The sequence below is a fragment of the Mustela lutreola genome, chromosome 10 (assembly GCF_030435805.1).
Source record: "Mustela lutreola isolate mMusLut2 chromosome 10, mMusLut2.pri, whole genome shotgun sequence".
NCBI lineage: Eukaryota > Metazoa > Chordata > Mammalia > Carnivora > Mustelidae > Mustela > Mustela lutreola.
This window is the reverse complement of record NC_081299.1, coordinates 11,204,687-11,325,867: the sequence shown is the minus strand read 5'-3', so window position 1 is coordinate 11,325,867 and position 121,181 is coordinate 11,204,687. Positions and strand designations below refer to the sequence as shown.

At 56.5% G+C, this 121,181-nt stretch overlaps 5 protein-coding genes across 11 annotated transcripts; 3 read left to right on the top strand and 2 right to left on the bottom strand.

The window, feature by feature from the left end:
* Positions 1-31,685: 31,685 nt before the first annotated feature.
* On the top strand, positions 31,686-48,232 carry FAM131C (family with sequence similarity 131 member C). Its single transcript, XM_059137521.1, has 7 exons — positions 31,686-31,978; positions 42,488-42,603; positions 43,610-43,645; positions 43,896-43,989; positions 46,068-46,250; positions 46,496-46,606; positions 47,365-48,232. Exons 1-7 carry the CDS (start codon positions 31,957-31,959, stop codon positions 47,643-47,645), a joined length of 843 nt encoding a protein of 280 aa, XP_058993504.1. The 5' UTR covers positions 31,686-31,956; the 3' UTR covers positions 47,646-48,232.
* A 468-nt stretch (positions 48,233-48,700) lies between these two features.
* Positions 48,701-69,812, bottom strand: LOC131809590 (chloride channel protein ClC-Ka). Of its 6 annotated transcripts, none has more exons than XM_059136805.1 (20): positions 69,699-69,812; positions 59,901-60,053; positions 59,057-59,185; positions 58,161-58,289; positions 57,423-57,562; positions 57,061-57,138; positions 56,889-56,967; positions 56,324-56,449; positions 55,915-55,999; positions 55,702-55,803; positions 54,997-55,081; positions 54,561-54,734; positions 54,102-54,171; positions 53,822-53,932; positions 53,329-53,542; positions 52,291-52,424; positions 50,528-50,616; positions 50,294-50,374; positions 49,466-49,552; positions 48,701-49,116 (listed from the first exon to the last, which is right to left on the bottom strand). In XM_059136805.1, exons 2-20 carry the CDS (start codon positions 59,998-60,000, stop codon positions 49,069-49,071), a joined length of 2,061 nt encoding a protein of 686 aa, XP_058992788.1. In that variant the 5' UTR covers positions 60,001-60,053; positions 69,699-69,812; the 3' UTR covers positions 48,701-49,068. The 6 variants fall into 6 exon arrangements, with proteins under 6 accessions (XP_058992788.1, XP_058992785.1, XP_058992784.1 ...); XM_059136802.1 differs by lacking the exon at positions 69,699-69,812 and adding an exon at positions 60,591-60,692 and having other exon boundaries at positions 53,822-53,929; XM_059136801.1 differs by lacking the exon at positions 69,699-69,812 and adding an exon at positions 60,591-60,691.
* HSPB7 (heat shock protein family B (small) member 7) lies at positions 65,138-68,535 on the top strand. Its single transcript, XM_059136807.1, has 3 exons — positions 65,138-65,414; positions 65,905-66,038; positions 67,248-68,535. The coding sequence occupies exons 1-3, from the start codon at positions 65,231-65,233 to the stop codon at positions 67,425-67,427; spliced, it is 498 nt and encodes a 165-aa protein (XP_058992790.1). The 5' UTR covers positions 65,138-65,230; the 3' UTR covers positions 67,428-68,535.
* A 6,646-nt stretch (positions 69,813-76,458) lies between the features above and the next one.
* Positions 76,459-78,763, bottom strand: SRARP (steroid receptor associated and regulated protein). The gene is made up of 2 exons (XM_059136757.1): positions 78,602-78,763; positions 76,459-77,451 (listed from the first exon to the last, which is right to left on the bottom strand). The coding sequence occupies exons 1-2, from the start codon at positions 78,633-78,635 to the stop codon at positions 77,024-77,026; spliced, it is 462 nt and encodes a 153-aa protein (XP_058992740.1). The 5' UTR covers positions 78,636-78,763; the 3' UTR covers positions 76,459-77,023.
* A 10,789-nt stretch (positions 78,764-89,552) lies between these two features.
* On the top strand, positions 89,553-120,262 carry ZBTB17 (zinc finger and BTB domain containing 17). Of its 2 annotated transcripts, XM_059137059.1 has the most exons (16): positions 89,553-89,682; positions 91,632-91,718; positions 113,873-114,079; positions 115,276-115,464; positions 116,101-116,241; positions 116,574-116,699; positions 117,066-117,298; positions 117,381-117,523; positions 117,624-117,924; positions 118,159-118,246; positions 118,397-118,513; positions 118,595-118,715; positions 118,956-119,086; positions 119,395-119,604; positions 119,696-119,785; positions 119,875-120,262. In XM_059137059.1, the coding sequence occupies exons 3-16, from the start codon at positions 113,875-113,877 to the stop codon at positions 120,156-120,158; spliced, it is 2,379 nt and encodes a 792-aa protein (XP_058993042.1). In that variant the 5' UTR covers positions 89,553-89,682; positions 91,632-91,718; positions 113,873-113,874; the 3' UTR covers positions 120,159-120,262. The 2 variants fall into 2 exon arrangements, with proteins under 2 accessions (XP_058993042.1, XP_058993043.1); XM_059137060.1 differs by lacking the exons at positions 89,553-89,682; positions 91,632-91,718; positions 113,873-114,079 and adding an exon at positions 114,104-114,340.
* The last annotated feature ends 919 nt before the right edge of the window (positions 120,263-121,181 follow it).

Sequence of the window (121,181 nt, the reverse complement as noted above, 5' to 3'; positions counted from 1 at the left end):
TGGAGGTGGCCCCTGAGCTGAGCCAAGTAGGGATTATAGGGACAAGTGGGAATTAACCAGAGAAGCAGTGGGAGAGGACAGGGCAGGCAGAGGAAACTGGAGTGTTTTGAAGCCAGATGGTTGTGTGAGGGGTAACCCCAAACACTTCACTGTTGTTAGGGTGTGATGTGGGGGGCCGAAATGCTCTCCAGGGCCTTGTCAGGCAGGTCCAGGAGTGGCGATTTTAAGTTGAGGGCAGTGGGGAGCCACTGAAGGTTTTCCAGCAGGGCCATGATGCGAGGCATGATGACTGTGCCCCAAACAGAAGGCACTGGTAGGGGCAGGCCCACAACCCCCGCTTCCCGACTCCGCCTGGAGCTGTGGGGCGGCAAATTTGTGAGAACTGTCGGTTTGCCTGGGGGTCACAAGCCTGACCCCCTGCCACTGCAGGAAAGCGGCCTCCATGGGGAGCCAGGTCTGGGTCTGACCCACTGAGCATCAGGGAGCCATGCAGCGTTGGGTGGGGCTGGGGTTGGGAAGGGAGAAAGAGCAGGGGACCAGCTTGCCAGGCCTTCCTCCGTTAGCGCTGGGCCGCCTGGGCGTGGTAGGCACTGTGGCTGAGTCAGGCTTTCCTGGGACCTGACCCTTGCTGGGCCTGCCTGGTTGGCCACCCTGGCTCTGTTACTGGGCTGTGGCTCTTGCCATCAACACCGACAGGGAGCAAGCCTGCAATCCCACAGCAATCCGGGCACTCGAGGGGCCCAAGCCCCATTCCCAAAGCAACTCAGCTACCGATGTCCCTCCCCACTGGTGAGCAGAGGTGGACACAGGGAAGTGGCTGAGCCTGGATAGGAGATGGTCTCATGGGCTCCCTCCCTCTTTGCCCTGATGGATATGAAGCCCTCCGAGGATGCTGACCTCTGAGCCGCAGACTGGGATCTGTGCTCAAAGTCTAGTGGGCAGCTGTTTGGAGCCTCCAACAGACCCCATGATGGGCTAGAGGGGACATTTTATTTCTTTTTTTCTTTCTTCTTCTTCTTTTTTTTTAAATTAAAATAAACCCAGTTTTGCCCTCTAGGGGGCCTAGAGCCAGCGACACCCCCATAGCAATAAACACATCTGGCTCCCAGATCTTGGCTCCTAAGCACCACTCTCTAATGAAAGAACCTGGGACTTTAGAGAAGTGGCTGATTCCAGGCCTGAGGCAGGGAACGTACAGGATGAGTCTGGAGCATCCTGTAGGGATAGAAGGTAAGGAAATGCTCAAAACAAATAAACAAATGGGGGGATGTCAGACCCAGGAGCCGGCCTCAAAGAGATTCCCCATGGCCAAACGTGGAGCAGAGTGAACAGGACAGATAGCACAGAAATAAATTGTAGCCCGGTAAGATACATACCCACGAGTCCAAACTGATAGAAATAGTGGTGGAAGAAATAAAGAAATAGGAGACACCAGACACATTTTCCTCGGAGAAGAGTTCTGCATAATTCATGCAGATTCACACCTCCAGATCCAGGCTTGGAATGTGAACTGGACCCGGGGACACCCTTCCAAAGAGAGGAACTGCAGAAAGGGTTAAAAAAAAAAAATGAAAGAGGGGGAAACAAATTTTACAGTGCAGAAACCCAGCAAACACTACCGTAACCCAAGCTGACATCATCAGTGAAAACAGAGTCAGGGAGGAAGGGATACGTTGCTTGAATTCCAGATCAAGTATCAGCAAACACGTGGGATTTACTGGTACCAACCGCTAATCTCAGTGCTTTGCTCGTGTCTACTTGTTTAATAGTCACAACAACCCTTTGAGGTGGGTTCCACTGTTATCCCATTTTATAGATTTGAATACCGAGGCACAGGGAAGTCAAGAAACTTGCCAGAGTCACCCGGCACATGCATGGCTGGGGCAGGAATCAAGCCCATGCCGCAGAGCCCCTAATAAAATACTTTTCTGGGGGTGCCTGGCTGGTGCAGTCAGTGAAGCCTGCCACTCTTGATTTCAGGGTTGTGAGTTCGAGCCCCACGTTGGGTATAGAGATGACTTTAAAAAAAAAAAAATGCTTTTCTGTTTGTCACTCTCAACTGCCAAGATAGGACATTGTCGCTACCTCTGCCACATTGGGCACCTCCCTAGATACAATCTGAAAGCACTGGTTCTGGGGAAACTGAGGCCACATAACCTGCCCAGGATCTCCAAATACCTCAGTGCCCCATGCCCCAGGCACTCAGACTAGGGCAGAGGGAGGAGAGGCTGGAGATGGGTTTGCTGCCTCCCCCTTTCCCTTGGTGGGCGCTGGGCACTGGAGCCACAAAGATGAATCCCGCCCCTCTCTTCCCTCAGAAAGTTCTCGGCTGCAGGCAGGAGCGGGCCTACAGCAGGAGCCAGGCTAAGAGGAAGAGGAGTTAGGGGTATGGGAACCAGAAGGGGACACCTGATCTAGCCTGAAAGGTTCAGATGGGCTTCCTGGAAGAGGAGAAGCCACCCAAGCTGAACCACAAGCGGGAGTCTGCCAGGTCAGGTGGAAAGAAGGGGCCCCCAGAAGAGCCTGTCCCTGGCCTCCATACTCCAGACCTCTGAGGGTAGGGCCTGAGTCTCCCCCACCGAACCAGGACAAGCCACACTCCGATTCCAACACCACCCTAGCTCCTGGCTGTCATGGCATGAGCAGCCCTATGATGCCAGCCCTGCTCTCATCCCCACCCCAAGCAGAGCCTTGATCTTCGACCTCAGTTGTCGCAGCTAGGAAGTGGGCTCTCAGCCCGCTGCCTTCCCCCGGCTCTGAGCTGCAGGGGCCTTGGCAGACCTTTGATACACCCAGCGAAGCCCCGAAGAGGGTAAAGGCAGCAATTAGGAGGGTGCTGGGTGGGGGGTGCCCTCCTTCTCAGCTGCTCCCAGTCCAGGTGGCAAGTTAAAACAGTATCACCGGGCACGGGGCTCAGATTTCCTAATTAATTAGCAAATCCTGGAGGACTGGGCAGGATCTCCGCCCTCCCACCCACCCCACCTCCAGCTGTGGCCCAGGGCCCAAGACAGGGCCTGCGGCAGAGCAGATGCTGCTAGAACAGAGGTTGAGGAAATGAGCGTGGGGTTCCTGGCTCTGGGGCTCCGAGCCTTCACCCACGCCGAGCTTTATGCCCGGATCTCTGGCTCCCCAGAGCGGAGTCCGGCATCCAGCAGGCCCTCAATAAATACATGCTCAATAAACAAATGAATGAGGGGAACAGGGGCCTTAGGACCCAGTGGGGAGCCATCTGGGGCCAGATTATTCAATATCCCAAAAAGAGGTTGGGTTGGTGGGGGGAGTGTTGGTGGGGGGCGTGTGTGACAGTCACGGTTCCCGTGGGCCGGCTGGAACCACACAGGCAGTAAAAGAGAAGGGATCAGGATTTCTGAACACCTACTATGTGCTGATCAGCGTGCCAAGCCTGAGACCCACGTTGTCTTACTGAAGGATCACAAGGACCCTGCCAAGCGTGGATTTACCCCCCACCATAGAGATGGGGAACACAGAGGCTCGGCACCGTGATCCCTCAGCCAGAAGGTGACAGAGCAGAATTATGAGACAAGGGCCCTCTTGTCCCACCGCCTGCTGCTGAGTGACATTTGGGGGTCTTAGGGGTTCTTGGGAAGCAGGGTGGGAAGAGGAAGTCAGGGGCTCTACTGGGCACCTATTGAATTTCCTGGGGGAACCTGGGCATGTTCCGCAGTGTCTCTGGGTCTCGGTTTGTCCATTTGTAATGTGGAGGGCTGGAAATCCGTCCCAGCTGGGAAGAGGGGCTCCTGCCCGCCCCCCGACAATCTGCCCCGGCTCTCTCCCCAGGCAGTCCCCGGCAGCAGGCCCCGCTCCAGCCCCTCGGGGTCTGGCTTCCCAATCCAACCCCTTGTCAGCCAGTTTCTGTCGACAGAACCAGACCCCGGTTTCTGGGAAGCTGTGGCCACATCCCGCCCTGACAGGGATGGGGGCCCCTCTCTCCCCCGGGCCTGGGCCCCGTTTCAGCAGCCTCATCACATTCCCCAGTGGCCTCCGCAGCCTGGATGGACGGATGCAGTTTCCACACTGGTCTGGCAGAGCGAGGCGGCTGCATGACCAGGTCTCCCGCTGGGTGGAGGGGGCCTCCCCCGCTCCAAGGACCAGACCTCAGGGTCAGTTAGATCAACCCCAGCATCTGGGCGCAGACAGATGAACGCCACCCCACCCCAGCCCCAGGACGCATCGGCTATGCCCACCTCCCCCAGACTCTGCACCGGCCAGTGCACTCTGGCACCCCAAACCTACCCGGCTTCTCCATCTGAGCTCTCCCCACCCCCACAGCCCCTCCCTATCTCTGCCTGTGAAAACTGTCCTGAGCCTCCCAGACCCAGCCGGAGTTCCCCATCCTCTGAGAGACCTCCAGAACCACTCCTTCTCCCTGAATTGGGAAAAAACCACCCCAGCTCTCTCCCCTGGCCACCTTCAGCCCATGGATGAGTGGAGATGCAATGGGCCTCAGACATGTGTCTGTCTGTCCCCAGTTCATCTTCTGAGCAGCTCAACTTCCTTTCTTCAAGAACTATGCAGTGGAACTGTTACTATCTACCCCAGGGGTGGGGGCACTGTGTACCCCATTTGTCCGGAACCCGACTTACATGGGTTGTCCTCTATAACTAGCAGTAGTGTTCCTCTTTGCTCTCTGTCCCCATTGGGATAATAATTTATTCAGTCACCCCACCACGAGACACGAGACATGGAGAAGGGAGGGGCTTTCCCAGAGCCCTAGAGCTAGCAAGTGGCAGAGTCAGGCTTCGAACCCGGCACCTCACCCCAGAAACCTGTTCCTCCCTGATGGGTTTGGGCATGAATGAGCCTAGAACATTCTCCAGGGCCTACTATACGCCATCCATTGCCTGGAGCTCTTCCCCACACCCCTGGCCTGACACACCGGCTTCCTCTGACCTTTGGGCTCATGTGTCCACCCCCATCCCCCTTCTTACAGGTGACCTGGACCCCCTACCATATTTCTTTCCTACACTCCTGATCCATTGCAACTAGGGGCTCCCATGATGTGATAACTCTCTGTCACGGATGCCCACCTCCTGCCAGTGGCCAGTTCCAGGAGGGCGAGGACAAGTCTGTTTTGTGGCTCCCTGGATCCCCACCGGGGTGCCCCCACCCATCTGAGGAAGGAACCAACCAATGGTAATTGGCACCAGAGGGAAGGTCAGGGGTGGGAGAACCCAGGTGGTGCCCTCACAGACTCCCTGGCCTGCTGGGGAGAAAGGCCCAAGGGGAACATCCAGAGTGCCTGAAAGATCAATTCTGTGGCTGCCGGGCATGGGAACGGGGGTGGGGGGGTACCCAGTCTAGGGCAGGTCAGGGAAGGCTTCCTGGAGGAGGTGGTGTCCGAGCTGACTGGAAGGGCGGGGTAGTAGGGGGAGAACGGAGTGTGTTGGGCTCAGGAGCTGAGGCAGGAGCTGAAGCTGTGAGCGCGGGGTGGGCCGCAGGGGTGGGCGGGGGTCTGAAAGTAGATGACCTTGTTGCCCTGATGAGGATTTGATTTTTATCCTAAGGGTGGGCACCAGGGAGCACGGCTCAGTGGTTTTCAAGGTGGGCAAGAAAAACCTCAACTTGCATGTTTTTTAAAATTGTGTTGTCCTTTTGTAAAAAAAAAAAAAAAAATTGTGTGTGTGTGTGTGTGAGTTGACTTACAAAAAGAAAAGCCGATTTATTGGCGCGCCCCTGTGGGACCAGAGTCCCTCCTGCCTGGCCCTCAGAGCCGGCTCTTCAGAACGGCTCCCAGGACGGAGCCATGGAGGCTGCAGGTGTCCCCATTCCCATCCCCCACCGCCCCATCCCCAGCCATCTGTCTGCGAAGGTCCATTGTGGTGGCCTCTGACATCACGGCGGGGGGCAGCGTGATGTCACAGGGCTCCTTTGTGGCTGGGGAAGGCGAGGAGGCCCCCTTCCCACTCCTGCCCAATCCTATTAAGCATGGGCTGGGGACAAAGGAAGGCGCTTTGTGTTTTAACCCGGTCTGAAGTGAGCCACAGCAGAGGGAGGAGATGGCAAGAGGTTGTCCATTCCAGGGCCTGCCACCTCCCCCAGCTGGGCCTGCAGGTCAGGCCGTTGGCCCCTGCGGTCACCACCAGTCAGAGTCCCTTGCCAGGCCTTGCACCTCTCTCAGATCTGGGGCAGAGGCTGTGATGGGAGGCTACAGGCAGGACCTCCTTTTGTGTCCCCTGAACAGTGATATGGCCGCCTTCAGCCCGTGAGATGCGGGAGGCCCTGCCGGGGACCCTGGGCTGGGATAAGGAGGCAGAGTCAGCTGGAGCCAGAGAAGGCCGCTTCAGGGCATAGAGGGGAACCAAGGCCTAGAGAGGAGCAGGCCTCGACCCCCAGCAGCATCAATGAGCACTTATTAAACTCCTACTGAGAGCCACGCTGGTCTACGCTGTGGGTCGTCGGATCCCTGGAACTCTGGAAGGTGGCAGCCAGGACCAACCCCACAGACCTGGCTACGCTGAACAGGCATTCTGGAAGGGAGGCCCAGCTTGGGGACAGCTACGTTCTTCCTCCTTCTCCCAGGTGTCTCTGAGGGAGGAGGGGGCAGGACTCCCTGAGGCTCGAGCTCAGGGGTCAGAGGGCCTGATTTCCAGTTCCTCTTCTGCAGTGAACTTGCATGCCCTCCCCTCTGTGTGCCCGTCTGTAAAATGGGACAAATCATACCCTTCTTCCACAGTGGTGGTAAGGACTGGATGAAACCCCGTGAGCACCCTGCGGGGGGTGGGGGCAGGGTGCCTCAGGGCTGGCACCACCACCTCGACCCCCATCCTGGGACATCTGCCCTCAGCCAAGCCCCCTCCCAGAGGGTGTCCCGACCCCCTGAAGGACCTGTCTGGCCCGTGTCTGGGAGGAGGGTGCAGCCGACTGGAGGCGCCTTGGTGAGGTAGGGCAGAAGCTCCAGGAGAGGCTCAGCCCCCACCCCCCACAGCAGGCTCACCATCTTTGTTTGGCACAGTCCTCCGGCATGCGAGGAGGCTGTGGTGGGGGGGGGCTCCATTTCAGGCAACAAAGCCCCCTTTCTCCCCAGCCTGAGGAATGCCTGGCACCCCTCTCCCCTCCGCCTCCATCTATGCGGGGACGCAGTCCCCAGGGTTCACTTGGTGGGGCCCAGGCTGGGCACTGGCCCTGCCCTGAGCCTGAGAGGCTGCCCAGGCCCTTTACCCCTGCCCCCCCAACACCCACTCCACACACACACACACACACACTCACATGCACACGCGCACACACACCCCCGTACCCACATGCATCCCCCAAACAGCCCAGCCCTCAGATCGGAACCGCAGCTCAGTCCAGAATCCCAGGCGGCCTGGAGCAAACGGGTCCACAGCCTGCCGGGCTGGAGGAAGGGCCCAAGACAAGGACCCTGCCTCGCCTTGGCTGTACCTCATGTCTTTGTGCTTGTTGTTGTTTTTAAAAATACCCTCACTTGGCAAAGCAAAAAGTCACAGCTCCTCCACCCACACCTGCCCCATTTTTTGAATTGTCCCAGCCTCTGAGCCCCTGACTCTGTTCCTACCCCTTATGTTTACCAAGGAGCCTGCAGAGGCTGCAGAGCCGGGTCAGGCCGGGACTGGTGCGGGGGTGTTGGGAGGGGGTGCGGGGAGGGCCGCATGTCTGCGCTGCAGACTCTCATCCTGGCCTGGGCTGGGGAAGAACAGGTCTCCGTGGTGAAGGCTGCACCCCTTGCGCAGATGAGAACAGCAAGACTCCGAGGGGAGGAGCCCAACGTTACCCAATGAGGAGCGGAGGGAGGAGCTGAGCTCCAGCCCTGAGGCCCCGCCCCCTTCCCCCCCTCCGTGGGTGGGAGGGATGGTCAGAGGCGCTGAGCCCCCAGATCCGCTCCCAGCCACCGCTGCCCACACCCAGCCCCAGGCCTCAGCTAGGGCAGGCCCAACCTGGAGGCTGGTGCTCAGGCCCAGGCTGTTGCCCTGGTCTTGACCCCTGAGCAGGATCTGCCCCTCCTGCCTCATCCCTGGCCAGACTCTGCCCAGACACCTCAGGAATGTGGGGGGAGGGGGACTCGGGAAAGAGGGGGCCTGGGGTCCAGGGGAGGACAGAACAAAGAAGCCACGTGTCTGGGACTCTCCCTGCACCCCAGGAGGCTGCACCACATCTGGGGGGGGTGAGGGGGGGCTGCTGAGGGTGGCTCAGGCCCCTATGTGCTGTGTGTCCCTGGGTACGCTGCTGTCCTTCTCTGGTTTCCCGGGCTGCAGAATGGACTGCAGGATGAGGGCATCGGAGGCAGAGGAGCCTGCTGCAGGCCTGAGGTTGGGACTCCTGGCAGAGAGCAGAGAGAAGTGGGGGGCCAGCCCTGCGGTGGGCTCCTCTCCCAGCCTCCTCACTCAGCCTCAGGAATCGCCTTAATTACAGCGTCAGCTTCCCTGCGCTTCCTGCCATAAACCCAGGAATCTAAATTAGAAGGCAGGAGGCCGGCTCCCCCTTCCCTTCGACCCCCCAAGTCTGCCGGGAAGTTCTCCTGGAGACAGGCCGCCGGTGGGGGGCTAAATACAGAGGTACCCAGGGCCCAGGCTGGGGGAGTCTGCGAGGCTAGGCGGGCCGGTGGTTGTCCACAGAATCCTCAGCCGGTCACGGCCGAGGGCCTGCTGCGTGCCAGGCACGGGGCTAAACTAGCCCTTTGATCCTCCCATCCTGGGACTGATGTCAAGACTCTCTGTTACAGAGGAGGAAACTGAGGCACGAGGCCAGGGTCACCGGGGGTCTTGGTGGCTGAGCCAGCTGGACCCAGGTCTCCGGCTCCCAGGCCCAGGTTGGCAGCCTTCACGGAAGGCAGAGGGGAGGGTGGGGAGCAGCGGAGATGGCTGGTCCATCTTGGCCATCCTAGTGCCATCCTAGGGGCCGGCGCCGCAGGGGGAGGTGGGAGGCGGTGGAGGGGAGGGGGCTGAGGGGCTGCTTGGCAGAGACCAGGCAGGGTGTAGGCCGCTGGATTCCGAGCAGAGTCCGCCTTCCACAAGCCTGGCTGGGGTCTCATTCTTTCCCAGGACCTGGCCAGGTAGATCGGGGCTGGCCTGGGGCCCTCTGATGGACAGTGAGGCCCCGCCAGAGAGCAGAGTGTGTTGGTGTGTGTGTGTGTGTGTGTGTGCATGCTTGGGTGTGTGTGTGTGCCGTTTGCATCTGTGGGTACTCGTGTGTGACATGGAGGGCATGTGTGCGTGCGTGTGGTGGGGAAGTGAGGTCATCTGGGCAGAAGGGAGCTGAGCCTGTCCAAACCACTGGAGCCACTGGGGGAGAGAGAGACAGACTTGGGGGGGAGCGGGGTGCAGCGGGGTGGGGGAGGCCTGAGGGAGTTAAAGGGACCAAGGCAGAGAGGAGACAGTGAAAGACAGAGACAGAGACACAGGGATGAGGTGGAATGGGAGGCAGACAGACAGACAGACACATAGGATGACGGAGGTTGTTGGGGCCGTGGTGGTGAGACCAGGGGAGGCCCAAGAGACACTCTGAGACAGGATGGAAGTTTGACAAAGGAGAACCCAGAAAGCAGAGCATAGGGGCGGAGCTGCCCTGGAGTAGGGGGCTCAGTCAGGGGGGGGCTTCCCACTCTGCCGCCCCTGAGTGGGGGGCGGAGGGAAGAGCCCTCATGTCTGCTTTTTGTCCTGATCTGTGCGTCTGAGATCACCCATTCCTAAGAGAATTTTTTGAGGACCTCTGACTCATGGATCCCAGGGGTGGGTCCACCTGAAGGAGCCAGAGCTCAGAGGCTGGAGAGCCCAGGGAGTGGTCCCTGGGGTGTGCCCTGAGAGCAGGCGGGCCGGGAGGGGGTGAGGGGGGAGGCCAGAAGGGTGACTTTGGGTGGAGGGGCGGCATGGAGGTGACAGTGGAGGAGGCTGGGCAGAGCAGGGTCAGGCCCGTCCAGGGGGCAGGTCCGCTTCTCCCAGCCACATCCCAGCCCCTGTGACCCTCCCATCATCCAACTGCCCTCAGTGGCTTCTAAGTGGCTTCCAAGACCCCATGGGTCCTACAACCTGGCCTGCCCCCCCCGCCCCCCCGCCAAGGACATCTGGCAATGTCTGGAGACATTTTTGTTTGTCACAGTTGGAGGAGTGTGCTGCTAATGGTATCCAGTGGGTAGAGGCCAGGCATGCTGCGGAGCGTCCTATAACACACAGACCGGCCCCTACAACAAAGAATCATCCGACATACTCCCCACTCCTCTGTTCCCTGAGCATGCCAAATCAGTCCCTGCCTCAGGGCCTTTGCACTTGCTGTTAGCCCTGACCAGACTCTCCCCACATCATCATATAGTTTGTCTTCTCATTCTTCCAGAATCTGCTCAATCATTTCCCCCTTAGAGCAGTTTTTCCCCACACTGTCACCTCCTTCCACACTAAATAAACCTCAGTTTATTTCCCTCCCAGCACTTATGCCCAAATTGTGACGCTCTTGTTTATTTATTCAAAACCTTATTATAGTTTGTCTACCCTCCAATTGGCTGTGAGCTCCATAAAGGCTGGGGATTTGGCTTTCAGCAATACCCAGACGCTGAGTACTGGGTGTGAAAATTGAGAGCTCACTTAGAACAGCCAGAGGCTATTTTAAGCACTTTGCTTAGAACGCTTTGCATATATTAATTTATTTCAGTCCTGTGAAGTAGGCACCATTGGTATGCCCATTTCACAGACGGGGAAGCGGAGGGTCAGAGATGTTAAGTAACTGGCCCAAAGTGACACAGCTAGTCAGTGCATGAGCTGAGATTTGAACCCAGGGCGGCTGGCTTTGGAGTTTCATGCTCTAACTTGATACAGCCTCTCTGCAAATATGATAGCTTCTCGGTAACCCAGACCCCTGTGTCTCCCAGCCCCTGAGAAGGACTATCCCCCCTGCTGAGCCCTGGTTCTCTCACCTCTCCCCCCTGCCCCAGATCTGGGGTGTTGCTATCGGCAGAAGTGGAGCTTCTGAAAAGGAGGAGGCCGGGGTGCTCCCCCTCTCTGCTCCAAGCCAGCAGGGAGAGATGAGGCCCTTGCTGGCAGACTCTGACAGGGGAGACTCGGGGACTCGGACGTGGAGGCTCCTCACCACCAGGATCCCCCGCCACAGCCACAGCTGCTGCCCTGAGTCACTGCTGAGTCTCCCGGGCACCCCGGGAGCTGGGGAGCAGGCACGTGGCCTTCCTCGTGCCTGCCTGGTGGGAGGGCAGTGCTGGCATCGGGGTGAATCTGAGGGCTGGGCTGAGCCCCGCAAGGGGCCCTTTCTAGCCCAGCTGGCAGGCCCTGATGAAGACTTAAAACGAGGAGGGGCGGTCTCTGCAGGGACAGTAGGAGGCTGTGGATGCCCTGGCCGGCTGGGGATGGGACAGGAACTTGGAAGGCTGCCTGGAGCCCTTTGCTGCCGGGTTCCCAGCTAGGAGGCCGTGCACTCTCATAGTCGACTCCCTGTCCCTCTGTCCACATCCCGGGGCCCTCTCTGCTGGGCTCTCTGATTAATCCAGCAGCCGGCCCAGTGGCCCCAAAATGTCTTTCCCTCACCCTGGCCCGTCTCCCAACATCCGTGGACCGGATCAGGGATAGCCTGGACCTGGGACCTGCCAGGAAGTGCTTTAATTCCCCTTCAATCGACTGGCTTTGCCTCCTCCCATGTGGTCAGAGTGCAGACACCGAGCTCCACGGCTGATTTCACGTTGTGCTTTGCCGCTCACCTGCTGTGTGATCTCGGGCAAGTGTTATGGCCTCTCTGAGCGCCCAGTTTTCCCACACAGGAAAGGTAAACAGGGCTTTGGGAGGCTCTGCTGGATAAGCCCTAGAGTGCTGAGCATAGTCCTCAGCCTGTTTGACTGCAGGAGCTGTTCTCGCTCTTTTTCCTCCGTAAAGAATTTCCCGAGGCCCCTAGAACACACAGACTGCCTGAGAGCAACCCCCAGCCCAGATATGGCTTGTTTGAGGGCTTCCCAGGCAGGTGCTCCAGATTCTCATCCTGGCGTTGCCATTGGGTTGCTGTGTGATCTGAGCAAGTCGCCATCCCTCTCTGGGCCTCCAGCTCTGGGTCTGAACAACGACCAGCTGGCTTGGATGATCACGGAGAATCGGTCCTGTGAGGACCGCCCCCCCGCAACCCTCGGGTTTGAATCCTGACTCTGACATTAACTGTGACCTTGGCAAGTGACCTCTCTCAGCCTCCGTGTTCCACTCTAAAGAGGGAACAATAATAGCATCTACCTACAGAATTAAGTGAGTTAATACATGGAAGGGGCTTACAAGAAGTCTGGTACACGGTTAGTGCTCCACAGATGCTGGCCGTTACTCTTAGCTAACATTATCTGTAAGGATCTTTTTTTCCAATTGAGATATGATTGACGTACTGTAAGATCACCTTTTGAAATCATACCCTTAAGTCGTTTTTAGTAGACTCACAAGGTTGTGCGGCTGTTAACACTGATTCCAGAATCTTTTCGTCACCCCGCGATGAAACCCTATACCTATTAGTCACTCCCATCTCCACCCCACCACCCCCTCCCCTGCAACCTCGAATCTACTTTCTGTCTCTGTGGCTTTGCCCTTCTGGACATTTCATATAAATGCAATAGGCAGCCTTGGGTCTGGCTTCTTTCACTTAGGGCAAATGTTTTCAAGATTTGTTCCTGGGGTGCCTGGGTGGCTCAGTCGGCTAAGCAACTGCCTTCGGCTTAGGTCATGATCCTAGGGTCCTGGGACCGAGCCCTGCATTGGGCTCCCTGCTTGGTGGGAAGCCTGCTTCTCTCTCTCCCTCTGCTGCTCCCCTTGTATTTGTGCTTTCTCTCAACCAAAAAATAAAATCTTTTTTTTTTTTTAAGATTTTATTTATTTATTTATTTAACACAGAATGAGAGAGAGAGATCACAGTAGGCAGAGGCAGGCAGAGAGAGAGGGGGAAGCAGGCTCCCCGCTGAGCAGAGAGCCCAATGCAAGACTCGATCCCAGGACCCTTGAGACCATGACCTGAGCCCAAGGCAGAGACCTAACCCACTGAGCCACCCTGGCGCCCTGCAAAAAATAAAATCTTAAAAAAAAAAAAAAAGGAGCTGCTCACGGCTCACTCTACTGACTAAGCCAGCCAAGAACCCTGGTGCAAGTTTTTTCTAAACATGTTTTTCACTCTCTTAAGTTATCTTCCCTGGAGTGGAATTGCTGGGTCATAGGGTAACCCCGCGGTTAGCTTTTTGAGGTGCAGCCAAACGGTTTTCCAAAGTGGCTGCATCATTTTAGTTATTTTTAAAATGTATTTTTTTCAGTAATCTCTACACCCCATAGGGGGCTCATATTTACGACACCAGTCTCAGGAGTCGCACGCTGTTCTGGCTGAGCCAGCCGGATGCCCCTTCTGCACCATTTTACATTCCCACTGGCGGTGTATGAGTTTCCAATTCCTCCACAACCTTGCCAGCCGTGGCTAATGTCTTCTTTTGTATTGTAACCATCTTAGTGGGTGTGAAGTGGTATCTCGCTGTGGTTTTGATTTACATTTTCCCAATGACTAATGATGTCAGTGTCTTTACGTGTGCTTATTGGTCATTCACATATCTTCTTTGGAGAAATGTCCGTTCAAATCCCCTGCCCAGGGGTGCCTGGGTGGCTCAGTGGGTTAAAGCCTCTGCCTTCGGCTCCGGTCACGATCCCAGGGTGCTGGGATCGAGCCCCGTGTTGGGCTCTCTGCTCAGCAGGCAGCCTGCTTCCTCCTCTCTCTCTCTCTGCCTACTTGTAATCTCTGTCTGTGAAATAAAATAAATAAAATCTTTAAAAAAAAAATCTTAAAAAAATCCCTTGCCCATTTCTAAATTGGGTTATTTCTCACTTCATTGTTGTGTTCTTTATATATTCTAGATACTGGGCCCTTATTAGACGTCTGGGTTGCAAATATTTCCTCCAATCTGTGGAGGAAATATTTGCTTCTAAGCTTTTTAGAATAAAATAAAAGCTTCTAAGTTTTTTTTTTTTTCTTTAAAGATTGTATTTATTTGACAGAGAGAGAGCACAAGCAGGGGGAGAGGCAGGCAGAGGGAGAAGCAGGCTCCCCAGTGAGGTGGGAGCCCAACAAGGAGCTCAATCCCAGGCCCAAAGATCATGACCTGAGCCAAAGGCAGACTCTGAGCCCACTGAGCCACCCAGGAGCCCCTTTTCACTTTTTAATGGTTTCCTTGGAAGCATAAAACTTCTTAATTTTGATCAAGTCAGTGTATCTATTTTTTTCTTTGTTTCTGTTTAGATGTTGTATGGAAGAAACAGTTGCCTAATCCAAGGTCACACCTGTTTTCTCCTAACAGTTTTATCATTTTAGAGCTTAGATTTTGGATTTTGATCCATTTTGAGTTAAAGATGGACATACACGGTAGACAGGGCTTGAGGCAGAGTTCCAGCCTCACTCTTCTGCACATGAAAATCCAGTCGTCCCAACATTATTTGTTGAAAAGATTCTTTTCCCATTGAGTTTTCCTGGCACCTTTGTCAAAAATCAATTGATCAGGGGCACCTGGGTCTCTGGTTTGTGAGTCTGAGCCCCACGTTGGGCATAGAGATTATTATTATTTTTAAAGATATTATTTTTTTATTTGACAGACAGAGATCACAAGTAGGCAGAGAGGAAGGCAGAGAGAGAGGGGGAAGCAGGCTCCCCGCTGAGCAGAGAGCCTGATGCGGGGCTCGATCCCAGGACCCTGAGATCATGACCTGAGCTGAAGGCAGAGGCTTAACCCACTGAGCCACTCAGGTGCCCCGGGCATAGAGATTATTAAAACAAACAAACAAACAAACTTCTTTAAAAAAAAAAAATCAGTTGACCATAATGTCCCTTACCCTTGAGGAGAGTGATAGAAGCTGGTTGTTGCTGAGTGGTATCGAGGCTGGGAGGGGGCAACAGTACATTGCAAGGAGATCCAACCAGGGGAAGCTTCTAAGAGGAAATAATATTTAAACTGAGTCTTGAAGGATGTATAGCAATTGCCCAGCACAGGGGTTGGGGAGGGCAGGGCGTTCCAGGCAGAATGAAGATCTGTCTTCACAGAGGTGAAGAGATGTCTTCACGGAGAGGTGAATCAGGAGGGAGAAGTAGGGGGCCAAGCCGTGAGAGCGGGAGGTAGGTTTGGCACCCCCGTCTGGCTTTCTGGACAGAGATGGGGCTACACTTGAGGGAAAACAAACTTCCTTGACCTTCTGTACTAAAGAGTTCCTTTCAGGAAAGGTCCCAGTCCTTGGCTCCTTCCAATCCCTCGGCTTCGGCCCCTTTCCTGTCCTCCTGCCTGGGGCAGAACGGAAGGAGGCCACATCCCCTGGCCACAGGAGAAGCAGGATGTGGAGCTGAATGAAGCCACAGAGACTGTTTCCCTCAGTGGCCCCTGCCAGACTGTCCTCTGTACAGGCCCTGGGGCCCTTCCTGTGGCACTTCTGTCTCCATCTTGTTTGACTTGGACGGGGGCCCTGACAGAGAGGAGGGACAAGGTGTGGAGGCCCTGGGCCCTGAGCCCTCAGGAGTGGTTCCAACTAATACTGTTCTCGACCCAGCCAGGATTCTAGGGACTGGGGACAGATAGGACCCCAGTCCCTCACCTGCTCCCTGGGTCACTCCAACAGCAAGCCTGGCAGGGAAAAGCTGGTTAACCCCAGGAGGCCAGGAGTCGAGGACAGACTAGGTGTCCATCCTGACCACTGGAAGGTTTATAGCACAGAGCTGGGGGAGTGATCCGAGCCGGGGAGGGGAACCCCCCCTTCACTTAGTCCTCTCGGCCTATGATCCAGATAGAGAAACTGAGGCTCAGGTCACCCGACAAATGAGAAGCAGAGGCAAGACCTGAACCCAGGTCTCCTGACTCCTGGCCCAGTGCTCACTCCCTCCTCTGGCCCTCCCACGCAGATGTCGGATGCCCAGCCCTGGTGGGGGTGTTTGGGGTGGTTTCAAGGCTCTCATCTGGGCTGTGGTGGATGGAGCCGGCAGGTGCCGTAGGAGTTAACCATCCCCCAGCCCCGAGAGCCTGACACGCGGCCTCCTGGGAACCGAGGGAGATTGCAGGCTCCTCTCCTTTCCCGTCACGCTCCTTCAGAGGCTGACACTTTCCTGGCCCAAGGCTGTGGAGGCGTCCACAAAATGGACTGAACAAACACGTCTTGCTCAGTTGTCCTAAGACTCTGTCGACGCTTTCCGGCCAGAGACCCCCAGAAACACACCTGAGCAAAGCTGGGCTGACTGCTCCCGGTGAGAAGGGGAAAAGCAGCCCTCAGGAGGGCGCAGGGCACCAGGGAAAAGGAGCTGGAAGGGGTCTGGGTGCCTGGGTGGCTCAGTGGGTTAAAGCCTCTGCCTTCGGCTCAGGTCATGATCCCAGGGCCCGGGGATTGAGCCCTGCATCGGACTCTCTGCTCAGCAGGGAGCCTACTCCCCCCACCCCCCAACACTCTGCCTGCTTGTGATCTCTCTCTGTCAAATAAATAATAAAATCTTTTTTAAAAGTGTTTAAAAAAAGAAGGGGTCTGGGTGGCTGATGGGTGCTCCCAGGAGGACTCAGGGGAGGTGGGGCCCTGCTCTCAATTGGCCGCCGTCAGGGAGCAGCAGTAATTCTGGGATTGGGTATCTCAATCATTTTAATCTAGAAAGGAAGAGGAACGAATTGAAGCCGAAGCTGTGTTTGGCAAAGAAGCAGCTGTCACTCCTGCAGCCAGAGAGACGGACGGCTGGTCATTTCTGTGATTTGGACCGTGTGCATTTTTGTCTGTGTGCAGACACGATTACGGAGTGGTCTTGTCTTTGTCTTATCCGTCAAGATCATTGGGTGGCCTCGCCGGATGCTGGCGATCTGTGAAATTGCTTGTGTTCAAGGGAGCACGCCATGGCCTAACGGGGAGGGCCAGGCTGTCCGGGGCTGGTTTTCTCTTTCTCTGTGTGAGGGGGAGCCAGCACGGAGCCCTGCAAAGTAAGCCACGTACGCAGGGTGCCCACAAAAGGTACATGTCAGCCACGCTTTGTCTGTCTGTCCTAATTCTACAGAGGAAGCTCTGAGGGAAAGCTAGGAGGCTTCGGAGTCTGGCTGGGGTTCGAATCCTGACCTCGTTCATGCTCTTGGACAAGCCACTTCCCCTCCTGCAACTTCGTCCACTCCACAGATATGTAACCAACACCTGCTGTCTGCCAGGGACTGAGGACCTTGGGCAAGTGCCTTAACTCTCTGGGATTCAGTTTACCCCTCCAGAGAATGGGAATGATCTTGGTACCTAAGATAGACTAGTGCCTGTCTCCCAGGGCTGCTGTAAGTTTCAGTGCAAAACTGCGTGGCTGGGTCTAGAGCATAGTTCAGCCTGTGTCACCTGTACTTTCCAGGGTCCCTGCCTCCCTGACCAGCCCTGCCTTGTGGCGCCTACATGAGCAGGGAAGCAGGAGGGGTCTGCTCTGCGTACAGTCTGGTTTGGAGAGTGAGTCCCCGGCCCCCTTGCCCAGGGACCCAAGGCCCCACTGGTCCCCAAGCAGGTCTGTTGGGGGTTCCCCCCCAAAGGGGGTGATCTCTAGCTCCCGGACTTTCCCCAGAGCCGTGGTGCCAACGTGGGGACTAGGGCCTGGGGAGGCAGAGAGGATGCCAAGGCTGCGGGGGTGGACGAGGGCAGGCACCGTCCTGTCTTCTCCAGGCGTGGAGGAAGGGGTGGTGACAGGAGGGTGTGAGAGGCCATGGCAGAAGGAAGTCTGTGTACCCACAGGAGGTGGCAGGTGGAGGACCTCTTAGGTGGGTCTGAGTGGCGTGGCAGGAGGGGGTTCCCAGCTGGGCGCTAGGTGGGCAGGTGTGTACATGTGCGTGGGCAAGGCCGTGTGCACACTCGTGTGTGCGTGTGTGATGCCCCCGCCATGATGGGTCTTGAAAACAGCCTGAATTTAGGATTCAAACTAGCCTGGGTCCATTCCCAGCTGAGTGAAGTTCTGGCCGTGTGAACTTGGCCCGGGCACTTATGTGCTCTGAGCCTCATTATTTATCCCACCAGTACACCTTGAGCTCTCGATGGGTGCCAGGCCCTGGGGAGAGAGGGGCACCCAAGGCAGAGCCCAGGCTCCCATGCAACCAGCCTTATTGCCCTGTCTTTAAAGCGGAGGCGACAACTCCCATCTCCCAGATCACATCTGTAGAGTATGGGGCATAGGGTCTAAGAGCTCGGTGGGACACCTGTTGTCCTCAGGCTTCTGGAGACCGTGGAGCTGCACCCCTTCTCCCAAAGGACACAGCTCTCAGCTGGTGGGAACGGCAGCCAAGGGGGCCCTCCTTCAGGGCATGATCCAGTTTCCAGGCTGCTCTGCTCTGCCGGCGTGGGCCCTGGGAAAGAGTGGCCAAGGCATCTGAGATGGGTCGGACGAGGGGGAGGCCTCGGCATTCCAAGAACCTTGGCGCCTTCCCAGCACCAGGGAAGAGACATTGGGGGGGGCGGGTCTGGAGGACAAAGATCCTCTGTGGGCCCCCTTCAGTCAACCAACCGCACACACCCACCCACTACGGGCACAGGTGTGGGATGGAAACTCCTCCAACAAGTCGGGACACCCTCGTTCCCCTGGGCGGGGCTGACGGGGAGGGGGCTGGGGAAAGGGCAGAGGGGGTGGCTGCCAACTCCCCACTGGCTGCTGTTTACACCCAAGCGATGAGCTGGTTCTTGGCTTCCCTGCCTTCTCACCTGGCCAGGTGTGCCAGGAGACGCTGGCCGCCTCTGCCCGGCTCTAGTCGGCATTCAATGCTCCGGCCTTGCTGGACTTGGGCAAAAGCAACTTCTCTGAGTCTGGGGAACAGCAGCTCCTCTTGCAGGGGATGGTGGGTGGGGCCTCAGGCACCCCTGGGCTAGAAAGGATGGTGCCCTGGAGAAGGGGTTGGTGACCTCTCTTCCACATCAGTGGGCTGTGGTGCGTCTCAGTAGGTGTGGCTGCCGTTTACCAGCACAGAAGGCAGGTGGGGCAGACGTAGACGGGTGCTAACGTGGGAAGGTTTGGGGGTTAGAGCCAAGAGAGTCATTTCAGCCCAAGGACCGATGCTGGAGTCAGAAGGGGATGCTTATGGGGCTGGTGGTCTGATCCGTCTCAGGGTCTGTCTTTGTAGGGCTGGGGAGTCAGGCCAGGAGAGATGGAGGAGAGAGCTGCGGGGGGTGGGGGGGCTGGGTCCCACCCCCTCGCCTCCATACCATGTGAAGGGTATGAAGACCCTGCGCCCAGCCTCCCCCCCCACCCCACCCCCACCTTCCCTCACACACCGCCAGCCCTCCCCCTGCAGAGAAGCCAAGCTGGGGAGTTGTACGGTTAGATTCACAGGATGATCACGAGCAGATCCCTTTAACCTCTTGGAGCCCCAGTTTCCTCTTCAGCACGATGAGCAGATCGTGTCTGTGGGGGGGCACCTTGAATACGCTACGCCTCCTTGCACGTGGTTTCATTTTTCCCTCCCGCCAGCCCTCCGAGGCAAGCACCACTATAGCCCCATTTGACAGAAGAGGAAACTGGGACTTATTAGGAGTTCGAGGGAGACTGGTGGTGAGCTAAGATGTCCTGACCCTGTGTTCCCCTGTTCTACTCCCATTCCCTCTCTCAGAGAGCAGAACTAGGCAATACCGAAGACTGGGTGTGTGGGAGCTGGTGGGAGAGACGGCGGCCAAGTTTAAGGTCCCGGTTCACCCAGTCCCAGGGGACTTCTCATGCAGGCAGACTCTTCTCTTCCATTGCCTTCCCTTAAGCAACAGGTCAGGGCTATGGGGACGGCTCCCCAATGATGCTGATTGGTGTCCAGGTTCCCCCTGCCCCCCACTGAGGCTCTGTCCCCCACCTGCCACCTCCAGCTTACAGGGTGAATGTTGGCCCCCCGAGGAACACCTGCTTCCTTGTCCGCCCTCTTGCTGTCCAGGTGATGGCTCTGCCTCCCCACGCTGTGCCTGTTCCTGCTACTTTGTGCGCTGCTGCCTGGCTCTGGGCACCCCCTGCCCGGGGCTTTTGGTGCTGGGGTATCCAGGGAGAAGCAGGGAGGCATTCTGTGCTGACCCACTTCCAAGCTGGCTTTGTTCTATGTTCAAAGAAGATATAAGAGGTTTAACACACCAGCAGCCTGTGGGTCCTTCCTCTGGCGGGGAGGGGCAACCAGAAATGACCCCAGGGAGATTGCACTTGTAATTCCTCTACTCTTCCCTGGATCCTGGCCCCTCACTCCTTGCAGGTCCCTGCCGCCACTCAAGCTGGGCGCCCCTCCAGTGTCCTCCCTCCCGTCAGGCTGAGCTGACCCCTCCCTTCTCCTATGCTGAAACCTTCAGTGGCCCCACTTGGCTTCCTGATAAATTCTGACCGCTGGGTCTGGCATTCAGGGCTCTCCCTGCGGCGACCAGCGGTGCCGTGGACCACCCGGGCCCCAGGAGCCTTCTCCCTGCTGCCTTCCTGGCCCTGAGTCCGCTCTGAGCCTCTTCTAGCAGTGAGGGGACACAATGGTTCCGTGAGTCCCCAAGGGGAACGGAGGCCCAGAAGGGAGACTCCACCTTGTTCCAAGTCTTCTGGCCGGGCATTCTGGCAGAAGCCAAACTCTTCTCCCTTGGGCCTTGCTTCCGTGGGCACTGGGCCCCTTGGGTGCCAGCTGACAGCAGGCAGGGCTGAACCTTCCTCCCACCTTGGATGGCCACCCTGATTCCTGTAGGCTAGAGCTGATGAGCAGGTGGTCAGTCCGTGCAAATTACCCTCAGGTGCTCTGTGCACCCACTGGCCCCGCGGCCCACATGCCTGCTCCCCCACAACCCCCAGCAGCCTCTTGTTCACCCCTCTACCTTCTTGCAGGTAGGTGGGGGGCATAGGGCCCTGTGACCTTGTCCCAGACCATTCCTCAGTGAGACGGAGGCTCCCCTCACGCTCCCTCTCCGGGCAGTGAGGTCTCCACCCCATGCCCACCCCACTGGCCACGCCTAGGCGGCCCCCAGCAGGTTGTTTTCCCGGTGCTGGGCCTGGCTCAGCCTCCGGGGCCTGCTAGTCACGTAGCCAAACTTGTTCCTCCTCTCCGTGGCCCAGGCTGCTGAGCACAGCGATTTCCTGCTGGGGAGAGCACAATGGAGCTGTCCCAAGGGACCCACCCTGGGGAGGTGCCCGCCCAGCTGGCTCTGAGCGCTGTGTGACCTGAGACAGAACCCACACCCTCTCGGAGTCTTGGTTTCTCTGGTGAGAAGGAAGGGGGTGAGACAAGGTCATGAGATTGTCCAGTACGTCCAATACTGATAGGAGTGAACTCTCCTTGAGCACAAGGACACGCCAGGCGCAGAACCCCACATCCTCACAGCTACCGTAAGCAAGGTCGGCTCAGAGCAGGCTTAACGCACTTGGCCGCAGGTGGAATCTCCCTTGTCTGTCCGACCTCCCAAAGCTCCATCCCATCGGCAGCTCAGGGATCTGTCCTCCCCATCCCGGCCTCCCCCTGCAGCAGGCCCCGTGTCTTCTTTCTCCCTCTGCACCCAAGGGGTCCAGGCCTGCTGCCCCAGCGGACAGTGAGGGGGAGGCTTCGGGCACTATGGGGAGGGGGCTGCTGATAGGGGCAGAAGAGGTAGCAGGAAGAGAGCCTGGAGGCCAGGAATGAACGGCAGGCTGGCCTGGGAAGGAGTCAGCCGGTTTGGGAGCAAGAACCACCCGACTCCGGGCGCCTGCGGGGCTCAGTTGTTAAGTGTCTGCCTCCAGCTCAGGAGGTCCTGGGATGGAGCCCTGCATCGGGCTCCCTGCTTGGCCGGAAGCCTGCTTCTCCCTCTCACGCTCCCCCTCCTGTGTTCCCTCTCTCACTGTGTCTCCCTCTGTCAAATAAATAAAATCTTAAAAAAAAAAAAGAAAAGAATCAACTGACAGGCCCCCCAGAAGAGGGTTTCCCCGGGAGCCTGAAGCCCTACAGAGTTCCACTCGGCCTCCGTCACCCTCTGCCTGGATTATCTCTTCCTCATCTCCAAATTTGGACCAGGCTCTCCATCCTAGACCATGAACCCGATCCTCTGGGTGTTGGGGGGGCAGTGGCCACGTGTTTCCTCACGGGACACAGAGACAAGCAGCCAGAACCTCCCTGGTTCACTCTGCCGAGCGTCAGGTCACCCGATAGGCTCCCAAGTGAGAACCAGGGAGACAGCAGGGCCTGGGCTTCCAGCAAGACACCCTGGCTCCCCTAGTGGGGTGGAGAGGTGTCTCCTGTCCCTGCGGCCAAGCCTCCTCCAAGGCCTGGCGCATGCGCTGCTGATGATCAACCCTGCCCCCTGCCCTCCAGGATCAGGCCTGACCTTGCTCCTGCTCAGCCATGACCTCCATCCTAAGCACCCGCCCCCACCCCAGGCCATGGAGCTGCTCCAGTGACTCAGTTTTGAAGCTCAGAGCCCCCAAAGGAACCAGCCCCACACACCGTCCCCACAAAGAGTCCCCACTTCCAAGGCTGGTGGTGAGGACAAAAAGGGACAATGTGCATAAGGACCGCCACCCTGGGGAAATCCTAAAAATTTGTATTGTCATTTGGATTTGCTTGCTATCCCTGTGTGTGTCTGTGTCTTTGTCCTATGTTCTCTCTTGCGCTTCCTTTTTTTTTTTAAAGATTTTATTTTTAAGTGATCTCTTCACCCAACGTGGGACTTGAACTCACAACCCCAAAATTCAGAGTCACACGCTCCTACTGAGCCAGTCGGGAGCCTCCCCCACTTTTTTCCTCCTGTGCTTCTGATCCTTTTATATCTTTCTTGCTACCTTCTGGGCCTCCAAGCCTGCTGCAAGTGTCCCCCATCCTCACACAGAGCCCAGGGGCCCACTTCCTGCCAGCCCACCCTAGCTCCTTCCCCAAACTGGCTTCCCGCCCTCCCAGCAGGTCCCAAAGCCCCACGGCTGGACCCCCTCCACCAGTCACACCCCCGCCCTAGCTCCTCAGCAGAGGAGGGAACCAAGACCTGAGGGTGTGGGGGCAGCAGCTGGGCTCTGGAATCTTCCCAAGGGATTCTGAGGCCCACTGTCCTACCTGCTGGGACAGGAACATCTGATTCCTTGGGGAATCCTGGGGGCCCTTCTGTCAGCTCTGGCCTGACCTGATTGCTGCCCCCACCCACTGGGAAAAAACTCTTTCCCAAAGTGTGATTTCACCCCAGCCCGCTTCTAGGGCCTGGAAGGCAGGAGCGGGCTGGGCAGGGCTGGGCAGGGCCCCCACAGGGGAGACCAGCTGCGCTGGGTTTGTTTTAGGGGTTTTCCTCTGCCGCTGGTTTCTAAACAGAACGCCTGGGTGATTATAGGGGCAGAGCCAGACACAGACCCTCATGGGGCCAGGGAGGGGGCGGGTACAATAGGAGATGACGAGGGGTTTGGAGAATCGTTGAAGCCCCCCTGATGCAGGAGTTATTCCCCCATTTTACAGAGGAGGAAACTGAGGCTCGGTGGGGACCCAGGGATATGCCCAAGGGCACACAGGCGAGGAGGGGGCTGGAGGGGCGACTCAACAGGGTAGGAGGTTGGGGCTGAATGGGGAGCTTGGACTCCCTTCCTTTGCTGTACTCTACCCTCCCCCAACTCCGTACCCCCTCCCCCAATCTCTCAGGCTGTCCCTCCTCTCCTCTTCTCCAGGTGGCCCCATCCCTGGACCTGTCCTCATCACCCACCCGCAAAGTGGACACAAGCCCCTCATGGCTTCAGTCGCCAACAGCCAAGCCATCAGCCTGAGGTCACCCTAGCAACATTTAAGGAAGTTTCATGGGTCGGGCCCTGCTCTAGAGGCATTCCAGAGGTGTCTTCTACCTAATTTAATCCTCACGACAGCTCTGTGGAGTGGGCGCTGTTACGATTTCCATTTTACAGGTGAGGAACACCAGGCCCAGAGAGGTGAAGTAAGTTACCTGTGGGGACAGATCCAGGGTTTGAACCCAGGCCTCTCCTATGCTTTCCTTCTCCATGGTATCCCTCTGGCTGTCTAGCCCAGACCCTCGACCTGGGCTTCAGGCTGAACGACCCCTCCCAGCTTCCCTTGAGCCTCTGCAAGAGGGTCACTATCCCTGTCTGGCCCCCAACCACCATAGCTCCCATTTCTGTGTCAAGACCCGTTGGTTCTGGAACCCTGGGTGGCTCAGTCGGTTAAGCCTCTGCCTTCAGCTCATATCGTGATCCCAAGTTCCTGGAATCCAACCCCACGTCAGGCTCCCTGGTCAGCAGGGTGGGGGGTCTGCTTCTCCCTCTCCCTCTGTCGGCCCTGCTTTGCACTCTTTCTCTCAAATAAATAAATAAATCCTTAAAAAAAAAAAGAAAGAAAAAGACCTGTTTGTTCCGTGTCCTCCCCCTCCCACCCCTAGACCGTGAGCATCTCGGGTTCCATTCATTGACGGTCATGTCCCCACACTCAGCTCTGCAGGTTTGGTACGCAGTAGGGCCTGGGTCCCTGTTCTAGAAGGAACAAAGGCATTCCAGCTCAGGATCCCGCCTTAGCTTCCCCACAGTGCCCTCTGCTGGTCAGACCAAATGCTGCCCTGGGGCCTTCCCTCCATCAGCCCTTGCCTGATCCCCATCACCCTAATAACCCCCTGGGTTTATAGAGGGCCTTTCTTCCTCTGAGCTCAAAGCACTTTCCCATCTGTGATCTCCCTGGCCTGGAACCAGCTGAAGCATTTCTCTCCTCACTTTACAGAAGCAAACCGAGGCCTGGAGAGGGTTGGGGCGAGCCCTGGCGTGCCTCCGGCAGATCCAGAAAAGAGAGTAAGTTTGTTTCTCCAACCCTCTTGGTTACAGATGAACAGACTGAGGCCCAGAGGGGCATAGACTTGTTCACACGACTCCTGGGCCAGAACCTGCTGCCCTAAATACTGTTTGGGGCTCTCCCACGATACCGAGATCTCTGCCCATGGCTCAGCCAGGGTCGGCCAAGTCATTAAACAGAAGGAGCCTCTGTTGTCCCATTTGTAGAAGGAACAGTACTTCCTGCTCTGTCTGCCTCCCCGGGGGCCCAAGAGATGGAGGACATGGAGGCCTTGAGGCCAGGCGAGGTCAGATAACGGGAGAATGAGGGCAGTGGTCCAAGCCGCAGACACCAACAGGACCCTCACCTCTGTCTGGCATAAACACAACCCTGGGGGTCGCTCCCATCCAAAATTTGACCTTCCAGTGGGCTGGCATGTCCTGCCCTGGATGACCTGGTCAGGGTATCAGGGGTGGAAGGTGAGAAGTGGTGGCCAGTCTAACCTTACATCTCAGTCCCCGCCCCGTTATGCCCCTCCTGGCTCTTCTCACAATTTGTCGATACATTCATTTCAGTGACCTGCTACTATCTCTCTCTCTGCCAAACTAAGTCAGTGTTGGCAAGCTTTTTCTGCAAAGGGCCGGAGAGCAATTATTTCTGTCTTTGAGGACTGTACCATTTCAGTTGCAACTACAAGACTCTGCTGTTGTGGGGCGCCTGGGTGGCTCAGTAGGTTAAAGCCTCTGCCTTTGGCTCAGGTCCTGGGATCGAACCCTGCATCAGCCTCTCCGCTCAGCGGGGAGCCTGCTTCCCCCTCTCTCTCTGCCTGTCCCTCTGCCTACATGTGATTTCTGTCTGTCAAATAAATAAAAAGGTGTTAAAAAAAAAAAAAAAAAGACTCTGCTGTTGTAAGGTGAAAGAAAGCCATAGGGGCGCCTGGCTGGCTCAGTCAGTAGAACCTGCAACTCTTGATCTCAGGGTTGTGAGTTTGAGTCCCACACTGGGTGTAGAAATTACTTAAAAAAAAAAAAAAATCTTTAGGGGCGCCTGGGTGGCTCAGTCACTTAAGTGTCTGCCTTCAGCTCAGGTCATGATCTCAGGCTCCCAACTCAGCAAGGAGTCTCGTACTCTCTCCACCATCTCCCCGTCACACTCTCTGTCTCTCTCAAATAACTAAATAAATAAAACCTTTTTTAAAAAGGTGAAGCTCTCAAATAACTAAATAAATAAAATCTTAAAAAAAAGGTGAAGCAGCCATAGACAACAGGTTAACCAATGAGCATGGATATGTTTCAATAAAACTTTATTTACAAAAAGAGGCCAAGGGTCGGATTTGGCCCAAGGATCATAGTTTGCTGAGAACTGCTCTAATCTCCAAGACAGCTGAGACGTGCCTGATTACTCTCAACTGTATCCCGTTGTTTGGGCAGACAATGCATTGCAGGCACAGATTTGATCAGTATTTGATGAACGATGGAGTGAAACAGGAAAGACCTACGTGGTGAGACTCGAGGGACATGTGTGGTGCGGACTATTCAAGGTGGGTGCAGAGCTTGTGCGAACATCACGAAGAAGGAATGCAGGGCATGTTGTCCATCTCCGGGAGTCACCAGGCTCGGAATCACCCCAGAGGTCAAGAAAGAGGGGGCGGTGTGGCCACGACTCGGCCCCACCCTACGGTTGCTGGGAGGACTGACGGAACAGGACCTGTACGGGTCTCAGCAAAGCTGATCGCACAGGATTATGTTTTGCTGTTATGAACTCAAACACCTGAGACTGCTTCCAAGCCCTCACCAATGGCCTTACCTGGGTCAGCGGGGCTCTTCTCCACCGAGGATGGGTCTGTGATGACCACAAGAACGCCTGTCCATGGAGGAACGGGGAGATCTCTGTGCAAGTACTAAGGACACCCCACTGCCTGTTTACTCCCAGGCTGGAAGCTTCTCCAGGGCAGGGTTCGGCCTTTCCCTAGTCTCCCCCATGCCTAGCACAGTGGCTGTGTCTCCTCCATCAGCCTGGAGGCTCACCCGACTCTCTCCTTACCCCACCTAGTCCAGCTTGCTGCCTCGGGGGACATGGAGCAGTGGGGGTGACTCTGACCTGTCACCGCACTCCAGAGTGGACATATTCTGAGGTTGGCCTGTGGTTGGCTTTCTTTCTTTCTTTAAGATTTTACTTATTTGACAGACAGAGAGAGATCACAACTAGACAGAGCAGCAGGCAGAGAGAGAGAGAGGAGGAAGCAGGCTCCCCGCTGAGTAGAGAGTCTGATGCGGGGCTCGATCCCAGGACCCTAGGATCATGACCTGAGCCGAAGGCAGAGGCTTACCCCACTAAGCCACCCAGGTGCCCCTGTGGCCTTCTTTCTGAGGCACAGTCTGGTCTGCAGAGGTAGCACCTAGCACCTGAACCCTCCAGGTGGAGCAGGAAGCCCCACTGGCTATGGCTATGGGGGTCCAGTCCCCACTCTGCTCCTAACGAGCCTGGGTTCCTTTCCTGGGTCTCAGTCGCTGCATCTGCACAGTAGGGGGGCTAGGACCAGGGGACGTCTGAGCTCAGCAGTGTTGCTGGCCTATAGGGAGACTTTGTACAGATCTGTGTGGACACTGCCTTGTAGAATTCAGCTTAGCAAGGAGATGACACCTTTGGGTTAAGAAAAAGGCACCCCACATGGGGGCAGACACAGCCCAGGGTTTGCTGAGCAGAGCACCAGCAGGATTTTAGTGCCTTTCCCCTCAGCTGGGCACCTTTGTGCAGGTCGTACGATGTGGCTCGGTCTGAGTTGAGTTGCCAACGTAGTACTTTCTGGGTCAGTCGGCCAAGGGAGGGGGGAAAGGAAGATGAAAGTCAAGACTGATGCTGTCTCAGGCTGCCCCCTCGTGGCCACCTCCTGTATGACACTCACAGCTCAGGAAAGGCACCGCTGCAGTCTTACCTGTCTGCCTTAGTCCTAGCGGGGGGGGGGGCCTCCTACCTGCCTGCCGAGAGCCAACACCCAGGAGGCAGAGTATCACCCTCTGAACCATGAGAAAGGGATCCCGTCATGAAGCAGCCTCTGTGGACCAAGCCTGGGACAGGCAGTTAAGTGAGGAATTTAGTGTACCTGTTTACTCACCAGGCTGGAAGCTTCTCCAGGGTAGAGGCTGGTCTCTTCCCGATGTCCCCAGCATCTGGCACAGTGGCTATGTCTCCTCTGTCGACTTAGAGCTTGCTGAGGACTTTGCCTCCTCCCCTATCAGACAGGGGGCTCCCGCTCCTTGCTCTCTCTCCCGACCCCACCTACTTCACCTTGTTTCCTGGGGGCGGGGGTCGTGGTGGGCGGGACTCTGGCCTATCACCTATCATGCTCAGTCCTGAGCGTGCAGCTGAGAATGGGCACAGTCTGAGGTCAGCCCACGACCTTCTTTCTCAGGCTTCCCCAGAAGGGCCTCGCCCTGGGGCTCTGGACCCCCACGCAGGGCTGGGCCTCTAGAGAAACAGGGAACTGGACTGGGAGGCTGGTGTGGGCCTCAACCGCCCCCCGAGGGCGACTGGAAGGAAGGAAGCAGAGGATGGGGCTTCCCATTGCTCTTTGGATAAAGGCCAGATCCCGTGTGAGGCCCCATGGGAAGCGGCTCCTGCCCCCTCCTCCTGCTCTGGGCTCCAGCCACTAAGGCCCTCTCTCCCTCCTGGGAGTCTGTCCCTCGTCCTGTCTCCAGACTGTTCAGACCGCTGCCCCTGCCCGTCTGGCTGCAGGACCAAGTCCCGTTCCGCCTTTTTAGCTGTGATTCAGTCACTGTCACTTCTACTGGACACTCCCTCCGGGCCCTAGGCAGGATAAAGGGTTTCTTTTTCACACTGTGCTTTCTCTCTCCTAGTTCTTTTTTGGGGGTCGTGATTCTCAACTCACTCCGGTGGTTCCTGGATCAATGCCCGCCTCCCGCCAGCTCGCTGCCCTTCCCCAGGGAGCAGGAACCTGGTGTGTCTCATCTATGGTTAACCAGCGCCGCACAGAGCTGGGCACACAGCAAGGGCTCCATGAACATTGGTTGGATGAAGGAAAGGTTGCGTCAGTCTTGGCCATAATCAGCTTCTACATACGTGACCTTGGACAGGTCTCACTTTCTGGGATGCAGTCAACAAACCCCGACTGAGCATCTGCCACGTACCCTTCTGGGCACTGGAGTCAAACCCAGGTCTGCTGGGCTTCCAGTTCTGTTCTTTCTGCTTATCCAGCTCTGCCTTTCCCGAGAAACCAGAGCTGAGATGCTGTTCGAGGCCTGGAGCTGGGCAACCCCAGCCAGAAGCCTTGTCCTCTCCTGCTGGCCCCCCAGACCTCAGATGCTCCGGTCCCCTGTACACCCTCCAGCATCCCTGCCTCCATGGCCTTGAGCACACAGAGCGCTCCTCCTTGTCTCCCTGCCAGTGTCCCATTCAGCCCTCACATTCCCAATGCAGGGTCACCAACACCTTGCAGCCATCCCCACGACCCTTGAAAGAAGGGACTCTGCTCTTACAGTGCTCAGCCGGCATGGGGACATACCCCAATCCTCACTGACCCAAACTATTTATGCGCATGGCTCCCCCATACCATGCCTGCCCCCCTCTCAGGCGCATCTGGGCTTAGACAGAGTCTGATTCATCCCCGTAAGGCTCTGCTTGATTGATCTTTCTCCCATCAGGCCCCACAGCATCTGCTCTCCATGCTCCAGCACCCAGCCCAGGACCAGGCACTCAGGCCGGCTATGAATGTTTGCCGCTGACTAGGAAGAGTGGGGGCAGGCCACAGGAGCGGGGGCTCTGGCTGGATCCCCAAAGTCAGGATGGGAGAATGGGATTCAGGGCACTTCCTGGGCACTCCCACTCCTGGTCCCCTCATCCACAAGGGGCTCCTTCTCTTCCCCCATAGAGGGCTCTGGGGGAGGGTCATGGAAGGTCGCAGGACAGATGGACTGTGGGCTGATCTGGGAAAGGACAGCCTGCCCCTCCCCCGGGAAGGACAACCACACATCTTAGAGCTATCTGGGAATCTGGGAATCGTCAGCTTCAGCAGAATTCCAAGGACTGGGAAGGTGAATGTGGGCATGCAAGGGGGAGCTGCCCACCCCTGCAAGGCCCAGTCTTTAGTTAGTGCCAAGCTGGGCCGACAGGCAGGATACCTGGATTTGACTCCTTTAGCCATTTGCTGTGTGACCTTGGGCAAGCCCTTGCCCCTCTCTGAGCACCAGTCAGTACAAGGAGAAGATTGAGTCAGTGTGGAGCTGCTCAGCACGAATGCTGGAGGCAGGGAGAGCCAGAGCCACCTCACCCCACCCTGGTCCCTTCTCTGGGATGGTGGGGGACTGGGGGGGGGCACTGCCCAGCCTCACCCACCTGTCCCTGTCTTAGGCTGAAGGGGACATAGTGGGCTCCCCAGGCGTCCTCTCCTCTGTCAACTGCCCTGTTGTCTGCTGGGGTCCCCCTCCCAGTCCCCCCTGCCCCCAGAGCTGTTAGGCTGCCAGCTGGGAACATCAGCAGCTGTGACAAGCGTCCTGCGTCATGGTGAGTCAGAGCCATCCCTCAGAGCCAAGTCCAGTCTCCCCACCACAGGAAGAGAAAGGACACTGGGGCTGCCCCTTCTCTCTTGCTCATACGGGCACATAGTAGGTGCTTCACACATAGTCATCAAATGGAGACTCTTCAGGCTTCCCGTGGGTGTAGGGAAGCTTGGTGACATAACAAGGCAACATATCTATGTTCACTGTCACTGTTATTTCTTTTCAGCCCTGAGTTAGGTACCTACTATGTGTGGGGCATTTTCACATATATTTCTCATTTAATGTGTATAGTAATCCTGTGAGGTGAGATTTCCTTTTACCCCCAGTTAACAGATGAAAACACTGAGGCTCAGAGAGGTGAGGCAACTTGCCCAAGGTCACACAGCTTTGTGTGAACAGAGCTGGCACTTACACCTGGTCTGCCTAGAGCCACTCCCCATCTGGCCCCCACTCCTGAGAGGGTCCGCAGGCGCCCCCACCCCCGGCACTGCCACCAGGCCTGACTCTGTCCTGCTGGAGGCCTCCAGCTCCACTTCACGCTCCTGCCCCAAACCTCATTCATCCCTGAAAACCCACCTGGGCGATCAGCTGGTGTTTGAGGGGAGCCAGTGAACCTAGCTTCCTGGCCTGTAAAATGCACACGGGTAGGGGAAGGTGTAAAGACTGAAAGAGATGTGTTTGTGCACCGGAAGGTTTGCTCAGGAGCTGGCTGTGTGCACGTGTGTGTGACTGTGTGTCAGTGTGAATGCAGATGGCTGCGTGTGCACGAGCGTCTGCGAGTATGTGTGAGTGTGTGGGGACACGTGTGAGTGGGCTTGCAGGTGAGTCCCTGATGGAGCCGCTGTTACCGTGGGAGACAGGAGGCCCCGGCTGAGAAAAGGCAGGCGCTGGGCCTCAGTTCTCTCCACCCTGGGTAAGCCCAGACAAGTGGCGGGGGGGGGGGGGGGGGGGACACACTGCTAAGGGGTGCTTGACTCTTGTCTGGCAGGGAACCCACTGGTACACTCGGCCCCTCTGGACCTCCACTCTAAGCCAGCGGGCCCCAAAGCAGGAGCTGGCGGTGAGAAATCACTGTCCCTCACAGCCAAGGGACATCAAGGCAAGGCATCTGGCTTCTGTGAGTCTCAGTTTCTTCCCCTGCAAAATGGGCGTAATGGAATTAGTGTTATTGAGCTCTGGTTGTTAAATTAAGGTTGTGTACTCTGTGCCCCAAATGCTGGCCTCTCCGCGCCTCTCCCCTCCGCCCCCTTCCTCGACCTTCAGCCAGGGTCACCGGGTGGCGAGAAGGAGAAGTGAGGGCCAGAGAATCCCTCCCCTCTCCCCGGTTCCCTGCTCCCTACCCTACCCCTTCGGTCCCTCCTCCCAGCCCTCCTCAACCTGCCCCAGGGCCCCGCCCCCCGCCCCTCACCCCTTCCGACCCCCCGCCCCTCACCCCGCCCCCCAGCCCGGGCTGCGGCCACAGGTGCGCAGGGCGGGCGGCGCCAGGGGCCCGGGAAGGGGCGGGGCGGCCTGCGCGCGGCTCGGGCTCCGGGGCTCCGGGCGAGCGCTCCCCCGGGTCCCCCCGCCCGCCGTGCTGCCCGCGGCTGGTAGGAGCGGGCGCGGCGCGGGAGGCGGCGGGGACGACCCGGCGGGAGCGGCGGGGAGCCGAGCGGAGGGAGCCGCAGCCCAAGCCCCAGCCCCTGTCCCGGCCCGACCGCCCGCCTGCCGCGCCGGCGCCGCGCGTGAGCCCCGGGCCCGCGGAGACATGAGCGCCCGGCGGCCCGAAGCACCCGAGGCGCAGCGGCCCGGCCTCGCGGCCCCGTGATGGGCTCCTGCGTGTCGCGAGGTGAGGGGGCCGCCGGCCGGGTGGGGGTGGGGCCCCGGAGGAGCCTGGGGGTTGCGGCTGGGGGGCGACCCGGCCTTCCCCAACCGGCAGCACGCCCCCCTCCCGCCCCCACCGAGACCTAGGGGACACGGTGCCCCCGGGAGGACAGGGGACGGGGGTGGCAGCGCGGAGAGAGAGCGGAGGGAGGTCGCCGCATCTCCCGCCGGGCTTGGAGCCACACCCAGGCCGGGGGCAGGAAGCGGGGTCGCTTCCAGCCCTGCAGCCACACGCCCCCTGTCGCGTGCTCTGGAGGGGAGGAAAGCTTCTGGCCGTTCCTGGCTTCTCTGGAGGGCAGGTGGCGGCCCCGGGAGAAGCAGCCGACTGTCCTTCCCACACTCCCCCGAGACACAGGCCTGACTTGCTCAGCGCCCCCACTTCTGTCCCCTTACCCCCTGCGCTGTCTTCAGAGTCCCCGAACCCCATCGACAGCAGTGGGTTAATGGAGAGGAACAGGTTCTATGGAAGGTAACCCTTCCCCCACTCTCATTCCTAACTCCCACCCCACCCCCATCCTCGGTCAGGGGACAGGAAGGGACAGAGAGAGCCGTGTGTCTGCCAACTCCTGGGCCTTTCTTTCTGCCTGGGAGCTTTCAACGGTGCCTTGCCCTGGCTCCCTCTGCTCTCCCCTTGTACTGCCCAAGGTGGCACCCCAGGAGTTGGAGTTGGCTGTCCCTTGGGAATGGCAGTGGAGTCCTACACAGAGCAGGGGGACTGGGGGTAGAGGTGACTGAGGCCTTGACCCCAGCTCGGCAAACCCACTGACCCCCAACCTTGGGGGCTGCCACCCCACCCATCACCCCCAAAACTTACTCAGTTGTAGAGGGATGAACAGGCCTGGGGGGGGGTGCTGCTCAGGCTTTGGGGGGGCGGGGGGCTTGTGCTGAGGGACACTGGGCGCTTCCCCGCCCTCCTCTGGCCTCTCAGGGGCCCACCAGTCCCTGTGGGACATTTGGGTAAGTGGCTTAGGATGTCTCAGGAGGGTGTCGGGCTGGCATCATGGGTGGGAGTTAGGTTGTGTGAGGTTTGTTCACTTACTCATTCATCAGGCTGATATTAGCATGATACTTACTGTGTGCCAGGTGCTGTGTACATGCTGGGCATCTAGAGGGGACAAGTCTAGCACAGCCCCTGCCCTTGTGAGACCCACAGCTTGCCAAAGGGGAAGACAGTTTTAAGAGGGAAGAGTATTTAGGGTTCTTTAGGACTGACAGGCTCTTAGCGTGTCTCCAGAAACCCAAAGGCTCTGGACAGGCTCTGGGTGTTGGGCATCTGGGATAGGGTATTTCCTTGGTGACAGTGTCCCTTCCCTGTCACTTGGTCATCCCGTACCGGGGACCCAACCTGTGAGCCACAGACCCACTGAACACAGTACGAGGCCAGGGAGGAAGAGATGCCTGCCAAGGTCAGGCTGGTGCTTGGGTCCTTGGGCCGCCCCCCACCCCCCACCAGGGCCAGCACCCTCTGCTGTGCCTGCTTGAGGTCACACAGACTGAGAAGGGGGACTTCCTTCGTCCTTCCCTCTGTGGCTTGGGCTCCCCAAGTGCCACCTCCAGATCTAGTTGTGTATTCGAACCTTGTCTCCTTCCTGAGGGGGCGGCACTTACCGTCCCTGCGGCAGGCAGAGCTGAATAAAGGTTAAAGAAGGGACAGGACACTGGAGCAGAGGACAACCATGATCTCAGTGACTGGACCACTACGTGGAGGGCACATGCCCCTCTGATTGTCACTAACACTGTCAGAGCAATTGTCACCAGTACTGCTTCCGGCTTGCCAGGGACTGGTTGGAACGTTTTAGGCACAATCAGCTCAGTTGGGGTAGGAGCTGTCCTAGTCCTCGTTTTACAAACGGGGAAACGGAGCAGGGGCAGGGGGGGAGCTGAGTGACCTGTAAAAAGCCAGGCCTGTGCCCCAAGCCTCTGCACTGCACCCCCGGCCCACAGCCGGGGGCGCCTGACCTGCTCCTCTCCAGCTGCAGGCTTCCAGGGGGGCCGGTGGTAATAACCACTCCTTTCTCCAAGCGCCTCCCTGTGCCTGGTGCGCAGCCCTAAAGCCAGGCCAGGGACTGGGAGCCTCCTGCTGGTGCTGATCTCTGAGTCTGCAGCCAACTGGGGCCGCCCTAGCCAGACGCTGGGCCCCAGGTACAGGCCACACCTTGGAGAGCCTCCCCACGCCAGCCTGGGGTGGCAATTCGCTTCCCTGTGCAGGGCCTGAGAGGTTAGGGGTGCAGACTCGGGAGCCGGCCAGCCTAGGTTCCCATCTGCCATTCCCTAGCTCTGTGACCTCAGCAAGTTACTTCATTTTGAATGGGTATCTCAGTGTTCTCATCTCTAAAATGGGACCAATATCAGTATCGATGTCGTAGGATTGCTGGGCAGGGATTACAGGACTTAATTCATGTAGAGCATTCAGACCGGTACTTGGCATGTTTAGCTATTTCTTTCATTTTAAATTTGTTGCTATTACCCTTCTGTGCGGCAGCTAAGCCAGCCCCTTTCAGCTGGGAAAGGGGAGGACACGGAGGCTTCCAGCCCCATCCTGTCTCACGGATGCCTCATGGCAGGCAGTTGAGGTGCTGAGGACTTGGGGAAAGTGACGGGGACCAGAGTAAGATGACACATGCTGTTTCCAGGAGCTATTTTGTGTTGTTGTCTACTTTTTTTTTTTTTTTTTAAGATTCTATTTATTTGAGAGAGAGATCGGGGGAGGGGCAGAGGGGGGAGGGAGAGGGCTAAGCAGACTCTGTGCTGAGCGCGGAGCCTGATGCAGGGCTTGATTTCACGACCCTGAGATCATGACCTGAGCTAACCTCGAGTCGGACGCTTAACCGACCAGGCACCCCATTCATTATCTACTATTAAGTTACCACCTGTCGGAGGCTTATCCTAGGCCAGGCTGAGCCTTTTTACTCTTCCGATGTAGTTCATCCTCATTCAACCCTGGGAGGGGAGACGTGGGGCTCAGAGACAGGAAGGGTCTTACTTGAGGTCACACAGCCAGGACACGGAGAGGCAGGATTTGAATTCAGGTCTGTGTTAGCCTAGCCCCTGAGCAGGGAGCCCCTGCCCTTTGCTTTCAGATGCGACCCCCAAGAGAGAGGCAGGAGTGCACGGCCAGTGCTCCGAATTGCTGCCCTCTGCAGTAACTCTCAGGGTTGGTATTTGATTGGGGCTTTGCTGCCACCGCAGGTAACAATGTGCACAGAGCAGGGGAATTAATATCTAGCCCCCTCTCTCCAGCTCCAGAGTCTCTCAGGGCCTGCCCCATGCCCCTGGCCCTGAGAACCTCTCCACCCGCCCAGGGTTGTCCTCCAACCAACCTATCAGCCTCCTGGCCTCACTGTGGGGGTCTCAGTGCCCTGGGCCCTGGGGAAGTCTTTTTTTCGGAAGGTCAGACATCTCTTATGTCTGGAAGAAGGCTCCAGCTCTGAGGGAACTGGGCAGAGCACCCCACAGAACGCAGGGCCCACCGACTATGATGTCTTCCCAGCCGCCTTGCACTGTCTCCCCTTCACCCCTGCAGAACCAGTGAGCAGTCTGACACCGGGCACTGGGGGAGACTGAGGAAGGAGTAGATGGGATCTTGACCTTGGGGAATGCACTGTCTGAGAAGACAGACACAACCTTGTCCCAGGGGGTGGTCTAGTGGGGGAGGCAGGACACGGACATGGACACACACACACACACAGAGAAAAACAGCCTGAAGAAGAGATCAGTACTGGCTAGTGGTTTGAGCGCAAGTTTTGGAATTTCAGACTGGATCAGGTTTGAACCTCATCTCTGCTGCTTATTAGCTGGTGACTTTGGAGAAGTGATTTAACTTCTCTGAGCCTCAGTTTCCCCATCTTTAAAAATGGGCATAATGGGGTTTAGTGAGGGTTAAACAAGAGATAATGGATGAAAAGGCCTAGGACAGTACCCGACACACAGTAGGTGTTCAATAAATGGTGGCAACAAATCACTGCAGGCCGGAGCTTGCTCATTAAGGCTGCTGGTGGCCTAATACAGCGGAGGCCAGTCTAGGTAGGCTTCCTGGAGGAGGTGAGGCTAGAGCAGGATGGGCTCTAGGATAGCTCGTCAAAGAGACTGAGCCCCAAGACAGCAAAGGAAGGAGAAAGGAGCTGAGGTATGTGGAAGGTCCAGGAGAAGAGCCTGTTGTCTCCCTCTATCCTTGGTTGGGGATAGAAACTGACCCCCATCAGCCCTCTGATGAAGTTACCACTGTGGGCCTGGTGACCTATAAACACGTGCCCCAGGGAGCAGGAGGGCCCTTTGTCCACTCGAGGCCAAGCCTCTGCCAAGCTCAGCGGGACGGCCTGCTGTCACGTCAGTGACTCACCAGGCAGAGAGGCCAAGGGCTCACTCTTGGTGTCCTCCCTCTGCAGGGCTCCCAGGGGGACTGAGATCTGTCCCTGTGGTCTAGAAAGGGGACCAGATCTGGGAGCGGAGAGGGATGGAGCGGCTGTAGTTTCCAGAGCACCTGCTGGGTCAGGGGCTTTATCCTCCAACAGCTCCTTCCTGGGGTGGCAGGTTCATTGCACAGGTGAGAGCCCTCGGCGGCTCACAGGGGCTGGGCCACACGCCCACAGCCTGGGCTAGAAGCGGAAAGCTGGGATAGACCCAGGGCAGGGACTGTGAAAGGAACACTGGGCCCGCTGTGTTCTCCTCAGAGGCAGGGACAGGGCCTGGACCTCGGTGGGCCACCAGCACACCCAGGGCTGAGCGAGGGGCTTCAGACCCAGGCTGCTGCTCTGTTACTATGTGCTTTCAAGGAGAAGTTTACCCTGTCTGGGCTGCTGGGAAAAAACAGGGTTAACCTGGGGCCCTCCCTGCCCCCCCTGGGGTGCAGAGCCCTGGGAGACACCCTGGGGACAGATGGCAACCGCAGTGTGTCAGTCGGGCTGGGACTCCCAACACCAAAGAACAGCAAAAGGGACTAGGTGGCCTGGAGGCAGGGGAGAGAGGACCGAGCTGTGGACTGACCAGAGGAACAGGGTGGGTGCTTTGCAGCCAGACGGCTTTAGGGGAGACATCAGGAGGAGCTGTCTGGGTGGTTGGGCTCTACAGCAGATAGGGAGCTGCTGATAGGGAGAAGGCGGCAAGCATCCTTGGTCGGCAGAAGAGCGCCCTGCTTGGAGGCAGAGGGATGCAGGAGATGTCTGGGTGACAGTCCTCTCCTTGAAGGACCGAGAAGGCCTCCAAGTTGCCAGGGCAACCAGAGGCTTGTCACTGCCTTGGCTGGGGGAGATGGGGGAGGGGACAGGTCTGAGAAGGGGCCTCAGACCTTGAGGTCAGAGGAGTAGGGTGTGGACAGAGGAAGAAGGAGGTACCCGCAGGAGCAGTGGCCAGGGGTCCCCTCAGGGGACCCACAGCCCACAGCCCACACGAAACACTGTGTTTTTCCAGTTGCTGCTGGTGACGTGGCTGCCCGTCCCAGCTGGGCGAAGAGCAGCCTGTGATTTCACCCTGGGCTGCTCCATTACCTGACGTCTCCATGGCAACCAGCCCGTGACATCACAGGGCCCAAGTCCTCGGGGGAGAAGGCAGCTTTGGCGGAGGCTCCTGCACCCCAACTGAGGTGGTGGGGGGGGCAGGAAAGCTGGAGAGGGGCTCAGAGCCAGCAGTCCTCCAAGTCCCCCTTGACCAATGACCTTGTTCAAGTCCTGTGTGCTCCAGGCCCTTGACACTGCCTATCAGGCCTCAGCTCCCCTCACTCCCTGGCCCGCAGTCCACGGAGCTTTAGGGATGGCCAGGGGCCCTAGAAATATCCCAGCACCCGTCTGCCTGCACCCCGGCGGGCCCCGGCTTCTGCGCTGGAATCTTAGGAGTGGTGACTTTCAAACGTTTTTGACTAGAACCCGTAGGAATATATTTTGCGTCATGACCCAGCACACGCTTAGAACATTTTCGCCGCATGTGTGTGGGCACATGTGGGCCTGTGCGGTTTAAACTGAAGTTTCGTGAAACAATACTTAACCTGACTCCTCAATAGATTCTGGTATTTTCTGTTCAATTCTATTCTATTTATTTATTTTTTAAGATTTTATTTATTTGACAGACAGATCTCAAGTAGGCAGAGAAGCAGGCAGAGAGAGAGAAGGAAGCAGGCTCCCTGCCGAGCAGAGAGCTCGATGCGGGGCTTGATCCCAGGACCCTGGGACCATGACCTGAGATGAAGGCAGAGGCTTTAACCTACAGAGCCACCCAGGAGCCCTCTATTTTATTTTTTAAACACATGACCTAGTAAGTGGCTTAAATGACCCACAGAAGGACATCCCCCTCCCCTGCTGGAACCTGGTATTTGTACACCTGGAGACCCTGAAGCTCGGGGAGGGGCAGGACTCACGCAGGGCGCACAGCCTGGACTCGGGGTGAGGAGCCAGATGAGCTGAAAGCCCCGGTGTGTAAGACCCGGCTCAGCCCACACTGCTGTCGGTTCCTGGGTAACAGAGCTCCGAGTTCAGGGCATGGGGGCATCAGTCCTGGCTCTGCCTGCCTTTTCCCGCCCTGTTTCAGACAGGCTCATTCAGACTCCTTCACTTGCCTGCTGGTAAGAGTCTCCAGGCCCCTCTCAGAACTCTCTGGTGTCCCTTAGGGATCCTAAGCCCAGTCCAGTGTGAACAGAGACTTCCACCCCATACCTTGTTCAGTGTTCGCTTCAGCCCTCCAGCCAGGACTGCTGGCTTCCCTCCTCTCCAGGTCCCGTTCTCCTCTGACATCTTGGGGTCTGGCCTGAGGAACTTGAGAAAAAGTGGCCAAGATACATTTATTTATCTGGAGCTCTGATGGTCTCTGTTAGCCACCACTGGCTCACTGTTGAAGCAAAGTTTCAACAAAAATGAGCAATGTGCCAGGCCCTGTGGCAGGAGTGCTAGGGCTATGGTGGCAACTAAAGCTGATGAGGACCAGCCCTCAGTGAGCTCATGGTTTGGTGAGAGATGGTGAACAAGGAAACAGACACATAATAACGTAAAGAAGGAATGTCGCTTTAGAGAAGGAATGATGGAAAATTAGGAGATAGGAAAGGACGGGTGCCATTAAACAAGGTGGCTGGAGGCCTCCCTGAGGTTCTAAAGTTTGAGTAGAGACCTGAATACGGTGAGGGAGTGAGCCTGCAGCTCTATGGGAGGATGGAGTTCCTGCTGGAGGAAAGGCACAGCCAGTGCAAAGGCCCTGAGGCAGGAGTGTGCTGGGCATATCTGAGTGGCCAGTGTGGCTGGAGTGCAAGAGGGAGAGTAGTGGAAAATGAGAGGGCAGGGGGGCCACGGGCCCCAGGTTAGCATGTGTGAGTTCTCTCAGAGGCTGTTTGGGGGGCCTGCCTGCAGCAGGACCCCTGTCATGGGACCTCTGACCTGGTTTGACCTCTTCCCTTCCCTGCCCAACTCCCTTGCCCTCTAAAGTTGCCCACCCTCCAGCCTCTGGGATCTGGGGTCCCGTTGCCCTGCAGGCAACCCTCCTAGGGGGCACCCGCAAAACTCAAACATGGCCCCTTCCTTAGTGTCCCTTGAGAACGTCACCGTCCTTGCTGTGCAGGGGGAGGGAAGACAGGCCGCTCCACTGCCCCTTTGCGTCCCAGCCATCTCTCCCCAGCTGTGCAGAATCCGACCCAAGGCGGGGTGAGGGTGTGGGATGCTGGCCTCTCCTTCCCAGGATCCCCTGCCTGCTTCCATGCTCAGCTCCTGCAGCTCTGCCCGCGGGTTGTCGAAGCCGGGGAAGGGTGCTGGGAGCCCGCATCCAGGGCAGGACAGGCTGCTGGCTGGGACCAGTGCCCTGCAGCGGCCTCGCCTCCCTGCCATGGTGCAGACCCCCTGCTCCTCGTGTCTCCTGGACCTCACAATTTCGTACAAGCTGCACACCCCACCCTCCTCTGCCCTCACCCCCCTTCTCCTGGCACCCCCCCCCCCGCCCGCCCAGCTAGCTCCTCTATCAGTGCTTCTGTGTGGCCCCTGACCCCCACAGAACTCATCAAAACTCCTTTTGTGCTTTGGAAGAGAGTAAGCCTGGGCATCAGGGTAACAGGGCGCAGACCCTGACTGTCTGCCACGGGCTGGGTGCCTCTGGGTAGTTCATGCCCGCCTGGGCCTCAGCTTCCTCCTCTAGAAAGCTGAGCCATGGATCCTTCCTCTTTAGGTCCATCAGTCAGTATGAGGAGTCGGTGCCGTCACACCAGGAGAAGGGGTGCTGCTGTCCCCTGGGGTCAGCCTCGTGTTTGCATAAGGGGCTTTGAGGCTGGTTTCTATCAGACTGGGAGCTCCTGGAGGGCCGGGATGGAGACTTAATCCCACCTCTGTCCCCACATGCTTGCACGGTAAAGACAGGAGACCGGTGCTCCTCAGGTGAAGGAATGAAAGGTGGTTTCCGTGAATGAATGACCTAGAATGTCACTCTCACTAGAATGTCAGCTGCGTGAGGGCAGCTGACACTCGAGAGTCTCTTTCTCATTTGCCAGTGTTCCTCGTGTGCAGAACAGCGCCTGGCACATAGTAGGTGCTCAGCAAATACTTCTGAATGCCTCAGAAATAGATGCTTACTCCCTGTGCTATGGTCTCCATTCCCTCGGCCTCACACTCACCATGAGGGAAGGGACCGGACACTTCACAAAAGCTTGACCGTGTTGGGGAGTGCCTGGTGCCCAGTGTGGGGACAGGAAGGGGACCATCTGAGGAGCAGCACGGAGGCTGGCCTGCGCGCCCCTGAAGGCCTTGGTGGGGGCCTGGCTGTCCTCCTCCAGGGCAGTGGAAGGAAGCCAGTGGCCGGTTTTCAGCAAAGATGCAGTCTGACCTGTATCCTCCCTGTGCAGAGGAGGAGTGTGGGGAGTGGGGGAAGCCTGTGGCCTCCAGGTGAGAGGGCGGTGCCCCCAGGTGGGGAGCAGCGGTGGGGACAGGGAGGGCGGGGTCTGGAATGGAGGTTGGAGAGAGCCAGTAGGACTTGCTGGTTGGGGGGGGGGGGGTTGGGGGAAGGCAGCGTTCTGAGAAAACTGGATTTTTTGGTTGGTGCAGCTGGGTGGGCTGTTGCATCATTTGCTAAAATCAGGGAAGAGGAGGAAGATGGACCTGGGTCTCCTTGAGACGGCGGCCGCCTGTTGGGCATCCGTGAGGGGAGCTGGCTCTTCATTCGGGGGCTCAAGCAGAGTCAGGGGCACAGGGGTAAATGCGGGGTCAGCCGCACACGGAGGAGGTGTCCTGGGAGAGACCTGGGGCGGGGCGAGAAGGGGCGGGGCTGCAGCAGAGAAGGGGCGGGGCTGCAGCAGAGAAGGGGCGGGGCTGCAGCAGAGAAGGGGCACGAAGGAGGGTGGTGGGAGGGAAGCTGGAGATGGGCGTGGCTTGAGGGGGAGGGAGGCCCCGAGGGGAGGAGACAGGAGATGTCCCTGCTGTCTTGGGGCGGTCTCAGGAAAGGCTGCCTGAAGAGGATAGAGGAGAAAATGTGTGTGTGTGGGGGGGGGGGGGCGTAGAGGTTGGGCACAACTCTGAGTGTGGTGTGGGAGGGGGCAGAGGAGCGGGCAGGGAGCTGAGGGGAAGCAGGGTTGAGGTCTTTAAAGGATGGGAGATGCTGGGGCTGCTGGGAGGTGAGGGTCTGATGGGGGGGCGGGGGGCACGGGATGGGTGGGGAGAGCAGGGATGCAGGGGAGAGTCCTGAGGGGAGAGACACCGCAGCACCTGCCGTTGGTGGCCAAGAGGGAGACAAGGGCAGACGACCCGAAGAGAGAAGACAGGGGGCAGGACCCCCGGTGGGGGCGAGTCAGGCTGGGGGGTGGTCTCTAGGGTGTGGGGGCTGGTCTTGGATGGAGCAGGACAGCTCTTCCTTTGTCACAGGAAGGAAAGCAGATGGTGTGAGCAAAATGGGGGCAGGGCAGTGATTTCAGGTAGAAGAATGGGGTGATGGGGTGAGGCCTGCTCTGGACCTCCATGAGGGATGGGGGAGCGGCCAGCAGCAGGCTGTGGTGCCCGGGTGGCAGGTGTGAGAAGTAAAGCTGCGTGAGGTAGTTAGCCGGGTTGGAAGCAAACTTTGCAGGAACTGGAGACCTGTAGACGGTACCCTGGTCCGTGTCCTGTGGGAGGCTGGGGACCTTCTCCAGTAACGCGCAGCCCCGCGGGTCCCGGTGTGGAGCAGGTGGAGGGTGAGACTGGGCAGGGCTGGGAGTTGAGGGCCTCTGTGAAGGCGAGCTCGTAGGCTGTGCCAGGGATGGGTGCTAGCTAACCAACCAAATGGAGGGACAGACAGATGGACGAGAATTCCCACTGAGGGCACCAGGCAGGCGGTCTGGCAGGAATCCCTGCCTGCCGAGGGCTTGCTTTTCTACAAAACGGTCTTTGTTTTCTACAAAATGACATTGGTGGCCATAAAGTAGCGCCCAGCGCTACTGGGCTGGGCAGTACTGGGCTGGGCAGGGCTGGCTTGAACAAGCCTGGTAAGTAGGGAGTGCGGGGCTGTGGGGGGGGGGGTTCCTAAGTTCCTCCTGTCGTCATATTTCCAGATCTGTTCACAAGTGCCCACAAGGACTGCCCCATGCCCCAGGGCACGGACCCCCGGAACCCGGACTTGCCCTCCAGCCACCCCCACACTGTTACTGCAGACCATGTCACTGGCAAGGTAACTGGTCCCACTTGATCCTTTCCTTCACCTGCCGTGCTGGTTCCTGGGACGCCCCCTACAGCGCTCCCCAGGGAGCCGCAACTGTTCCCATCTTCCCTCCTTGGATCAGAGCCCCTAAGGTTTGGTATGCATTTGGGTGAAAGTCTGAATCGGGCTGGGCATCCAGGGACTTGGACCAGGACCAGAAAAGAGAGTCCTGTTCTGGAGGTCTTTCCACACAAAGTACCTCAGCCTTGCAGATAACAAGTTCCCTGACCAGCCCACCACCTTCCTACTTAGCAGCCTGCCCTGCCTTCTGGAAGGTAAAGAAGTGGTACTTTTTTTTTTTTTTTTAAGTTTATTTATTTAAGTGATCTCTACACCCAACATGGGGCTCGAACTCACAACCTGGAGACCAAGAGCCATGTGCTCTGCGGACTGAGCCAGCCAGGCACCCCAAGAGTGGGATTCTTTGTCCAGATGCCTTAGGAAGAGCTTGCCAGGGGCCTCAGATCCTGGGGCATCATTTCCACCCCACCCCCAGACGTTGTGACTTGGACCTACTGGTTGACATAACTTTTTTTTTTTAAACACACACCACATGCTAAGCTTTATGCTGGATACTTTGTCTCTATCATGTCACTTGCATCACCACAATCCCTGAGATAAATGGCATTTATCACCATCTTACAGAGGAAGAAACTGACGTCCTGAGCCGTTAAGGTGCTAGTCTAAGGGTACCCAGGTAGAAAGGGCAGAGTCGAAGCTCGAACCCAGGTCCGATCTACCCCCTGCACCTGCTGCCTTCCTGGCGGAGCCCCCACTGCTCCCCGCCGCACCACAACATCTTTCTCTGCACAGTGACGGAAGGCCGGGGGACCGGACCAGGAGTAGGCAGAGCCCGGACCTCAGACAACAGCAGAAGGCTGACACCCCCCCCCACCACCCGGGGCTCAAGGACTCGTGCCATCTGCTGGCACCGTCTGCCAGGCCCTGCCTGACCCTCTTCCTCCTCTCATTATAGGACAAACAGATGGATTTCTGTTGGGATCCTTGGCAGGTCAGTGCGCTTTGCCCATCCCGCAGTCCAGACAGCCGCCGCGGACACTGTGGCCCCTTGCTCTGCGACCCCAGCTCGGGCACACAGTCCTGCCACCCTGGGGAGGGGGCCTGATGACAGCAGCGGGTGGGACGGTCCTGTGGGAGTGGCAGGGTCGCCTGGGGAGGGGGCTTCGTGGGACGGTAGTGGCCGGGAGATGTCCTCTGGCAGGTCTGCCCTGCCCTACTCCCCCCTCCCCTCCTTTTTGCAGAGGTGCTTCCAGACCACCAACGGCTACCTGGCCGACTCCAGGTCCTGCTCCAGCAACTACAACGTGGCAGCTCTGGCCACCTCGTCCCTTGTGGGTAGGTTCCAGGGTCCCTCCCCTGCCCCAGGGTTAGCACAGCCTGTCCCTTGCCCTTGCTGTGGCTGGAAGGGATGCAGCCTGTGGGAACCAACATTTCCCGGACCCACGCTCCATGCCAGGTTCTGCAGGGATGAGGGATTTAGGGTTCCTGGCCCCCACCCCTGCTGTAGAATTGCTCGAAGCCGTGAGGGAATGGACCCAGTCTTTCGGAAGTCTGCCTGGCGTGGCCTCCCGGCCTCCACGGCAGGTGCAGTCTGCCCGTCATCCTGCCATGGGTGGGCTTCCCTGGAAGCAGAGCCCGGATGCGAATTGTGCGGGTGATTTATGGAGGGATCGTTCTCAAGGGCAGCTTGTAGGAGTGAGGGCAGCAGGACCGGGCAGGGGAAGGAGCTCAGCAGAGATGGGGCTACAGGAGGACTCTGTCTCCGCCCCATCCCTGGGAGCTCAGGAGCACGAATCAAACCTCAGAACTTCCGGTGAGCAGCGTTGAGGCTGGTGGCGGGTTGGGTATCACTACCGAGTTGGTCAGCGGTGGCTCCTGGAAGGCTCTCCCGCCTCCCAGGCATCTCCGGGTGAGGCCACTCCCGTGAGCTAAGGGCAAGGCTCCGGAGAGGGCTGCTGGTGGGAGGCGGCAGCAGCTGGGAGATGGACACGCAGGCCAGCAGAGGGGCGTCCAGGGGCTGCCACCGCATCTGGCCCCGGTCCCCCACGGCACACGCAGGCCTTCCCGCGCTGCCCTCCCCCGTGTTTGCCCTGACTCTCTCCCACCCAACACCCTTTCCCTCTGCCTCCCCTGCCCTGCCAGGGCCACTCGAACCGCCTCCTCCAGAGCTTCCTCTGGTTGCCTGTGCTCCTAGCTCGGGGCTATGTGTGGCGGGTTCTCCCCCCGCTTCTTCCTCATTCCCATCTTTCCCATTTTCTCAGTATTATGTCTCTAGCTTCCTTTCTTAAACATTGCCAGTCCTCACTTCACGGCTCCGAGACCCCAGTGATGGCATGCTCAGCCTCGGTTCAGAGAGACGCTGAATCATTTCTGACGGTCTTCTCTGTCAGCTTCCACACCGAGGTAGTCTACTCCTAAGAGCCCTTCAGGCCCCCCGCCCCGCTTCCCAGCCCCTGTCCTGTCTCTCGCCGCATCCCTTCAGTCATCCCTCCTGATGGTGCCCCATCTCCACCCTTGGCCCCATCCCCTAACTGGGGTGCTCTAAACAACGGCTCTAACCTGCCACTCTTTTGCTTATTACCCTGCTGTGGCTCCCCATTGCTAGAAGGAAAACTCTGGAGTCCTAGGCTTGCCTCTCTCAGTCCTAAGTCTCACCCCTGATGGGCTCCCCAGCCTTTTCTGCCATCCCAGCCTTAGTATGGCCCCCATATCCCATCCCCGGCAGTCCCAGAATCATGCCAGATTCTGCCATGCCTTCCTCCTCGTCTCATCTCTGCCTCCATCTGCCCATCTGTCCCATACACCTGCAAACCACCAACCTACCTATAAAGCTCAACCCCAGTCCACCTCTTCCAGGAAGCCTTCCTGGCCTGCTGCATCCCACATAGGTCTCCCGCACAGCAGAGCTGGCACTGGCCTTGGCACAAGGGGGTGCTCTCTCGGAACTGGTTAATTAATAGATAAAGGGAGAGGGCTGGGTGGACCTTGAGTGGATCTTCTGGGACAGAAGGGTCTAAACCTGGTCAAGGGGAATGAGGGACGGGGCAGGTCTGGGAAGAAGCACCAGGTGGAGGGGGACATTGCTGGGAGTAGGATATTGGGAGGGCTTGGGGCCTCTGCATGGGTGGGGACCTAAGTGAGGTGGGGCCTTGGGGCTTGGGGAGGGTGTGGGGTGCTGACTGGGCGTGGGCTCTGGTTGGGCAGGAGGACCTGCTGGGATAGATTCAGGCATTGTGAGTATGGGGCTGGGAGGACACGGGGCATGGGGTGAGTACAGAGCCTGAATGCTTGTAGGGTACAAACCATTAGATGGGCCTGAGTTGTGGGGGGGCGGGGAGACTGGGGGGGGGGGGCAGGCCCCTGGGCAGAGTTTTATGTCAGAGCAGTCACCCAGCTGCCCTCAATGCTCCCAGGAGTGGTGCAGAGCATCAAGGATCACATCACAAAGCCCACGGCCATGGCACGTGGCCGCGTGGCCCACCTGATCGAGTGGAAGGGCTGGCGCGCCCAGCGGTCAGGCTGGGAGCTGTCCCCCGCTGAGGACGAGCACTACTGCCGCCTGCCCGATGAGCTGCGGGAGGCCCGTTTTGCTGCAGGTCAGTGGTTGGGGAGCCTGGGGACGGGGACTGGTCGGGGCTCTGGTCCTTAGGGGACCGAGGGTCGCCACATGGGCATTGTCGAGACATGGCCATGGGTGGACAGGCATTCGGGGGAGCCGTCTGGTCACCAGGGCCCAGATGGACAGTTGGGTGTTGGGTGCCAGCCCATCCTGGTGCTGAACGCCCCCGCCCCCCGACGCGTCCCTGCTGAGCTGGTCTGGCTGTTCCCCCATCCCCGGCAGGGGTTGCCGAGCAGTTTGCGATCACAGAGGCCACGCTGAGCGCCTGGTCCTCGCTGGACGACGAGGAGCTTCACCTCGAGAACAGCCCTCAGGACATGGTCCAGCTCCAGGGTATGACCCGGGTGGGCGCCGGGGCGCGGTGGGTGGAACAGAGCTGGGGCTGGGTGCCAGCCTCCAAACTACGGTGGCCTCGGACAAGCCCCTCCCGGTCTCAGCTTGGGTTTTTGCATCTGTGGGCGGGAGCAAGGGGTCCTCGCCCCACCCACTGCCGACCAAGTGCATGCGCGTAAGCGGGGAGGCGAGAAGGAGCGCTGTAACCGGTTAGGGGATGACGTGCTTACCCACTTCGGTGTTGCCCTGTGCCATTTCACGTCCTCCTCACCACACCTCTAAGAAGGGGGCCCTGTTATTATTTCCTTTTACAGATAAGGGAAACTGAGGCACCAGGAACCTTGCCCTAGGTTACAGCTAGAGGCTTCAGAGCCTGGATCTGATCCTTAATACCAAGCACAGCCAGTCCAGGTTACTGCTGGGGCTTCACTGGCCCCGGGGCCTCGGTGACACCCACAGGCCCATCATTTTACAGGAAGAACAGCGGTTGTCCCAGCTTTCCCAGCGCCGGATTCGAGGCCGGCAGCGTAGCCTGCTGTTAACGACTCCAGCTTTCTCCACCACCCCTGTAATCCCCAGGGAGAAACTGGGGCTCAGAGAGGTTCGGTGACTGGCCCAAGGTCACACAGCTCGGCAGCGACAAAGGATTTGGAGACCAGTCTTCTGTCCCCGACCTTCCCTCACGCACCAGGAGAGGGTGAGGAGCAGGGCTGGGACTCCGTTCCTCACGCTCCTTACCCCTCCTGTTGGTTTTCCAGACCTGGAGAGCGTCTACCTGCAGGACAGTCTTCTGAGTGGCCCCTCACAGGATGACAGTCTTCTGGCCTTCTCCTCCTCTGGCCTCTCCCCCGAGGGCTGGCCCTCACCCGACGAGCCCCCCATCACTGCTGTCGGCCCCCAGCCCCCCAGCCTGGAAGAGGAGCATCAGCGGCGGCTGCCTCGGGGTCTGGGGCCTGAGGGTGGGGCCCATCTGCAGGGTTCCCTCCCCTCGGTGGACAGCATCTCCCTCTCAGAGGAGGACGAGGTGTTCTATAACTGAGGGGGGGCGGCTGTGTGCCTCGGAGCCTTCTCATACTGTGACCTTGCCCGGTGGGCAGCCCAGGCGTATCAGGATGTTGGGGTCTGGGCCGGGCATTTCTGGACTCCTCAGGGCAGGCAGGGGTGGGTACAGCAGGGACGGGGGCCCAGCCCTTCCCGTGGACCAATCGGTGCCTCCGTGGACCTGCCCCAGGAGTGGGAGCCATAATCCCCCTTCTCCTTTCTTTACTTGGCTCAGCAGGGAACCTTCCCCTGTGGGGTTTCCACTCGAGGACTCTCAGCAGGCATCAGGGCAAGCTGCCACGAGAAGCCAGCCTCTGGGCCCCTGGGCAGACGCTCTCAGAAGGACTCGGGAGACCCACTTGGAGTGGGGTCTGGGGACCCTGCCTTGACCCCGGGGCTCAGTCCTCCCCCCTCCCTCTGTGTTTGTGTCCCCATCAGAGGTGGGACAGCCTCTCTGGTAGCTAAGCTCCTCGGCTCCCTCCACGAGGATCGCCTGTCCCTGGTGCCCCTGCTCCCTTCCTTGCACCCTCCTCCCACCTTCCAGAAGGTTCTCTACAGACATTAAAGTGGTGGATTCACCCTGGATGAACTTGGCCTGGTCTCTGGGGGAAGGTGTGTCCTTGAGCCCCTGGGGTAAGGGGGTTATAGAGGGATTTAGGGGAGGGCCCCTAACCACCCAACACACACACAGGTAGTCAGCCTCTGCCACCCAGCCAGGAAAGACCCCATGGAAGATGCCTGAGGTTCTGTGGATCTCCCAGGAGCCATACCTAGGGACCTGTTTTATCAGCCCTGGCTCAGCCAACAAGGAAGCTGGGGGTGGGGTGAGGGTAACTGGGCCACAGGGTCCTCCTTATACCTGAGAACAAGCATCCTAAGACCTGATGGGGGACCTGCTTACCTACCAGGGACCTATCTCCCTGCCAGGAGGAGCAGTGGGAGGCGGGAGACCCAGGCTTGCAATGCCCACATGGCCACCAGGGGGCGCCAAGACCCCACTCAGGGCCAGCACTAAGCTGTCCACATCCTTGGAGCTGAGAGAGAGTCTATAGCTCTGGGAACCAGCTTTATTTTTCTCGGAAGCCTCTGGTTGGGAGTCCTAAACTCCCAGAGGGCATCTGTGCCTGCCCTTGCCGATAGCCCTACACCAATGTCTTGACTGTGAATTTGGTGAATTTTCAATGAGCACCCACTGTCTGCTGGTTTTCTGTGCTCTTGAATTCTGCTGGGTCCAGGGTGGGATTTGTCCTTTACAGTATGCAGCGCTTGTGTCGCCCAGGATGGAGCACGGTGAGCGTGGGGCCCTGCTCAGTGCTAGGTTAGAGCCGCCTGCTTCACCGAGGAGATGAGCTGGGCTGGAGGGCTGTGTTGTGATGGGGGAAGAGAGGCAGGGTCTCGGCCCAGGGTCTTGCGAGGCTGGCTCACTTTGGAGCTGGTGGGTTTGTCAGGCTGGAAATTGCTTTCTTCAACTGGAACAGAGAAAGAGGGGTTTGGGGGAGGGAGGGTTTAGAGGAGGCTGAGTGGGGATTCCGGGACTGACTGGCTGCCCTAAGGGTTGATTCGGGGGAAGGGGGTAAATGTTAAAGCCAGTTCCTCCCCATTATACAGATGGCATCATTTAGGCCCAGAGAATGGCAGGGCTGGCTCCTGGCCACAAAACAGTGGCCAGGCTCTCTGGGCCAAAAAGTGGGGCTCATCAGAACCCAGTGAGGCCCCTCTAAGTTCGGATAGGAAGATACTGGTGCCCCCCCCCTAACCCCGCGCCAGTCTGCTCGAGCATGGCTCCTCTGCCTTGCTTTGCCCCTGGGACCCTCATACCTCCACCCAAGACACAGAGCCCACAGCTCTGCCCAGAGATGTCACAGGCAGGGACTGAAGTTTCAACAGCTCAAAGAGGTTGTGTGCCTAGAGGAGAGGGGTTGTTAGTAAACAGTGGAAGATAGATGGTGCTCAGCCCTTCGCTCTGGTTTCAGTCTCTCCCTAGCCTGGGGCCTGTGAGCTGAGGTGGAGGCTCTGGCCAGAGCTCTGTCCCAGGGGTGCCCACCCGTCTATATCAGAGCCTGGGAAAGGGGTGGGGTGCAATAACAGTGGATGGGACATTAGGGCCTGCAATGTCCACTATGACCACCAGGGGTCTCCAGAGTCCACACAAGGGACCAACGGGAAGGCCAAGTTTATAAGCATGATCCAGCATGATCCCGCCACACAGAGGGGCTGAGGCCATCTCCGTGTCCCAGCCTGCTTCTGCCCCTCTCTGACCCCATGTACCAAAGCCCCTGTTTTGCAGGATGGGAAGGGATCAGGATTCAGAGGGATTAATTTGCCCAGGATCACACAGGGAGAATGTGGCGGACCTGCAATTGAGACCCCTGTGTGCCTTGATGCAAAGACATATTTTAACTACAGTCTCTCTCCACCCAGAGCCTTCTGCTCCCTCAAGCTCTCCCTCTTCTCTGGTCCATGCATCATCCCAAGAACCCTAGAAATGAGGGACAGAGAGAACAAGGACTACTGTGCTCATTTTACAGACGAGGAAGCCGACCCAGGAGGAGCAGAGAGCCTTGGCCACAAGGTGCCAAGAAAGCTGGAGCTTCCCCTCTATCCCACGGTCCTTGTCTGCCTGCATGCCCAAGCCCTCCTCATTACCTGATGCAGAGAGGTCTCCGGAGACAGCTGCAGGGTCACAGGCTCTATGGGACAGCCCCCAGCCAGGAGGTCCCGAAGACACTGCCAGTGATGCGGGAAGGCTCATGGGGGGCTAGGCCAGCCTCCGCCATCTCCAGGCTGTCCCTCTCAGACCCCCTTTCCCCGAGGCGCCCCCCTTACTTCCCTGCTGACCACTCCCCAGCCTGACACCGCCCCCCCACCAGGAGTACTTACCGGGTGCCCTGGAGTCCAGGAAGAAGGCTCAGCCCGGAGTGCCTGCACCAATTCCTCCCTTCCCACAGTGCCCACCAGTATCTGAGACTCTGCATGAGTGGAGAGGGAGTGAGCCACATGGCATTTACTGGGTGTTCTCACGTCTCTCAGGAAACTACAGCAGCCAGTGGGTCGGGAGCTATGACCACCAATTTTATATAAGAGGAAACTGAGGCTAGGAGGCACAGAGAGCTTATTTATCTTGCCCAAGGTCATTGACTGCTGATGTGGAGGTTGGTAATGGAAGGTAGCTGTGGAAGGCTGCCCACCCTGATTCCCCCTGTGGCGGGGTCTCTCGAGGCAGGAGCAGCTCTAGGACATGGGCATGAAGATGTCTATGGGTCAGAGCGGGCTTTGCCCCTCATTTCCCTCAGCAAGTTCCACATCTGGCTCAGCCCAGTGCAAGTGTGAACCCAGAAGACCACCACGTTGGGAGGTTGTACCGTGGGCTGAGGGCTTGGCACGCCTCCCTCCAAGCTGCCACTGGAGTTGGCAGGTGTTGGGTTTTGAGAGGGGAGCCTGGCATTTTTCCTTCTTGTCAAGTAAAATCAAAACTTTACAACTAGATACATAAATTCTCTCCCTTTAGACAACAACAATTAAAGCTATTTCTTAGGTGAGCAGCAGGGTCCAGCAGCCTGGGCCTGGGCTGGTTGGGAGCTCTTTGCTTCCCGTGGCTCTGAGGGTAGAAGTGGTCTTTTTCTTGGGGGCCAATTTTGTCTTTGTTCCAGGAGGTGGAGCCTTTTGGAGGAGTCATCCATATGCAAACATTTCCAAATGACATATTTGGTGTATTCTGTGGGATCATGTTAGAGATATCCCAATCTGAGTAGGGAGAGGGCGTGGCATTGGGGTTGAGAACCTCTGATAACTCCATGTCGGTCCCTAGTTTCCAGGTGGGGAAACTGCAGTTCACAGCGGGTTTGCCCATGGTTCTGCTGTTCACAAATGGCTTTATGGCCTCTTGGGGGTGGGTATGGTGGTAACCATATGGTTGTGCAGGTTGATAACTGAACAAAATACCTGCCCAAAGGTTCAGTAGGAGTCAAAATCCAGCTGTGCTATGCTTGCCAAGCGTGTACCTTGTCTCGTTTGCATATGTGTGCTGATGGGTGCCCCTGAGTGGACAGGGTTGCCTCCCACTCCCCCCTACCCCCGCAATCTTTCCTACTTTTATTGTACTTGTGTCCCAGTGGAAAATGATGCTGTAGCTAGATCCTTCCCCAAGACTCAGCTTGTGTGTCTTTTCACAAGGCCACCCATTCATTTTTCTTTAAAAAGATACTTTTCTCGTGGCAACAGGGTTTCAGGAGAGGTGAGTTAGCTGGGAATGCTTGAAGGGGAGACTGAGATAAGGAGTCCTCGGACACCTTGTAGCGTTGCCGTTCACTACCCCCACTCCCAAGCACACCAGGCCTGGCTTCTGGAATTTCTAAAACTACCCATGGAGCGCCTTACAAGCCTCCTCTCATCTCATTTAAACATGTCAACCACCCCAAGTTAGGGAGGTCATTGTTTCCACTTTACCAGTGAGGAAACTGAGGCTCAGAGAAATGAAGTGACCTGCCCAAGGTCACACGGCTGCAGAGACAAGATTCAGAGTCAGGTGACGGACAGGTCCAATGCCCTGCTTCCCCTTTCCTGGGCCTACCCCTCCAAGGCCAAAGGTAAAGGTAGAGCGAATGTCCCCTCCACACCCATGCTCCCTCCTTCCTGCTGGGCACCTGTGCTCTCCACCAGGAAATACTTGGCCAGGTCTGTGGAGGTCACCACCCTGGCCACTTCCTCCAGCGGTGCGTCCTTGGCCAGCGTGGTGATGGCACAGTTCATGAAGTGTTCCACGATCACACGGTGAGAGCTGGAAGCAGAAGGGTGCTCCCCTCAGGTCCTGGAGCGAGGGGGTCTCCAGACCCCAGGACGAGGTAGGGGTACCTGGGGGGAGCTGGTTCTGGGGTGTGGGCAGACACTGAGAGATGTCTAGGATGAACAGCTCCTAGAACCCCAAGGTGGGGAGGAACTTGGAGACAGTTCACCTATGGCCTGATTCTGGATTCCCAGCCCCTGAACCCCTATCCCCCACCCCCCAGACTGACTCCATTTCAGTGTCTTTTACTCAGAAGTCTTCCCTGGAGGATTTCATCTGAAGAAAAGTTTTATGGCAGAAAGAAAAAAAAAAGGTTTAAAGTTTGAAAATCACCGGAGTGGCTTCCCCCATTTTACAGATGGAGAAACAGAGGTCTGGACCAAAGTGCCAGTTTGCACATGTTTGGATCTGGGTCTTGGACCCAAGACTCTTAGAGCCTCTTAGTCCTGCTTCTCTGGGAACAGAAGCTGCTCTGGTCCTGTCTGGCCAGGGGAGATTCCAAAGCCTGATTCCAGTCCCAGCGTCACAGCGAGGACAGCAGGGCAGGGGTGGGAGAGAGGAGGGAACATCCCAGATCTGGTGCTGACTCTCTGTGTGATGGGGAGCAAGGCACAGCGCCTCTCTGAGCCCCAGCTTCCAGCAAATGGGCAGCATCAGTCCTGTCATGCAGACAGAATGATGACTAAGAAGACACGGAGGCCCTGGAGGCCAAGCACTTGCCCAAGGTCATGCAGGGAGTGGAAGAGAGTGGAGATGAGGTGGCTGTGTATCAGCCCCTTCCACACCACCCACATCCAAGGTCAGCCACAGGGAGGGTTTTATATGGGGGCGGGGGCTTTACCCCAGCCCACCCAGGCTGATCACCCCCATCAGCCAGCCCAGTGTGGGTACCTCTCACCTGATTTTTCGGCCTCGGATCCACGGAAGGTATGGCAGCTTCTTGACAATGATGGTGCCGTCATAGAAGGAGGGTTGGCAGCTCTGGGCGATGGCGTTGGCCGCCAGCACGGCCATCAACACGGGCAGCGCGTGCACTATCTGGCCAGTCAGCTCGAAGGCCAGCAGCGCCGTGGAGATGGTGTGGGTCACGGCCCCCGAGAAGGCCGCAGCCCCTGCAGGGGGTAGAGCCAGGGTGGGGTGGTTCAAGCCACAGGGGCCATCGTCACACAGAGGCCACACGCTGGCCACTGCTGGAAGCGCCCTGGTGCCTGGGCTCGGGGAGCGGAAGCATGTAAGGGACAGGTTGGGGTGTCAGGGACAGACGGGAGCTAGAGAGAATAACAGCGGCTCTGGGGACGGGGCTCAGGGAGGGGCTCTCGATGCCCTGACCCTCCGGGTCCAGCCCAGCGCCTCCAAGGTCTGCCCACCCCGTGGGGACCCAGCCCACTCACCTGCCAGGGCGTACCCCCCAGGCATGATGGGGTTGGTGACCCCTCCGGCCACGATGCCCTCGGGGAAGGCAAGAGCGAGGGCCTCTCCTATGAGACGCCCGATGCCAGCTCCTGGCCAGAGAGAGAGGGGGGCGGGGGAGGCAGACTGACGCGGCCCCCACAGGCTTCCGTTCCTGGGGACCAGCCTCAGTGCCATCTGAGGACGAAGGGAGAGAGCCGGGAGCCGCGGCCCTGCCCCAGTAACCAGGAACCTCTCGGAGCCTGGGAACCCCAGACTCACCAAAGATGAATATGGGCATGAAGTACCCAGCAGGGATGGGGATGGTGGTGGCCAGAATCAGCATCCAGAACTGTGGGGGGGGGGACCCGGAGGGGCGGAGGTTAGAGGCAAGGGGACGAGAATGGGCAGGGGACCTGGGCACTTCCCAGACAGCAGGAGGCAGCCCATGCACACGGCCATCACCAGCGTCTGGTGTTAGGAGGGCACTGACCAACGGAAGGACACCCACCCTGACGAAGAGCCTACTACGTGCCTGGCATCGTGCCAAGGGCTTTCCTTTCTTCCTCCTCAACCTTCCCTTGGAGATAGACACACAACGACTCCCCCCATTTTAAAGATGAGGAAACTGAGGCTCAGAACTGAAACCACGTGGACTGGGGTCACACAGGGGGCGAGAGAGAGATCAGACAGTCTCCACTCTACGCATGACCCCGGCGGGGGGGGGGCCGCGGCACCCACCTTCATAACCAGAAAGAAGGCGAGGGTCCCAAAGATGGTGAACCGCGGGTGGTACCATTCAAACCACAGGTTCTGGGGGTCGAGCTCCTTGGGCCAGGGTGGGGATGAGTTCCGGGTCATCAGCGCCCACGAGTGGTTGTCGAACAGTGAGTCCAGATGCTGCTTCATGGACAGCTGGCGCAGGGGACAGGTTGGAACTCTGCAGTGGGGGACTGGGCAGCCGCTCCTGCCTCCGCCTCCCCTTGACCCTGCCTTAGATCCTCCCACCTTGGGATGGGCTCTGACCTCCCAGAGGGCAGTGTCCTCAGCTAGAACTCGAGGATGACCCACAGGCTTCCCCTTACAGGTGTCATGGGGATGAAGTGAAATGACAGGCACATTGTGGGTGAGGGATGGGGGTGCCCCACTCCCACCCTCCCGGCTCAGCGCCTCTTACCCGAGAAGCCAGAAAGCGGCCCACGCCAGGAGGGTAAGTGATGGAGGCGAGAATCAAGGCCGCCAGAGCGGCATACAGAGGCTTGCTGTGGGGCGTGGGGTGGCGGCGTGAGCTCGGGTGCTGGTCCTCCTCTCCCCCCACCCCACGGAGGGGGAGCCGGGCAAGAGCAGGGCCCACCCCCCTGAGGCAGAAACCGGAGGAATGGGGGACACAGGCCAGACCCCCTCCAGGGGAGGAAACCAGGGCTGCTACAGGAGTTGGGGACAGAGCTCCGCCAGGCCAGGGCGGGCCATGCATGGCCAGCCTGGGGCAGAGGCCAATGCCACAGGGCAAACAAGGTCTGGGGAGCAGAGGGGCTCAGGGCTTCTGGCTCTGTGGGGAAGGAGGGCTTGTGGGGGGCCAAGCCCATTGATAGGGTGAGGACGCAGGGGGAGAGGGGAGCACGTGGAAGGTTGAAAGCCCAGCAAGCTGGGGGTGCGGGTGTGGAGCGGTGACTGTGGGGACCTGGAGAGGGGGGCTAGGAGGCAATAGAGGCTCTGTAAGCAGAGTGTGGGCTAGGCAGGTTTTGGGGGACTCAGTAGGAGGATAACAATGCCGTCAGAGAGTGGGGTTCTCTACAAAAGGGAGCTGTGGGCTCAAGAGGCTGAGGAAGGGAGCAGGGCTGTCCTCCCTGAAAGTCCTCCCCAGTTCCTGTCCAGAGCCTACCTGGTGGCCAGCAGTTTGGAGATAAGCCGGTTGGTCTTGACAAAACCAAGGAATGTTCGCTGACAGAAGAGGTACGCGCAGCTCACGATGCCACAGATGGCCCTGGGGTGGGAAGGGGAGGCCAGAGCTCCGCCCCAGAAACAAGGGCAGCGGCTCAGGTCTGGGTGAGACCCCCCCCGCGGGGCTCTCGAGGGACCCGAGGCACTCACTCACCCCAGGGCCACAAAAAAGAAGATCTCCGGCAGGTCAAACGGGACATCCACCCTGAAATTGGTCTTGTAGAGGGAGGTGATGGTCTCTGGGGCAGGAGGGAAAGATCAGGGAGCACACCCTGGCCCCAGCCAAACCCAAATCCCAGACTTGACAAAGAGCAGCGGAGGTGATGCTCAGTACTGCCCCTGAATACCCTTTCCTGGCATTCAAGGCCCTGAAAACCAGCCCTTGCCTCCTTGCTCAGCCTTGCCCCCCTGTACTCTCGGGGGCAGGGTGGGGGCTCCCATCCCTCACGCCCAATACAGGTCAGCAAGGAAAGGAGGGAGGGAGAGAAGATGGGAGGGGGGGGCGGGGGCGGCAGGGCGGGGCGGGAGCCAGGGCTGGGTCCAGCCGTCTCACGGGGACTCACCCTGCTCGCTGTTGAAGACGGACAGGAGGCGAAACATGAAGGCTCCGCAGGTGGCCGCAAAGAAGCCCCTCCAGTAATCCCAGACAGAGAAGTGGGAAGACATGACCTCGATGCTGAACAGGATCCCTGAAGGTGGTGCTGAGCTAAGGGCAGAGCCCCGCCTCCGTCCACCCCAGCGCCCTGACCCCTCCCATCCTGCTCTCCCCGCAGCCGAAGTGAGAGAGGCCAGGCAGGAGCCCACGGAGAGCTTCTCCATCCCTACAACGGCCCTGTGGCAAGGCGCGAGCATCCCTGAGGCTCAGAGAGCTGAACCCACTAGCCCAGGTCACACAGGGGAGCCGGATCTCCAGCCCAAGTCTGTCTGATGTGACCCTGAGGCATCTCGACAGCCCCCTCCACTCCCACCCCCACTGGGGCGGCTGTGCCCTCCAAGGACTGCAGTGAGAACCGAGACCTGTGTCAGCCCACACCTCCTCCAAGGCCCTCAGCGGGACAGGAGTGAGGGGGTGGTCCGCAGGAGGGGTGTGGGGGGGCCCCAGGGCGCGAGGGAGGGGCACAGTCTCACCACTGAAGGGCGCTGCAAACACCGTGGCCACGCCCACTGCTGCTGCCACCACCAGCATCTCGTTCTGCTTGCTCTTGTTCTGGGGGGATCCCGAGTCCGGGGCTCAGAGTCAGCCCCCACCCTCCCCTCCCTCTCATTCCTCCAAAGGGGGGGCCGTCCCTGACCCCCTTACCTCAGACTCTCCAATGGCCTTGGTGTGCACCCGGCCCAGGTAGGCAGCGATCATCACAGACAGGTGCACGAAGGGGCCCTGCAGGGGAGGTGTGGGCACCCGGCACAGGGCTCGCCTCACTCCTCCCCACTGGGGCCTGGGGCTGGGGGGCCGAGAGCCTCATCCAGAACCGCACAGCTGCCCCGCCACACCCTTGTCCTCTGTCTCCCCAGCTCTTTGGTCACACTTTGGGGACCTGGCCTGCCTCCTCCCCAGGCCAGAACCCTTAAAAGCAGGCATTGGCCTCAGTCCCCACTGACCCTGCTTCTGTGGGGCAAAGGGGGGGGGATGGTGTGGGGGGGTGCTCTCACGCCTGCCCGTACCACTTTGCCCAGGAAGATGGTGCTGCCGGCAGCCAGGGTGCAGGTGAGGCCGGCCACCTTGGCCCCGAAGTTCTTGATGTCCAGGTAATCCTCCAGCACCACGCCGGTCAGCATAGTCTTCAGCTCCGGGATTCCAGAACCTTGGCAGGGGATGGACACGGGGCAAGACAGGGGCGGTCTCTAGATTACACTCTGAACTCCTCACCCGCCCAAAACTTTTCACATCATGATCTGGTCAGGTTCTCCAAAACCCTGAGTTAAGATCTGTGAACTCATTTGCAGAGGAGGAAGTTGAGGGTCAGGGAGGGGCTGGGAGCTGTCTGTGTCGTTCCAGCAAAGCCTGGCAGACAGCTATGGCAAAACGGGGGCACCCAGGATAGAATCTCAGGCCACCCCTGGATGCACCCCCGGAGGTCCCCAGTGCTGGCCTGGAGCTGGAGGCAGAGCTGAGAGGCCTGGGAAGGTTGTGCGCCTCCCTCAGCCCCTCCCTGGGGAGCCTGCCACCAGGGGTCCCCATCACCAGCCAGAAGCAACCTCAGAATGGAAGCAGAGCCAGCAGTGACCCCAGAGTCAAGATCTGACCTTCTCGCAGTGTTTGCTTCGGTGCAAGCCACATGAAGCTTCTGAGCCTGGCTTCGCTGGCTGTGACATGGGGTCACTGCTTCCCGCCTCCCCCCATCAGATGCCCAGAGGGGTATGAACAGGCTCTGGCCCCCGGCACACAGACACACGGCTCACCTCCAGAGAAGGGCGTGATGCTCTGGGAGAAGCCGGAGGAGAAGGAGACCAGGGCCACAGGGTACACGGTCCAGGAGAGGTACCGGAGCAGGTGGCTGTCCCCAATTTCCCGGTATAACCACTTGTGTGCTGGGGACACCCGGGAGTCAGGAAGCCAGCGCAGGCTTTGCAGCCCTCAGGTGTCCACTAACCCAGAAAGGGAGGCTCGAAGAGGGGAGGCCCCCCAGAGAGCGGCAGATGCCCAAATGGAGGCAGGACTAAGACCCTGGATCCATATCCCAGTGTTGCCACACCCACTGAATGACCTTGGGCAAGTGACTTAACCTCAGTGAGCCTCCGTTTCCCCATCGGTCAAATGGGCTACCGATGGGAGCTCCCTCATGGGGTCATTGCGAGAAAGCACTCAGATGATGTCCAATGTTTGAGGCGTAGCAGGTTCTCAGGATGGCACCTGACCAAGTCTACCAGGGGGTGTTAGAACCTTCCTGCCTATGCTCCCCCGTTCCTGGGAGAACTCAGGGTGCAGAGAGCCCACTGGAGCACAGGGAAAGAAACTTCTATTTCTGGTGATCCAAGCAAGTGCCGTCCCTGGGCGTTACTGAGGCGAGAGCAAGGAGGAAGGAGGAGGAGAAGAGGTGGGCACAGAGCTCAGGGGAAGAAGGGCTCTTGGGAACATTCAGGTCTTTCTTGCTCATTGTGCAAGGAGACCCAGAGAGGGGCAGGAACCTACCCAGCGTCACACAGCAAGTCAAGAGCAAAGCTTGGACCAGCCCCAGGCCCCCTCCCTACCCCAAGCCCTCCTCCACCCACGATGCACCTGACAGCCCATCTGGCATCCTGAGAGCGTGTGAGGAAGCCTGTGTCCAGAGCAGGTGTGTGTGCCCGGGAGGGGTTACCTCGCACCACGCGCCCGATAGCGAAGTTCATGGTGTAGCTGATCAGGGCCATGAGCACCCCGAGGGTCATCAGGAAATACCAGTCCTCCCCCACGCGGAACACCTTCTGCTTCAGCCACTCCAGGCCACCTGGGGCAGGGGCACGTGGTCATAGCCCAGGGCCCGAGATGGCGCATGGACAGCCCCTTCCCTGGAGACCTGCTGGGGCTCAGGGCAGGGAGTGCGGGGGCAGCATGGGACTGGGTCATGGGGTCAAGTCCAGGGTGGCTGAGAAGGGGCTCTGCGCATGAGGGGCAAAGCAAGAATTAAGGCAAGGGAAGGCAGCAGCACGGTGGGTGCCAGGCCTATGGGCCCCACTAGGGGACCGTTGACCTGTGCACCCTCCCCCACCCCACCCCATGCTGGATGCTCGGGAAGATTGCCAGAGCCGGCTGGGGCGGGGGAGGGTGTGCTGAGAGCTACAGCTTTCTCCAGGGTCTCCACAGGGCACAGCTCAGAGAACGCAAGAATCAAGCAGAAGTCCTCCTTGTCTCCAGACCTGTGGGCCTGTGCTACAGGCCACGCTAGGGTCAGGCCAGGCAGCACCCACTGGGCGCAGAGCGAGGCCCCTAGCATGGCCATCAGGCTTTGGGGTTGCTTTCCCCAAAGGCAGAGAACAGACCTCAAGACCTACAGGCAGAGGGACAGGCGGACAGGTCCCTTCCCTCCCTGCCACCCGGAGACTGTGGGCAGGTGAAGGCAGGGCAGCTCTTGGGTTTCAAGGTGGAGAGGGGAGGGGGAATCCAGGAAGGGGTGACGCCATGAGGGGTCTTCGACAGGCAGAGGAAGGGGACCTCGCTCTCACCTCGAATGGCTCGGCGGACACGGGGACACGGGCCCCACAGCTCCCGAAGGCTCACAGGGCTCCCTGAGGAGCCCTCACGCAGCCCCACCAGCTCTTCCATTGGGTCCCGGAGCAGACGGACAGACAGACTGTTGGTACCCAGCCACCTGGCACCTCCCAGATAAAAAGGAACCGAAGTGTTTTCCTGTGCACACGTTCGCTTGCACGTGTGTGAAGTTATCAGGAGGGGACATGGGTCTGATGTGTCCTCATCACTGAGGGAGGGTGCCGAGGGTGCACATATCTGTGTGAGGGTACAGGGGTGGGGGCCGGGGTACCAGTGTCCTCTGTGTCCAGGAGCAGATTGGTCACGGCAGGGCCCCAAGCCTAGAACTCCCTTCCTCTGCTGTTGACATTACTCCTATCCTGCCTCCAAGCACCGCTGCCTCCCCTGTGCAGAGAGATCTCCTTGCCCAGCAGAGTCGCTCGCATCGTGGGGTCCCCATGGATGGCTCTGACTCCCCATGCCCGTTCCTGAGCCCCCTCTCTCCTGCTCAGGCCACAGAGGGCAGGGAAACAGCAGATCCATGGTGGTTGTAAAGAGGTGCTGGCTCCCTCTCGCCAAGCCTCCTGCTCCTGTCTGGCCTGCCCTGGCCCGGGGAAGGTTCTACCCCAGTCCAGACCCCCACTCGACACCCGGCAGCCCCTCACCTCTGTCCGTCGGTCCTGCTGTGGCCCCAGCCGGCCCTCCTCTAACAGAGACTCCTTTGCCTGCAGCCCAGGTGCGCCTGGACAGGTCTGTGCTCCACCAATCCACACCCTGGGTGCCCCCCCTCCCTCCCCGCCCTGCCACAGGGTTGACCCTGGCCATTAAGAATGTCCTTGACAAACCACCCAGAACTGCCCAGGCCGGTTGAGCCATGCAGGCCAGAGGAGCCATGGGGGACCAGGAGCTGGAGCTCCCTAGAACCCAGGAGAGCCACGCGGAGGGTGGCACTCGACCACGCTGGGGGCTCCCTGCTGCTGGCTGGCTCGGGGACATGGAGGGGCTGGAGAAGCTCCTATACCCAGCAGCAGAGTCGGGGCGGGTCCTCTGAGGGGGCTGGATTCTCAGAGCTGGACACAGAAAGGGTTTGAGGAAGCAGAGAAAGGAGAGGGATGAAAGCCGACGGAGCTGGAGGAAGGCCTTGGGCAAAGGCGAGGGGCCCCTTACTACCGCACCCTCGCTGTGTGCCAGCCTCTGTGCTCAGCCCTCCCCCCGAATCGGTGCTTGCTCACCGAAACCCAGCGAGGTGGGAGGAACTAGATCCCGTGTTAAAGACATGGGGGTCTCTGAGGGGTGATGCTGCTCGTCCAAGGTCACAGAGACCAAGGGGCAGAGCCGGAATTCTCAGCCAGGTGTGTAGGTCTCCAAAGCCTGCACACGGCTCCGCCACCCACCTTGCTCGGGGTGGGGGTGGGGTGGGGGGAGACCGACACACGGGAGCAGTGTGGTGATGTGGGGTGCTGCATGCCTCTGAGGCTTGGGGAGGAACTTGAACTTGATCCCCAGGTCCAGCCCCTCTAGCCTCAGGGAAGGACCTCTCAAACCACAGTGCTTCTCAGTAGATGCCGCAGACGGTCCTGCCCCAGCAGAGGGTAAGGGTGAGGGCATGAGGGGGAGGGAGCAAGCACAGGTTATGTGCCAGCCGCACGCCAGGCCCTCTAGGTCTGCCACACAGTTCATCCTCCTGCATCCTTGTGAGTCAAGGGCAGCATCACTATTTGGCAGATGACAGAGGACCAGGGAGGTGTAGTGACTTCTCTGAAGTCACACAGCAGAGGCTGAACCCAGACCTAGACTGTCTGGCTTTCCCCCTCCCTTGGGCTCCTCCAGCCCCTTTGGCTTTCATCAGTCAGGATAGGGGTTTGGGCGCAAAGCAGAGGATTTGAGTCTGATGTCACTTTTGGAAAGATTTGGGATAACTGCCCTCTCTCGCTCCCCCAGACAAAGCTCTTTTCTGAAAATCCTGATGACCCTTCGGTAACTTGCCAAAACCCTGGGACCCTGAGCCACCCTCTGCCCCCAAATGCCTGGCCAAGTCCATCCCAAAAGGGAGCCCAAGTGCCTGTGGTGGGGAGGTGGGCGGGGCTTGCTGCTCCGCAGGGGCTGGGCCCACTGTCACCTTGCTGCGCCAACCTGGTGACTGCTACAGTAACAGGGTAACTGCCTGCCCTGTTGACACCCCAAACCCCAGCCTCTGGCTCCGGGAAGCCTTATACTATGATCCCAAGCCGGCCTCGGCCGCCGGGCAGGTGCTGCCTGTCCACACCCTCACCTTCCCGCCCTGGGAACACCAGGAAGCTGGGGAGAGAATAGCAGAGTCCCTCTCAAAGCCATTTCCCTGCATCCAGCCCCAGCGCCATGGAGGGTAAGAGCAACCTTGGTGCTAGAACGGCTCTGTCACCCTGTCACTGTCACCACAGGGCTCTCCACCGCTCAGAGCCTTGGTGTCCTCTTCTGTCCCATGAGGAGAGCCAGAGAGTCATGGACGCATTCATCATTCATCATGACTCCCCCAGAGCCTAGAACAGCCCCTGTCCCCCACATAGCAGGTGTTCAGCAAACATCTGCTGAGCGATGAGCAGTTTCCAAACACTGGCCTATGGGCCAGCTGTGCAGCTGTGTGCGGAGCTGATGGGAACAGATACCCAGACCCTTCCCAAGAGCCCAAGTCAGAATCTTGGTGTGCAGAGGGAAGAGTCTGTGTGCATTTAAGTTTCCTCCAGGTGACCGGGATGCCCTGGCAGGTTTAGGATTCAAGGCATTGGATCATCTCGGAAGTTCCTTCTATCCCTGGGATCTGGAGGGTTAGCATGCCCAGAGACAGGGGCATGGCCTCAATGACCTTCTGAGGTCCCTCCTGGCCACAGAAGTCAGGCAATCCAGGACATTTATGGGCCATGTCTCAGGGACAGGGGGAAGGGGAGGAGGAACGGTGGGCGGGGGTGGGTAACGGGATCTGACGTCCAGGAGCAGTGACTCAGGCCCTCAGCACCATGACAGCGTGTCTGCATTTAGCCACTGGCTCCTGTTTCCCTGGCGAGCGGGAGGCCTCTGGGCCCCCCACCCCCGCCCCTACCCTCTTTCCGTCTTGCCTCGTGCTGGTCACTTCCTGGCAGCCCCATTGGAACCCCTCGGCCAGGATGGGCGACCCGGGCCCAGCAGGAACATTCACTAGGATGCAGACCCCCTCTTGCTCTAGCCACTCCCCCCAGCTCCCAGCCCCACACTGCCCCCACCCACAGACCACCAGCACCAGTGATTATCCGTAGAAGGAGCCCCCCCCAAGGATGGTGCTCTGTGGGAACCCAAGAAAAGAACAGCCCCCACCTTCAGGAGCCCCTAATCTAATGGGGAAAGTGGGGACCCCTGCACCAGTTGAACCGCCACTCTGACCTCTGGGTGGCTGCAGCAATCACAGAGGCCTTCCTGGAGGAGGAGGAATGACAGCAGGTCTGGGCAGGAAGGGCAGGATTTGGAGAGAAGAGCAGAAACCCCACACTGTAGCCTGGGCAGCGCCCACAGCCCAGAATAGCCTCCCCTGCTTCACCCCTTGCCCCTCAACCCCATGATGTCAGTCCTGGCTCTGCTGAGCTGTGGGTGGCCAGAGAGGGGCTTCTGGGCCAGTCTGTCTCCATACGTGTATGGTCAGGTCACCCCAGCCTCCTGGAGGGTTGTTGTGTTTTTGTTTTTGTTTTTTTTAATTTTTATTTATTTATTTGTCAAAGAGAGAGCGAGCACAGCAGGCAGAGTGGCAGGCAGAGGCAGAGGGAGAAGCAGGCTCCCCGCTCAGCAGGACTGAGCAGGGACTCAATCCCAGGACCCTGGGATCATGACCCAAGCTGATGGCAGCGCTTAATCAACTGAGTCACCCAGGCATCCTGGATTGTTTTTTTGTTTGTTTGTTCAATTTTATTTGTTAATTAGAGAGAGAAGGAATAAGCAAGGAGCAGGGGAGGGGCAGAGGGAGAAGCAGACTACCTTCCCCAAGTCTGAATAGAGAGCCCGATGTGGGGCTGCTTCCCAGGACCCTGGGATGTTGACCTGAACTGAGCCACCTAGGAGCCCTTCCTGGAGGGCTCGGAATCAGAGGCGCCTGGGTCTGAATCCCAGCTCTGCCACTTACCCTCATGCAAGCCCATCCCTCTTTGTGAGGCTCCACTTTCCCACCTGTAAAATGGGAACAACAGCTCTTTCCCCAAGCCCAGCTGCGTGGGGATCAAGTGGGGCCTCGCTGGAAAGTTCACAGGCAGGAGGCACTCCAGAAATCAGAGCTAGAATAGCATCTTGCGGGATTCTTACCTCTCCCTGAAATCCTGCCCCCCCACGGCCCCGAGCATCTACACGGAGCTGGAGCTCAAACAGACAGTTCCCAGTGACATAACCTTCTAGACTTTTAAGGACACTTATCAAAGTATCTGCCCCTGCCCCCAGTCCTGGCCCAACCCCCACCCCGGCCAAGGGCCACCAGCTTCCTCCTCTTGGGGCCCCAAAATGTTCTGAGAGTGGGGAGAGGGCAAGCACAGAATCTGGGTCCCCGTGGGAGCGGGCGGGGGACAGCTGCACATTCTAGCCGCCCCCCCCCTGGCCCTCCCCAAGGGCTATCTCAGGCCTCCCTAAGACACGGCTATAAACATTATCTGTCCTGAGGGAGGAGTCTCTCACACGGGGCCCAACAGGTGGAGGGTTTCCACCTGCCCCACCTTCTGAACTCGCATCTCCTGCTCTCCCCAGAGCCAGGACCTTGGGACCCTGCTGACCTGACCGCCCACCACCCAGATCCCCTCTTCCCAAGGATTGGAAGTTTGAGGGAGAGGGCACAGGAAGCAGAAAACCCTATCCTCAAGAAGCTTGCAGTCTGATGGGGGAGGCAGAGTCCCTAGAGAGCACCCCCACCCCAGGCTGATGGGGGAGGCAGGTTCACAGAGACACCACACACACCCCCAAGGTCCTGCGGCAGGCACGGGGGTCCGAGTGGTGAGGGGAACAGGTTGCCCCCGGCCCGTCAAGCTGCGGAGGCCCCAGGCTGGACTTATCGGCCTGGAATGCCGGGCCATGAGCTCAGCCTGGGTCTGCGTGTGTCGGACTGTCAGCAGGGCCGCCTCACCGGAGAAGATTTCCAGCCCCCTCCGGGCCGAGGCGAGGCCTAAATTTAGCTCGGAGACAAGGGGCTGGCCCCAAGCCCAGGGCCGGTCGGGCCTTATAAAGCGCCGGCAGCCAGGGCCCGGCACGCTCCCCCAGAGCCCGCCGCCCGCACCCTCTCCTGTCCCTCTGCCCGCCTGGCCAGCGCCCGGCTGCCGGCCCGTGGATGAGCCACAGGACCTCCTCCACCTTCAGAGCGGAGAGAAGCTTCCACTCCTCCTCGTCCTCGTCCTCCTCAGCCTCCCGTGCCCTCCCGGCCCAGGACCCGCCCATGGAGAAAGCCCTGAGCATGTTTTCGGAGGATTTTGGCAGCTTCATGCGGCCCCGCTCAGAGCCCCTGGCCTTCCCAGGCAAGTCGTCAGGGCTCGGAGGGGAGCTGCTCAGGGAGGGGACCCCCTGCTCCAGGGCACCTGTGAATGCTGCTGCCGAGCTGCCCAGAACAGGTGCTGCCCAACCGCAGCCACGTGTAGCCACCATGACAGATGTGGCCACAGAGACAGATGTGGCCTTCAAGGAACAGCTGTAGGCCCAGGGGTCCGCTCTGACACCAGTGGCCACACAGGGCCCGGGGCCAGGTCCTCCCTGGAGCCCTGGAGGACTGGACAGGGTTGAGGGGTGGGCGGCACCGTTCAGCCTCCAGGCCCGGGCGGGCTGCCGCCCACAGGGTCACTCAGCTGCCCACGGGAAAGGTGGGCTGCAGGAGGCTAGGAGAGGTGGGCGGGGGGAGGGGGAGTTTAGCAACAACAGCCAAGGGGGAGGCCAGGCTTGCGGGGAGGAGCCGGAAACCCGGGTTCTAGAGGCAGGCCTGCCCGGGTCAGCTCACAGCAGACTTCCCCACAGCCCGGCCCGGGGGACAGGGCAACATCAAGACCCTCAGGGACGCCTATGAGTTTGCGGTGGACGTGAGTGACTTCTCACCTGAAGACATCATCGTCACCACCTCCAACAACCAAATCGAGGTGCGGGCTGAGAAGGTGAGCCTGCCCGCCCAGCCCAGACCCTCATTCCGACGGACCCTACGCGCAGTGTCCCCACCCCCTTGCCCCTGCTGGGACCCCAGACCCGGACTGCAGACCTTGCTGCTGTCACTTGGAGGCCGAGGGCCACCCCTCCCCACCCACCGCTGCTGCCCCTCCCTGCCCCAAGGCGTGGAGACCCCTCCTTCAAGAGCCAAGGGCAGCTGAGGGAGCCATGGGGAGGGACGGGAGAGGCGTGCAGGGATGCAGGCAGGGGGCACCAGAGGAGGTGAGGAGAGGAGGCAGTCGAGAGCATGGAGATGGTAGCTGAGTGCGGACAGCTTTTCTGGCAGGCATGTGGGTAGGTGGGGAGAAGAGCCCCTCCACGTGACACCCCTCGAGTGCCTCTTTCCTCGCCCACCCGGAGGCTCAGCCCCTACACTGGGAACCTCCAGCGGGACCCAAGGCCGGTCTGAGACCTTGCCGTTCAGGGTCAGAGGCACTCCAGACCTCACATTTCCTGCACCCAAGGGTCTCAGGGTCACTGGGTCACTAGGGTCTCCCAGTCCCAGGTCCCAGGAGGCCTCTACTGGGAAGGAGGGTGTGGCCCGGCTCGCCCCCAGAGGGCCACAGCCACCGCGGCCCAGCACACAGGGTCTGTCCAAGGCTTCCTGCAGATCCTCTGTGACCTGACTTCCTGTGCTGAGCACAGAGGGCAGGCCGCCCCAGCGCCCCGGCCAGAGAAGCCGAGGACTGTGGGCACCAGGACCAGCAGGCTGCACGTGCCAGCCGGCAACCCCCGCCAGTGACTCAGCCACCCCAGGCTCCTCTGGACACTGTGTGCCGGCCAAGCCACGGGGGGAGGGGCGGCCCGTCCAGCCAGGGCGGCGGACACCCGATGTGTCTGGGCATCCCAGGGGGCATGGCCCTGCTCTGTGCTGTCTTCTCTTTGCTGCTCAGGAGCTCCAGATTCTGCCACTCAGCTGCTTCCTCCCTGAGCTAGCCCCCCTCCCCCAGCCCCTTACCTCTCCCCCCGCCCCCCCCGGGGGAGCGCTGGGGCTCCTCTGAGCACCCTGTTGCACGCAGTCCCGGGCCAGCCTGAGACGAGAGCCCTCAATGTGGACGCGCCGGGGCCTGGCAGGCGCGAGAGGAGGGGAAAGGGCTGTGGCTTGACCCGCACAGGACCGGGTCGGGGCACCCAGCCCTGACCCATCACCCCTTCCCCAGCTGGCAGCTGATGGCACAGTCATGAACACCTTCGCTCACAAGTGCCAGCTGCCTGAGGACGTGGACCCCACTTCAGTGACCTCGGCGCTGCGGGAGGACGGCAGCCTCACCATCCGGGCCCGGCGCCACCCGCACACGGAGCATGTCCAGCAGACCTTCCGGACGGAGATCAAAATCTGAGGGTCTCCCCCTCCCCGTCCCCTCCCATTTCCCCTCTTCTGCCCCCACTGGCCTGCCAGAGACGTGTTCCTCACCCCTCATGACAGCTTGCAGGACATCTCAGCTCAAGTTCCAGGCCCTGAGGTGGGTCACCCCCTATCCCCCCGCCCCGCTAAACAGAGGCCTTCTGCTCTCCAGGGCAGGCCAGGGAACCTTTTGCCTCACCGATGGCCCCCAGATTCCAGATGTGGCCTCTTTCACTGAATCCGGAATAAAGGGATTTAGATGGAAAAGGAAGCTCCCAGAGAACCCACTTTGGGGAAGGGGGACAGGGACAGGCACGATCCCCAGGCAAAAAATCTGCAGGACAGACAGACAAATCCTTTGATCTCTGGAGTTGCAGGGCAGGAGCAGAGGGGACAGGGACCTGGGGCCCCCTTGGCCAAGGGGAGCAGGGGAAGCAAAGGCAGATATTAGGCAAAGCTGCTGATCCGAGCCAAACCGCACAGGGAAGCCGGAGGGGACAGCCACGGCGGGGACCCTCCCCTCTGCCATGCCCTATGCCCCAAGCCCCAAGTCTGCTGCCGGGCTGCCTGCCTGTTTCTCCCACCGGCCAGCTATGCCCGGGGGGGGGGGCGGGGGCACACAATGTCTGTATATCGCTGGGGTTTTTCCAATACACCTGGTCGGTGATAAACTGCACAACAGCCCCGCCCCCCTTACCTGTTTGTGCCCTCCAGCAAGGCCTCCCTGCGGGGTGGGGCTGCCTTCCTCCCGCTCAGAGACTCCCCCTGCAGACGGGTCACCCAGCTGAGGCGGGAGACAGCATGGACAGGACCTTGGGTCTTCAAGGTTGGGCCCCAGCTTCTTGTCACCCTTCCCCTGTGGCCAGTCACCTCCCCCACCCTTCTCCCTCTTTAATGGATGAATCTATAGGCTTGGTGTGTGTATATACCCCACACGGGCCCATGGCCCTGTCCTTCAAATACTGAGCGATACTGTTATCTAAGTCTGAATTCAGCAAATTCAGAAATCAGATTTTGCCATCTCTACTTTTATCAAAAGGGAAACTGAGTCTCTGAACAGTTGAAAGCCCAGCTCACTCATTAAAGGCTGGATTTGAACCCAGGCTGTGAAAGCTACTCTCAAACTGCACCGCGACCCCCCACACCCCGCCCCTCTGAGTGCTAGGGGGGGCTTCCCCTCATTCTGCCTCTCATGGCCTCTGCACCCTGCCCCACAGCTTCCCGCTGGAGAGAGCCCCGTCATAGGAAGAGCCCCCAACCCAGTTCCCCTCTAGTCTTCAGTCCAGGGCAGGGCAGCTTTCATCCTGGGGAGTCCCACCTATGCCCAGTGGCACTGGCTTGTTCTCCAACATACAAAAGCAGGGGTGTGGGGGGGGAGGAAAGGGTGGTTTGCCATAGGTGAGGCCTCCTGGGGCAGGAGGTGGGGCCAGCTTCTCACTTCTGCAGCTCTTAGGTCAGTGTCCTATGGGGTGGCCTCTCACCCCTGCCATTCTGGGGCCCTTAGGGGACGGCTGGGGGATGGTGGGAGGGGGCATGGGAGGGCCCTAGCATTGTACCCTGCACACACAATAAACAAGAGAAACACAGACTTCTGGAGATCACCTGCCTGAAGTTCTCAAACTTGAGATGGGGCTGGAAGCAGCCAGGGGGAGAAACCCCAGAACAAGCCGACATGCCTTCCCGAGACCTGGGGCCAGTCCTGGCAGCTCAAGGACACGTGAGTTTGCTCTGGCCTCCTCCCTGGGCTCCCAGACCCACCTGAGCAGGAATCCCAGAATTATTTCCCTGAAAAACTTTGCAGAGACTTCTCTTTCAACTGCCAGGCACCGTCCCAGGCATAGGGACTTCGAAGGCGGGCCAGCTGTCCTGTGCCGCCTACCCGCTGGAAGCCCGTCGTGTGCGAGGACCAGACTGGCAGAGTGAGCCGCTCAGGGTCGCACAGACCCAGCGGCAGGCCAGGCTGGTTCAGGGAGTCTGGGGGCGCTCCGGAGGGACCCCCCCCCCCCAACACCAGGAGACGCCACTGAAACCCGAGTGCCAGGCGCTCCCCAGAGCAGCTCCCGCGGCAGGCGGGAGGAGGGGAGGAGGGGGAGAGACCGGAGGAGACGGGAGGAGAAGGGAGAGGGGGCGCGGTATTTCCAGCCTCCGTGACTCACTGATTCCACTGGGCTATTTGCAGCCCCGAAACTCATCGGCTCGGGGGTTGGGGGTGGAGCCGGGCCAGCTTCCCCGTCTCCTTCGACCCCCCACCCACGGACAGGCTCACCTTGGCTTCGAGACCCCAGCGATGTCCCTCCCTGGGTCGCGAAGGGGGCGGGGGCTGGGAGGCGGGCAGCTCGGGCTGGGAAAAGGGGCAGCTCCCCCTACGTGGGCGGTGGGGCCCGAATACGCCCTACCCCACCCCCTAAGCCCCAGCAGCCCTCTCCCCAGACGGAGGTTTGGGGAGATGACGACTTAGCAGGGCGCAGAGCAGAAGCTGTGTCCGAGAGAGCCCTCCCACCAAGGTGACCCTGCGGAGGAGGAGGGCCGGGAGGTGGGGAAGGCAGGCCCTCTTTCATCGGCCCCGCCCAACCTGGGCTCCAGGGCTGGCCCTGGCGCTTTGTCTCCCCGGGGGGCCCCCCACCCTTTCCTGGCTAAATATAGGTCTGGCTACAGGCCCTGCGTCCCACCCCACCCCCTCCCCGTGAAGAATAATTTTAGCAGCCCCATTCATCGAGCGCTTAGTGTGCGCCAAGCATACTGCTCATCCCCACAATAATTCTGCAAGGTAGGTACCAGAGAGGTTCAGAGAGGTCAAGCAACTGTCCCAAGGTCACCCAGCTTGGAAATGGCACGGCTGGAATTTGAATCCTTGTCCTATGGCTCTAGGAAGTTCTCTGCTGAGTCTAGAAAGTCCAAATCAGCCCCTCCTCCCCGCCCCCCCCCCCCACAACACTACCTGAGGATTAAGTCAGCTCCCCTGCCCCAACCTGGTGGCATCCTGTATAGGGAATGCAAACTTGTACATCTTATATAGTTTTTGAGGCAGACCTGGGCAGGAGGGCAGGGGAAGTCGAAACGATGCAGCCTTCCAAGGCTGGAGACCTGAGAGGAGGTCCAGGTCCCGCGGTGCCAGAGACCCGGAAGGGTGCCAAGGACCTAGAAAGTTCCATCTCGTTCAGGTCCAAAGCTGCTTCCTCCAGAAAGCCTTCTACAGCTACCGACTCAGGGGCACAGACAAGCCCAAAGAACCCTAGGCCCAGACTTTGTGTTCAAAAGAAAGTGAAATTCAGATGACAGGGGGTGCTTGACTCAGGGTAAGGGCAGACCCTGAAACCACCCACTTGGTTGGCCGGCCTTGTTCCCTTAGGGAGTCACTCCAAACTCCTCCTGGTGTGGTGGGGAAACTGAGGCCCAGGGCGAGAGCCTTCCCCAGGGTCACACAGATGTCAGTGGCAGAGGTGAGATGAAGACTTGAGCCTCTGGAACCTCAGGCGGGGGCATGTCTTCCAGACCAACCCCCTTCATGCCCATGGCCACCTTTCCGTGTCCTAGAGGTAACCCCCACCTCCACAGTGTGCCCCCCCCAAGCCCATCTTCCTTCTCCTCAGTCTCCTCGGATCCCAGTTCTGCAGTAGCAGAAGATGCCTTTTTCTGTCTTCTTGCTCCAAGCCTGGTCTGGGAAGGGAGCGAAGTGCGTGTCTGTAGGATGTTTTGAAAAGCTAGCGAGCCTCAGTAAACAGTGGAGGGTCCGCGCAGACTCTGGAGCTGCGGCCCCTGGGTTCCAATCTTAGCTCTGCTGCTTCTGAGCTGTGTGATCCTGAGTACGTAACACAATCCGCCTGTGCCTCAGTTGTCCCATCTGTACGTGGTGCTAATGAACTCCAAGGCCAGGCTTGATTTTTGATGCATGGAAAGGGCTTGGCACCGGGTAGCCGACTGGAGCTCACGTATGCCATGCTCTGGAAATGCCCAGTAGGGCTCAGCTACCGTGACGAAATCTAATTCAAATGTACCTGGAATCCCCAGTATCAGCCACACTGTCTGGGGCTCTCTCGAGGCCAAGACTCAGGCCAGAGAGGCAGAGGAGCTGCCTGGGTAGCCGTCTCCTGTCTATGAAAAGCCGGTAAGGGCAGAGCGAAAAGATCCCCTGGCCATCTCAGAAGATCTTGTCTGGGCCCTGAAGGTGGAGGTGGGGGGGAAAGAAGCCTCTGGAAGCTTTGGTTTCCTCATCCCACAAACGAAGATCAGGCACCACCCTCCCAGGGCTGCTAGAAGGAACTGGAAAGAGATGGTATTTTACTATAAGCTCAATAAATGCTAAAGCCTTATTAGAATTGTGCTTGTTTTCTGAGCAAGGGAAGCCAAGTTTCCACCCACCGCGCACTGCCCTCAGGCCGCAGAGGGCCCTGAGGGGCACGGTGACCGGAGTCTGCAGGTATCCCCGGTAGGAGCCTCTGGGCAGGGGAGGGAGTGATATTTACAGTCAGCACAGCTGGGCAACCCACCCCTGGGCCTGGGGCTCACCATGACAAGCCAGCTGGACCAGTCCCCAGCTCTGAAGCCCTCCAAGGCCTCAAGACTCAGGGACAACTTCTCATGGGAGTCTGGGGGCTACTAGATTGGGTGTGGGCCCTCTGGGCACAAAGCAGGGCTGCGGGCCCTCGGAGCCCCAGAGGAGAAGACAAGACAGCAAATCTGTTCCTACCTTCCATCCTTCTGAGACCTTCCCTCCCTCCCCTCCTTTAAAAAATATATATATAATTTTTAAAAAAGATTTATTTAGAAGCACCTAGGTGGTTCAGTCGGGGAGGCATCTGCCTTCAGCCTGGGTCCTGATCTCGGGGTCCTTGGATCAAGTCCCTCATCGAGCTCCCAGTTCAGCAAGGTGTCTGCTTCTCTCTCTCTCTCTGCCCCTCTACCCACTTATGCGCACTCTCTCAAATTAAAATATCTTAAAAAAAAATAGACTTCTCGGGGCGCCTGGGTGGCTCAGTGGGTTAAGGCCTCTGCCTTCGGCTCAGGTCATGATCCCGGGGTCCTGGGTTCGAGCGCCGCATTGGGCTCTTTGCTCAGCAGGGAGCCTGCTTCCCCCTCTCTCTCTGCCTGCCTCCCTGCCTACTTGTGATCTCTGTCTGTCAAATAAATAAATAAATAAAACCTTTAAAAAAAAATAGACTTCTTTATTTATTTTGCAGGGGAGAGAGAGAACGAGTCAGGGAAAGGCAGACAAAGAGGCAGAGAGAGAATCCCAGGCAGACTCCGTGCTGAATGCAGAGCCTGATCCGGGGCTCGGTCTCGTGACCCTGAGATCATGACCCGAGCCAAAACCAAGAGCCAGATGCTCAACCGACTGAACCGCCCTGGCACCCATCTCCCCTCCTTCTCACACCATTCTCGACCACCGCATATCATGCATAAACACTTTAAGGCACTGGAGACAGCCCTGGTGAACCACGGCTGCCAGGCTGGAAATACAGTCACTCATTCACACTTTAACTCACTGGTTCACTTTCTTCTATTTATTGATTCATTCCCACAACAGAATTGTTCTGAGTTCTTGCGATATGGGTGGTAGGCAAAGTTCTGAAGCCCAACAACCTTAATTTCCTTTTTTTCTTATAAGATTTTATTTATTTATTTGACAGAGAGAGATAACAAGAGAGGGACCACAAGCATGGGGAAAGGGAGCGGGAGAATCAGACTCCCCACTGAGCAGGGAGCCCATTGCAGGGCTCGATCCCAGGACCCTGGGATCATGACCTGAGCTGAAAGCAGAGGCTTAACGTCTGAGCCACCCAGGTGCCCCCCCCCAATGCCCTTAATTTCAATCCTGATTCTGCCACTTGCTAGCTGTGTGACCTTGGGCCAGTGGCTTTCCCTACCTGAGCCTCAGTTTCCACATCTGTAAAATGGGACAGTGCCTCACAGAATTGTGGGTGGAGAGACTAACTGAGCTCTCTCCTCCCCTCCCTGAGTTCCATCTCAGTGAGAGCCATGCTCACCCATTCAGCCCCACACACTCTCTGCACACAGTCCTGGCCTAGGCTGGGGCCTCTGCCCATTGAACAAATGTGAACACAGTGCCGGCCGCCTGGCTCGGGGTCATGGTGGCTTACAGCTGCGGAGTCACACTGCCTGCGGTTTGGATTTGGGCTCTGCCCCTTTTCTTATTTGCAAAATGCCCATAAAAGTCATACCCACTGCTCTGGTCTGATACGAGAGGAACAGAGGCAGTGTGTGGTGCATATGAAAAAATACATAGTCATGGGGCACCTGGCTGACTCTGTCAGAGAGCAGGCGACTCTTGATCTCAGGGTGGTGAGTTCGAGCCCCAGGCTGGGTATAGAGCACTAAAAAATAAATACACTTAAAATATATATAATAGGGCGCCTGGGTGGCTCAGTGGGTTAAGCCGCTGCCTTCGGCTCAGGTCATGATCTCAGGGTCCTGGGATTGAGTCCCGCATCAGGCTCTCTGCTCAGCAGGGAACCTGCTTCCTCCTCTCAATCTCTCTGCCTGCCTCTCTGCCTACTTGTGATCTCTCTCTGTCAAATAAACAAATAAAAAATCTTTTAAAAAAATTAAAAAAATAAAATCTTTAAAAGTATATGTATATAATATATTTATATGTAATATAATATATTGTATATGTATATATGTATACGTATAGTCACTATCGGGATGAAGGGGGTGTTGGTTAGAAGCAAGTTTGGCCTCTGGAAGCATGGACCCCATTGGGCGGCCTGCCCAGGACTCTGGCCCCTTGCCCAGCAGTTCCCTCCCCTACCCGCCGGCCAGGACAGGCACGGTGCCCTCCAGTCTGATGCTAGGGCGGCACCTGCTGTTACAAAGCTGGACCTGCAGCCACTGGCCCACCCTCTTCCTTGAGGGCCTCGCACTTCCTTCGCAGCGGCGCCTTCCCGCTCTTCCAGTCTGTGCTTCTCCACCGGGGGGAGGAGGGAGGTGGGGCAGACGTCGTCCAGATGACTCTTGTCACTACCCGTCTAGACCAAGCCGCCACCCCCGTTCGTCTGGATTAGAGGCAGGCTCTGAAGCTTCCCAACCCCCTCCTGCGCCCTCACCCTTGCCTTCTGGTCCCAGCACAAGTGCGAGGGAAAGTTTTGTTTTGTTTTTCAGTAAACTCTACGCCCGACCTGGGGCTTGAACTCACAATCCCAAGATCAAGAGTCATAAGCTCAGGGTACCCGGCTGGCCCAGTAGGAAGAACATGCAACTCTTGATCTAGAGGTCTTGAGTTCAAGCCCCACAATGGGTGTAGCGGTTATGTAAATAAATAAATAAATAAACTAACTTTAAAAAAAGAGTCACATGCTCTACCCATGGATCCAGCCAGGCGCCCCTACAGGAACTATTTTTTTAAAGGTAGGTCTGGGCATGTCACTCTCCGCTCACAATTTCCAACAGCACCTATCTTACAATAAAATCTGAAGACCTCATCACCGCCTGCTAGGCCTCACATGATGAGGTCCCTGCTGTGTCTCCGGCCACTGTTTCATGTGCACATGCACACGTTGTCTTCCCCCAACCAGAGAACGAGCTCCTTCAGGGTGGGCCCTTGTCTGTCTTATCACGGCTCCAACTGAGGGTCTTGCCCAGAGCACACAGTAGGTGCCCAGTAAACACCTGGTGAGCGAATGAACACTCCAGCCAGACTGAAGAACTCTGTTCCTTCTTCTGGAACACTCCCTAGCCCTGTTCCCTTGCCTTTGTGTGGCTCACTCTCTGGTCACATCTTAGATACCACTTCCTGCAGGAAGCCCTCCCGGATCTCTTCTCCCCAGAGTGGGCTGGACGCCCTCCTTCAGCCCCAGCATTATTCTGTATGCTTTACTGTTGCACTTATCAGAAGGCATAGGAACAGTCGTCTTTCTTTCTTGCCTCCCCCACCAGGCAGGGAGCTCCTGGAGGACGGAGTTATGGCTACTCCCTCTGGATCCCCTCTGCCTCAGAGGGATTCCGCGGAGTGGAATCTCTGTGTAATCTCTTAGCTCTGTGCACCTCAGCTCCCTAACCTGAGCTTCCTCACACAGGCACGCCCAAGGATGTCGCTTCCCTGGTACAGAGCAAACTGCCAGTACAAGTTGGCTACTAGGGTTTGTAGGAAACTAGCAAAATAGTTGTTAAATAAGTACATGAACATTTAGCGGTTTTGTTTTTCAGAGAGGGAGGGGATAGGGGCAGAGGGAGAGGGAGAGAGGGAAACTTAAGCAGGTTCCATGTCCAGCACAGAGCTGATGTGGGGCTTGATCTCACGACCCTGAGATCATGACCTGAGCTGAAATCAAGAGTCAGACGCTTCACTAATGGAGCCCCCCAGGGACGTTCAGCAATTTTAACAAGAAATCCTGGAGACGTGCTTCCTCAGCTGAGATGATAAAGCATTCCGCACACCGCCATCCATCTTGGAACATACACACAACCTCACACACACGCCAGTGACCCCACTTCCCGCTGGGTAACGTGACTGCCTCTGTGAGGCAGGGACCCCCCCCCCACTCACCCCTTGTATCCCTATGGGCCTGGTATGCAGTAGCTGCTCAGGAAATAAGGCTCTTATGTATCTGATCAAACATAAAACCCCATTACCTTGCCGAGCCCCTCCCGTGCCCTCTCGACCGACAACTCCCCTTAGTTCCCATTTTGGGTCACCGGGCCCTGCCTGGGGGCCCGAATTTCCCCACCTGGTGTCCGGGTCTCCCAGGGACCCACACCCTGGCCCAAGAGCCAGGATGGCGACAAACAACTCATTGGGCCTGCCGGTCACCCTGGGGCAGCCTGATGCCATGCAGGTCGCCTCGGGACAGGACGCCAGCCAGGTGGCGGAGGGGAGGGTGGATTTTCACGGTGCCGGCTCCTTCTCATCTTCTACATCATACTTTGTGACCCGCTCAGAGGTCTTTCCCTCCCACCGTATCAGAAAATCTCCGTGCCTCCCATCACCTCCCAGCCCCGCACCCCACGTCAGGTCCTACACAGCACTTGTTCCATCACTGTTCAAAATCACCTTTATTGATTCATTTATTTTTTTAAAAAGATTTTATTTATTTATTTGACAGAGAGAGGTCACAAGTAGGCAGAGAGAGAGAGAGGAGGAAGCAGGCTCCCTGCTGAGCAGAGAGCCCGATGCGGGACTCGATCCCAGGACCCTGAGATCATGACCTGAGCCGAAGGCAGCGGCTTAACCCACTGAGCCACCCAGGCGCCCTATTGATTCATTTATTTATTTAACCCTTCACCCACCCCCACCGCCCCGAGGATAAGCTCCGAGAATGCTGTGCTGTCTTTCCTAGTACTCTGCTGAGCCTGGCATGCAGAAGATGCGACATTAGGATTTGCTGTAGGATGAACTAGTCTCTTTCCCTACGCAGGGGCCTTAAGGCGAACAAAGATAAGTGGGAGGAAGGAGGAGGCCTTCGAGCGTGTACGTGACGGCTGCTTCGGATGTCCTTGATCGTTCTAATGTTGTTCCTTGGCTCGGGTACAAAGACTTCTGCTTGGCTGGGGAAGGGGGGCTGGGTTTTGGGAACCTCAGTTCGGAGCTCTCCAGCCCGCTGTGCCAACCCCTCCTCCAGGGCCAGGCTCTTCTAGTTACTCTGCCTGCCTGCAGACACAGGAGGAGAGGGCTTTGAGCGAGCCGATGACCGTGCCCCAAGCTGAAGACCTTGAGGCCACAGCCTTCAAGGGATTCCCCTTGGCTTCAGGAGCCTCCTGGGGGACCTGTGGACTGACTGGGGAGGAAGCTGGGGCCACCGGCCCTCTGCGGGCTGGCTGGGCCCCCCCGGGGTGGGCCAGGAGTCCCCCACCCACAGGGGCCTCCTGAGTCAGGTGGGGCGGGTTTTCGCCACAGAACAAGATATAGGTCTTCATTGGAGGAGTGACAGGTCCTGGATGAGGACCGGAGGCTCGGGGGGGCACCAGGGGTTCCACCAGGGAGAGCTGTTTGCCACGAGCACAGTCAATAACAAAAGTGAGGTGAGCGGCAGGGATGGCCTTCGGGCGGCAGGCAGGCTTCCCACCTGGAAGGAAGGAGACCGAAGGCTTGTGTCAGCACAGTCCGTCCGCTGTGGTTTCCTTCATTCACCTGTTCCTTCCGCCGGGGTTTCACTGCCCAACTGGCTGACACACAAAGATGGTTAGAGAGTGGGGTCTAAGAGCATGGATTTCAGCACGAGGGAGACCTGAGTTGAAATCCCGGCTTTCCCCTACTCAGCCGTCTGCCTTCTGGAACAGAGCCCCGGGGATCAGAGCTTCTGTATGTAGGAATTTCCCAAGTGGACTCTGGTATGCTGGCGGGGCCGGGAGGGGGGGTGCGTGGCGCGTCGTGCTAAGGCTCTGCATTTTTTTTTTTAAAGATTTTTTTTTTAAATCTATTTGACAGAGAGAGAGACATCAGAGAGAGGGAACATAAGCAAGGGGAGTGGGAGAGGGAGAAGCAGGCTCCCCGCTGAGCAGGGAACCTAATGTGGGGCTCGATCCCACACCCCTGGCATCATGATCTGAGCCGAAGGCAGAGGCTTAATGACTGAGCCACCCAGGCACCCCGAGGCTCTGCATTTTTAGCGATTCCCCAGGGAATGCCCATGCTGCTGGTCCACAGACCACACTGTTGAAGTGATGAGGTCCTTGAACAAGAGGAAGGTCCTGCCATCTTTTACAGATGAGGAAACTGAGGCTCGGCTTGTGCAAATGGTGGTCCTCAGGGAGCACCAGGCTGCTCTCCCCTCCCTTCCCTGAAACAACCTCATCTCTAGCCCTGGAGGCCACTGGTAGTGCCTGGAGCCGTCTGAGGATCCAGACGTGCTGGCATTCCTGCAGTCTTACTTTTGTACCCTCCGGACTCAGCTCAGGGAGAAGCCATGAGCCAGTCCCTCCCCCTTATCAATGAAGCAAGGACCAGAGCAGCTCCATGCAAATCCAGAGCCTGGACTCTCCAACAGTGCACTTCTTGAGTTACCTAAATAAATTCTCTTCGCTATGTGCTTTTCCTCACGACACAGTCTTGGAAGGAAGCTCATGTTCTGGTAGGTTCGTTAACACAGGGAATCCACCAAGCCCACCAGCCTGGCTTGAGAATCCTGGCAGTTCCAGAGAGGGTGTCTGCCCTGCCAAGCCCCACCTCAGCTGGTCCTTCTGCGGTGCCAAGGACCCCTGCCCACCACCTATTACCTGAGCAGGTCTCCAGATCTGTCTCAAGGCCCATGACTCTGGCGCTGGCTTGTTGGTCGCTGGGGGGTTTCGAGAGCGAGCGGTCACTGCTGCAGCCACAGTGGGAGAACTTCTAGCTCTGGAAGGAGGAGAACGCCTCAGGAGCTTTTCCCAGGATGTAGTTCCCCACCCAAGAATCAGACCTTTTATATTTACCGGACCGGATCCGGATCTGCCAGGAGCCGCAGGAACTGGCCCGGGGCAGCTAGCGGATTGCTTTGATGCTCAGGGTTATGTCAACAGAATTGTTGTCAGGTCACCACTGGGAGGCTGTTTTACCGAACAGACACCATTTCTCTCCACTCCAGCCACTTCCCACCCATTCTGTACATCAGTCTGCCCAGACTTCAACAAGAAAATGGATTTCTCAGGGCACCTGTGTGACTCAGTGGTTTAAGCCTCTGCCTTCGGCTCAGGTCATGATCTCAGGGTCCTGGGATCGAGCCCCGCCTGCATAGGGCTCTCTGCTCGGCAGGGAGCCTGCTTCCCCCCTCTCTCTGTCTGCCTCTATCCCTATTTGTGATCTATCTCTCTCTCTCTGTCAGATAAATAAATAAGTAAATAAATAAAATCTTTAAAAAACAACAAAAAAGAAAGAAAATGGATTTCTCACAACCCTGGATGCTGGGGCCAGATCAAGATGTTCACGGAATCTGTGTTTGGTGAGGACTCACCAGGGATTGGAAACGGCAGGGTCTTCATGGGGCAAAGTGGGCAGGGGTGCTGCCTGGAGTCCCTTGTATCTGGGTACCAACCTCTTCACGAGGACTCCATGCTCATAATCTAATCACCTCCCAAAAGCACCACTTCCAAATCCCACCACACTCGGGATTCCACTTCAGTATATGAATTTGAGGAGGACACGTTTATCGACAGCCTCTTTTAAATCAACCGACTGTTTTTATTGAAAAAAAAAAAAAGGTATTTACTTTATTAGCACCATTTTTTAAGGGGAGTGTAGTTGACGTGCAATATTGTGTCAGTTTCAGGTGCCTGACAGAGACGTAATGATTTGACATTTACACATAGTAGGAAATGCTCACTGCGGGAAGTGTAGTTACCATCTGTCACGAAAAAAAAAATTATTACAATATTATCAGCTACGGTCCCCATTCCCACACTGCACTTTTCATCTTTGTGACTTCTTCATTCTATTTTTAAGTTATTATTATTGTTGTTTTAAGATTTTATTTATTTATTTGAGAGAGAGAGAGCATGCGAGTGAGGGGGAGGAACAGAGGGAGAGGGACAAGCAGACTCCATACAGAGCACAGAGCCTGATGAAGGGCTCGATCTCACGACCCTGAGAGAACGCCCTGAGCCGAAATCAAGAGTCAGTCGCTCAACCCCTGAGATCAAGACCCAGCCACCCAGACACCCTGGCTTATTCATTTTAAAACTGAAAGTTTGTACCTCCTTATTTTTATTTTTATTTATTTTTATTTTTTTATATTTTTTAAAGATTTTATTTGTTTATTTGACAGAGAGAGATCACAAGTAGGCAGAGAGTTAGGTAGGCAGAGAGAGAAGGGGAAGCAGGCTCTCCGCTGAGCAGAGAGCCCGATGCAGGGCTCGATCCCAGGACACTGAGATCATGACCTGAGCCGAAGGCAGCGGCTTAATCCACTGAGCCACCCAGGTGCCCCTGTATGTTCTTATTTTTAATTAAATATTTTATTTTTAAGTGATTTCTACACCAAAGGTGGGGCTCAAATTCAGAACCCCAATACCAAAACTCACAACCCTGAGATCAAGAGAGATACATGCTCTAGCAACTAAGTCATCCAGGCCCCCCAGTGTTGTAACTGGAAGTTTGTACCTCTTAATGCCCTTCGCCTATTTTGCCTAACTGCCCACCCCCCCCCAACCCTCTGACAACCACCAGTTTGTTCTCTGTATTCGTGAGTCTGTTTCAGTTCGTTTGCTCATTTGTTGGAAATATACTTTGAATTGAAAATCAGTATTGTTTCATTAAATGTAACAGTATCACCTCTGTACATTACCAGTAACTCTGCATGGCGTAAGAATAGTGCTCCCCCAAAGAATAGTGCTCCCCCAAAGAATAGTGCTCCCCCAAAGATAGCCCTAGGGCCATGCCCTAGGCCCCGGAACCTGTGAACACGTTTCCTGACACAGCAAAAAATGACTTCAAAAAGTGATTAAGGGCATTCCACTTCTAACATCAATTCTGATGTGTGTGTCTGATTTCTCCCCACGCCAGCAAGCGATTAACTCTACTCTGACACTACCTAGAGTCAGCGAGATTCTACAGATGAAGGGCTCATTCCAACATGACTGCCAGTCCCCCCACCGCTCATGCTAATTGTAATTCCACACTGTCCTCTGTGATTCTGATTTCTAGATCAGAGCTTCCCATGACCCCCTCTTATATGCTAGAGTGGCACACAGAAGTCAGTAAAACATTTTACTTACTAGATTACCAGTTGTTTTTTTTTTTACGATTTTATTTATTTATTTGACACTGAGAGAAAGCACAAGCCTGCAGAGCAGTTGGCAGAGGGAGAGGGAGAAGCGGGCTCCCCACTGAGCAGAGAGCCTGGTACAGGGCTCCATCCCAGGACCCCGAGATCATGACCTAAGCTGAAGGCAGACACTAAACTGACTGAGCCACCCAGGTACCCCTAGGGTTCTGTTTCATTTAGTTTATAGATTTTATTTATCTATCTGAGATAGAGTAGTAGCGAGAGAGATCACAGAAGGCAAGGGAGAAGGAGAAGCAGAGCACCGCTGAGCAGGGAGCCCGACACAGGGCTCAATCCCAGGACCCAGAAATCAGGACCTGAGTCAAAGCAGACGCTTAACCGACTGAACCAGCCAGACACCCCTAGATTACCAATTTATTATAAAAGTGCGCAACTCAGGAACAGCCAGGTGGAAGAGATGCACAGGGCAGAGGGCGGAGAAAGGAATGGAGCTTCTAACACTCTGTAAGGCCACCATTCTTCCTCGATCTCCCCCAGTCTGTTCATGGAGGATTAAATCATTACCCATTAGTGACCGAACTCCACCACCAGCCTCTGTACCCTCCTTGACGTTGGTGGGTGGGGCTGAAAGTTCTAATTGGTTCCCCTGGCCACCAGGTCCTTAGGTGATTTAGGGTCTTTCTAAAAGCCCGGTAGAGGTTCCTGGGTGGCTCAGTGGGTTAAAGCCTCTGCGTTCGGCTCAGGGCATGATCCCAGGGTCCTGGGATGGAGCCCTGCATTGAGCCCCGCATCACATGGGGCTTTCTGCTCAGAAGGGAGCCTGCCTCCCTCTCTCTCTCTCTGCCTGCCTCTACCTACTTGTGATCGCTGTCTGTCAAATAAATAAATAAAACCTTTAAAAAAAAAAAAAAAGCCAGCTCATGGGGTATCCCAGTGGCTTGGTCGGTGCAGCGTTTAGCTCTTGATTTCCGCTCAGGTCCTGATCTTGGAGCCCTGGGATTGGGCCCGTGTGGGGCTCCATGCTCGGTGCAGAGTCTGCTTGTCCTTCTTCCTCTGTTCCTCCCCCTGCTCACGCTCTCTCTTTCTCTCTCTCAAATTAACAAATAAAAATAAAAATCTTTTAAAATTTTTAAAAATAAAAGTTACCTTGTTAATACATAACAAAAGGTGCCTTTTCTGGGGAAGGAAAGTAAATCATGTTTTTTTTTTTTTTTAAAAAAAAGATTTTATTTATTTATTTGACAGAGATCACAAGTAGGCAGAGAGGCAGGCAGAAACAGAGAGAGGAGGAAGCAGGCTCCCCGCTGAGCAGAGAGCCCGATGTGGGGCACGATCCCAGGACCCTGGGATCATGACCTGAGCCGAAGGCAGAGGCTTTAACCCACTGAGCCACTCAGGTGCCCCAAAGATACCTTAAAAAAAAAAAAAAAGATTTCATTTGTCCATTTGATAGAGCATAAGCAAAGGGGAGTGGCAGCAGAGGAAGAGGGAGAGGCAGGCTTCCCGTTGAGCAGGGACCCCAATGTGGGGCTCCATCCCAGGACCCTGGGATCATGACCTCAGCCAAAGGCAGAGGCTTAACCGACCGAGCCACCCAGGCGTCCCCAAAACACACCTTTCTTGCTCTCAGCACCTGGGCAGTTTGAAAGGGTGAGAGGAGTTCTGTGCCAGGAATTGGACAAAGAGCAGATAACATATATTTCTTATGATAAATCACATTGTCACAGGTGTGCACTTTGAAAGGAAGAGATTATCCTGAATTATTTGAGCACAATTCAATCACACTAGTCTTTAAAATTGGAACACATTTCCTGGCTGGGTTAGAAAGAGATGTGTTGATGAAAAAAAGGCCAGAGACAGGACGTGAGACTCACCTGTCATTGCTGGCTTTGAAGAAGGTGTAAAGGGGCCATGAGCCCAGGAATTCGGGCGGCCTCTGTAAACTGGAAAAGGCAAGGAAAGGGATTCCCCCCCCTCCCAGGACCTTCATGGAGGAACCTCCTTGACAACATCTTAATTTCGGCACAGTGAAACCCATGTCAGGCTTCTGACCAACCGATAATAAACACATGTTGCCTTAAGCCACTAGATTGTGGTACTTTGCTATAGCAGTGACAGAAAACTGATAGTCCCTGCAAAAGCCAAAGAAAATACAATTAAATTCTAGCTGGATATTGTTGCTTGTGTGATTTGACTTAAAACTGACCGGGCACTTGTGGATACCTGTTCTCCTACGATCGTGTGATGAGAAGGGGAAGCCCCAGCTTCCCACCAACGCCATCACCCAGGTCTAACCACAAGAAAAATATAGGGAAAACCAAACCAAAGGACATTCTGTCAAATACCTGCCTGGTGCTCCTCAAGCAGTCAAGATCATGAAAAAATAAGACGGAAAAACCATCACGGAAGGAAGGAGACTAAGAGGACAAGGCAACGAAACGCTTTGTGGGATCCTGGATTGGATCCTGGAATCAAGAAGGGATGTTATGGGCGCACCTGGGTGGCTCAGTCGGTGAAGCCGCTGCCTTCAGCTCAGGTCATGATCCTAGGGTCCTTGGATCAAGCCCCACATCCGGCTCTCTGCTCAGCGGGGAGCCTGCTTCCTCCCCACTCTCTCTGCCTGCCTCTCTGCCAACTTGTGATCTGTGTCTGTCAAATGAATAAATAAAATATTTTTTTAAAAAAAGGAAATGCATCATTTTACAACCTCTAATGAAATCATTGATTCAGGCAAGGATCTTCAAAGGAAGGAACTGTTAAGTGGGAAGTTGATGGGAACTTTCCAAAAAAGGAATCCGGCTGCTCCCACCCAAACCCGCTATTGATCTTAGCACCACTGAGGGGGGCCCTGATGTGACTCAGCAGCATCTAGAACATGCTCTTACTGCAAATGTTGGACCTGAACCTACTTATCCCTCTCCCTTGAATTTGCAGGAAATGGAAGGAGAGAAGAGTTATTCAGATGACGCACGAGGAAGCAAACAGAGAAATCCAGAATGTGGGATGGTCTAGAGGATGTGATTCCAAAGGACATTCTTTAAAAAAAAAAAAAAAAAAAGATTTTATTAAAAAAGAAGATTTTTTTTTTTTTTAAATCTTACATCATGGATACGTAAGAGTTGCGCGCTGAGCAATAGGAGGGTTGAATGACCTACTTGGGGTTTGCTTTAAAATATTTCGGAGCGTGGAAGGGGGTGCCTGGATGGTGCACTTGGTTGGCCATCTGAGTCTTGTTTCAGGTCAGGTCATGATCTCAGCGTCGTGAGATGGAGCTCTGTTCAGGGCTCATGCACAGGGCAGAGTCGGCTGAAGTTTCTCTTTCTCCCTCTCCCTCTGCCTCTGCCCCTGCCCCTCCCTGCCTCGTGGCTCTCTCCCTAAAATAAATAAATAAATCTTTTAAAAAATAGTAAATAGATAAATAAAATACTTCAGTATTTTTTATTTTTATTCACCCAGGGGCACCTGGGTGGCTTAGTTGATTGGGCATCTGACTCTTGATCTCAGTGCAGGTCTAGATCTTGGGATTGCGAGTTCAAGTCCCACATTGGGCTCCATACTGGGCATGGAGCCTACTCAAAAAAATAAGAAAGAAAAAAGAAAGGATGATGTATTAAGTATCTGTAGGCAAACAACTGTTGAATCTGGATAGTGGGCAAATAGAAAATATTTTGTTATTTGTATCTAGTTTAATATTTTATTATATTATTTTATATAGTCCTCTATTTAAAAAAAATATTTCATTTATTTACTTGACAGAGAGAGAGATCACAAGTAGGCAGAGAGGCAGGCAGAGAGAGAGGGGGAAGCAGACTCCCCACTGAGCAGGGAGCCCAATGTGGGGCTCTATCCCAGGACCCTGAGATCATGACCTGAGCCAAAGGCAGACTCTTAAACCCCTGAGCCACTCAGGTGCCCCTTTATTTATTTATTTTTTTAAGATTTATTTATCTATTTTAGAGAGAAAGAGACAGAGAGTATTGGGGGAGAGGGATAGAGAAAATCTTAAGTAGGCTCCACACCCAGCCCAGAGCCCCCTGTGGGGCTGGATCTCACAATCCTGAGATCATGACCTGAGCCAAACTCAAGAGTCTGACACCGAACTGACTGAGCCACCCAGGCACCCCTTCTTTCCTTTTTTTTTTTTTCTTTTTAAAAGTAAACTCTGTGCCCAACATGGGGCTCAAACTCATGACCCCGAGATCAAGAATCACACACTCCACCACCTGAGCGAGCCAGTATGCCCTATTCTATCTAGTACTTTATAACATTTTCAGAATGGACGTGAATTTAAAAAGTGTATGTGAAGGATGACTGTGAAGAGTGAAGAAAACCATTTCATGACGAACAGGCAAAGAAAACATCGTTGCATTTATAAGTTAATAATATATTGTTACATAGTTCATGATTTTCAACCTGTGTGTGATCAAATTGATAAGCTAAATTGCATAAATAGACATTTGTCAGTTTATCTACAGCCTTTCAAGTTTATAGCCACACAGTTAGCCAACCATTGAAGTTCTCCTGGTTGGGAAAAGACCCACGTGTAAACGATAACTGAGCTTTGGGACATTTGGGTAGGGGGTGGGTGAGGTTTTGGCTGGAGACTCCAGAGACAGTGAGGGGCCCCGTGTGTCCCTCAGACAGCTAAGGGGAGAGGGGATTGGACCGGAGAGGAGGAGTGGGAGGGGGTGGTCTGAAGTAATAGACTGCAGCAACACCCCCCACCCCCACCGCCCAACCAGTAAGAAATCAGGCAACCAGCATCCTTCACTCATTTCAGCAGCAGGGTATACTGAGCTCCTGCTCTTGGCCACCTAGCCTGAATTTGTAGATTTCCTCTTTTGGATTGTTCTAAGGAATTTCTGGCATCTCACCTTCATTTAATGAAGACCACTATTGGGTCTCAACTATCAATCAACCAACTGTGCTGTTAGAACCATTCTCAGCTGTTGGATCTGGGATGTTAAAACCCCAGGGTCTCTTGGGTTCACTAATATTTATAAATTCAGCCAAGTTTAATCTTATGTTCCTTCCTCCCTGACTTAACATGTCTAAGTTACAGGTATATTCTCTACGTTTCAGCACACGGATTAGCTGGGGTTTGCTTCTTTTTAATTCCCCCTCCTTGCTTGCTTGCTTTCCTAAATCAGTAATTCACCTCTAGGTCAGACCACGTGCTTGTTCCCTGGGGCACTTTGGACTGGGGCAGATCTGGAAACCAATAAAGGATAATGATCTCTGAGTGGAATCAGCATCTCTTTGCAAAGTAACTTCCTCAGATAAGGACCTACGTGCTTTCCAAGGAAAGCAGGATCAGTCTCATTCAATGAAAAGAGGGTGCTGCATCCAAGGTAAGAGTTTCACTGAATTTTGGATTTGGAGAGGTCAGGGAACTTAGTCTTTTGCCTCCACCCAAACACCCCCCATCTTAATTGCTAAGTGCCACTCGTTCCCATTCAATGCACCTAGCCAGCCTGTGAATACAACTTCTATTGTAATTGTATTACAATTCAGCAGTCCACAGGATCAGCTCTGTCCAATTTTTGGCTACATAAGCCCTGTAGCTACAAGAGAGGAGATAACGTTTTTAGAGTTGTCAGGAATGGCCCTTGTTTCTCTGGTCCTGTCTTGAGCTGAGAATTTAAACCCTAAATATTTCCTTTTTGAATGTCTTCAGTGCAATTATAAATAGACAGCCTACGTGATAGTCCTTACGGTCCTCCTCCTCTAATGGTAGGTCGTGGCAACTACTCCATCTACTAAAGCCTATCTTTATTAGGCACGTTCCCCCAGGCAACAATACTTAACTGTGATAAGTGATAATATCCTTAATGCCTTGACCCCCTTGGAGGTCAGTTTCCTGCAGAAATAGAAACCTTGCTGGGCATTCTCTTTAAACTTTTTATTTTGAAAAAAAAAATGTAGGTTCACATGCAATTGTTCTTGTGGGTTTTTTGTTTTTTTTTTAGATTTTATTTATTTATTCAACAGAGAGAGAGAGAGCACAAGCAGCGGGAGCGGCAGGCAGAGGGAGAGGGAGAAGCAGGTCCTCTGCAGAGCAAGAAGCCCCATGCAGGGCTCTATCCCTGGGATCATGAACTAAGCTGAAGGCAGACTCTTCACCAACTGAGCCACCCAGGTGCCCATGTTTTTGTGTTGAGAAAGAGAGAGAGAGCGTGCTGACCACAGAGCCCACAACCCTGAGATCATGACCTGTGCCAAAATCAAGAATCATAAAGAGTCGAACGCTCAACTGAGTGAACCACCCATGCACCCCAGTTCACAAGCCATTGTAAGAAACAATACAGAGCGATCCCACCACCCTTATTCACCCACTTTCCTCCATGCTCTCATCTTGTGAGGCTATAGTACCATCATATCACAACCAGGATATTGACAGCGATACACAGTCAAGGTACAGAACATTTCCATTGTAAAAGGATCCTTCATGTTGTCTTCAGACTTCTTTTTTTATTTTATTTATTTGACAGACAAGATCACAAGTAGGCAGAGAGGCAGGCAGAGAAAGAGAGAGAGAGGAAGCAGGCTCCCTGCCGAGCAGAGAGCCCAATGCGGGGCTTGATCCCAGGACCCTGGGATCATGACTGTCACCACCTGAACCGAAGGCAGAGGCTTTAACCCACTGAGCCACCCAGGCGCCCCTTCAGACTTCTTTTTAAGCAGAAAGGGATTTAATACAGAAAATTAAGTGTTTAACATTATCACGGGGGTTGAAAGAAAGGTCTCTAGAGGGTCCTCTAGTAATATGACTCCCAGAACGCCATAGAACTCACCAACCAGAGGCTATTACTTCTGCCACAATCAGGAAGATAAGAAATTAAGAAGTTATCCCCGAGATTATTGCATTCAACATATCACCGGCAAGATCACCATGGGTCTAAATTTGGGACTAGAAGCTGGTTCCCCCACACTAGAATGCTGAGTTTGGCTGTCACCATCTCACAGGTGTGTCTGAACACTCCTGAAGCTGGAGACTAGCCGCCATGTGCTGCTGCAAACCCTCACATCTGCGTGACCTTGCTTGCCAGCGGCAACCAGCTAACGACGGGAGGACAAATAGCTACTGCCTCCCTTCTTCCTTCCGTCCAGTCTTACTAACTGGCAGAATCCATCTGCATCTGGAATTCTAACTGCACCTGAGTCTGGGAAATGGAATTTTACCTTTTTAGATTCTGGAGGAATAGATGTTAAGTCTGAGCTGACTACATCCAACACAGAAGGACACAGAGGTGTATTTGTGTCCTTTGTGTTAGGAGGACAAGAGGGGTCCTATCAGATTTGCTATGATTTTCCTGTAAAAGAAAAGGGTGAAATAAACTGCTGCTGAGCTTTTTAGGGTCCCTACTGACTGTGAAGGGAAGAGGAGTGACTTGGCCAGACCGACATTTGTTGAAGTTCCTCTCCAGGCTAGCGATCATGAATTTGTAGGGAACAGTCTGCCCCTTAGGGTACTTTGTCCAACTGTGCATGGCTGTTTGGGTGCCAGCAAAGAGAAAAGGCATGCTTGGATTTAGTGAGGGTTGGAAAGCTTACCAAATCCATGTCACAGAAAGACAAGAGACCAAAGACGTTCATGGTGGTGGCAAGAGTGTTATTAAAACCCATGGGAAGGTGCCAGGGTTGCTCAGTCGGTAAAGCGTCTGCCTTTGGCTCAGATCATGATCTCAGGGTCATGATCTCAGGGTCCTGGGATTGAGCCTGCTTCTCCCTGGCCCTCTGCTCCCTGCACACATACACATACACTCTCCCCTGCCTGCGACCCCCACCCCCAGCCAGCTCACGCTCTTTCTCAAATAGATAAATAAAATCTAAACAAAACAAACCCTCCTGGGAAATAAACAGGATCGGGAGTAAAGCAAAGAGAAAGCCCACGAACTGTGAGGAAGTAGAGAAGTCAATGGTGTAGAGGTGCTGCAAAGCTGGAAAGAGGCCACAGGACTGTTGGAGTCTGCAGACACTTTTGTTCCCAGCACCCTCCTTCTCAGGCAGGCTAATCCTGGATCTGCCCTAAATAGGAAATGGGGCAATGGTTGGCTCAGGAGGCAGAAAAACATAAGCGGGGATCTGCAACTTGGGAGCCACAACTAGGTTCACGTCTGTGCTCCTCCACTTCTAAGACACTTAACAATGGACAATTCATTTACTCTTCCTGAGGCTCCGTTTTCCCTTCAAAAAGGGGGAGAAAAAGACGATCCATGGTTAGCGAGAAGACTTAATGAGATCATGCACGTAAAGTGCTTAACACAGTGCCTGGCACACAGTAATCGCTGAATGCGAGAAAGCTGTTACTGTTATATTTGGAATAGAAAACCAAGGAAGGGTTACAATGAGGACAATTCTGAGTGCAGAAGTACTGTAATACAGAACTTCTGGATACGTAAGCGCATGCGCCTGTCCGCGGTCCTCGGGGTAGCGCAAGCGTTGCGCATGCGCCGGAAGTTGCAGCCGGGAAGCCAGCGAGGTCGGTTCCGCCCGACTCTGACATGGCGGCGCCCTTTGTCTGCTGTGAAGTGCCGTCCCCGGCCTTCTCGCGGCCGTGATGCACCTCCCTCTACAGTGGGGTCCGGGACATGGCAGGTGAGGGTCAACAAGCGCCCGGGGCTGGCCGAGTCCCAGGAGCTGGGCGGAAGCGGCGAAGGATGGGGCGCGGCGGGAAGCCGGGGACGGTTGTGTGGGGGAGGGGAGGGAAGTGGAATGGGAAGGGAACCCGGACTGGGGGGACCCCACGGAGCAGGAGGGTGCGAGGCAGCTGGGGTGGGGGGCGCCGCCAGGCGAGCGGACGCGGAAGGGGCGAGCGGACCCGCAGTTCCTGCGAGGGAGCGCGGGTCGCTCCCCGGGTTGGGTGACACCCCAGCTGGCAGCATCTCCGCCCCCGCCGCCTGGCTGTCACCGTCTCTTGACCCCCCCTCCCCCGCGCGCCGCGGCGGGTGGTCGTTCTGCGGCCACAGGGTGACGGGGTGCCGGGACAGCTCACTTCAGCGGGTCGGGGCCGGAGGGCATGGGCCTGCCACAACCAGGAGGTGCTGGCAGAGTGGGAGGTCCACACTAACCCCTGTATGAGATTATTTCATTCATTCCTTCCTTCCGCAGACGGTGGCCTGGCACCTGATAGGTTGTGAGGATAGAGCTAGTGAACCGGACCGACTTGCTCCTGGTCTAGTGGTTTCAAGTGTGAACTGTGGAGCCTGGCAGCCAGGGTTTGAGTCCCGGCTCTCTGCTTCCCAGTGGTGTTCTGAAGCACCTTGGGTTCTCGCTCTCTGCCTCAGTTTCCTCAGACCTAAAGCAGACATAGCAATAAAACCTGCCTCCTAAAGTTGTTCTAAAAGGCCGTAGGTATAAAGTGCTGAGAACATTTCCTGGCACAAAGTAAATGCTCTCTGTGTTCATTGCTGCGATTATTCGTTTCACGATCCGGCCGGATGGACGGAAAGCAGAAAAGTTGGAAAGAGTAGAGGCACCTCACTCAGTCTAGGCGAATCCAGGCAGGCGTCTGCTCCCCAAGAAGCAGAGACCAAAATGATGCTTAGGAGAGTGGAGGCAAGAAACACTCCCCAGTTGAAGATGGGGTTTGTGAGAAAGATTAGGGGCCAGTGTAATAATTAAGTTTTTTGCCTAGAGACAGAGCTAAGAGGTAAGACTAAAGAAGCTGGCCAGTGGACTGGTCCTAGGTGACCTTGTAAACCTAGTTAAGGACTTGAAGTTTTAGGTTAATGGGAAGCCATTTAGGAATCAGAGGGGATTAGAATAACCACCTGGCTGTGTGAAGGATGTGGTGAAGCGAGCCGGCCTGGAGTAATCCAGGCGAGAAATGAGGGCGGTCTCCAGTCAGGTTAGAGGCAGAGGGTGGAGAGAGAGGTTTTGGAGAACTGACAGAACTTGGTGATTTCTTAGATGAGGGAGTTAGAGGCAGAGAGGTGTCAGGATTGACCTCCTCTTCTTGACCGGTGGGTGGTGATGCCACCCAGTGTGATAGGGAACAGGATGGGGAGCAGGTGTGAGAAGGGAAGATACATTTAGTTTTGAACATGTGGAAAGTGGTGCCTGTAAGACATTCCAGGGGAACGTCCAGTGGTGAGGTAGCAGTTCTCATTCATCAAAAGTCCCTAAAGTTGGGGGGGGGGGGTGTAGTCACTGAGGGTGAGGGTATGAAATGAAATGAGAAGCGAGGGCATCTGAGACATCCCGGGGGTGATGCTAATGCTGTAGCAACTCGGGAACCTGGGCACAGTCTTGTTGCTCTTGCTTTTTAATGTTTCGTTATGTCTCTTGGTGAGCAGGTATTCTGAGTGTAGAGACTGGGAGAGGTTTACTCACCTTTATGTCCCTGGTGTCCAGCCCCGGGTCTGGCATGCAGCAGGCCAGTAACGATGCAGAGAAACTTGTACTGAGCGCTTACATGGTGCCAGGCTCTTGGCTCAGGGCTCCGGGTTTGCCTGTGTTTCTTGGATGCGTGAAAGGGCAGCTTTTAGGGAGCAGGTGCCTTTCGGGTTCTCATCAGATTTTCTGCTTGGGTGTCTTTGATTCAGGTAATGAGCTGGAGGAAGAGAGCCAAGCTGGAGTTTACGCAGACACACTGTCAGAAAAGAGTAGCCTGGGCTACTTGGAAATCTGAGGTATGTCTGTAATGCTCAAGGATGAAACAACCCAGGAGGTCAGTTTGTTTGTCCTTCTTCTCTAGGCTCAGCGTGACTCAGATCACCCTTTCAAGATAGCTTTTTCTTTCAAGTTATATAGTAATGACAACATCTGAGTTTGGTTGGGAAATTGTGGCTACAGCTACATCATTTATGCTTGGTTTACCAACACAGACCAGACTAGGGCAAATGCTCACACCTTGTTTTAATCACGTACAACCTAACCTAACATGCTCCAGCAAAGCAATTCTGAAACACAGTGGCCAAAACAAACTCGAAGTATATTCCTCTCCTCTCATCAAACGTCTGGAGGGCAGCCAGAGCTGGTAGGGCCTCCTGCTCTATTCTGTGAAGTATCCAGGAACAGGGTTCTAGTGATCATGTGGCTCTCTTTGCTCAAACCCAGGCTTGCATCTCATGGTCAAATTTGGCTGCTGTAGCTCCTGCCATTGTGTATGCACCCCATCTGGCAGAAAGGGAAAGACAGAGTGGGGAGCACATATTCATACCTTTTAAGGTTCTAATGTTTAAAGATACATATTTTTGTGCAGCATGTCCCCAAACATAAGCATCTGGTGTACAACCAAAAAGAACGAATCATGACTATTCAGGCTGGAGGGAAAGCTGGCTGAGAGAGCCTGCTGGGTCCCCTGTGTGACTAAATTGCTGTCTCTGAGGCTTGGCCCCAGCCTCAGGGGAAAGTCCACGGCATCGGTGGAAGAGGCGAGCTGCTCTGGCTTTGGGTGGGTTGATGTTGCTTGGGCCCCGGGAGTCCAGACTCGTGGATGTATTCAGCGTTTTCTGGGGTAAGTGCTGGGGATGTAGACTCGATGCTGGGCGCAGGGAGCTCTTAGCCATGTGGATGATCACAGTCTAGTGCAAGGAGCAGCGCGGGGGAGGCACAAAGGAGAAGGATGCCGGAGCCCGGAAGGCCCTGCCGGAGCCCGGAAGATTCGGAGTGAGCAGCGCGTTCGGACTGACACCCATCCGGGGCTCCTCAGACAGAGACAGCGAGGACTCTGGTGTCGAGTGCGAATCCCTGCCTGCCCCTGTCTTGACTCTCTGAGGGCCAGTTACTTCACTGTTGTACCTCCATTTCCTCATCTGTCTGACAGGGCCGACAGCATCTAGCTCACAGGATCGTTTAGAGGCTCCTGAGAGATGAAGAGCGTACTTCCCAGGGTTTGCCATGTAAAGGGGACTTACCTCCTGCTGCGGGGCGCGGGGTGGTTCGAAGCCAGGGAGGCCGGCGAGGGCTGCAGTCCACGAAGGCCCGCACCCATAGGGAAACCGGGTTGTGGCCTCCCTGAGGGCAGGAATTATCCAGATGGCGCAGAGGGGATCAGCGACTGCTCTGTGAGTTCTACCAAGCTCTCCGATGAAAGGTGTCCGTCTGTGGATTCTCAGCATGCTCTGAAAGGTCTGGTGAAGGGTCCTTTGGGAAGGGAAGGATTGCCTCTGCCTGTTTAATTCCCACAAGCTCAAATGCTTCTGGAAAGCCTTCTCCGGGTGCTGCCTGGCTACCCGCTGCTGCTGAGGTCGGAGCTCCTCCTCTGTTGATTTCTTAGCACCCTGTCCTCATCTCCCAGTGCATTCGGGTCTCCCATTATAATCGTGGGTTCCTTTGTCTCCCTCTTGGCCCACCAGCATCTCGCAGGCAGAGACAGGGGATCATTTCTTCTGGTAGCCCCACTGTGTACCTCATTTCCCGGGACATAGCTGGTGCTCAGTAAACATTGTCGGAGGGCGGGTGCTCAGCCTTGCTAGGCTGAAGGGGGACTGGCAGTTGGGCTGATCAGAACTCTGGTGTGATGTGCGGTTGGCGTGCTATCGCCAGAGGACAGGAAGGGTGATCTGATGTCTGATGGTGGATCTCGTATCTGGTGGGAGTGTGGACATAAACTTGGTGAGCTGTGTGACCTGACGATGAGCGTTTACGTCGGGAGATGGTTTTTCTGTCTTTTTCCAGTAGAGCATGGTTTCTCACCTTGACATTATTGATCTTTGGGGCTGCATAAATCCTTGTTATGGGCTATCCTGTGCACTCCAGGATGGCTGTGGCATCCCTGGCCTCCACCCAGAGATGCCCGTAATACCCACCCACCCACAGCTCTGGTGGTGGAACATATCTCCAGACACTGCCAAACATCTCCTGGGATCAGATCATCCCCAGCTGGAACCCCGCAGTACTTCTAAGTCAGGCATCCCTGGGCTTGGACTAGTTCTTGTACTTATCGGATGTGTTCCTTTGGGCAAAATACTCGGCCTCCAAGCCTCAGTTTTCCCAGCTGCAAAGTGGGGATACTGATGACTTCACCCATAACTTTACTGGCTGGAATTATCGAAGAGGTGATGGATGTAAAATGCTTATTGGAGGGGTGCCTGGGTGGCTCAGTGGTTTAAAGCCTCTGCCTTCGGCTCAGGTCCTGATCCCTGAGTCCTGGGATCGAGCCCCGCGTCGGGCTCTCTGCTCTGTGGGGAGCCTGCTTCCTCCTCTCTCTCCACCTGCCTCTCTGCCTACTTGTGATCTTTGTCTGTCAAATAAATAAATAAAACCTTTTTTTTCTCTCCCAAGATTTTATTGACCTGAGCCGAAGGCAGAGGCTTTAACCCACTGAGCCACCCAGGTGCCCCAATAAATAAAATCTTTTTTGAAAAAGTGCTTATTGGAGCCCTTGACCCATCATTGGTGACTGGTGTTAGGTGTTAGGAGAAAAGGACCCTTGAGAGGGTCAAGCAAGAAAGTTTGCAGAGGAAGAAAAAGAATGTTTGGTAGAGGGATATGCACAAGGTGCACAAATCAGGAGGTTCTGAAGAATGCAGCGTGGAGGGGCATCGGGTGGCACCGCTGGTTAAACGTGTGACTCTTGGTTTCCACTCAAGTCGTAATCTCAGGGTCGTGGGTTCAAGCCCATCAGGCCCAGCGCTCAGTGCAGAGTCGGCTTGAGATTCTCTCTCCCTGTTCCTTTGCCCCCTGCCCTCCCGACTCATACTCTCTCTCTCTCTCATGTAAATAAATGAATCTTTAAAAAAAAAACAACGCTTGGCTTCTGTGCCTGATGCAGTTCCCCTCCCAGATAGCTGTTAGTAGTATCTGCGGGTCCTTCCAAAGCTCTTCTGTCCATCGGTCTGTCCCTGTGTTGTCCTGGGAAGACCGTTTTTAAGGAGTCACATGGTTTGATTAGGTTGCATGGGCGGAGCCCCTGTGGGTCTGAGGGCAGCGGTTGTGGGCGGGGCTTCGGGGTGCGGCCAGTTTGCTGTGTAAAAGACTAGGAGGCTCACTCTTTCCCGGAATTCCTCAAAGGGTGGTGCCCGGGTGGTGGTGAGAAGGGACCCAGACTCCCAGACATCGTGTCTCGGCAGGGTGGCACCACAAAAGGGAGGGACGCAGCCCGAGAGAAAATGAAAAACTTCAAATACATTGTGTGCCCAAAACATGTTGTCTTCGAGACTATTATCTCCTTTTGCCCGTCACAGTTTCTAGATGACTGAAATAATAAAGGTCAAAGAGGAAGCCTTTCAGCACTGAGGGGTTTCTGGGTTGTCTGCAGGCGTGTGTATTGAGTGTCAGCACGGGGGCCTGGCCTTCTCAGAGGTGCTGGGGCCAGCAGCAGCTTGACCTCAAGTCCAAGGGCTACTCCCTCATGTCCTCACCACCGCTTCTACAGGAAACCAGGGCTTGGGCTCAGGGAGTCAGGCCTACTGGTGGGGAACTGGAGACTGAAGCCTTGAGCTTCAAAGGAAGAAAGCCAAAGGTCTGTTTAGAATGGAGAATTGCTCACTCCTGTCTACACAGCCGGCTGCAGGCAGAGCTCGGAGGGGGAGTTCCAGCTGAGGGCGGGCGGGACTGGCCAGAAAGCAGATGTGGTGAGTCTTGTTGTAGCATCAGAAACCTGCCAGAGGACTTGGTGAGGAGAGCTGACACTGCGGGACATCTAGGCGGGTTGTCGAGAGAGTAAATGCTGCGAGCCCTCATCACAAAAAATATGTTTTCTTTTCCTTTCTGTGTCCCTATGAGAAATGGCCTGAACCTGCCGCGGTCATCATCTCACAGCACATGGGAATTCAAACCATCCAAGTTCACCTTCAGCGGACACAGTGATGTGTGTCAATTATTTCTCAGTAAAACTGGGAAAAAAACAAACCAAAAAAGAAAGAAAAGCACCGAGCTTCTTATCCTAAGAGCCCTGGCCGTGGAGCCCGTCTCCCCACCCCACCCACACCACTTCCCATGCTGGAACTGTTCAACCAAGAGGCCACCTTCCTGTCCCGAATGGGAGGTGCTGCCGCCCAGCGGGAAGCTGTGTCTCCACCGGCTCCGAAGCCTGGTGGGTGAAGCCCTTCTCATTCCGGTAGTCCCAGGGCGGCCGTGGGCCCGGTCACGGACTTTCCTGGTTCACTGTAACTCCGCTGCCCAAGTTCATGCTTCCAAACATTGTTTCAAGTCAGAAAGAACATTGTTTAATTTTGTAAGTTGTTAAATATTGAGTAGATACAAAGGAACATGCACAGTATAAAGAATAAAGATACAAGGAAACCCATGTGCCCAGCAGTCAGTTTACAAGTAAGAATGTTACCATTAGCTTTGGACGCCCCCTCCCTGATCCTGGTCGTCTCACCCCCAGGTCATTGGAGTTTTGCTTTTATCACTGACTTGCCTTTCTGTAAAGTTTGACCATGTGTGTTCGTATTCCCAAACAATGTATTGTCTCATTGTGCGTGCCATTGAACTTAACATAATAGCGTTGTTTCCTTTGGTGTCTTATGTGGTTGGCTTGGCGTGTGTTCTGGAGGGTAATCCATGGTGCCCATAGTTGCACTTGGCTTTCTCAGACGAATATGTCCCATTGCAAGAGAATTTATTTGTCCTTTCTCTTGCTGACGGACGTTTAGATTGTTTTCGGTATTTGCTGAGACAGTGATGCTATGGACGTTTCTGGAACGCACATGCCACGTCTGCAGGGTGTGGACCCAGGAGTGGGTCACATTTGGGTCGAGCTTCAGCTCGACCAAATAATGCTTGACTGTTTCCAGAATGCTTTCCCCAGTTCACAGTTGAACTGACAATTCTGCTTGTTTCACATCCTCCCAACTCTGGTTTTACTTGACTTGAAAATTTTTAGCAGTCTGATGGGAGTGATATCTCATGTGGTTTTGATTTGCATTTTCATGATTATTAGTGGGCTAAGCATCTTTTCATATACTTATTGGTCACTCAGGCTTCAGCTTCTGTGAAACAGCTGCTTAAATCTTTTGTTCAGCTTCCTTTCCCGTTGTCTTTTTCTTGTATATAGACTTCTCGTTTGTTTTTGGTTTTTATTTTGTATACACATCCTTCATTAGTTATATGTGCTTTAACTCCCTGTTTCCATTTTATGGCTAGTATTTTCACTGGAGGGTTTTTTTTTTTTTTAAACAAATTCTGAATTTTAAGGTTCATCACTGTTTTTCTTTTATGGTTAGTGCTTTACGTTCCTTTTGAAGAACTTCATCTCTACTTCAAGTTTATAAAGGTAATCCCCTAAGTATTGTCTTCCAAACATTTTGTGATTTTGTGTTTTACATTAAGGTTTTCAGCCCATTTAAGATTATTTTTGTGTGTATTATGAGGTAAGGAGCTCATTCTGTTTTTTTAGTAAGTGTACCAAATTGTCCTAGTACTATTTATTGAAAAAATGCATCCCTTTCTTGTGGATCTGTGTATGTCACCAGTAACCATTATAATATAGTGAGTGTCCACAAATGTGTGGATCTGTTCCTGAGCTCTTTACCATTTGTTCTCTATCTCTGTCCTGATATCACACTGACTTAATGACTAAATTTTTATGTAACAGTTTCTTGGCATCTGGTAAGGTCTTGGCCCTTTGCTCTTCCATCTTCATTTTATTTTAAGAATTTATTTATTTGACAGAGAGAGACACAGCAAGAGAGGGAACACAAACAAGGGGAGTGGGAGAGGGAGAAGCAGACCTCCTGCCCAGCAGGGAGTCTGATGTGGGGCTTGATCTTAGGACCCTGGGATCATGACCTGAGCTTAAGGACTGAGCCACCCGGGCGCCCTATCTTCACTTTAGATTGTGCTTGTCAAATTCCATAAAAATTGTTGCAGTCTTTTATTAGCATTGCTTTCATCTTATTCCACATCAATTTGGATAGAATTAACATTCTTAGGATATTGAACCTTCCATGAACATGGTATATCTCTTAGTTTATATAACTTACCAAAGTCTAACTTTAGTCTCTCACACCCTCCTCTCAGTTAAGGATCTTAGCACACTTTAATTCCCATCACTCCTTCCTTTTATTCTGTAGGTGGGTATTTTAGTTCTTTTTAAAATTTTAGAAGACATCATTAGCTCAGTATTGTTTAGATTTACTCATTTATTATTGACTAGATCTCATCCCTTTTTGCATTTAATACTTTCATTCTGGCATCATTTTTTATCTGCCTGAAGTGTATCTGCCTGACTTAATCATTATGATGTGTGAATTTGGGCTCTCATCTGTTTGGGGGCCATCTAGGGATTTTACCCTCCTCCCATTTGATGCCAAGATTTCATATAGACAGTTTTCTGTGCAGTCTTTTTTTTTTTTTTCCCCCACTGACTTGTAACTCTCTGTGGCCCCAGCTTTATTCTGGAGGGCACTCCCATAAGACCTCTGCCCTTGGGAGGGAGAGGGAACCCCTGCTTGCTCTGTCCTGCAGATGGCTTTGACGCCCACCCTCAAAGCTCCACTTGCTCTCCATACTCCAGCCTCTGCTTGACTTTGTTTGACCCCTCAGTGTTCCTTACTGACTTGCCAGTTCTTTGGTGCATTTTAAAAGCTGTCTCACAAGTCCTCTTCAGCCTTTGTAGATGTTTGCTCTGAGACTTGGCTTGGGTACCTGCTGTGCCATGCCTCCAGAAAATCAAGATGTTTCTGAGTCTTAATTTTGTGTTTCATCTGGAAACAGATTTGAATGAAGACTTAGTGATGTCCACTTAGGGCTTTTATGAGATGTTTTGTAACCTTATTAGTATAAGGAGAAGGTGTGGGTAAGTGCCAATTAATGAAAGAGAATTTGCCCTTTGGGGACAAGCTAAGGATCTGTAGAGCCTAGTATTCCATGTCTGTCTATTTGTCTATGGAAATTTTTGTCTTTTTCTGAAGTGGAAAGTTCTTATCTTTTAGAGTATCTGGACGTGGCCTTGAATCTGGTGTGTCAGTGCTACCTAGGTCTGCTGACAACCCCTTTAAGCTTGATTGGCTTATCTGCCAGCTGGGGGCCGTTGGGGAGCCTTTCCACAGGATCACTGCTGGGATGGATGAAGTAGCCTGTAGCCTGCAACCCTTTGCAGGCAGCCCCGGCAGCCATTCCCATTACCTCTTCGGAAACAAAGAGCCTCTGATTTCTGTAACCTCCCGCTGCTTCACAGGGTGGCACTTACGTATTAGCAAGGCTGTGTTTTCTCTGGGCGCAGCCACGCAGCCCCACAGCCCTACCCACAGCCCTTTCCCAGGACTCCCAGTTTCCCTCCAGCTGGGTGAAATCCCCAATCAGACTGGGAAACCATAGCATCTGCACTGTGGGTTCTCGGATCAGTTACCAACATCCAAGCATTAGCTTTTACCCAGCGAACAAATGAATTCAACTTTGCCTCATGTGGGCAGGCTGCCGTCTAGACAAAGGTACCATTTCATTGAACACGCCCTGGCCCAGGGTGGAAACTGTCTTTTAGATTTTTGCCAGTTTGATCCTGGAAGTGGTATCTTGTACTTCTTTTCTTTTTTTAAAAAAAGATTTTATTTATTTATTTGACAGAGAGAAAGAGATCACAAGTAGGCAGAAAAGCGGGGGTGGGGTTGGGGAGCAGGCTCCCCGCTGAGCAGAGAGCCCGATGCAGGCCTCAAATCCGGGACCCTGAAATCATGACCTGAGCCAAAGGCAGAGGCTTAACCCACTGAGCCAGCCAGGCGCCCCACTTTATATTTCTTTATTAGTCAGGCTGAACATCTTTTTCCCATACAGAATATATTGACCACTGATGTTTCTTTTATGAACTGCTTCTTCATTTCTTTGACTCATTTTGCTGTTGGGAGATTTTTTTTCTTACTAATTGTTTGTAACAGCTTTGTTGAGATATTCACGTTGTGCACAAGTCACCCATTTAAAGTGTACAGTTAAATGGCTTGCGGCATATTCCCAGAGTTGTGCAGTTCTCACCACTATTTTCAAGGCATTGTCATTATCTCAGAAAGAAACCCACCACCCATCTGCAGTCACTCCCCCCTCCATCTCTGTCAGCTCTCGACAGTTGCTTTCTGTCCTTAGGATTTGTCTGTTCTGAGCATTTCATGCAAATGGAATCATGTAACGTGTGGTCTTTCGGCTGGCTTCATTTAGCACAGTGTTTTCAGGGCTCATTAGTGTTGTAGCATGTGTCATTACTTTTTTATGTCCCAGAATCCCCTTGCATGGACAGATCACGTTTTATTTACCCATTTGTCAGTACATGGACGTTTGGGTTCTTTCTACCTTTGACTATTACGAGTAACACTGTCACGAACTTTTGTGTACAAACTTCTTTTCTTTTCTTTTCTTTTTTTTTTTTAAGGTTTTATTTTTTTAAGTGTTCCCTACCCCCATCATGGGGCTCAAACGCACGACCCCGAGATCAGGAGTCATGCGCTCCACTGACTGAGCCGGCCAGGTGCCTCCGAGTGCAGGCTCTTCTGGGGACATCTCTTTTCATGGTTGTTTGTGCGAGGAGCCTTTTGTATAGCCAGACCACTAACCCTTATTTACAACATAGGCTATAAATATTCACGCCAAATTTGTATTAACTTTTGGGAAGGGGGGACCATGAGGGTCATATGAATGAAACAGAGCAAGGAGAGGCGCCTGGCTGGCTCAGTCGGGGGGCGCGTGTGATTCCTGATCTCGGGGTTCTCGGGGTTGTGCGCGTGAGCTCAGTGTTGGGTGTAGAGATGACTTAGGAAAGGAGGAGGAGGGGGAGGGAGGGAAGGACGGAGAGAGGAAGATCATTTAGATTTCTTTTTTTTTTTTTTTAAGATTTATTTATTTGACACAGAGAGAGAGATCACAAAGAGAGGCAGGCAGAGAGAGAGGGGGAAGCAGGCTCCCTGCTGAGCGGAGAGCCCGATATGGGGCTCGATCCGAGGACCCTGGGATCATGGCCTGAGCGGAAGTCAGAGGCTTTAACCCACTGAGCCACCCAGGCGCCCCATTTAGATTTCTGACCAGCCTTTCATACTAAGAATTAAGCTCAGGTTCCGCGCCTTCCTCCCTGGGGTCCCACCAAGGAGTCCCTGGGGGCTGGTCTGCATGCCTTACAGTCAGTCCATGCACGCACTCTTTCCGTCTCTGGCCCACTATACGTCTGTGTATCCATCTGTCCCTCTTTCTGTCTCTGTCTCTGTTTCTGTCTCTCTCTCAGGCTACCTGCGTTCGGACTGGGAATTGGGAGCCAGGCAGCAGTTGGGGGTGCGTTCCAAGTTTCCCTCAGACGCTCTCACTTCAAAGTCACTGGCTGAAAACCCGCCAGGGAGGCAAGTGGTCCGTTCAAAGGCTTCCGGCTTCTTTGCTGATTCACGGCTGTTGCAGGTGGAGGGGATGTGAGGGGCTGGAGGCCGGCCAGCACTGTTCGGGCAAGGGCAAGCCGGGGCCCTGAGCTTCCTTAATCTTAACTCCCAGGGCTCCTGTCCAGGGACTGTTCTAGAGCTGCACTGCAGCCGCTGGAGTTGAGGAGCCCAGCAGTTTTTAAAGATGCTGGGAAGTTGAGATATTGCGTCCCTGACTGCTCTTTACCCAGACCTAACGTGAGTTTGTGCGCTCCCCCCAAATATTCCTCCGAAATACCCTTGCACTCATTTAGTTTTCCCCAGTCAAGTCTCACTAAATATTTTTCAGTTTAATCCTATCAGGGGTAGTCAGTATACAATTTCACGTTGGCTTCTGCTGTATACATCCTCCGTCTGTATAGATACACATTCTGTGTCGGTCCTGTTCAGAGTTTCCAGTACAGGGAGTCTTCAAAGAAAAAGTGTGCTGGGTGATGGTGTCGTTTTTATCGTCAGGCGCATGGGATCTATTTTACTTCAGATGCGCGCATTTGCAATCTGGCGATCATGTTAATGAAATCGTTTATTTAACACTTACTATGTCTTCCCTGGAAGGGAGGGGACTTAGCAGTCACCCATCCTGGGGAGGAAGCAAGGCCAGTCAAAGTCAGCCATGTGAAACGCGTGTGCTGCCTTCAAGTCCAGACACATTCACCTCCAAACAGCCAGTCCTCAATCTTGTAGGAAGCAGGAGGCTTTTGCCCTCCAGGCTGAGCACCTCTGTCTTGTGTTTCGGTTACCCCTGAGTAGAGTCAGCATTGCCATTGGCAGGCCTTTGCCTGGTCTGCTTTTAGGCTAAAGCTTCATTTGTCTTGGGGGACTGATAAGATTTCACCGCCCATTTTTAAAAGGGCAGGGGTTCCAGCATTCAGTTCCCCTGTTGTCTACGGCTCACCAGTATCCCTAGTGTGGCTTCACACGTGACAAACAGGAGTGATGGTGGCCATGGCTGCTTTATGCGGTGGGAACGGGTGTCATCACCCCCATTTTACAGCGGGGAAAGTGAGGTGCAGAGGGTTATATCCTCTTGTGCAAGGTGCTCGACTGGCTTTGGTTTGATGCCAAGGCAGCAGAGGTAACTGGGTCCAGGATCTTGTCAGCTCCCTGGGGCTGCGTGCAGAACCGTGTGTGTGTGTGTGTGTGTGTGTGTGTGTGTGCGCGCGCGTGCGCGCGCTCACACACGTGCCTCATCGCTCACTACATCCGAGCGGCTCGGCTGGGGCTGGCAGAGGCTGCCAGCTGCTCGTCTAGGGGATTTTCAGTTTTGTCCCCGTAAGGAATTTCTGCTCATGAACATTTCTCTGGTGACACATTCTTTGTGCAAATTACCATAATTTTCCATTTCCCTTCTGAGAAATTTTTTCCTGTTGAGAAGTTTTGAGTCATCAGGTCTTGTAGAAAATGTCTTCAAGGTTTTATAATAAATAGAAATGAAGAAGCTCTGACTTTGGGGACAGTTTCTTTCTCTCTTTCTTCCCTTCCTTTTTTTTCACTTAGTTTCTTGAATAGCTAACATTTATAAGTGGTAAAACAAAATGCAGAAATGGTATGCATGAATTCCTGTGCTTGCCCTGCTTCTCTGAGCCCCCCCGCCCCCCCCCCCCATCTCTTGTATGTCCAGAGACATGAACTTTTTGTTTGCTTATGAGCTAGGGTTTCATGGCTTGGGTTTATGGTTTCGGACAAACCACCTGGCCCAGCTTCCCCTGGGAACGGTCGGGTACTGTTTGTTGTTAAGGGACTTTGAGCCACTCCAAGAAGAGGTACTTAGAATTTTCAAAGGCTGGGCCGTTAGCACAGCTGCTCCGAATGGGTCGTGTGAGCGTGCGGCAGATCCTGAGCCACCAGCCAAACCCTCCCGGTGCCAGCTGGGGGTGACATTGTCCCCTTTTCACATCCCAAGGGTCTAGCACCGTGGGACTTTCTAACTTACTTTTTCTGCTTCTGATCCTTCCCCTTCCAGTCTGTTCTCCATACTGATGCGGCCGGAGTGACTTTCCTGAAATGTGAGCCTAACCATGGCCCTCTCCTGCCCAAGTCCCTGCCCAGGCTCCCAGCATGTGTGGGGTGTGTGGGGTGGGGCACATGGGGGGAGGTGAGCGCTGGGTCCTGGCGTGTGGGCGTGGCCCTGCGTGCCCGGCTCCACCCCGTGTCTCCCCACGTGTTCCAGTCTTTCTCGGTGCTGTCCTCCCTCCACCTGGTCTCCACGCTCACACACCGTCTTCTCTCAGGCACGCCCCGAGGCTTATGCTATCCTCCTCTGAACATCCTTCTCACCCTTGTTCCTGCGTCTTATTAGACGCGGCTAGGTGCCCTATCTTCCTGGGGGTGGCACCCCCTCAGAAGTCATCAGAAGGTGCTGACAGCATCTGGGACTTGCTCCCCAGTGGCAGGTCCTGGCCGGGGGTGCACTTAGGCAGAGCTGGCCTTGTTGCTGGGGGAGCTGGGGCTCCCAGCAGGGCACCGGCCTCAGGCAGCGCTCCGCAGTGTCCACCAGGCTCCGTCCTGTAGCCCACCAGATGTGCAGCTGCGCCCCCTGAGTCTAGCCATATTTAACTTCAATGGGCGACTCTCCCCAGGCTTTCTGCCCCGAGTGACACAGTAACAAAGGCCTCACAGCAGACGTTTGGAGCCAGATGGGAACAAAGTCCGAGGGCTGTGGTCACTTTGGACCAGACTGTGGCTTCCTCCTTTTTTCTCCACCTGCTGTGAAGAGGGGCCGTGGATTCACGAGTAAAGGGGGTGCACTTAGGATAACCTGGTTTGTTTTAGTTCATTTTTTTTCCCGTTTTGATTGCCTGTGTGTCAGTCAGACTTCTGGTAGACAAGTAATGTGTGATTCCACTTCTGCCAGGATTCGTGCAGTACTTCCTGTTGTTTCGGTCGTCCCAGTTCTGGCGTGTGTGGTGGTTTCCTGCTGAACGGGTGAGCGGTCTCGAACTCGGAGAAGCTTGCCTGAGGCCGCCTGGCTAAGACTGGAGCCCCGATGATTCACATGCGTGTCCTTGGATCGGAGTCTTTTGGTGTTTCCTCTTCTTCTTCGTTTTCTTTCTTTCTTTCTTTCTTTTTTTTGAGAGGCCGGGAAGGGGTTAGGGAAGACGGAGAGAGAGAATCTTAAATAGGCTCCATGCTCAGTGCAGAGCCCGACGTGCGGCTCCGTCTCGTGACCTGAGCCAGAACCACCGACCGAGCCCCTGGGTGCTCTTGTTTCCTCTTCTGGGTCCAGTGTTTGCTCCCGTGGGGACCTCGGTCCATCTTGTGACCTTATCCACCAGCCCTGGAGACGTCTCAGCTGTGTTGGCCCCGCAGAACTCTTGTGCGCCCTGCCCTCCCGTCGCCCGCCATCATTCCTCACTTCAGCAAATGGCGCCTGTGCTCAGCCAGTTTCTCAGGCCAACAATTTAGTGTTGTCCTCAACTCCTTTTCTCATGACATGCCTCCGCTTGATCAGCTCACTGTTGGCTCTCCCGAGCAGCTTCCGGCTCTGACCACGTGCACCCCAGCGCGGGGCCTCCATCCCTGCCCCTCCCCCAGTGTCCCTCTACCCCCTCCTGCCCGCTGGCCATCGCTCCTCTGCACCCAGTCTGCCAGGGCACCGCAGCATACTTGGAAGACTCCAGAGGCTGACTTGCCTCTAAGACCCCGGCAGATCTCAGCCGCTGGTGCTGACTCTTCTCATTCTCCTGCTGGCTTCCTCCTCTCCAGGCAGGCCAGCCCCTATGTCAAGGTCACACCAGCCCCACGGCCTTTGCATTTGCTCTTCTCGGTGCCTGCAATGGCCCCTGGGCTTATGGTGGCATGGCTTTCTCTTCATTCAGGTCCTTGCTTCAGTGTCACCTCCTCCAAGAGGCCTTCCTTGACTGTTTTCTGAAATATTAAATAGCCTCTGCCTCTTGACTTCACACTTTGTTTCACGTTCTTCACAGCGCCTAGTCTGTGAGCTTATGTATTATACTTATGACCTGTCTTCCTCATGACGCTTTATACTTATGACCTGTCTTCCTCACGACGCTCGTAGCTCTAGTTAGACCTACAACCGGCACAGGGGAGACGCTCATTCAGCGTTTGGGAAGTGCTTTTGCCTTTTCCGTGTGTCTGTTTCCTGATTTAGGGCCCACTGACCCTGAGAGGGGACGGTGATGATTAGGAGTCCCTGCCCAGCTGTCTGACCCCACAGATCTTCTGTATATTGGAGGACATTTCTCATTCTCGTTACTTCTCAAGTACGGATAGATGCCGTTGTGATTAGTGGAATGGAAACGCTTTCTTCCATGGTGGTCTTGCCCTTTAGTTTCTCAGTTAACAAGCACTCAAAGTACAATGATTATTTCATGAAGATCCGCAGAATATTTGACCTTGAGTTAGTTGCACTCAGAAAGGCCAGGAATCACCACTCGCCAGGCCTGTTGCCGGACTTGATTTACAGCCTTGTGAGAGCAAGGTTGTGGGGTAGGTACTGTCAGCGACCTTGACTGTGAGGAGCCAGTTAGTAAGCAGTCCCACCCCAGCAGTGAGTTTATTGAACCTGATAGGGGAGGCGGGGCAACATACGGGCCTCCTTTCAGGCCAGGTCCGGGAGCACTGGGGTGGAGGGCGGGGTGCTGGGAGACGGAGCAGATGCCACCAAGTCCCACATATTCTGAGTTTGTCTTTGTGGAAGCAAGGCCCTTAATTTACCCTCTGTCAAGAGTTTAGAGTCCCCATAGCAAGTCCTGGCATAATGGGTCCTGAACTGGCGCGGGGAGAGGGGACCGCCCTTTCCTCAGCACCGGCCAGCCTTCCCAGTCAGCCCCGTTCCCAGTCAGCAGTGGGGGTTCATCGGGTGTCAGGGAAGGGGATGGCCATTCCCTCTTCAGAAGTGTGGTTACCTGTTAGAGGTCATGGTAGTTGTACAATTAGAAAAGCAAAGGCAGTATTACAATTTAATTTTAGGGGCTCCTGGGTGGCTCAGTCATTGGGCGTCCTGGGATGGCCCTGCATCGGGCTCCCTGCTTGGTGGGGAGACTGCTCCTCCCTCTCCCACTCCCCCTGCTTGTGTTCCCTCTCTCGCTATGTCTGTCTGTGTCAAATAAATAAAATCTTTTTAAAAAAACAATTTAGGGGCGCCTGGGTGGCTCAGTGGGTTAAAGTCTCTGCTTTCTGCTCAGGTCATAATCCCAGGGTCCTGGGATCGAGCCCCACATTAGGCTCTCTGCTCAGCAGGGAGCCTGCTTCCTCCTCTCTCTGACTGCCTCTCTGCCTACTTGTGATCTCTGTCTGTCAAATAAATAAATAAAAAAAAATTTTTAAATTTTATACTTATTTATTATTAGTTTTACAGATTGTATTTATTTGTTAGAGAGCGCGCACTGGCAGGGGGAGCAGCAGGCAGAGGGAGAAGAAGGCTCCCCAATCAGTAGAGTCTGATGCCGGACTCTATCTCAGGACCTTGGGGTCTGACCTGAGCCAAAGGCAGTCACTCAGCCAACTGAGCCACCCAAGCATCCCTAGTTTTATATTTAGGTACAATTTTTAGGTGTTTAAAAATCCATATTTTTTTGGTAGTACAAGCTTCACAGGAAATACAGCTGAATCTTGGCTGGTGGGGTTATGTGGGAGGTAGCAGTGATTTTCAGAGTGGAGCCATTACCCAGTAGAGGATCAAGTATCAGAATCTAGGGCTGTTGGGAAGGGCTGAATGAGTTTGTGTATTTACCCTAAAGGGGAAAGTGATGTTAGAAGTTTGAGAAACAGGGGCTCCTGGGTGACTTAGTCATTAAGCGTCTGCCTTCAGCTCAGATCATGGTCCCAGGATCCTGAGATCGAGCTCTGCATTGGGCTCCCCGCTTGGCGGGAAGCCTGCTTCTCCCTCTCCCACTCCTTCTGCTTGTGCTCCCTTTGTCAAATAAATAAAATCTTAAAAAAAAAAAAGTTTGAGAAACATGAGCTTAATATAAAAGCTGTATTTGCAGGGCCACGAGAACAGTGCCAGAAGGGCTGGTTGTTGGTACTTGCCTCTGCGGTGTTGCTCTGACAAGGGAGAGGGTGTCACACGGGGTGGATGGTAGGTTGGGCCAGTACGTGTCCCGGTTGCAAGGCTTAACCACACTTGCATTTGCTTGGCCTGAGTTTGTATGTGCTAAGCTGGAGATGGGAACCACCTGTGTTTCCAGAAAATCTGGAATGCCAGGTATCTGGAAGCAGAGTGGTGATCCCTGTCCCTTGCCCTTGGACGTGAGGCGGCTGTGTCCTGCCCAGGCCTGTAGTTGGGCGCAGCGGTGTTCGGGGAGCCAGGGACTTCTTGTGTTTGTCAAATCAGCAGCTCCTTGCGCTGGGCTGGTTGTTTTCTGGCTTAATGGCTTCCCTCTGTGTGGCAGTTTGGAAACCCTGAATGCCGTGTAGTGCTTGCTAATAACCTGGGTAATCTTTCATGTTAGACAGATGCCCCTGTGACTCTGAGATGGGGCCATGCTCTGCGGACCCACTGAGAGCTCTGGGCAGGCGCTCTGGCCTTCCCCCGGGAGTGCCCTTGGGGTTTAACAGAACAGTTGTTCGATATAAAGTGCTTCCCCGACAGAGAAAATTGCTCTGAATGGTTCTTGCCCAGCGCCCCTGCTTGCCCTCCCTCCCTCTCTTAACATTAATTGGGCTCTGGGATTTTTTCCAGATTGCTTTTAGAAAGAATAATGGGTTATGATTACAGCGTCTTAACAAGGTCAAGTCACTAAATAGTTACCCAAGGTACCCAGCAGGAAAGGATATGTAGAAACCATCTGATATGGTCTTCGGCCTAAAAATAAAGCTATAATTTGCATCTCTGCTTCCTGCTAACAGTAGTTTGAGGAATGTTTACCACCAGTCAGGCTCGGTGCAGGCTCTGTGCTTACGGTGGCAAAGCGAAGCTTGTGCCACACCTGGGAGGCGGTCCCATTGGCCCCATTTTGCTGGAGGAGGGGCTTTGCTGGCGATCCACTGCTGATGCGTGGCCCAGCTGGGGCCCGGGGTCCTCCCCAGGTTGACCCCAGAGGCTCTGCCGCCTCTGCACTCAGAGCAGAGCCTGACAGCAGAGTACCCATGTTCTTAGATTTTAGGTGATCTGTGGTGCTGCGCGTGCCCCCTGTTGTTGGCCGTGTTGAAGAGACTCCCGTAAATGCCATTTCGTAGTTACTGGGAGCGGGGCTGTGGGGTCTGGGATTTCACCACCCAAGGGGAGCCCTTCCTTATGTCATCGTGTGCTTGCAGGTGTTCTGGAACTGAAGCATGGGTGGGACGGGTTGTGTTTCCCCAGGCCAGTGCCCCTGCCCCCGACTCAGTGACCCTGAAACATGAGGCCTGGGCCCCAGCGCAGCCCCAGTGCGAGCGGTGGCAAGCGGGCTTCTGCACAGCCCCGTCTGGGCAAGGTTGAGGTTGGCACCTGTTCCTCACTTTTTTCTTATTCAAAATTTTGTCAACTTTTGTCAGCTTTTGAAGCATGTTGCCCTACAAAAGTATATGAAATGTATATGTTTAATTTAAATTTAATAATAAATATTATTAATTTATTAATATTTATTTTTAAATTTAATTTAAATAATAAGTAGTTATCAATAATAAATCTAGGTGTATCTAGGACAAGAAATAGAGCACTCCCAATGTCTCGGAGGACCCCTCCTCCCCCTTCCTCCCCCTCGCTCCCCCCTCCTCCCCCTTCCTCCCGTCTCCTACCTGTCTCCCATCTACACAGAACCATCGTCCTGGACGTTTTGTTACTCATTGCCTTTTCTTTACAACTTTACCATCCGTATTCGTTCTCTCTTGCTGTGAGCAACTGTCTCAAAACTTCGTGACTTAAACCACCAGCAGTTTATTCTCCCAATTTTGTGGGTTGACTGGGCAGTTTCTTTTGTTCCACGAGGTGTTGGGGTCACTCGTATGACAACATTCAGCTAGTAATTGGGCTGGAAGGTCCAGGAAAGCGCCTCACACGCCACTGTCCAGTAGGGCCTCAGAGTTCATCATGTGGCCTGTGCCTGTGGCGTCTCCTCCAGGGCCCCAACAGGAGAGCCTGGGCATCCCTGCGGTGGGGTGGCTGGGTTGCAGGAGAGCCGCACGGAGTCTGCAGCCCTCTTAAGGGCCAGGCCTGGAGCTGGCACCGAGTCCTTGGCTCTGGTCGGTCAGAGCCGCCCAGATCCAGCCGGGATCTCCTAGCAGGTGTGCAGGATGGGGGGACTTGTCGGTGGCCGTCCGTGTTCATGTTGCTTAGTTCACACTGCAGGCTTCTCCAGGTCCCTCGCTTTTCTGTTCCCAGACGGATTCCTTGTGAGGCAGGCCAGGGCTTTGTGTCCGGCCAGACAGCTCTGACGCCAGACGTTGGCCCCTTCGTCAGGGATCAGCGCTGAGCAGCCAGCAGCATCGTGGGAAGTGGCGCAGGGCAGGAGTGAGGAGTGCAGTGGAGAGCTTCTGGAAGGTCGGGCCGTTTCTGGAATGGACAAGTCATGTGCCAGTTTGGGGCTTCGTTTTCTGCATCTAACCTGAGGGCTTTGGGCTTGGTGGGCCCCGTGGTTTTGTTCTGTTTGCGTTTTCTGTCTTAGAGTAGCTTTAAGGCCACATTGATCACCCTTAAAGCAGGACGAAGTAAGGCAGAGGGAACCCCTCTAGTTTCGCTCCAGTGAAGGCCCTGAGCTGCAGGGGCGGGGCTGGGAGAGTCGCACTTGATCAGACATTAGGTGGCGGGGCTGTCCGTCCTACTGAGCTGCAGCGGCCCCTGGGTGCGTGCACTGACTGTGGTGGGCAGCTCCCAGTGCCCGCGGGCCCCCACGTCCAGCTGTGTGGTTCAGGCAGGTGCCCTCGCCTCCTCCCGAGCACCTCTGAGCTTGGCCAGATCGCCGTGGGTTCCTTTCACTGTGGTGCGGAGAAGGAAACAGGAGACGGTGGGAGGATTGCCGTGATCTTCTAGATCTTCTAGATCTTCTAGTGTTTCACCTAGCTCTGGCAGTGGGGCACTTCCCGGTTCTAGTGCGGCCTCTCTGACAGGAGGACCATGGCAGGGGGCCCCTCACCTGCTCACCCCCTTGCCTTAGGGAGAAAAGAGCTGCTGGAGCTTTCTAGTGGGCGGCCAGCTGGCGGAGGGGAGCGCAGGAGGCAGCTGGGGGGACCTCTGAGCTCCATCTGCCAGTTGGGGGGTTATAACATCCCCAGTGCTGCTGACAGCCTGGGGGGGACCCTGTGAGCACTCGGGGAGCCTCCACGGCCGGGACGGGGCCCGGGACCTGTGTTGAAGGCCCCTCTGCATTTGCGGCCTTATCCTTCCTTCCTTCCTCGGGGTTCCGCTCCCGCCCCTTCCCGGTCTTCCGCCGCTTCCTGTCTCCCCCTCTCCCGTTTTCTCCCTTCCTTTTCTTTTTTCTTTTTATTTTCTAAAAGATTTTATTTATTTATTTGAGAGAAAGTGAAAGCAAGAGAGATCACAGAGGCAGAGGGAGAAGCAGACTTGCTTCTGAGCAGGGAGCTCGACCCCAGGACCCTGGGACCATGTCCTGAACCGAAGGCAGACGCTTAACCCACTGAGCCACCCCGGCGCCCCTCGCTTCCTTTTCTTTCTTCGATTTTGTCAGACCAGATGCACCTTAGAAGTGTTTCTCCGTTGGAACAGCTTTGGGGGCAGCCTTGGGGGGCTCCGCTCCCTACACCCATGTCCAGGCCACAGCTCACATCGCAAGAACGTGGTTAGCGTTCCCTGCCGGCACCTGCTGCTGTCCAGGGGTAGGGTCTAGGGGGTACCCGGCCACCAGCCATATTCTCCCAGGACCTTTACTGGCCCCTCCAAGGTCTCTGAAAGGAGAGCTCCCCCCCGCGTCCAGCCACAGGAGGGCCAGCTCTGTGCCCTTCCCGCAGCAGCTCGAGGGCTCGTGGCAGCCCCCTTCCGCTCTGGGGTCCGTCTCTTCTGGGGGCTCGCTTCACAGCAGGCCAGATCGCCTTCCAGCTGGAGGGCTCTGCCTTCCCTGCCTTCCACCGGCTCGCGCCCAAGGGCCTGGACCAACTCTGTACCTTGGAGGGGGAGGGGTGCGGTTGTTGGGGGGACGCTCCCTGATTGTTTCTAGACCTGGGAGACACTTCCTCCCCCTTCTTTTCGGGTTGGCTGCTGGGGAAGGTGGAGGAGCCGGGTTGCTGCCAAGTGCCGGATGGGCTTGTTCTGAAGCTGAGAGGGAGCATCTGGCCCTCCGGGTGCTGGTGGTTCTCCCTTTCTTGCATTTGGAAGGGGGTTCTGCACCTGGGCTTCCGGGGACATAGGGAGTGGCCAGTGACAGGGACTCGGGGGCGGCCCGGGTACACATGCGCTCACATCTTCCCCCCCGGCCCTGGCGAGAAGGCGGATCCGGGGGTGAGCTGACCCGGCCTCTCTTGGCCCACCACTGTCATTCCGTGTACGCCTTGCCCGGTGTGTACTGCCTTTGGAACCCAGGCCTGAGTGGCCCGGCCTGGGGGTTTCAACCCATGGACTGGACATTGGTTCTTTTCCATGTTTTCCAGAAACATCTCTGTTTTTGTGTTTACCAGCTCGGGCACAGAGCAGCCAAGAATTCTCGCGTTCATTCCTTCAGGTCACAACAGGAACTTGCTTGTTCCGGGGACTGAAGACCGAGAAGGATGCCTTCCGGGGGGTCGTGTGGCAGTGGCGGCTTTGGCTCCGCCAGCCTGACTCGGACTCTGCTCCCGGCCTGGCCCCTGCCGTGGCCTCCCGCGGCTGCTCCTCTCAGCTCCCCCGGAGGCGAGGGGCCAGAGTGAAGAACCAAGAAGCCGTGGGAGTGTGGAGGCTGGGACTGAGGCTGAGCGCGGGGGCGGGGGTGCTCGAGGGAGGGAAAGGCCGTTTCTGGGTCTCCGGCGACGGCTGCTCTGAACTCATGGCTCAGACAGAGGCTGGCATGTGGCTCACAGCCCATTGTCACCCCTATGCCCCCACTCCCTGCCTGGAGCCCTGCCTGCCAGGTGACACCGCCCCCCCTCCCCCCCGCCGCTCAGCAAACACCTAGCCCTGCTTGAAAAGTTTCCAGATACCACGGGGTGGGTAGGCTTTGCAGCGATTAGTGCCACCTAAGCCCCCCGGCGGGGGAGGCAGGCATGGCTTTCCTCGATGCTCATCACAGCCAGACCACCATACATGGTCAGGGCTCCCGCACGGTGACTCACCCCCAGGAGGCTGATGTCACAGAACAGTGGGAATCCATGAGGGGCTGCAGAAGCCTGGGGGCTGGGAGCCCCAAAGTGCCATTCCCACCTGCCCAGAAGCAGCCTGGGGCAGCTCTGAGCAGACCCAGGCCTCTGATGCCGGACCGGGGCCTGCCAGCCTAGCCCCAGGTTGGGGTCTGTGCAGTGCCATCCCGGGAGTGGGGGTGTTGGCTTTTACTTTGAAACTGGGTCTTTCTTGAACGAGGGCCTGCTGTTTTCCCTGTAAAATGCTGGTCCAAGCTGCACCCTGGTGTGTTGCTGGGAAGGAGAGAGCTGTTTTAGATACTTATTTAGTCATGGCTTGTGGTGGTTTGTGATTATTTGGCACCGGGCCATGGAATTTTTCTGAGCATTTTCACTTGAGACAGTTGTAGGATTTCCAGGCATTACGTGAGGCCTTTGACAGTGAAACAGGCCAGCCCGGTGGCTCTCAGGGTCAGGGGCCAGAGTTCACTCTCCCTCCTGGGACCCTGGAGAGGTTACTGGAGGCACAGGAGACCCCAGCGTCATGCAGTTCCCTGAGCCTACGGATCAGAGAGAGAGAGAGAGAGAGATCTCTGCCCCCAAGGGCGGGAGCCAGAGCCCTGTGGGTGCCACAGGAGAGCGCCAGTTCCTGAAACGATGGGAGGGAACATCTGTCTTCCCAGACACACATCTCACCTGTGCTTGATAGAATGAGGCAAAATCCAAAATAGAAAGGTTTACATCAAGCCAAACGTATCAAGTTGAAAGATCTGTCCTCCTAAGATTATGTCATGCATTCTTTTTGTAAACGATGTTAAACTAACCACGTCTTTTCTTTTTTTTTTTTTTTAAAGATTTTATTTATCCATCAGATAGAGATCACAAGTAGGCAGAGAGGCAGGCAGAGAGGGGGGGGGGGGAAGCAGGCTCCCCACTGAGCAGAGAGCCCAATGCAGGGCTCGATCCCAGGACCCTGGGATCATGACCTGAGCTGAAGGCAGAGGCTCCAGCCCACTGAGCCACCCAGGCGCCCCTCATCTTTTCTTTTTTAACAGTCACCGTCATCAGGGTTTTGTGTGTGTTTTTCAACTTTCTAATGTTGTTACCTGGCAAGACACAAAGTTGGCTGTTTTGTGTTGGTCCCTCAGTGCTTTTGGTTTTTGGAACTTTGCTGGCCAGTAAACCCAGGGATCTAGGAGCCGCTGATCAGCCTTGGCTTGCAGAGGGAATCTGGCGTTATCAACCTTTCATGGTTTTCCTTCTCCCATTCTCCGTTGCGTTTCTCACCCGGGAGTTCGGGGGTTGCCTGAAGGAGGGCTGGCGTCCTCTCTGTGCTAACACGAAGGCCCTCCGGCTTTCCGCAGCCATGGATTTTCCCCAGCACAGCCAGCACGTCTTGGAGCAGCTGAACCAGCAGCGGCAGCTGGGACTGTTGTGTGACTGCACTTTTGTGGTGGACGGTGTTGACTTCAAAGCCCATAAGGCAGTTCTGGCGGCCTGCAGCGAGTACTTCAAGATGCTCTTCGTGGACCAGAAGGACGTGGTACACCTGGACATCAGTAACGCGGCAGGTACCCCGTGGGGTCCAGGGCCACGCTGGCGGAGGCTCGGAGGCTGTGGTCGGATCTGTGCCATGCACAGCCCTCCTGACATTCCCGATGTGGCCCCTGCCCTCCCGGGGGGTGGGGCATCTTTGAGCTGTGGGCTGCACCAGGCCTCCCATAGGGCACCCAGGCCATGAAAGTGTGGGCACCGAGTTCCTTCCACCTTTGAGGGGCCTGTTTTGATGGGGACCTGGGTGGTCAGAGGAGAACGGACAGGAAGGACTCACGGTAAGCTCTGGGCTGGAGTGTACCCAGTATAGCTCATCAGGAGGGACAGAGAACAGGGGCGCTCTTCCCAGCCCCTGACCCCTTCCCATGGTCGAGTCCGTCCTGCACCCCTACCCCTGTGCTGACCATGATGGGGATGGCCATGGCTGTAGCTCGGAGGGGTGTCAGGAACACCTGGGGATTGAGAGGGAGAACTGGTCTTGGATTTGGCTTCTAACCCAGAATGGCAGGACCTGCCATGAGAAGGTTTGGGTGAGGTGGTGTTCCCCCAGTTTACAGATACGGAAATTGAGACCCAGACGGGTCTCAGTGACTAGCTTGGAGGTCGGATAGTTGTGACTGAGCCCTCGTGAGAGCCAGTGCTGATACCCTCTTGTTGGAGTGTCCTTCAGTTGGGGGGGCGTGGTGGCTGAGCAGCAGAGAGTATCCTTGGGGAAGGGGATGCATTCACACCACTGTCCTCTGTGCGGGGAGGGTGTTTACACTCTCATCCTCCGTTCACACCTTCTGTGCAGAGCGGGTGTTCACACTGTCTGTCTTTGTGCAGGGTGGGCGTTCATACTGTCTCTGTGCAGAGTGGGTGTTCACACTGTCTGTGCAGAGCAGGGGTTCACACTGTCTCTGTGCAGAGTGGGTGTTCACACTGTCTCTGTGCAGGGCAGGCATTCACACTGTCTCTGTGGAGAGTGGGCGTTCATACCCCTCTCCTCTGTGTTAAGTGAGCATTCACACCTGCTGTCCTCCATGCGGGGTGGCTGTCACCCCCTCTGCCCTCTGTGGGGGTACTTCAGAGGTACTTCAGAGAGGGGGCACTGCTGGCCTGCCACTCTGCTTTCCACAGATCCCCCGGTCCTGCTGCCCAGTGGGGCGGCTGGGCCAGCTGCCAGTGCCAGGTCTTGAGGCAGGTCCGTGATAGCTGTCTGTGTCCTTGGCAGGCCTTGGTCAGGTGCTGGAGTTCATGTACACAGCCAAGCTGAGCCTGAGCGCCGAGAACGTGGACGATGTGCTGGCCGTGGCCAGCTTCCTGCAGATGCAGGACATCATCACAGCCTGCCATGCCCTCAAGTCCCTTGCGGAGCCAGACGCCAGCCCTGGGGAGAGCGCGGTGGCCTCGGCCACGGAAGGTAAGAGGATTGGTGGCTGTTTCTGAGCAGGCGGCTTTGGGTGGCCTGTTGCCTCTGACTCTCTTGTTTCCTCTCTCTGGGCTTCAGTTTCCTTACCTGGCCTTGCTCGCCCCATGGGCTGCTAGTAAGAGTCTCGGGAAGGCCTTCAGAGAGGCCCGTCTGCCTCTCCCTTCCCCACCTTTTCCCTGCTTGCTTGCTTTGTGCTCTGCTGCCCCACAGAGCCGGGGGGTGTGCCTGGCCCAGGCCTCTGCACACGGGGGTCGCCCCTCCGGCAGCCCCTCCCCTCTTCTGCCCTTCCTCCTGACACTGGGTATGGCCAGATTCTCATGGCACCCTTTGCAGAGAACCCCGCTCCCCTCCTAAGTGTTGACTCTGACGAGTGGCATTGTTTTGCGTGTGAGGTATGTCCCCGACCAGCGTGGGAGCCCCACAGGAACAGCGGCCAGGCCTGGTGATCCTGGGCCTGGCCAGCAGCCTGGTGTGTGGAGCAGGTGCCCCGGGAACAGACGGGCGAACCACTCCATAGCAGTATCCCCAGGGAGGATCTGGAAGAGCGAGCAAGTGTGGGGCCACCTCACCCCTCCAGGTGGTGGCCACGTGATGGGAAATGGCAGGTCTGTCCTGTTCCATCTCCAGGAGGAGACAAGAGAGCCAAAGAGGAGAAGGCGGCTGCCTCCATGCTGAGCGAGCTGGACCCCGCCGGCAGCGGTCCCCCCACAGGCCTGGGCAGGGAGCCCAAGGAGGAGCGGGGTGGCCAGGCCGAGACCACGGCCAGTGGTGAGCTGTGGCACCGAGGGCCCGGCCATCCGTCCCACCCCCTCCCCGCGGCCCGGGTCCTGGTGTGGCGAGCGGCTTCCTCGGGGGGTTCCTGGGGTCGGGAGGCAGGCGGCACTGACCTCTGTTCCCTTGGAGCTCTCGTCACCCAGAGTGACATGTTCGCACCGGGGTGCCTGCTCCAGCCAGAGCAGAGGCATAAGCAGCCTGAGTTGGGGTGTGCTGGGCTGCCATCCCGGGCCTCAGCCACTGCTGGGGACCTGGTCCAGGAGAGCCTTCCAGTCCCTGGATGGCAGGCCCTAATCCCGCCTCCGGTGTTCCCACGCCACACCCAGGGGCTGAGCAGACGGAGAAGGCTGACGCCCCCCGGGAGCCACCGCCTGTGGAGCCCAAGCCCGACCCGACCAGTAGCATGGCAGCCGCAGAGGCAGAGGCTGTGTTGTCAGAGAGCTCGGAGCAAGGTACCCTGCCCCCGGCCGGCCCAGTAGCTGGCCCTCACCTGTGCCCCTGGGTCCCCCCCGGACCCCTCTAGCGGATCCCACGGTCAGTCCCGCTTTAGCTTTGCGCCGGAGTCTGGCCTCTGGTTCTCAGGGATGTACCCGGCTGTGCTTCTGCTAGCCCTGGGGACACAGGCCCCCTCTGAGCAGCCCAGAGCACCCTCCCTGGTGGGTGCCCAGCGGGCTTGTCTGCGGATGGGACCCAGTGGGTGCCCACGGTCAGAGGGCGGCAGAGACCAGACCCCTGCCTCTTGCTGGCTCTGAGGGCACCACGGGTGGAGGCCGGTTCTCGCCCTCCCAAGGCCTCAGTGTCTGCCCTTCTCGCGGCAGAAATGGAGGTGGAGCCGGCCAGGAAAGGAGAAGAGCGGGAGGAGGAGGGCGCGGCTGAGGTCAAGGAAGAGGGGCCGCCGCTGGAGAAGGGGGAGGCCCCCGAGGAGAGCGAGGAGTCGGCCAGCACGGACTCGGGCCACGAGCTGGGCCCCGAGGCCCGGGGCCTGCGCTCCGGCACCTACGGCGACCGCACGGAGTCCAAGGCCTACGGCTCGGTCATCCACAAGTGTGAGGTGCGGCCCTACCCCCCCCCCCCCGCCCCCCTCCTCCGCCGCCCACTGCGGGTCCCTGACGCCCCGGTCCCCGGCCCCGCAGGACTGCGGGAAGGAGTTCACACACACCGGCAACTTCAAGCGGCACATCCGCATCCACACGGGCGAGAAGCCCTTCTCGTGCCGGGAGTGCAGCAAGGCCTTCTCGGACCCGGCCGCCTGCAAGGCCCACGAGAAGACCCACAGGTGCGCCGCGCCCCCTACCCCCGCAGCCCCCCCCCCGCCCCCCCCCCCCCCCCCGCCCAGCCCCGCGACGCTCCCCTCCCTGTGGCCCTGTGCCCCGCAGCCCGCTGAAGCCGTACGGCTGCGAGGAGTGCGGCAAGAGCTACCGGCTCATCAGCCTGCTGAACCTGCACAAGAAGCGGCACTCGGGCGAGGCGCGCTACAGCTGCGAGGACTGCGGCAAGCTCTTCACCACGTCGGGCAACCTGAAGCGCCACCAGCTGGTGCACAGCGGCGAGAAGCCCTACCAGTGCGACTACTGCGGCCGCTCGTTCTCCGACCCCACGTCCAAGATGCGCCACCTGGAGACGCACGACACCGACAAGGAGCACAAGTGCCCGCACTGCGACAAGAAGTTCAACCAGGTGTGTGCGCCCTCGGGGGCGGGGCGGCGCCGGTGGGGGGAGACGTGGGGGGGGGTGGAGGGGGAGATGGGAGGGGGCTGGGGGGGTGGCGGAGGGGGTGTTCGGGGGGGCTGGAGGGGGTGACCCCGAGTATGGGCCGGTCTCCCCGCTTCGCTGCTGGCGTGGGGTGGGGGGCAAAGGAGGTCTCCGGCCGCCATGCCACGGGCGGCCCCTCTGACCCCCGCCTGGGCGCAGGTGGGGAATCTGAAGGCTCACCTGAAGATCCACATCGCCGACGGGCCCCTCAAGTGCCGGGAGTGTGGGAAGCAGTTCACCACCTCAGGTAGGGCCGCCCCCCGCCCCCCGCCCTTCCGGCACCCCGCCCCCCCTCGGCACCCCGCCCCCCCCGCCTCCCCCCCCTTCCCGCCTCTCCCCGCCCCTTCCCGCCCCGCCCCGCAGTGCCTCAGGCGGGCCCTCCCCGCGTCTCCCACAGGGAACCTGAAGCGGCACCTGCGGATCCACAGCGGGGAGAAGCCGTACGTGTGCGTCCACTGCCAGCGGCAGTTCGCCGACCCCGGCGCCCTGCAGCGGCACGTCCGCATCCACACGGGTGGGTGAGCGGCCCCGGGGCGGGGGCAGGGCGCGCGGGGAGGCGTGGGTGCCGACGGCCTCTCCTGCCGCCCGTCCCCAGGCGAGAAGCCGTGCCAGTGCGTGATGTGCGGCAAGGCCTTCACCCAGGCCAGCTCCCTGATCGCGCACGTGCGCCAGCACACCGGGGAGAAGCCCTACGTCTGCGAGCGCTGCGGCAAGAGGTCCCGCCCTGCCCCGCCCCGCCCCGCCCCAGGCCCCACCGGGGTCCCCCCACCCCCACCCCGGAGCTTGGATGGGACAGGGGGCCAAGTGCTGCCCCGGCCCAGGCCCAGCTCCCTGGGTCCGCCCCAATCTAGAAGAGGAGGCGGGAGGTCCCAGCCCAGCTCCGCGGCCCCCACGCCCAACCCTCCCCGCCAGACTCGGGCAGTTTGGTGCCAGCCCCTCCCTCTGCCGCCCCGCAGATTTGTCCAGTCCAGCCAGTTGGCCAATCACATTCGCCACCACGACAACATTCGCCCTCACAAGTGCAGTGTGTGCAGCAAGGCCTTCGTGAACGTGGGGGACCTGTCCAAGCACATCATCATCCACACAGGTGAGCTCGCGCTGCCTGCCTTATCTGGCCCTTGTTGTTGGGGGTGGGCTGGGGGGAAGGGAGGTCCCTCCAGAGCCCAGCCTTGGGTGCCAGTCCTTGCTGCAGGGGGCCTGGGAGGTTCAGTTTCAATGAGGGCCCCATTCTCCTGGTTTCCAGAAGGCACGGTGGCCAATGGAGGCTCCTGGGCAGTCCCGGTGGCCGCCCCAGAGCACTTGCTGCTGGAAGAGACAGGGCTCTGGGGGAGCTGGAGGCCACTGAGGTCCTCCCCCCCCCTCAACGGCAGGCGAGAACCTTGCCTTCCCCCCCAGGAGAGAAGCCTTACCTGTGTGACAAGTGCGGTCGTGGCTTCAACCGAGTGGACAACCTGCGTTCCCACGTGAAGACCGTGCACCAGGGCAAGGCGGGCATCAAAATCCTGGAGCCCGAGGAGGGGGGTGAGGTCAGTGTGGTCACCGTGGATGACATGGTCACGCTGGCCACCGAGGCACTGGCGGCAACGGCCGTCACTCAGCTCACAGGTGCGGGCCGTGGGCCGCTGGGGGGTGGTCACGGGCTTCGTGCCTCCCATGATGGGGCAGGTGCCTGAAGCCCCATGGACTTTGTCCGCAGTGGTACCAGTGGGGGCCGCGGTGACTGCCGATGAGACGGAAGTCCTTAAGGCCGAGATTAGCAAAGCTGTGAAGCAAGTACAGGAGGAAGGTGCGAGGGGCTGCCTGGGGCCTGAAAATTGGTGCCCCCCCAACCCTGAGGGCTCTCCTCAGCCTGACCCCAGCCTCTACCTCCCACAGACCCCAACACCCATATCCTCTATGCCTGCGACTCCTGTGGGGACAAGTTCCTGGATGCAAACAGCCTGGCCCAGCACGTGCGGATCCACACGGCCCAGGCATTGGTCATGTTCCAGACGGACGCGGACTTCTACCAGCAGTACGGGCCGGGCAGCGCGTGGCCAGCCGGGCAGGTGTTGCAGGCTGGGGAGCTGGTCTTCCGCCCTCGGGATGGGGCCGATGGCCAGCCCGCTCTGGCAGAGACGCCCCCCACAGCCCCTGAATGTCCGCCGCCTGCTGAGTGAGCAGGCGTCCCTCCTTGTGACTGTTTATTTAAGGATGGATGGCACCCTGGATCTGAGAGGGGTGGCCCCGTTCCCTAGAGAGAATAAATTTGATTATTTTCTAATGCCGCCTAGAGCTCCCTGTGGGGGTGTGGGGGGGAGCTGGCAGAGCTGTGGCCAATGCCACTGAAGGGCTGCTCCACCCAGGGACCGGCCGGCACCGACCTGTTTCCCGGCCAAGCCAGGCTGTCCCTCCTGCAGAATGGGACTGGTGACTCTGGACCCGTCTGGAAAAAGAACTGGCTTCCTTGTCCCGAGTCGGGGTCTGGGCAGCACGCTTGGGGCCGGAGAGACTGTGGCTCCACGCACCCCGTCCCCTCATCCGGTCTCCTCCTTGGGCTTCTCACCTGTTCTGCTTCAGGACCTGAGCTCCCCTCTCCGCCACGGAGCACAGCTGTGACCCTGCTGTGACCCAGTGGGGTTGGCTTGCCAGGATCCAGGCACCCCAAAGAGAGCCCAGCTCAGAAGCCCATTCAGCCAGAGCAAGGTAGGCAGAGAGCCAGGCCCGCCAGGCCACGGGCCCAGTTCTCTTCGGCTTGGGGAAGCAGGAGGGCTTCACACTCACTCCACGGGATCGAGGCCAAGCCCGTACCCTACTCTCCATTGGTTTGCCCTCAATCAATGGGAGTCTACGACCAGCTGAGGGTCAGAAACAGGTGGCCAGGAGCTTTGATGGGGGAGGTGGGGGGCCCAGCCAGCAGGGGCCGTGGAACAGCTCATCCTTGACCCTCTCGGCAGGGAGAGCGGACGCCGTCTCTGCCCCTCTGGTTTGCTCCAAGCAGCTGTAACCCCTCAGAGAGCCCCGTGATTATCTCAAGCGAGACCATCAACTTTGTGGTCCCTGTCCCCACTACCCCCCACCCCCAGCTTGTAGTAGGTCCAACTGCAGGGGGAGCCGGGCCTGGCAGCCCATCCTCCTTGCTGGCACTGGGCCTAGCTGTGCGTCTGCTGCTGCCCAGGCCAGCCCGCTCCAGACCCGCACAA

Coding starts and splice junctions, on each gene's coding strand:
- FAM131C (XM_059137521.1), top strand. CDS start 31,957: ATGGGCTCCTGCGTGTCGCGAG. Junction 31,979..42,487: donor GGGCTCCTGCGTGTCGCGAG/GTGAGGGGGCCG, acceptor TCATATTTCCAG/ATCTGTTCACAAGTGCCCAC. Junction 46,251..46,495: donor GGAGGCCCGTTTTGCTGCAG/GTCAGTGGTTGG, acceptor CATCCCCGGCAG/GGGTTGCCGAGCAGTTTGCG.
- HSPB7 (XM_059136807.1), top strand. CDS start 65,231: ATGAGCCACAGGACCTCCTCCACCTTCAGAGCGGAGAGAAGCTTCCAC. Junction 65,415..65,904: donor AGAGCCCCTGGCCTTCCCAG/GCAAGTCGTCAG, acceptor ACTTCCCCACAG/CCCGGCCCGGGGGACAGGGC. Junction 66,039..67,247: donor TCGAGGTGCGGGCTGAGAAG/GTGAGCCTGCCC, acceptor CCCCTTCCCCAG/CTGGCAGCTGATGGCACAGT.
- ZBTB17 (XM_059137059.1), top strand. CDS start 113,875: ATGGATTTTCCCCAGCACAGCCAGCACGTCTTGGAGCAGCTGAACCAG. Junction 116,242..116,573: donor GGCCGAGACCACGGCCAGTG/GTGAGCTGTGGC, acceptor CGCCACACCCAG/GGGCTGAGCAGACGGAGAAG. Junction 117,925..118,158: donor GCGACAAGAAGTTCAACCAG/GTGTGTGCGCCC, acceptor GCCTGGGCGCAG/GTGGGGAATCTGAAGGCTCA.
- LOC131809590 (XM_059136805.1), bottom strand. CDS start 60,000: ATGGAAGAGCTGGTGGGGCTGCGTGAGGGCTCCTCAGGGAGCCCTGTG. Junction 50,617..52,290: donor TTTCCTGGTGGAGAGCACAG/GTGCCCAGCAGG, acceptor CCACTCATGCAG/AGTCTCAGATACTGGTGGGC. Junction 49,117..49,465: donor GCTCTGTGTCTTGGGTGGAG/GTATGAGGGTCC, acceptor TCTCTGTTCCAG/TTGAAGAAAGCAATTTCCAG.
- SRARP (XM_059136757.1), bottom strand. CDS start 78,635: ATGGGCCTTGAGACAGATCTGGAGACCTGCTCAG. Junction 77,452..78,601: donor AGATCTGGAGACCTGCTCAG/GTAATAGGTGGT, acceptor CCTTCCTTCCAG/GTGGGAAGCCTGCCTGCCGC.